The following is a 144,179-nucleotide window of genomic DNA, read 5'->3' as shown; positions in this document are numbered from 1 at the left end:
CAAACTCCCAGTGCAAGAGGAGAACTTGCCCAGTGCAGCGAGGCTGTATGGCCCGGAGAAAGGCTCGCTCACACAGCAGCTGCAAGCTGCTTGGACATGTCAAAAAAAGACTGCCACAGATCTCCATGTGAACAACAGGAGTATGAAGTTACTAGTCCCCAGACTAGTGTTTTGATGCTAGAAACCCCGAGTACAGCGTGCTGGGAGCGAGCTACGCTGTTAATATTTCTTCCGCATCCAGAAGGCGGCTGCAAGCTTATAGATGTAATGTTGGATATGCACACCGGAGTCTCCATACTGTTCGAATCAGTACTTTAGAATGTTGTCATTTATTCAGTCAAGACTATAAACCACCTGAGGAAACAAAATCTGTGCTTGGCTGCCTGCATGTAAATGTGATTTTTGACTCATACTGCTGGATTCCCTGACGTGTATACTCCTACAGGGGCTAAGTTTGTATTGGCTGCATTGAACAAGCAAAAATGCTTCCACATTGTAAAACACTCCCATAACATTGATTCAAGTTTAATCAATTACATGAGGTAGTTCCAAGAGTAGTTATAGCTGTGTGAAGCATTTTATTCAGAGTTAGAATTTGATTTAGTGTGATAACCAGGCAATAAACTCTGAGTCAGCTGTCAATTTCTGTAGAAATAAGGCATCACCAGAGCTTAAAGATCTGCTCTGAATGTTTCCATCAGATAAATCATATCTCCTGAGTGGATATTCCCACCATTTTTTGACAAGGAAGAAAGAAAATATTGTCTTTGGGTAGATCTAGGGAGGCTAAATAAAGCTGTAATGATTGCAAGCCAACCATGTCTGCACACAGGATTAATGCAAGTGTTCAAGATGCTTTTAAACCTTGATTTACACTCCATGTTTTGCAAATTAAAAGAGCCCTCAAAGCCCTCTTATGATCCTCACTGGATCATTTTTGTGTCTGAAACATATGCCATATGTTTGAAATGGAATCTAATGCTTTTAAAGGAACTAATGATCAGTGTTTTCAATGTCAGCCTGTAACCAGTGTTAGCTGTTGAGTCATGAAAACAACGAGAAGAACATTTACAGGACAAACTACGATATATCAGCTTAGCAGGATTGAAATTTCACTTTTTCAAATGCCATTTCAGATAGAATTGTCTTTTCAGGGGAACTTACTTTCTCTACTGGAACTGACCCAGGTGCAAAATAAGCTGCTATGGTTACGTGAGCCCCACCACTAAGACCATTACAAGTATTTTAATCTTCCTCAATTCTTACATTATGGTACAAAAACTTCATTCCAAACTAAGTTTCATCTGTAAAACTGTTTAAAGCATGAAATCTAAAGTGCGTCCTGAACAAATGTGGCACACCTTCATTTTGAATTAGTGAAAACTATAATTATCAGTAACCAGAGTTTATAACGTTGTGCTACTTTAGTTTTGCTGAGTGAGGTAGAAATGCCTCAGGATAGTGCTTTGTAGCCGCTTTTACCCAGATACATGAGGTCAACCCTGAGAAGACCATTATGGGCTCTTCAAGAACAGTTACAGAAGCTGAGGGAAAAGTATCTACCCTGAGAGAAGAAGTGCTGGCTTGCACCAGCGTAATAGGAAAAGGGACACCCTGTCATTTGGCCATATATTGAGCATCACACGGATCACGTTCCTTTGCCTGTTATTGTACAGTTAACACTGAAAAGACTCAGAGAAGTGCAAAGTGATATCATTTTCTTTATATGTGACATAGAAAACAAATCAGGAGATGAAAATATGGTGTTTGACTGCTTGTTTTGCTCATCTTTATCTTCTCTAATACTCTGAATACTCAGAAGTACTGTCTTCTACTATGGAAGCAGTTTAACAAATCAGATACGCCTTTGCTGCAGTTTCAGAAGAATAATATAAAGCTACTTGTTTAGTCTGTCTTGTTGAGCAGAAATTACATGGCGTCCTGACAGCAAAATAGACTAATAATCATAACAAATCTAATTCATCTCTGATATACTTTGAACTGGACTGAACTTTCTCTGCAAGATAGGGAAATAACTCATAAATGTATTATTGCTCAGGAATTAGAGGCAAAATCAATACACTTTGCTCATGATGCACATCAGTGGGTTGTCATAACAGTGATTATAAGTTCTCCATCAGTAGCCAGGGCTGGATGCTCCAGCTGCACTTAAAGTTTCTCTCACCTGACAAAACAAGAGTGTGTTGTTACAAGCTGATGCCACCCCCTCTTTTTATTTGAGCGAGTGTAAGGAAAAGCTGGCAATCGACACTACAGACCTTGCTGCTCATTTGCCATTGACAAATGCTGTGGTGTCTTATTAAATGATTTCTTCAGTAAATGGCCAGAAGTAACCTCTATCACAGGCCCCTCTGCTTTGGTCATGACTTCCCATTTACTCTTTTCAGCAGAGAAAGAAACTTGGAAAACAAATGTCTGCAAACAGATGACAATTCATATCTTTGCATCTTCAGTATTTTTCCTGAGGAAAAGAAGAGTCATTGTACATACACAACAGTCAGCATCGCATCCTCAGGCTAATGAAGATCTGAATGAAACTTTGACAGAAATATAAGAGACTGCTAAACTGACAGGAAGATGTGGGGAAACTTTCACTTCAAATTTCCTAAAATATGAACGGCCAGGTAAAATGCAGGAAAGCCAAAACAGAAGATAAATGCTGTGCTGTTATAGGCACTTAGAGTAGAAACACCAATGTACTAGAAACCATCCAATGGAAACAGGAAAAATTTAAAAAGTGAATAGATTGGTTTTGTGCTACCAAGGATCTGCAATTTGCAAGGGGGAGGGAAAAAAGGGACCTATTATTACAGATTATCTGATGGATATATATGAGGTGTTTTTCACTGTGCATGTCTTACCTGTGACAACACAAGGAAGCATTTTGGCACGTCCGGCTGTAATCCCTGCTTTGTCTTAGTCTTTCCAGAGTAAGACGCAAAAAGAGTTGGAGGACCAACATCCTCACAAACCTACTTAATCACCACCATAAGATAAAAGCAGTGTTGTGCAAGTCCCAAAGGAGCCTTTAGTGGGAATTATTTAGTTCTACATCAGTGTGTCAATTTGTTTCTTAGTTACTTGCCTACTTATTTCCTGGCTGCATAATTAGTGAATACTAATGGAATAAACTTCTGGAACTTCTTTCTACATGGCTAGACAATACATGATCATGTTTAAAATCTGACAGATTAGTAGCTTTTTGTCTGGTCTCCTACTGTTTGTATCGTTCTTTCCCTTTGATAGCTTTTGTATCTATTGGCCCATGCAAATTTGGCAGAGGAGAAAAGAATCACAAAGGTACAAAGTTCCTGTAAGCTTTGGGCAAATGGCTGCCCCCAGTGAGAGAAGGGCTGACATGTGCCTGCAAGAGTTACCTGCTCTGGTTAATCTGCTGCTATCCCCCATCAGCACAGGTCCGAGGTTCGGAGGCGTGGTGGGGATGGGGTGGTAACGTGGGCTGGGATCTCAGGCTTCTAGTACAAGTGAAGTCTTGTAGACACAGCGAGGGCAGTCTTGTTTTTTTCTGAGTCGAGGATGCAACGGGCGGAGGGAAGGAATCGTAGTGTACGCAAATCCATAATAGACCAGGATTCACTAATTCCACTGCTGCTTGAATGACCTCTCATATTAAGACAACAGTAATGAAATTACACAGAAATGTCTGTAGCGATGAAACAGGTCGGAGGCCAAGCTGGGAAGTCAAATCAGCACGGAAATCACGGGATCAGCAAAAGATACATCCAGGCACGGCCATATCTATAATGCAGCTCAGGCAAGGACTGATAGCAAGAGCCTGAGCTCAAACGCAGCTCCTGAGCCGAGGGGCAGAGGCCCCAGGTAACACGTCTTGCAGCTCTTTCTGACACAACGCTTCTCAAAGCAGCCTGATCTGAAGTTGCACAACAGCACCCTATCAAAGCTGACCTTGAAGAGCTTCAGCCAAACCCCTGGGTGGGGGGCAAAGGGTTAAGAGATTGTAGCATGTGTTTGTGCACTCAGGATCTGACAACACACAGTGAAGCAGCTTTAAGAATGTAGGGCTGTTGGTTTTGTTTTTTTTTTTAACATTGGACTTGAGCTCCTAAATCTGTTGTTTCTGGAAAAAAATTGCACAAAGGGCTGAATTCACGTTTATCCAAAAAACCAGTGATCCAGCTGTGTTTTCTCATATGCAGATAGATTTGGCTCCTATCCTAGTAGGACTTTCACCATCTCTAATAATTACCCCCCAGACCTAGCTTTGTGTCTGCAGCTTCTCAGTTGGTGACCCGTTGTTTGTAAGACAAAGACCATCTGGTTATCAGGAAAACTATCTACAGCAGAAAAAGCAGAATTAGAAGGTTGCTTCTGACCCCTCTTATTCATAGAAAGCAAGCTATTGTGGGACAACTTCAAGGAGTCATTCGAAGTAAATGTGCTGGCTGAACCATGTGACACGTGGTGCAGATCCTTGGCCAGAAGAACAGGTATCTGAGTGCCCTTGTGTAGACAAGTTCTGAGGTATATATTCATCATCAAACATTGCTGGAAAGAAAAGTAATTTTGTGGAAAATGACCCATTTTGGGTTTTAACACGTGTAGGCTTCAGGCATTTTAATTAGACAGAGAACTGGTTTGCTGCCTAAATATTTCTTCCCTGAGCTTTACACTTTGATGCTGCAGTACTGTATGGAAGATCTCAGCAATAGGGGACAGCTCGTTGCATTCAGTCCTCAACAAGGGGCTCCTACTGCTCTAGTGAGCACTAGAAGACACACAAGGAGGTCTCATGGGATTTGAATTGCTCTGGAAAAGGATTTGATGTTTGAAAGATATTAGAAAATTCTCATCTTTTCTGACCTCTGCTAACCCAACCTAATTGAAAGCTTGTTTGAAGGTTGGAAGAACTGGTATTCTTACAAAAAAAATATATCTGCAACTTCAACTCAGCAGCTATAAACCATAACACACTTGGTTTTCCCTGTTACTCTGAATATATTCAAGCTGCTGGAAAAATTAAGAAAGTACAGGATAGTTATATTAAAGCAAATAGGAGTCTTCGGTTTCATTGTTGTTGCAATTTAAACTGTTGGTCAGTAAAACTGAATGTGAAGTAAGGTTTAAAAGGATATATGTCTGTGCCTTGTGTTATACTGACGGGTTCTTGTTTCTCTCATTGCATTAGGTTCCTCCCGCCCCCCGTGGACACACAGCAATATGATTAGCGTACCGGCAGAGGGAATTTTCAGAGAAAAACAGCATGGCCTTTTTCTGAATGGTGATAGATCAGACTTTCTCTCAAATTGTGAAGGCATTCTTAACTTATTTAGTGTCACATATAGCTAATATTTCATAGAAGACAGATACAAAACTATGTAGTTAAATAATTGGTTTTCAGGACTGCTGCAGTGATGGGTGTTTATCTTTGTTCTGTCACAAACTGTAATACTATGCCCATCACTTCACTGCGTTACTATTAGAAGCAGCTCAATAACGTCGAACCAGATGCAGTTACAATAAATATATCATTTCCCATGAGTAATTAAGCCTGCCGTTACAGTGTTTATCTCGCTTTGGTTTGAATTTTTCCAGCTTCAATTTCCATTAGTTTGCTATCTTCTTCTGCTAGATGACAGACAGGATAGGACAATACCAATTTTTCCTGTGGATTTGGGGGGTCAGGGGCTGCAATAGGGTTCATCTGCCTTAGTTTCTGGTTCATTCCTGCTCTGTGTCCTATTGTGCCCACTGCATGCATGTTGCTTTGGTCCCAGCTTCTCTTTTGGATCAAAGAGGCTGGTTCCCTGTAGGAGAAAACCTGGGTATTTCTGGAGAGGCTTTACCTCAGTTACCGTCCCAGATGGCAGTAGAGATGAGGCTGCACTAAATTTGGCTCCTTGCTCTCTCCCCAGTCCTCTATCGCTGTCCCAACATCATCCCAAGCCCTACATGCCCTCATGGTTTGTAGCACATGCCCTCAGCATCATGTTACAATAACACCGGCCTCACATTTTTTTTTGGCACTTGAAATGGAAAAGACAGGGGGGAGGGAAAAAAAAAAAAAAGGAAAGTGATGTTTTAGGATTGCAAGGGCAACAGAGGAGACTTGAAATCAGTAAATCAGTGCTGTGCGCATGAGCACGGCCACCACTGTTGTTGGTCCTGAGCAGCCTGTATGCGAGTTGCTCGACACCCCTGCACTGGGAGGATGCCTGGGGAGGAGACGTTTAGAGGAGTGGATGTTGTCTTTGCATCAAATTCCCTTCCATGACAACCAAACATTTCCACTGATGTAAATGGGCTGCTCTGAATTCATTTAGAGGTTGATGCAGCCACAATGTAGTCAGTGGAGGGATGGGATTTTCACAGTTAATGCCACCACTGAGAGCTGGGAGATGCACAGGGGCATGACTGGCAGTAATGAGGGCTGTGCAGGTGAGGACAGATCCTGCCCCATCCTTCTGTCTGTCTGGCTTCATATCATGTTCTTCAGATCAGCAAAAACAAAGTGTGCTGCATGCTATTTCATTTAGTTGTGGTTAGCAGTTAACAAAGAATTTAAAAAAAAAATAAAATTGTATTTTCCTCTCATAGAATCATATAATTGTTTAAATTGGAAGGGACCTTAAAGATTATCTAGTTCCAAGCCCCCTGCCATGGGCAGGAACACCTCCCACTAGATCAAGTTACTCAAAGCCCCATCCAGCCTGTCCCTGAACACTTCCACGAATGGGTCATCCACAGCTTTCCTGGGCAACCTGTCTATCATTCCATCTCCCTCTTGGTAAAAGGTATGCCTGAGTGAACAAAACAGGGAGAGGGACATGCCTTAAGTGATAGATCTTGAGCTCCAGAAGCAGGATGGACAGTTCGGTATTTCTAATTAATGACATTCTTCTTAGAAGTTTTGAAAAGTATGTCTTTAGTAACCTGTTTTTTTACAATTATGTTTAAATCTGTGAACGTCTCCTCTATTGAAAAATTATAGTTATGCTCATCATCTGTAAGGCTGTTTATTAGAAAAGTATGCTATATCAGGTAGAGATGAATGCCACAATTACTTTTAAAAGATAATGGAGCCCTGAATTTTTCCAGCTCTGTTTGCACATTAGCCTGACATGAACTTTCTTGCTCAGTGGTTTCATTTGTATCATCTTTTTCAGTCAGTAAACCATAAAAAATATCCACTCCAATTCCCCAATCAGTTTTGAGCACTTCCTGAATTAGAAAAAGATTTCATGACTCCTTTTCATGAAGGCAGAGTATTATCTGCCTTCACTTAAAGTATTGGCTTACTTTATGTATTAACTATTAAGACGTTAGTCAGTTATGGTGCTTTTCACTATATTTTCAGTCTTTTCCTCCTTGGCTGTTTTGCATTTCTCCATTATCTGCAGGGAGAGCCTCAGCCCTGGCAAATTGCATTAGCCCCTGTTAAGGCTTGATCAACATGTAGTTATAGCAGCCTGAGAAGAATGCGAGGTGGTAGGGTTACGATTTCTTTTCCAGTAGAGCTACATCGCGCGATTCCTCACACGCACCATTTATAGAAGGACTAACTGCTATAGATTATTTTGCTGTTCTATGACAGAATAAACTATGAGAAGGTGAGCACCTTTTAATTGATGTACCAGGGATGACACAAGCTAATCATATTTTTCTGTAGAATAAAATGGTGCAAGTTCGATGTGTAAGCACATTCTCTGAAGCCAAAAGTTTAAAACCCGGTCACTGGGGTCACTGTGTTTCTCCACTGCTTTCCTTCACCCCTATTTCAGGCCACGTATACCAAGAATGTCGATAGCGGCACGCTGCGTGTCGGGTGTCTCCGACAGCTGGCAACACACTTGGGCAATACACGCATAGCACCAATATTTCCAAATGCAAGAGGGAGCTCAGAGACTTCAAAGGTTTCATAAGGTTTGCTCATAAATTATGTTTTCTCCAGGTGGTGTTTCCATGTGTTTTAAAGTTTGAAAAAAATATTCCTTTTTTTCAAACCGAATAAATGATCAGCCCCCAAAAGCAGCCACTGTACTGACCACATACCAGCAGTTTTTGAAGTCCTTAAGGGCACTCTGGGGACTATTGCTTTCTTTTTTGCCAACAGTTCTGTAATACAGTTTCTATTTTAATTTTATACACAATTTATTATGCTATCATGCAGACTTTTTATTTATTTTTTGGTAAGGAAGTTATCTGTGAGAAGAGATAACTGGAGCCAAAGTAAGTAAACCTGACATGACAGAATCTGGAAAGTATATAGCAAAGGTACTTCCCACTCCTTTTATTGAAAGCAATGCCTGTGCTTCCTCATATTTTATTATTGTATTGTGATGTATTTCTTCACATTGTAAGTTATTTTTCAGTATTTTCAATTATTGTTCCGTGTACTGTTTTAAAGTGACATCTTTTCAGCTGTTTATGTGGTGATTTCTCTGATGGTAGTAAATGGAAATCCCAGCTGAGTTTCTGTCTTCAGTATGCTAATTACTAGACAAACAGAGCAAAATCACATGGTTGCATCTTGCAGTGTATTGTCTGTTTTAACTATTTATCTATGCTCCCTTTAAAAGTGTTTATAACTTACAAAAATATTGGAGGTTGGCCTTGAGGGATTTGCTGCAATAGGCAAATAAAGTATATTCTTTTTCCTACCTAAATGCAGTGGAATAATTTCAAAAGTCACTTGCCTTAAGTGTAGCTATCTGAAGTTCAGACTATTGAAAATAAAATTTAAATCAGATGACACAGAAGGTTTTGGATAGAATTCAGACAATTTAGTTTCATTATTTAATCAGAGCATGACAGGCATATGCATTTATTGATGTAATACTGCTGACTGGAAGAGTCAATGCATACAGAAAGACCACTGGAAGCAGCAGCTGCCACTGTCAACAGATTAAAAATCAAGGGAGAATTTTAAATATGTTTCTATTAATTGAATATGTAATCATTTTACTTAGAAGGATTTTAATTACACTTAGTCTCGGTGTCCTCATTACGCACTTACACGGACTAAATGTCCGTCATCTCAGAATAAAATATGATTAGAGAGAAGAGGAAATGGGAGAAGAGCAGAGAAGAGATTTAAAAGGAGCGGTAGGCAACCTAGAGTGAAGACACGATGTTTGTGCAATTCTCACAGCACAATTGTGAATGTGAGAGAACAGCAACTAGATTTTCACTGCAGACTTTCTGGGAGGGTCTTTTGTTTTGTTGTTTTTTTTTTTTTTTTTTAGTACGAAATAATGTATTATAACCAGTATATACACAGAGGTTATCTAGATTTTAGTCAAGTATGCCACATCCAGAAGATTAAGCTCAGGTTGCCTGTCCAAACACAGTTCTGTTGCTCTATAGTTTGTTTTCTGCTCTGGGCGAGAAGGTATTTGGCTATGCCTAGGTTGCACAGTCAATTATCAGGCTGTCAGGTCTTAATTTTGGGTGCTTGCTCTTGCATCCTGGTGGTTGTCTTTTATTGAAGTCTAGAGTACTTCTGTAGATCACGTTCCTTGAGAGAGTTGTTTTTATTAATAAATTTCGGGGAAAAAAAAGTTAAAAATCAATTAAAAAAATCACACGCTGAGCGAAGCAGATTTCTATTTTATTCCATGCCTTTGATTGAACTCTGCGACAGGAGAAAAAACACGTTAAGAAATGTCACTGAGTGGAAACAAAGCAGTATGAGAGAGAGCAACGCTTGTGACTGATCTAAGGCAGAAGAGCCATTTTGCAACTAGGGATGGGGGGGTAGAGATCCTATTAAAAAAGCCCAGATTGCGACTGGGACATCGCGGGGACAGACTGCTTCCAGACGCAGAAATAAATCTTGCAGGCGGCTTCAAACCATGCACAGTCTGGACGGTGCGGCAGACAGCAACGCTTCCCAGAACTGCTGGAGAGCATCGTGGCAGAAACCGAGCAGACTGTCGTTTTCAAAGCAAATAGAAAGCGCTTTGTTAATTTTAAGTAGGAGTCAAGCGCACCAGTCACTGCTGCAGCTGCAACAGCCGCCCCAGCTTGGGAAGAAAAGCCTCCATCGGCAGAAGGTAAATGGGCAAAACTGGATTCTTATTCTTGATGGTGAGAATACGTGAGGATGAAGAGGGGAAATGTTTGCCTGGTCTCACTGCCGCCGTGGAAGGAAGCTGTTTTGCTGCAGGAGGTGTGAAATCTGGAGCGCAGCACTCGAGCATCGTAGTCAACACTAAAAAGTGAAAGCCTGTAGGCACAGCAGGCTCGGCGGGCAGAAAAAGGCTTTTCTCTCTGCATATGGGAGGTTAGCATTCGGCAGAGCTGGTCATAAGCTGTTCATGTCAGAAAGGCCTGGCTGAAAACCTCCCTAAGAATGCAGGGGACATGTTTTCATCTACAACTACCTGTTTACAAGCAGACCGCACCTCCAGAATGAACTTTATTGATGGCAGACATGGTGTCTTCAGCCTTGGATAGCAGTTCAGTGGAATAAATTGCTTTACACATAAACTCGTTTATACATATATTGATCTGAAAAGAAAAAAACGACCAAATAAACCCAGCTGGACTTAGATGAAATGTGGAGTCTGATTAACTAAATTATTTGTGAAGTCCTAAAGACTTGTCCTGAAGATTTTATCATAGAATGACCAAAATGTTGTTACCTAGCCCTGACTTGACAATTAAAGAGGCAGGTTTCAATTTTATCTGTGTTTTGAAGGAACAAGGGCAGAGATTCATAAGGCGTTGTATCAAAATACATGAAAATGTATAAATGAAGCAGGGAAAAGCAAAAGAGTCCAAGCTGGCAGCAGGGAAATCGCCTGCTTCCTAAAGCAAAACAGGTAGAGGTTTGTTGAGACAGGCTGAAAAAATAATCTAGCTCCGTTTGTCGCACACCAGCCGCCAACTGCTGCCGTTCAGCAGTCTGTCCAGACGATTAAAGGAAGATTTTCAGTCTGCTCACCGGCTGGTTTTTAAAAGGAAGAGGGCAAGGGAATCCCTTGTGATGCTCAATATTGATACTCCTCCATAAGGATGAACAGTACTTCCATCTTGCCGCACCACTTCAGAGGAAAAGCAGGGACAGAGTGACATACTATGAGGTGTGACTTGATTGTCAGCAGCTAAAGGCCACTTCAAATTAACCCTCTACCTACTCCAGATTAGAAAAACTGTGGGCAAGTGAGATTTGATCAGATTTTACGCACCTTACCCACCTAGTTTCTTCTGCTCGTTGTGTCCTGGAGCACCGCCTGGATGGTATTAGGGCCAGGACCTTCTTTTCCATTTTCTCTTCTCCATTTCACACCCACCAGTCACACCTCACACCTGTCAGGGAAGGCTGTTTCCTGGGGATTGGGGTGTCGGGAGCTGGGGATTCTCCCCAGGGCAGGCAGGGGAGCAGCTGGGGTCAGCCCAGAGTCGCCATCACCAGACACATTCCCACTGACATGCAGGGACAAGCTCAGTCTGCAGGGTCAAGATGGGGGTCCAGATAAAGAGGTCTCTGGCCAGGCACAGGTGTAGCTGTGACACAGCTGCAGCACACCTTGGGCAGGAACCCAGGGCGAGAGCTTCTGCTTAAAAGCAGCATCCTGAGAAACAGGACAGCCCTTGCTGAGGTCTTTTGTTTTTTTCTCAAGGCCACCAGCTGTACTATCTTGAACCCCCAGGACCTCCTGGGTGCTCTGCAGAACTCGTTTCATCTGTTTGATCAGGGACTCCATCCTATTCACCACTGACAGTTGACCCTAACTTTCATTCCCTCCTGCTTGTTGTGGTCTTCAGAACTGCCTCACCTCCTCTATGCTATTGCTAAATTGGGTTGAAGGCAAGTAACGCTTTTTTGGCTGCAAGGTCTGCTTTTCCCCAGTCCTTTGCTTTCCAGTGTACGCAGGCAGGTGGTTCTTTGAGCCTCCAATAGTACCTGAATAACAGTGCTTTCTGCTGAATCTATAAAGTGCATTTACAGCTTAGATTGCTGATAAATCTTTGAGGAACTTCTGTCTACAAATTAAAGACATTCTGGTTTGCCGCAGGCTACAGTTTATTGGGCATGAATTTAAGTAGTTGGCAGAGGAGTACAGTTGAGCTGTACAAATACCGGTTATGCTGACTGTCAATCTTATAGGCTGGTGGGAATGTCAAAATAAGGAACAAACTATTAAAAATATGTGAAGTTAAAATCTTAATCACATTTAGTGTTACCAAGTTAGAGAGCAGAACAAACGAAATGTAGATTTTTTTTTTTTTTAGTACTTACAATTAATTCAACCCTTGTGTTCATAAACCAAATATGATCATATAATTGGAAACTGACATCAGAAATGCTGGGGACTCACAGAAAGATGAAGAGACAGGTAGATGGAGCAAACCACCAGTGTGATTTGGCTGCTAGAATGTGCCATTTCCTTGTGAAAATGACACCCTGCACATATCTGCTGTGGAAAATAATGTTTGAAAAAGCAGTGCTACCTCAAGAAATAGGCAATGGTTACATGATTGTTTTTCTTTTTACAGCAGAAGGATGCAGATTATGGAGAAATAGTGCCTTATTTAAATAGCAGGAAGGAGGGAGATAAGGGCATTGATTCAAGTATTTTGTATAAGAAAGTCTCGGGCAGCAAGAACAGTGCGGAGCCGCCTTAACAGCAAGAGATAACTGCTCCTGAATACAGCAGCAGTGGATTTATTGCCACCTGACACAGCTGGTGTTGATGCTTCGAGGCGGCGCCTGTAGGCTCAGGCAGCATTTCAAAGTAATTCAAATACCATCAGCTAATACATTGACCCGTATGTGAAATTCTGAATAACGTTAATGTTGTCTGTTAGCATTGCTGCGTTTGGGAAAGGAAGTTATGAGTAACTGAATCCCAAAGGGGCTTTCCTATAAACCCCTTGGGAACAGATTTTATTCAGAATTTCCTATGGAGGACTAAAACTTAAACTATGAAAGGAACAGACCTCTTTCATTTTCTCTTTCTTGAAAGCACTATAACTAAAGAAAAGTCTAGGCAAGGTAGGACTTAGAGTCTTACACTCCCTAGGTAATTTCAATGTTTTTGAAGGTCCTACTCATTGCAAAATGTATTTATTAATGGGTATCAGAAAGCTTGATAAAACGAACAAAGCTTAAACTAACCACTGTGGGGAATATCTCAGCAACTTCTGTTTTGCAGAGTAGGAGGTGTTGCTTGTGGAGTCAGAGAGAACAACATTGCCGAGGCTGCAGCCTCTGGTGGGTGGAAGGTCATGTTCTTGTGTCCATCCTCTTCCACCATGGATGTACATGAATCTTCATAGAAGATCAACATCTCGGTCTACTGCCTGAGAATAGGTACCTATTTCCAGCTTCTTTCAGTAGTTTTTAAACAGGTTTTCCTCCAGATAGCTAAGCTACTACACTTAGTATGCCATATACACATTTTAACCAGAACTGTTCATGACTGCAATTTGAAATACTGGCTTACTTGGAATTTCAGTGCTTGCATGATGAGGGATTAGATGTATAGGTGGTAGATGACACAGTTCTTTATGTGTATTAAAGATGACTTCCCTCTAATGTATTTTGCACTTAAAAATACTCATAGATACAGGTAAAAGCATGATTAGCAATTGCAAATAACATTTTCAAAATCGAATAAAATCCTTATCTGTTAAATCAATAAGCAGTGAATTGATTCATCTGATTCTGAGGATTAATTCTGTAAACCAGCTTACTGTTCAGATCTGCAGAGAAAAAGGAACTTGAATGCTATAATTAAGGTATGTTCCACTCAGAGCAATAAATGTGTTTTAAAACTTGAGTGCATCAGAAAATCAAGTTTGGCCTGAGGTTTTTAAAGCTTTTGATCTATTAGGTTATACTGATGGCAAAAAAAATAGTATCTAATTTAGGAAGCAAATGCTACGGATTCTAATGATTCTTTAATTGAAATACAAGTGAATACAAAATGTGAGCTTATTTGACTAGCAGGGAAAATAACCAAAAGCCTTTTTGGCATATGAGGGGAAACAACTTTATTCAGTAAAGTTCCTTTTTAAATTATGGGATAACACTTGCAATTATTGTAAGAGTTTTGGCCAGACATTTGTTTTCAAAAAGGCTATTTGTCCTTCTTAAACAGAGACGTGAGGGCAGCTCTGTTGTTAGAAAATATTCTCTGAATGAATGAGGTGAGTTATTCCAGCAGACAGAGAGCAATGTACTGCAGATGAAATCACTGCCCTGCAGAAAAACTAAGGAATGTTTCATGGTACGTAACGCGTTGTACCGGGACTCGTACAGTGTGAGTGGGCTCTTGCATTACTCATAACGTCTAAGGCTTTGTCTTTGGATGAGGACACCGATGAATAGTTTCCCACTAGGAAGACAGTCCTTTGGTTCACATGCAAAAAGTTTCAAGTGGCTGAGCATCTAACTTTGGATAAGCATTTTTATTATTGAAATCAGAGATGTAAAAGTGCACAGACATATTCAAAAATCCATTTGTATATGGGTTTGGTTTTAGTGTTTAGAGGTGAAAATATAATGCATGTTCTTTATTCCCTTCAAATGCCTAATGAGTCCTTAGCCATGAAGCATATTCTAGCAGTGACCTCCACGCAGGGAAAGCCATTTCCTGTTGTATTTCTGTCACTGTGATGGCTCTTCGATGCGCTGCCAAGGCTTTCTGTTCAATCAAGATATCCGAGTCTTGAAAATAATTTTGATATTTTTCTCTTCAAGAAATACCATAGGTGAGTCAATAATAGGTTGATTAGTTTTCTCTGGAGGTGTAGCTTTTTAGTGCCTATTTATTGATTTCTTCTTCTAGCAACAGCACAGTAAAATAAAATGACAGAAACAATATGCCTAATTTGGTGATTGCCACTTAAGCAGCATACAAAAGAGGAATTAATTTTTCCTCTCAGTCATTGAAATCAGATGGTACAAGAAGGATGTTAAAATTTTAGAATTACTCCTTATACCTGTCCTGAAGCCTTTCACTTTCATTTGGCCATGTATTCATTTTATCGCTGGGCAACGTGGGGAGGGGGGGTGGGAGGGAAATCAATCAAGCTAAAACCTTTTTCTCTTACAGTCCCTTTACTCCAGCCTCATTTTACTGATTGCGCTTGCTGGTAGTTGCTGTACACAGTATCTCTATATCTCTCCCATTATATTGTCGCCTAATTAAAAGGGGAAAAAAAGCCCAAAGTGAAATTCTAACAAGCAGAGGTGCCTTGCATCTCATCCAGGCCTTGAGTTAGTCCACCAAGCAGTTTCTTTGCCCATCAGCAGCTGAAAGACAGTTTGACTCCTCTGTGGCTTGGGTGGTGCTACGTGCCACCCTGCAAAATAGAAAACTAGTCCAGAGATGAGTTTTTTTTCCTGCAGCTGGTGAGTCAGTCGTACAGACATTACCCAATTCTTGGCTGTTTGGGATACCTGCAGGAAATTGTGTTTTCCCCAATCTTCTGATGGGAAGGTGCTTGTGAGCAAAACTGCCGGCCAACATGGGCGCTGGTTGCCTGGAAAGAAGGCGTGTGAGGCCTGGGAGCCCTTGCTAGGCTTCCCCTCATGTGTGGCCTTCCAGATAGCACCTTCCCAGCCCTCCAGCAGCAGTCAGACCTGCGGGAAGGTTTACTGGGGAACACCATGCGGAAGTGTGGGGAGGAGAATGGGGAGAGCCTAGTCCTGCCGAGCTGTGTCTTTAGTGGCCCAGCCTCATCATTTGTGTTGGATATTGTTGTGCTAATATATTCCTTTTCCCCTTCTCTACCCAGCTTGATGGACTTCAAACAGTCTATTTTTCCACTGAAAAGATTGTTTTCCAATGAAAAGATTGTTTTCCAATGATATGAAGTCCCCTCCGAGCTCATCTAGGTTCGCTTCACAGAAAGGGCATCAGTGTGGTATCAGTGCTATTGAATGCTTCCCAGACAAGTGTCAGTATCTTATTTCTCCAACCTGTATAATTTTTTAACTTCTCTTTTTCTCTCCTTATGATGTAAAATGCATTTGTGGCTTTTCCATAGTGCCCAGAAATCACAGAATTTACTTTCCTTTTCTCCTGATTGATGCAGCTTTCAGACTGGTGTAGGGCTTCTGGCTAAAGTCATCCCACTCCGGATTTATTCCAGTTTAAGCAACATCAAAGTCAGACCACGCTGCTCACTTGCTGTGTGACCGTTATACTTCTATTCCTGTTCTTCTCTTCCTCCCCTTTGCTTTTATTATTTACAAGCAACAGAGGATTGAAGTTCTTTGAAGCAAAAAGCATTTCCTCATATGGATTTGTACAATCCCTAACATAAAGCTACCCTGTCTTAGGGTCTCTGTGTAACGCCTACAGTACTATGTGATACACTGTAAAAACAATAAAAATACAATAAAAACAATAAAATACAACTGGTGGTAAGTACACTTGGGTACGCCAGGGAGGAAAAGTTTTCATTTAATTTCTGAACAAAGTTTTGGGGAGCCTTGTTTTGATCTCCCTTCCCCTGGCCTAGGTAAAGATACGTGTTCAGCTTTAAAATCGGGTCAGCAGACCTTGCAGGCAGGCAGCCAGCGGAGCTGGGGTTCTACCTGTCACACGTACCTCATCTCGTCCCTCTCGGCACTGAGCATTTCTGAAGTGTCTTTCAGTGTCACCCACGCTCTACCTCTGCTCAGCATATATATATATATATTTTAGCGCCCAGAAAACATTCCTCGCCTATTGTTTCCCCTCTTCTCTTGGAGCATTTCATGTAAAAGCTTGGCAGAGTCTTGCCCAAATTACCTGAACTCATACAAAACAAACAGTTGGAAGGGGGAGAAATATAAATCATGGTTTCAGTTATCTTGCTCAGTTATACTGACTGAGCTGAGGTGAGGGCAATTCTGCAGTAGATCAAGATGGGGATTTGATAGTAGGAATCGTAAATTCTGGTACACTGCTCAGAGTTTTACTTGGTCTTGTGGGTTTTGTTCCACATAGAGTTTTCAAAACTTTAAAAAAATTATTATTCTCTTCTGCCTTCCTGTGGACTAGTGGTCTACATGAAAATTTTCTTTGTTTGTTTCCAAAGATCAGATTTTCACCAGAATCAGAACATTAGCCTGCTTATATTTTTTCACAGACTTTACATTTCTAGGGACTAGGCATCATGTCACACCTGGGATGTCAAACAAGCCTTGTCCTTCTGTTTGGAAAGGATTAAATCCTTTCTTCTTTTGTCTGTGCCTGCGGCCTAAAGCGAGCACAGCAGTCAGTGCACAGATCCGCTCTGTAAATAGCGATCTTGAAGATACATTGTCCATACGTACTTTCATCATTTACTCTCCTTCCTCTCTTTCAGGGTCTCTTTAATTTCTTGGGATTCTGCAAGAGAGCAGGCGTAATGCAGGCTTTATACCTGTGCTCGGGGCAGGAGAGAGGATATATGTACATCCATCCTAAAGATACTGCTCACTGGAAAGCGATTGAACTTGGCTGTCTATGGCAATGTGCTTGAGGATGGTTCGTCTGGAAGAATTCCAGGTACCTTTTTTCTCCTTAATTGCACTATACAAATTTTACTCTTCAAAGCCTGCAACATCCATGTGTTCTGAAACGTCAAATTTCAGCTATATTTTAACTTTTTGAGCAGACTCCCAGATGGAACACTATGGAACAAGTGGAACTTCAGAAACTCTGAACAACCACAAAACCATAATTTTCCCACTTCTGCAGACATTTCTCAGGCATTGAGAATAATTACAGACAAAATTTCCGCAAGTATTAACCAAGAGCCATTTAACCCTGGAATGTGCTTCATCTCCAGCTGCTGGAAGAACCAGCGGTATTCCCTCCCTTGTAGTTTCACATTACCGTGTTCCTCAAAATAGAACTGTAAAAACCAAATTGTAACCAGAGTACCATCCAAGCCAGTAAAAATGGTTTCTAATTGAAAGGGCACTTTGAAATCTCTATCCTGAAATAATTTATGGGTGTCTTGGAGCGGAGGGAAGGAGGAAATGTCTCCAAGAAGAGCAGACTGTTCTTCCAATAATAAAATATAATCAAAACTACTGTTTAACATTTGGAATTTACAAGCTGGCAGCGGCACGCTACATGCCATGTAGACAGTAATGAAAATAATCGGCCACGCTCTTTAATGCAGTACAACCACTTTGGGCTATAAAATAATGGCAGTAGCTGGCCCCCTGGCAGAGCACCCGGCACAGGGGGGATTGCTGCATTTGAAGGGCGTGCGGGCTGTAGAGGCCATCGAGCAACATCGCTACTGCCCTGTCCTCACGGCTGGTGTACCAAAGCAAAGGAAGAGGGCTGAAGGAAAGAAGTTCTCTGACCAGGTTTATTTGGAGACCTTTCCAGGTTTTGTGACCTACAAGAAGCTTCCTCTAAGATGAAGGGGGTAATCCTGAGCAACAAGGAGCAGCGCTGATCACGAGAGTAAATGATGGGCAGGTTTAATCTTCAGATTTCCATCCTAACTGTAGAACTGGCAGCTCTGAAAAATGAATGGAGGATTCATCTCTGGTTACTCTTAGAGACGCATTTGCAAGAAGTTGAGATTAGTATCTGTCCATAATGAAGGCGGTTTGGATAAGATCTCTTCAACAATTGTTAGGGGAAAACGCAGAATTTGCCTTCACTGAGATGTAACGTCTTGAACCTGAATAAGCCAGATACAATGTGCCTGGACTCTCTAATCACCGTTTTTCTTTTTGATTTTTTTTTTTCAAATTTTGTTTTAGCCTGCTAGCTGATCATGAATCATAACTTTGTTCCAAGACGGAAGGAAGATTCCAAACTTTTTGCTTTTCAGATACGTTTGCGGTGACTTTCAGACTAAGAGCCCTTGGGACTGGTGCTTACAGAATCTTATAAATACAGTGTCACTTTGAAGTCTAGACTAGAGGAGTTAACTGTAAGCCCAAATGAGATGCTCTTTTTTTTTCCTTGAATATGAAAGGATATACTATATCTAGAAATACAGCTACTTTATTGCAGAAATGAAACGAACACTGCTGTAATTAATTCTTCCAAAGAAGCAGCAGACGGCTAGGCCACATATGATTTCTGTCATCTCAAAAAAATCTAGTGGAGAATTAACCTTCTGAGCCAAAGGTTAGGTACGTAACCTGTAAAGTGGGCATTCCTAGGAGGAGAAAAGAGAAGCTTGATCTTGATTTTAGAGACCTGGGACACTGGAAGGAAATTATAATCAAAATTATGTACAAGGCTCTAAGTAGAAATGACCAAAAGAGCAGTTATCACCTAAAAGAACTTTGATATTTGCAACAAGGAACAAGCATTGAAAGATGAATAAGGAAATGGGGGGAAAACAGGATATTCAGAGAAAATAACTACTAGTTCTTTGAGGATTTTAACCTGGCCAACATACTAACAAAAATCTCTATTGTTGGTTTAAATGCAAATCACCGCAGAACACCAAACTCTATTAAATGGGATTTTCAGGTGTACCTTTGGGAGTTAGTGATTTCCATACAGGGGGAAATGTCATTCCTTATTCTACAAGGAAACTTGACCTGTAAATAATTTGTCTAGAAAGAACTGTCTTTCGATAAATCTGTACTCCGGGAGGAATTTGGGGTAAGTTGCTTATCTATATTTGATATTGGATTATCTATATTTGATATATTTATATTATACATACATAAAAGAGGCAGATATACATTAAGGATAAATGATGCTGTGATACCTGAAGCTCTGAATGGCACAAAGCAAGGAAGAAATTTAATATCTGCTAGGACTGAGGAGAAAGAGGGGTAAAATATTAAGGACAGAGATATTTGATGGTGAAACAATATCCAGGAAGTGAGATAGGAAATGGAGATTGTTTCCTTGCCCAGAAATATGAGAACTAGACCATTTTCTGGCAGCAAAAAGAGCCAGAGTACAGAGCAGAAACTGGATGGGCTTCAAGAGCTTGCATGAATAGCGGGAAGGATAATAGGAGAAGATTGCAGGGTATGCAGCGTGTACAGAAAGCGTTTTGAGGAACAGGGGAGAGGGAGAGGCTCTGAGAAGGGAGTGGAAGATGCAGGCAGACATTTATGGTATTTCTGATACTGTATGGAGGTAGGGAAGAATGAACAGCACAGAAGGAATTGTTTCATGTAGGGAGTAGACGTGAAGATCCCGCGTGTCATAAGAAAGAATGAAGAAAACAAAAATAGTGCAAAAAGGTGGAAAAGATGGAGACTTAGAGGGAGGGAGAGAGGGAGAGCATAGGGACCAGGAACTGTGGGAGGTATTTAAAAATAAGGGAAGGAGTGGGAAACGCAGATAAGGACAGTAGGAAGAGGTGGAAGGAGAAATTTTGCGATGACCTGTAATTATCAATCCACTGAAAAAAGCAATTTTTCTCAAAAAATTGTACTGATTACAATATCAGTATACAATACAATATACAATTCATTACACCTTTTTTCAGGCACTCTCTAAGCTCTTTGCAGGGCTGGAATAAAAAGGATTTGAATTCTCTGCATAGTCTGTCTTAGAGAGGCAGTCAATTAGTTAACCATTTAAACAATATTCCAAATCTATTAAGTCAAATCCCAGTTTGTGGAGTTTGTGTGATACACAATCCCTCAGCTGATGGACCCCACAGGCGAGGAAGTGAGTCACACGGCTCCTATGTCTCCAGTGTTATGAATTATTTCAGCCCACTGGAGAAGAAGAAAAGAGTAGGGAAAGAGCACTAAAACTAAAGAGTGAAGAATGGGTGTCTTTGTTGGGCATAACCCAAACAGAGTTCTTGATGGGCTTGATGCACAGGTGGTTGTGTGAGGTTCTCTGGCCTGTCATGCCAGTCCTACTTAATTGTTCTACTACCTTACATGTTCTACCAACATATTCAGTAGAAGATAACATGGAAGATAAGAAGGTAACAATGAGAAAAAGGATACAAGAAAAACAGTAACAAGGATGAAAAACTGATATTAGTACTCATCTGTTAAAAAAAGTGCTTCTCATTAATAGATTTGAAATAACTTTTCCAATAACTACTGAAAACTTTCATTATTCCCATTACAAATGGGAAAACTATGCTGAATATTTAATTATTTTATAAATGACTAGGTAATGCTGTATCAGGTGATATCAGGGACATTCTTCAGCATCAGGATGTGTAGTGATGTTGCCACCTCACAGTTGCTTTGCAAGTCCTAACATACGTAAGTCTTGGGCCAGGGCTCACTATACTCAGGGGGATCATTCAGCCTGACTTTGCTGGTGTTACGGAATCATTTCCAGGTTGCAGGAGTGTTTTCTATCATCTCAAACAAAGTAAAAGGAATACCATGGTTTCTATATCAGTCTTCCTATTCAAATCCAAACTTACCGGTGACAGAGTAGTTTTGTTGAACCATAGACAAACAAAATAGCTTTACCAAGTTACAGAAGCACAAGACGTTACTTGACTACCATCGGGGTAGATTTTGATAGCTCGCTTCTTTTATGGTGACATCTCTGGCCGTAGGTTTGTTGGCTTGTTTATGTATTGATTACATCTATTGGGGATTAAAGCATCATTAACATATTTTCTTTAACTGATTATATTTTTTCTTGGCATCTGTTTGAATACTGGCTGGATTGTTTCCTGGTTAGCTTTAGCGCACAAATTGCTCGGGGTGATAGGGGGTAGATGTCATTTCTCATGACTGTTTTGTCCTCAGAATGCCTCACAGAGAAAGAATTTCCAAATTGTCAGTCATAAATTTGTCTCTCTTCCTTTACCAGCAGTGTTAATACATTTTGAAATAATAGCAGTTCAAAAGTTCACTAGGAAAATATTGGTTTTCATTGCTCATTGAAACAGCTTTTATTCGCACGTAACTGTAATTCAACATCATGTTAACGTCATCGGGGAACATAACACAGTAAATGCTTACATATTTTAACTAAAACTGCAGCTAATTCTAATCTAATTAGTAAAACATGTTGATGGTTTCTACAGCATTCTCCATTATATTCTTGCTGGTCTGCTCAGGCTTCTCCAAGTCATTGTTGTTTGGATCGGGATGCTGATACCTTTTCTGGAAATGCAACTGTCCTGAGCATTAGCTGACTGCAACAGCTAAGATTCTCAGTTTCTTGGCAGCGTGATTTCAAAAAATGCATCTGGAAATTTTCATGGTCCTGTAATCAAATAAAAAATATTCTAGAGTAGCCTATTTATAAAAATGTTTGGGACGTACTACTGGAGTTTAGGCTTCTTATTGTGAAGCTGAGAAGGAGAATAACCTGCAGGAGTAAAGGAAAGATCTGGCATATATGTTTGTAAAGATTATATTACATTTCTTTAATATGAAAATTCAAATTCTGAGCAGGTTCCCTTCCCACATGGACTCTGCTCCTTCCTAGTGCCTTCTGCTAAGCCTTGACTTTGCTCTTTGATTGGAAATAATCCTTCCCTTGAACATTGATGTTATCTCCAAGCCTGGATTCTTTCTCTGTCTGCTCTGCTGTTCCACTCTCTCTGCTTCTTTTCCTGGCACAAACAGGCCAGCAGTTGTGACATTTAGGGAAACGTAGCTCTTTATATAGAGTGTATTGCTCCATTCCTTTACTTGCAGCCCTGCTTCTCACTACAGTGTGGCAGTGCACAGGGCCAGGCTCCGTAACTGATGTAAGACATCCAGCCTAAACCTCTCCCTGCAGCTGGGCAGGGAATGGAAGCATCTCCCGACACAGCAGTGTTGGCCTTGCTGTCCTTGGGGTGGCCTGGCTGTGTCTGGGACGGCCTTGTCATGGCCATGCCTGAAACGCACAGCCAGAGCTCCAGGAGTGCTGTGGGCTCCTGGGAGCGTGCTTGCCCTGAAGACGGGGGTTGTGAGAGGGCGGCAGGGGTCTGCTTCTTCCTAAAAATCTTAAAAATGAGATTGGGGAAAAGGAGGAAGAACACAGTACTTAGCTAGAGAGAAAGAGGTTGGGTTTTTTTCCCTTTCTTCATCATTTTCTTTCTCTCAGTGCAATGCTCTGCAGCACTCCTGCAGCTGCAGCCTTCCTGAGACCTCTCTCTGTCTCCCCGCCGTTTCCTCGGCACCAGCAGCCCACAGCTGGGAAGAAGCCTTTGGGGAAGGCAGCGAGCCCCCCAGGGCATTTGCCAGCAGCGATCGTCCCCGCAGGCTCTGCCAGCCTCCAGCCGGCAGCTGTGTTCCCCCCGGAGCGTTCGGTGAAGCCACCAAAATACAGATGCTGCAGAGCTGTCGAGCTGGAGAATTCCCACAGGATTTGACCACGCTGTTGCTCTTTTGCCCGACTAGGCAACCCTGCCCAGTATGTCTGAATTAGTCACTATTGGGATCTTCACGTTTTCCTCAGTATAAAAATCCAGTTTATAACCAGTAGCTGAAAAATTGCCAAGCTATTGGTGTGACTGCAGTGCTCAAACCAGCTCCTCCATCAACCCACTAGGAAAAGGCATTAATCTACAAAAAAAGCTCCCAGTGTTTTTAAGCTTTCTCTGTGCCCTGGTCTCTGCTAAAATACCCTGTTTCTCCTTCTCCCTGGTGTTCAGGGCTACAGGGAGGAGGGAACAATATCTTACGTTTCCTCTCTGGACCTGAAAAAGGAGTGGAGAACCTATGTAGAGTGCAGGAGGAGCAGAGATGGGCAGTGGACAAGACACAGTGATGAAGCTGGTGATAATTACATTACAAGCTACAGGTCCTAAAGCTGGGAGAGACCAGTACGAGCTGTGGAAGGACTGGTATGTATGGTTGGAGCTATCACCACGAGACAGTTTGAGTCCAAGGTAGAGTGTGTCAGTGTGAATTGTGAGGCACTGTAATTAATGCCAGGCTGAAAGGGCCAGCATAATTTATGGGACTGAGAAGATACAGGGTTGAGAAGCGTACAATTCATTAATGCTGAGATGGTAGGCATGTGGGAACCTCTGATTGAGGATGAGGGATCCAGATTTAGCCATTTGGAATTTAGGGAAAAAATGAGTCTTTTGTGTGACCAGACAGAAGTCTGTGCAAATATATGTAATTTATGTGAGTTGTAGGATATTTGTCATTGTTGCAAAATGTTGCCTGTTTTGAAATGCTAATGGCATCTTGCATCACTGGGCCCAATTCTGCTCCAGTTACACCAGTGTACTGACAAGTTCAGTGGGGCTGCTTAGACAAGAGAGTAAAATGTAAGCAATTGACATGTTAATTTTCAAAGTCATGTTGAATAGCAGTCATTGGCAGCATGTTAAAAACATCTACGCTGCAGTTATTAAATCAGTGCTTTTTCTAAGCTACAGAAAACTTGTGAAAAATCCTAATGTTTCACTCTGAAATTGCACACACTCAGTTCTTGCTGATGTAGAACTAAAGATGCCCATAAGTTACTGCAGAATTATATCGGTAAAAGGGAAATATTCTCTACGGAACCGTATTACGCAAAATCAAACGTGAGGGAAATTTAGACTCTATTTAATAACCTGCAGGCAAACCAGAAGGATACTTGAATTCCTAATACCTTAATGTAAATGGAAAGAGGAACTATTTACAGTTGAAGGGAGATGCCTCCATGCTTTCCCATGCCAAAGCTAATGCTGCCTCTATCTCCAGGAGCTTGCGCAGCAGCACATCTCACGAGCCCAGCTGCAGAAACAGGAAGCCCCGTGATGCTGGATGGGGCAACGGCAGCAGCGCTCCAAGGCCTGCTTGCAGCTGCTCTCAAACCTACCAGGGAGGATCTGTCTAGGACCTGTCTTCTAGGGCAGCATATGGTTTGCTAAACGGTTTTGCAACTGTAGGATGGCACGCGTCCAGGCAGCTTTCATTCCCTGCCAGAATTTTAAAGAAATGTTAACAATGTTTACACTTTTCGGTTTTGACAGTCTCTAAAAATTACCTATTTAAACCTTCTCTCCCTCTCTGACAACACAAGATCCAGCTCTTCCTTCGGATGCGGAGTGCCACAGAGCTTACTCAGTTCTCACCACGGGATGCGGAGGAGAGAATTCCTGTCGGCTGTGCCGCTGCCCCTCTGCCCCACCAGCGGAGCCTTGGTCAGTGCTGCAGCTCCTGGGGCTTGGGGCGCGCGTGCCTGTGCCATCCACAACTGAAAAGTGGGAATGTTCCCGCACTCAACAAATTCAGCACCTCAAATCTTTTGGGGGGAGTGGCAGCTTGCACAACCGAGGGACTGGGATTTCAACAGCTGGGGAGCTTTTGTATGGTACAGCCTTTCGTTTTTTAAAACAGAGGTGATATTGATTGTTTTTAGAAGGAGATCCGTCAATATGTAGGTGTGCAAGAGAAGCGTGCTTGCTTGACCAGGGTGTGAGTCTTGGTAGTCAACTCTCTTTAAAGATAAGAAACTGCCCCTCATTACTAGATCAGGCACTTTCCTCTCACCCCCTTCTGAATAAACACATCTCTGCTGTCAGAAGGATGAAGTCTGATTCGTACGATGTGGGGAGGGCTAATGAAAGCCATGGAAAGTATCTCCCTCACTACGTTTAGAAAAGAAAGATAACGAGACATATGGGAGATGCTGCTAGTGGAATACTACAGTACACTGGGGGATGTTTAAATGAAATGCAAAGACTATTATTTTTTGCAAGGTTAAGGACAGAGACCGTAGACCAGAATGTTTTGTTTCCAAACAGGCATCTGGCAAATATTGATCTACAATCGTATTTAGTGTGGAATGGAAAGTACAGGTTGTGACATGAGCAGTCAATAGTTTTTTAGACTATTGATCCTTACAGTGGCTATTGATTGGTTTTTAGGAGATAGCACAATCTATTTTTTCATTTAGCTTAGCTTAAAATAATTGGATTGCAAGTTGTGTGCCTGTGTATGTGGAAAGGGACTCAATATGCAAATATTGTTTCCCATCATTGGCAGTGTATAAAAAATAAATACCCATTTTAAGTGTTTTTTTTCTCCCCTGTTATTTAGTAAGACTACTCAGATATTGTAACTTGGATATGATAAAAAATGAAGTTGGCTTCAGGGGAGTCCAGATGCCACCATCTCCCCTCTGCTGCCTGACTTGAACTTTTTCTCAGAAAAATTCTGCTTCTTTGTATACAGTCAACTGTTGGCATGAACACATAAGGGATCTAACTGGTTTCTGTAGACACATCATCTTTTCACTCACTCTCATCCCATCTGATTTAATTGTTTGCTTCTTCTGCAGAGAAAATATGCTGTTTCCTACCACTTGGGGATTTTACATAAGATTCAGTAAGTACTCTTGAGTGTACTGGATTTTATGAATTGTAAAATAAGCTGATGATATTTTTTGTTCAGTTAGAAGAAGCTGTACATGGGGAAGGACTGGCATACAAGAAATGGCAGTAAACTACAAGCCAGGTCATGCCTTGAGGTGTTAGTTCTTGTGATTGCTATTTATATTTCAGCACAGACTGGAGTCTTTCTTTTGACCAAGGCATAATATTCCCACTACAGGCAATAGCCAGCTGATGCTCCAGCCATTCTGTAAATAAGTTAATCCAGTGTTTGCATTTGGTCCCTCATGCGAGAGCTGGAAACAGAACTGAGGTGTTTATTGTACAGACTCAATGCTCATCTATGCTGACTCTTGGAGTAAATAAAGTGTCAAATGTATGCAGTGAGCAATGCTATTTATGTTATCTAGACAAGCTGAGAATGCATCATTATGCTGTACTGCGCTTCCCAGGTCCAAGAAAGCGAACCACAAATCTTTCAGCTATTATCTAGCAAGTAGTTGCATACCACTTTTACATCAACAGCAGTAGGGAATGGAACTATTTTTTCAGGTGTCATATATATCCTGATGCACTGTCAGTCCTGAAGGTCATGATTCAAATAATTCTGGGAGCCATTTTTTATCGAGGCTGAAAACATTAATCACTTACGGTTTTACATCTAAAATAAAGCAAACAGAAAATTACCAGAAGCTTAACAAAAGTAAAAGCTACCCTTATAATCTAAACAAAAGATGTCTTATAAAATGATGCAATTTGACCACTGCAGAATCAAGACCAGGCTGTTGAGTATCCTGAGATTTCACCCTTGACATTGTTTTAAGATAAATTTCTGTAAAACACCTCTGAGGGCTATTCACTGATACTGTCTTCTTTTTTTTTTTTTTTTTTTTTTTTGAGACTGAGCTGCATACTGCTTTAGCAATTAAGAATTAGGGATTAAGAATTCAGTACATTGCATATTTTGATGGGATTACATGGGATATTTGTTGATAATTAAAGATTTCTCTTTAGGTTTGGGAGTGAAAAAAGCTGCAAAAGCCTTCAATTTCTCATCTTAGTGTTACATAAAGGTGAATTTGACTGACAACGTGAAACCTGAAACTGAATCACAACTGCATGAAAGGACCTGGAGTTTCTTTGGTCAAGAGCTAGAATGGGACCTTTCTTGAATGCAGCTTGATTCCAGACGGAGGGCTGCAAACCATCCCTCCCTCCCAACAATGACTTGGGTTAAGAGAAGGCATGGGGTTAGATCGGATCTGGGCCCATCTTTACTAACTGGTATCAAAAGCAAAGATTTTTTGGCAAATTGTTGAACTTTCTTGACTGTTTTATTGACATCAAACCAGGAAACAAAACAGGAAAAAAAGAGCTTTGTCATATAGACAGCATTTTAATCTTTTGGATGCTGAAAAGTACTTTAACTTGATGCCTGTAGCTGCTTCATTAGTTTTGCCTTGATTGTAAGCTAAGGGCTTATGCAAGTGGCTGTAGAAACTAAAAGGCTGTTAATTGTCTGAAATAACAACTGAAGCAGCTTTCTTCTGCAGTGTGGTCTATTTTAGCGTTATAAATTCACTTTGGATGGGAGTTCCTCTATTAGAGATGAGGCTTTTTTTTTCAATCTCTGCATTTCTATGAAGAAAGAAATCAGCATTTTAAGTGTTTAAATGTCTTCTGGGCAGTAGCTATTTATCACACAAGACAGTATTTCAGGACATCTTTATTTTCTTTGAGAAACTCTGCAAAAATACATTATAATGTCAGTTTTTGTTGGATGTGCATGCAGAGCAATATTGTTCTGTTGCCTGGTAACCAGTGAGAGGGAGGCACTTTGGAAACACTGAGAGAAAAAGAGAAAGAGAAAGCTTAACTGCACACACTTGAGCAGACGACTTATAAAACTAGTATTTGTTCCAGGTAGGTTTGAAGAGGAGTTTGGGTCAAGGTTCTCATAGGGGTTTGTGAGTTTTTTTCCCATTAAAAAACTCAGCACGTTATTTTCTTGTGTTAGAATTTAATGACTAGGCTTATTTTTTCAAACCCTGTTTAAAATTTGCACACTTTGGAAAGAGGAATGTTCCTTTTTCTTAATATATGCTCTTGAATACTTTCCAGAGGTGTGCTCTCCTTAGAACAGTGCACTGATAGTGTTGTAACAAAATAAATATGCAGAAGTGTTTTGAACTGATATTCTTAACAACTCTGGATGTCACGAATGTATTTTCAAAGCCAAAATGCTCTGGCAGTTCCTGGATTACTGAAGTGCCAGGTATTGTGATAAAACAATTAAACAGTAGATTTGCTGAGTCAAACAAACAAACACGAAAGAAAAACAAAAAATATTTGAGCTGGAATTGAGTCCGGCCATAGCTTCCTGTTTCACATGCAACAGACAGTCAGCACAAAATTCAGGCAGAAGAAATTAGCTCGTAGGAACCAGTTTAACCTTTGGCCAAGCTCAGACAAAGTGCTGGTGAGGATTTAACAGGCTGGGCTAACGCGGTGTTCTCGGACGCCTCCCTGGCTTCCTGCCTCTGAGCAGCGGCAGAGGCACCCGGCTTTTTGGCGTGGTCTCCCTGACCGTAGGGCGAGCAGGAAGTGCTGAACTGCTGCGAGGCGGTTCCTCGCTGTGAGATTTCTAACATTGTTTGGAAAAAGTGAGAAGGGTTGCGTAGCCCAAGTGCGACTGGAGATGGTCTTCGAATTTCAAGGTGTTAATTTGAATGGAACCGAATGCAACTTTTGGTTTTTTTTCTGTTAGCTAGTTAAACTCAGGAGCTTTGTAAACCTTGTTAGTTTTACCTGTGGAGTAATGCTTTACTTCATGCCAAACATCACTATGCTATGGAGAAAGAGTGACGATGCCTCTTTAGATGTTGATCACTCCACTGATTATTGTGTGCTGGAAAATTAAGGTCAGAGATCAACTCCTCCGTAATAACCTTCTGTGGCATTCAGCTGGTGGCACAGAGTTCATGTGCAGGATGAAGAATGCATGAAGATGATACCCTTCAAATCAGTGCGTTAGCTTTTCACTTTTCCTCTTCCAGAACAACTTGAATAACATAAAAAAAATAAGTACACAAGCACTGGAAAATTCTTAACTGGGATCTCACAGATTAATATTTCCTGTTTACATATATGTACTGTATATGTTTACTCTACTTCTATGTAATGTATACATATCATGACTGAGAAGGTATTTTGCTCTACCAGAAAGCCTTAGAATTTTTGCTAAAATCATTGATTTAAGTTATTTGATGAAAGTCTGAAGGAAGCTGAAAGATGAGCACTGTTGTTCTGACTCCATGATCGTGTCACTTGTTAACAAATTAATTCCTCCTAGTCGAGTGGCTCGCTGAGCTCTTAAAGCCTTGCACCCAGTATGTCACAGCAGGAGCAAGCAGTGTCAGAGAGGTCTGTAAGGGCCAGACATGGCTGGACTTTCCTATCAGGCCTCATAAAAAGCATATCCTCTTTCCCTTCTGTGCTTGGTATCTCAAAGAAAGAACTGGTAAGTGACCGCAAAACCTCATTCTGTGTGAATTTCTGTTAATGATGCTACACGGGAAAAACACATCAGTAATGAGGGCAGGCAGCCATTCAGTTACTGGAGAGGAAGAATAAAAACTAAGTCTGAGCTATGTCTCACATTGAATAATCGACTTGCTGGGATATAGGGCAAAGAACCAGCATTCAGCTGCCACATGGCAATACTGGTTTAGGATTAGACAGGCAGCATAGTGCTGAGGTATCCTGATGTCCTTTCTCCATCAAAAATGCTAGCAAGTTTGGGATCTGATCATTGGTCTTTTTTTTAAAAAAAAAGCTCCCTCAGAAAGATGCAGGAACTAGTGTTGCTGCAAGTGTTTGCCAGAGAGCAAGCTGGGGGTGACAGACTGAGCCACGCTCCGTGGGGCAGGTTTGAGGTCCTATCCTTTCAATCTCAACCGCCCACAACACCGCAGAAATACACAATGACAAAGAGAAATACCTTGTACTTATTGGAAGTAATCACATACCTCTTTCATGGGGTTGGACTGAAATCTGATACAGTAATTGTTCACTGAGTATAAACTTGTGTATTTCAAATAATTTGGAAGGCAATTATTATTGCATAAAGCATTTGTGCAATAATAATAACTGTGTATGATCTCATGAAGGGTTCAATCATTCAAAGTGCTGAATAGTCTGTGTCTATCAAACAAAATATTTAAGGACAGGTTTAGCTTTACACAAATAAGTAGTCCCATTGACCTCACTAAGGCCACTCATCTACTTAAATGTCAACATGTATCTAAGTGCTTTCCTGGATTAGGGCCAGAACATTTTGTCTTTTGTAAGACAAGGCCCTAAGAAGACCTGTTGCAAATGGCTGTAGTCTGCAGAGTCCCGGAAAGGTGAAGCAAAATAAAAAAGGATAGTATCGAATTATAACATAGTCGTTTATTTGTTTAAGGAATGTAGTTTTTCATTAATGACTGGCATTACTGCAGAGAAGACTGTTACTATATAAAGGCAGCAACGCTAGGGAATGGAAACATCATTAGGTATTTGAAACATGGAATAGGCCTGGAAAGCCGAGGGACTGTGACTGAGATCGTGATTATCTTGTCAGGGACTCACTCGTTTTGCAGTGGGGGACTATTTCGTGTGTTACTGCTTCTGGAGTCCCAGCTCCGTTGCTGGGGAGGGTCACGTTAAAATGAATATAGCTTCAAATTGACTTGCCTGAAGGATGCCATTCACCCTTTCCCTCTCAATCCTTAGCTCTCTGAAGGGTCCCCAGTCCATGAAGGTTCATGGTAGCTCTTGGCCACATTAAAAAATGGACAAATCCAAATAGAAGTGATCCTCTCTCTATATTGATCAAAGTGAAAATAACATGAGCCCAAGCATGTCACTGTGAATCAAGCAGAATTCCCTTCAGAGTAGCTAATGCAGCTGCTGTCTTGCAAGTCATACTGTCACTTGGCTTAGCTCACCAAACTTCATGCTCATGTATGTAGATAGAGAGTCTTTAATTTATGGGCTGAATTTCTCAACTGCTGTCTTTTTACAAGAAAAAAATAATAATCCTATATGTAATTCTTTTTAGTTGACAACATGATAAAGAAAACGCCGAGAGCCCTGGGTTACAGAACAAAATACAGGTATTCAGATAATTTCTGTAAGTTTTAATTAAGTTATAGCTTGCAAGATGTAAAATATGTAATGTCAAGCTGCTGCCCAGCACTTTTTGCTTCTCTGGGAATAACTGTCCTCCTGTTTGTATTATACCAATTTTTTTTTGCCAGCCTGACAACCAAGGAACCTATATATCAACTTATCTAGCACTACTCCTTTAGGCTGAGGTAAGGCAGAAACGAGGCTATAGCTAATTTTAGTCTGCATTTGAAAGAAAAGCAGCTCTGTATGTAGAAGAGTGTGTTTTAATACTTGGTGGATTTGTAATGTTCAAACTGTTGTGTTAAAGTGTAAAATCGAGATGGAAGCTTTGCTTTGCCTGGCAGATATGTCGGAGAGATTTGTGCTAGTGAACGGAAAGGTCACTCTTTAACTACAAAGAAAAGAAGGAATTACGATGCAGTTTGTGTATCTTACATCACTCCTGTTTAAATTTAAAAATATACTAGACAATTTTCAGGAAAACTAGTTCACACACAATGAAACCATCTTAATGTCTTAGGGTAAATGTTTTTTTGCTGAATTCATTTTGGATTCCCACTGGATTTGTAAGTCATTCATATATTAAAATCTTAAGTTGATTCCAAACCCCAGAAATTCAAATAAAGTACCCATTTATGGAACCTACTGTTTTTCTGGCCAATTTTGCTCTTTTCCTTGGGCAACTCATGTTTACATTTACAACCAGTATTTGTGAGGTGTTTCCCATGCTTGGTACTGGGGAACAGTGCTGTATATTGTTCTTTAGCTTTATTTGGTCCTTTCACTTAGTTCTTCTTGCTGGAAACATCTATTTCAACTGCTTCATGTAACTTCATCTATTTTATTCCAGTGCACAGCTTTGTATTTTATTGGGAAAAACAAGGGATACTCACCACAGAATGTGGAAACAAAGAAAATAGTCGTGAACACGTGTGCGTGTGTGTGCGCGCGTGTGCATAATCATCATCCAAAGACCATGCTGATAAACGATATGAAACAAAGCATTATTAATAATTCAACAAGCTAGATAGGGAAAAAAAAGATAAAGAAAATGTTTTTTCCGGCTGAACAGTATTTAAACATTTTAAGCGATACCTCCTCAGCCAGAAGTAATAACTGAAATCAGCAGACTTGAAAGTTCTGAGATAATTGGTCAGAAAAAGAGTTGAACTTATTTCTAAAGAGTTGGGATAAAAACACCTGCATTTCTAAATGCCTAGGGAGCCTTCGCGAGGCTTTACCAGATATGAAGTTAAGTAAATCAGTCCCTGAACTTTATTGCTTATCTTCTGTTAAAATGCTGCACTTAATGAAGATTAATCAAGATAATTTTCCTTTCATTGACACCATCACCCTTTGCACCTGTACAGAATCATTTATGTAAAATGGCTGGTATTATTATACTGCCTCTTACTTGAGACTTCAAATAAGATTAAAGTGTATGAGGTGCCTTAAAATAATTAAAACAAATGAAAATATAAAGGTGCAGACTGACAGAAATCAGTGAAGCCCATTGATGTACACTGGCAGATCCTTTGGGCATGCAACAGTGCTTCAGTTCTTCGCTGCTCTTTGTCCTAAATTCCTTCGAGCTACACACATGTGCACCAGGAGACATTTTTCCAGAGAAGAAAGATGATCAAGAGGTTAGAAAGGGGGTCAGGAATTTTGGAGGTCCTGAATCCATTTGCAACTGTTGGAGATTTCCTAAATTACCAGGCGAATGCCTATGTGGTCTTCAGTGAGCAGATGCAAGATCACGCTGTTTGTGTTCCAAGCTGGATGGCTACGTGCCAGCTCTGAACTGGATGATGCCATATATTTATACAGTGTCAGTGAGCCTTGATCTTGACTGGGGCCTTCAGTCTTTCCTATAATGCAGATATAAATAGCATTAATTAAGAAAAGATGAAAATCGGTAATCTGATTTTATTCTTCATAGGTATGCAAATTCATGTTCTGTTTCTTGCTTAGGAAGAACTTAGAACCTTAGGGGAAGAAAAAAAGGAATTTTAAATGGAGCAAAACCCCAACATCCTCTTTCCGCAGAAAGTGACTTTGTTAAGTACTGAAATGACTAATGTCAAATAGTCAAGAAACATTTAGGCCTCAGCTGCTTCTGCTGGATGAAATGCATAGGGAACAAATCAGTGTTAGCAATGCAGTGACTTAGGAACGCTCAGAGGATCAAACTTGGCTATAGATTTTTATCTCAGATGGACAAGGAAGAAGCAATTTGTATAATGACTTCAAGAAAAGTGAAACGTATAGATCCCTAACAGAAAGGAGGAGCTTAATGGGAGAATGAAGGATTGGTGGATTTTTTTCTGTACAAAAAGGAGTTAGAGGAGTGCCAGCTGGAACAGCTTTGTTTTCCCAGACTCCTGATACATGCAGGCAAAAAGGTGAGAACTAGAAATTCTTCAAATACTGCTTAGTCTTACCATTGTCCCACGAGAGACTTCCCCTCCTGGTGACTCTTCTTCCGGGATTACATTGCCGTAGTAAAGAACAGAAGTGGGGAATTTCCCTCCTGTTTTTTGGCAGAAGTGGTGCTTTCCCCTTCTTTCAGCTGCTCCTTACTCAGAAAATGAAGTTGCTGTATATTAACAGTGGGGGCTTGTACATATAGATTCATCTGAAAATTCCAGAAAATACAGGAAAAGCTACATTAACAGTCAGGACTCTGAATTTCATGGATGGTTTATGCAAAATATAAATCCTTCAGTGAAATTAAGAAGAGTGTTTTTCTGCCTGCTGCACTCCTATCAGTTTGTGGTAATGGTACAGTAGATGCTTAGTTAAGGTCTTCTGACCAGATGTTTCAACCATAAAGCTATTTCTAGTAAAGAAGTTTTGAATATGCATGTGAAAGCATCTATAAATACTGTAACTTATTAGCATTTTTGGAGCTAAAAATAAAGAAAACAAATATGACTGTTGACTTATGCTTCAGAAGTTGAAATTAGGTAATTAGGTATGTTATTTGTTAGGTAACAATTAAATGATGGAATTGACTTCTGTTAAGACCTGTGCTGGTTAAGGCAACGTACCCAAGCCTACCACCCCTATGGGGCAAGAAGCAATGTTTATTTTACATATGTGAGCAATATGAAAGAAATTAACGGGATTAAGGATCTGCATTACAAACTTTAGTAGAGGATACAATCTCACTGGCTGTTGTGATGCAGTCTATCAGTCCCCACGAAAAACTATGTTCCACCATCTCTTAGTAAGCTTTCTAAAACCATTTCAAATAATAGGTGCTGTGTGATTTTTCTCAAATTACTAAAAGGAAATGCATTTGTGTCTTGGGGTATGATGAGTTTAATCAATTCCTGTTCTTCCTCCACCTCTTTTATGCATATATACTAAGAATACCATATGATCTCTTATAATTCAGAAAAGTTACTAGGCTACAGTGAATAATGTGAATTTTGACTGCCATTCATTAAAAGAACTTCATTCCTCTTTTACACATCTTTTCCTCTTTCTGTGGTATTTTGTGTTGTAAGCTTTCTAACAAGAGAAACTGACAACAGCATATTGTTAACTGTTTATCAGCAGAAGTGTGTACGTGTTAACTTGCCTATTATGTCTTCAAAGTGTGTATGTGCTAACTTTCCTATTATGTCTTCACTGTGAAGACATAACACACTGCAATTCCTACTAAGTATGCGTAGACCCAGTGTTTACCCTCATGGACATGATAAAATGAAGACAATTTTAGAAGGAACTCGGCTGACAAAAGTCAACCTATTTTATTTACTTGCTCTCCTATAATGGAAGAGATGCAATTTTCCTCAAAGCAGCGAAAGTGTTTAATATTCTGCTATGAAGAGAATTCACAAAGCATATCATCCTGAAATTACAAACTAAAAGCTTTATGCTTTTTCTATGTGAGAATTTAATGAAAGGTGTTGATCGGTATTAACACTTTGGTTAGTTTGCAAGAGAAAAATTTAGGTTTGAAGAAGTTATAAAAGCTCATTGTGGGCTATTTTATTTGCATGCTCCTGTAATAATAGAGTCAGATGCTTCAAATTGCAAAAATAGATGACTTATGAAATGCCTTATGCCCCAGAAGTCAAATGCCTCTGTACATATCCAATAGTTACTAACAAATACAAGGAGGGACAAAATGAAATCCAATCCTTTGCAGAATTCTGGCTCTCAGCCCGTTCTGTAACTCTGTAACTTCTCCTTAGAGGGCAGAGTACGAGGCCAGGAGATGGCAAGGACTGTTTGTATGCTCTTTTTTGATGATGCATCAGAAACACTTCAAGAACAGGTTTGTTGTTGCAGGCTCTCTGGTAAAACATATGTGCCTCAGCTGAAACGCGCATGATGCAAGTCTTACCCGCTGTGTCTGTCTTTCCTAGTAGAAGAAAATACAAATTTTGCTCCGTAGAAACCTTACTCAGTATAACCTCAAATATTATTGTTACAAAATAAGTTTTTCCAAAGAGTGATACTAAAATCAAACAAAAAAGTTTTGATTTTCAGCCTTTTTAAGAGTGGCAAACCAACATGCTATTAGAATACAATAAACTCTCATTTCCAGTTAAGATACTACTCTGTGTAACAACAGAGTTACTCAAAAACAGTGCCTAGGTCAAGGCTTTCAAAAAAGTCCTAATTTTTAGTTCGCAAACTGAGGCCTTAAGGGAGCCTGATTTGCAGCAAGCCCTTCATGCCTGCTGTTTAACCTTCCATTAAAGTGTCTAGTTCACTATTTTAAAAGGCAGGGAATACTGTTGCTCAGTTTTGAAAAATCTTGACCTTTTTTTAAATGTATAAACAAAGAGTCTGGTTTTCAAAGCGAGGTGATTTAAAGCTGCGTTGCAACCAACAAACTCCCCAGCGTGATAGTCTTAATAACAGACAGTTTAAAGAAGAACTTTTGAATGAACCCGATTTGGAAAAACACTCCTGGATTCAATAGTCTGTAGGGGAGTAGTTGATTTACTGTTAAGCTCTTGTTAATCCTCAACCATCAAATTTAGTGGGCTGGTAGCCAAACTAATTGGCATGATAGGTAGGATAAAGAGTAAACATTCCTGAGGCTGCAATTAATAGGCTAAAATGGTTGATCTGCTTGATAAAACAAAATCCTCATACTTTCTGCTAGTATAATGAACTTTCCAAAATTATAAACATAATTAATTTCAAGTACACAATGTTAACAAATGCTTTCCAGTAAACAAATCTGCCAATTTAGCCTATGTTTGCCTACCTACAGTTTTGCTGTCTTCAGTGCACATCCGTTCATATCCCCCTACTTGTACCGTCTGCTCTTTTTATGTGCATACGACACCTGCTCTTTACAGATGTTGTATACAATAATGCATTATTTATAGCTAAACTTTGCTTTGGATTAATTATGAATTAGATTCCGACTGTAATGGGACTGCTTAAACATGTATTCTTAATTATAAACAAGTATAATAAACAAGTACGTGCAAGGCTGTGACCTGAACAATCAAGTCAGGCAATTTAAAAAATTATCACTGGAATTGTAGAGATACTTATACTAATGAAAAAACATATTCCAAGCAGAGATGTCAGAAAAGCAACATTTAAACAAGATAATTGCTAATTAAAGTTTTTCATGTTTGGAATAAAAAATATTTAGGATATTAGTAATAATCTGGTATTTGGTTTATTTAAATGCTGGTCATTCAGTCACTGTTTAGGGGTTTAATATATCCTGTTTCTTGGCAGGTTTTCACTGCCACACTATTTGAGTTAGAAAAGTTCAATGGGTAACATTAGCTTAGCTGTGGAACTCTGATATTTATAAGATTTTATGAAAATAGCTAATATATGCACATGACAGCAAGTTCTCACAGTTAAATATTGTCACAGAGGTGTCTTTTGATTCCATTATAATCCTTATTTCATTTAACAATTAAACAAATAGAGCCTGCTGAGGCCACTATTGAATAATGATAACGAGATAGTTTCTTCACCCCGTGAACTTCAAAAAGTTGCGGCAAAGGAAGTATATCATTTACGTTGGTATAACATGAACTGATTTGGAAACCTGAGCTCACTGGGATAAACAAGGTCTCTATAGAGTAGCCCGATCTTGGTGGCCATTTCTGGGACTTTGGTTTATCAGAAATGCTTCATTCTGTATATGGAAATATTTTTCAACTTAATGCATTCAAAATGCATCTGAATAAACACTCTGCTACTGCAAGGAAATTCTGTAAATCAGAATGGGGCAATAATAAAAATCAGTGAGTGGTCATCAGAAGAAATCTTAGCTTCAGAGTAATAATTATTTGCTACCTCCATCTTTCTTTAGTGTCTGACACCAAGTTTTTACCAGTAATAAAATTTCAGTAATTATAATAAGTAAAATGCCAGTACGATTATATTGACTTGTGGGTATGTGTCCTTAAGATGAGATTCAGAACTTTTACTGGTGCCTTTGTATTAAATCATCACTTTTACAGCCAAAAGTCTGGCAATGTCTGCAGGTCTTGATATCATTCATTATGGAATGGCCAAGGCTAAAGTGAAATGATTTCTTTTTCAGTGGTGTTATCTGTACAGGTTGGACAGATAAGCAGAGTTGAAAAGGGAGGGTTTTTTTCTTCTTTTTTCTCTGCGACAGGACTGATCAAATTTTACTAAAGACCTTAAAACTGGTTTTTTAGTATGTGTGTCTTAAGTAGCAACACGACAGAAAGCACCCATCTTCTTCCTCTGTGGCTCTGTGACAAATGATTCTAATAACATTTTGTACCTGTTGTGAGTAAATCTCATCCTCCAGAAGAAACAGTGATGATCCTAACGACAAAGTGTCTCCCATAGGGATGCTTTGTGATGTGCACATCTGCAGATACAATACTGAATGTTCCTTTAATATTCAAGGCTGCCTTTTCCTACTTAAATCGCAAGGCAAGATGTTCAGGCAAGAGATGTTCAGATAAGGGCAAGTGGCAAAATCACTCTATTTCCAGCTAATGAAAAACACAAACTTTGGCTATTTCAAATCTTAAGTTTAATATTCGTGTCCCTCAGTGTTTACAGCTTAGATCCTGCAAATGTCTAGATTTTCATTTAAACTTAAGCAATGTTAATAGTTTGAGCAATATTAGGGACCGTATATATGAGTGATGTAGGTGTGTCAAGTTGTGAACTTCCTTGACCCACTACAAATGATACTGAATAAGCAATATCCTCCAAATAGCATCACACTTCCCTCTGAGCTGGATCATACTTCATGGTCCCTATTTCCTACGGTGACAGAACACCGTTGTACAAACTTGCAGGCAGCATATTGCCTGCATGTCATGGATCAGAGATTAATGATTTATTACATGTAATTATTATGCACCTGAAGCAGATTTATTCCGTGGGAGCGAGGTGGCACTTCCAGGTTACAAAAACAAGTGGGTTCCTGCAGCTTAGTTACTAGACCTCTCATCTCAAAAGCGAGTTGTTTGGCCCTTTCCTTGCTACCAAGACAATTATTTAGTAACACCTATGAGGCAGGCTGACAGAGCTGGGGTTGTTCAGAGAAGAGAAGGCTTTGGGGAGACCTTATAGCAGCCTTCCAGTACCTAAAGGGGGCCTACAGGAGAGATGGGGAGAGACTCTTTATCAGGGAGTGTAGCGATAGGTCGAGGGGTAATGGTTTTAAACTGAAAGAGGGGAGATTTAGATTAGATATCAGGAAGAAATTCTTTACTGTGAGGGTGGTGAGACACTGGAACAGGTTGCCCAGAGAAGCTGTGGATGACCCTTTCCTGGAAGTGTTTAAGGCCAGGCTGGATGGGGCTTGGAGCAACCTGGTCTAGTGGGAGGTGTCCCTGCCCATGGCAGGGGGTTGGAACTCAATGATGTTTAAGGTCCCTTCCAGCTCTGGCCATTCTATGATTCTATGATTACTGCTAAACTGCAGCCACATTCCCACTAGTGGTCTATCTTCTTCCTGGCCCAGTGTCTCTTGAGTTCTTTTCTATAGTGTGGCACAGCTTCCCAAGGAAAAATGCCCTCACCAGAAGCAGTCTGTAAGTTGGTGGCTGTCTAATGGCAGTGGGCACATGGATGTGAATCCCTCCAGGAAGAGAGGGGATTTAAATGAGGGCTCCAAACACAGATGGAAGGCATCGCCCCCTTGACCCTCAGTGTTCTGGAGGAGTGAGCTGCCCTTTGCAGTCCCAAAGGAGAAGATGGAGATGCCTCTGACAGCTCAAGGCTGCAGGCCACCGACGGACAGAGGCACTCCCCTGCAGTCCGTGGTAAGGCCCTGGAGCTGAGGGACAGGTATGAAAACATACTCTTCACTCCGATCTTTCCACTGTGTAACCTTGCAGCAGCTCACCGAAATGCTGCCTTATTTTAAGTATCTACGATAGGTGTCTGACGTCTGGTGCCAAGGTTCCACAGCCAGGCATCTCCAGAGGGCAACTGGGGGAACCTAAATTAAAAGCGTAGTGCTTTCCTTCAACTACGATCTGCGTCCAGCTCCTGCATTAAGCACTTCAGCCAAATGCCGAAGGTCAGATGCCGAGGGCCTTCTCAGGTGTCTCCTTGCTCGACGTGACTTTTTACACTCCTATTTCTGTGATTCCTAATTTTGCCCGTGCTCTCAAAGTAGCACCTCCCCGTCTGACTCAACTTCTGATGCGGGGGGCCAAGCGCCTCAATGGCGGTATTTCATTTGTCTTTATCTAACTTAATCGCAAAATATCATGCTATTGCAATACGCAGCATCAAGATGTGAAAATTAACGTGTGGCTCCTTGAATTACTCCTCATGCACAAAGTCACTCGTGTTTGTCCCATAGCAAATGTAAACAAGTAGGTATGGGGTGCCTAAGGGCACGCTAGCCGGGCTTGCTCTGCTGGGGACACACTCCTTACGGTAACTGACAAGTCGCAGTTTTCATGAAGCTTTTATTACCCCAGCACTCTGTCACCTCCTCTCCTGTATTAATTAATGGATGGATTTGGAGTGGCGAAGCTGCCCTGAGCTCCGGAGAAGCCCCGGCGGCAGTGCGAGGCCACCTCCCCGGCGGCGGCCGCGGCGGGTCACCTCACGGCGGGCGGGAACGACCGTTGGGCCGCCGCCCCCCCCCCGCCCTTCCCGCGTGCCCTGCCCGGCCGGTGCAGCCTCCTTTGATGGGCGCGGGCCGACAGAAGCGGGGGGGGGAGGGCTCACGGCGCCCGGGGAGCAGCCGTCTGGCTTCCCCCACTCCGACCCCGGGAGGGGGAAGAAGGAGCCGAGAGCGGAGGATGCGTCCGGGCGCGGGGTTTTTCCGTGCTAGCCCGGAGCCCCTGCGCGGGCAGACAGCGTGTGGAGGAATCCGGCGATAACGCCGGGGCGAGGGACGGGGCCGGCCGCCAGCGGGGCGGGCGGGAGCGGGTCCTGCCCTCCGGCCCAGCGCCCCCGAGCCGCCGGAGGGGGGTGCCGGCGGCGGGGCCGCCCAATCCGCGCCGGGCCGGCCCCTGTGATTGGCAGCAGCGGCGGGCGGGGGAGGGGGGGGGGAGGCCGGTTCGCTCACTCTGCCTTCCCCGGAGAGTTTCCCGGCGGGGGCGGCCGGGGCTGGCTCTCCCCTCGGCGCTGCCGGCATTTCCCCCCTTCGGGGCTGTTGCCGAGCGTTGAGCCGGGGGAGGCGGCAGCGGCAGCAGAGAGCGAGGGAAGCAACCACATGAATCAGTTTCTCTCCGTATCCGGCTCCGGGCAGAGGCGGCGACCGTAGCGGGGAGGAGGGGAGAGGGCGAAAAAAAGCGGCTACTGCAGCGGCGGCAGCAGGGGGGCTTCCCTCGCCACCTTACCGCCGAGGTGGGTAGCGGGGGCGCAGCCTGCGGGAAGGCGGCCGGGTACGGGGCGGAGGCGCGGCGGGCAGCTGGGCGGGAGGGTGGGGAGGGCAGGGGGTGCAGCCGCCCGGGCCGCGGCTGCAGCCGCCGTGAGGCGGCTGGATGTCGGGCAGCGGAGAGAGGAGAAAAGTTGCCGATGGCGCTTGGGAGGGTGCCCCGCGGGGCGGCGGCGGCGTTGGCCGTGTCCCCCCCCCCGGCTTCTCGCCGGAGAGGGGCTGCGGCGGGTCGTCCCCGCCGTGCGTGGGACGGGCTTTCCCCCGGGCTGGGGCCGGAGGGTTTGGGGGTGTGTGGTGTTCTTGCAAGTTCTCTTTTCGCTCCCGCTTCGCTGCTCTGCGAACTGTGGGTTTGGCTGTAGGGGCGAAAATACCGCCATATCGACGCCTCGCGTGTTTTCCTGCTTTCAGCAGCCCGCCCGGCGCAGTTCCTCCAGCCCACCTCGGACCTTTCTCCCCTCCCCACCCCAACCCTCTCCCCCCGCGGCGGGGCCGCGCTCCCCTGCCCGCTGCTCCCTTCGCGCCCGGCGCGGCCCCGCACCCGCCGGGTCGCGCGTGTGGCCGGCACGGTGCCTCCCCTCCCACGCGCGTGTGTGTGTGTGTGTGTGTGTGTGAAGGGGAGCGCGCTGTGGTGTAACGCTCCCCCGCCCGCCGCCGCCTCGTGTGAGGGCCGGCTGTCACGTTTCGTTTCTTTTCCTTCCCCAGGTGCTGAAGGACTGACTGGTGCTCGCCCCGGCGCCAACTGGCTGAGGCGTTCGTCGTGTCGTGTGTCCCCGTCCCCCCCCCCCTCACCCCCCCGGCTCCCTCCTTCGTCCCCGTCCCTCCCGCCTCCTGAAGCTGCGCGGCCTCGGCTGCCAAATGTGCGGAGGGGAGAGACTTTTGCTCAAAATCCCCCGATCGTAAATATAGAGAAAGCGGAAGAAGAGCCACCGCCGAGCAGCTGCAGGAGGAGGGGAGGGGGGCAGCGATACTGTTTCTGCCGTAGTCAGGGAGGCTGATGGCGGAGTTTGGCAGCGGCGGCGGCAGCGGCGGCGGGGGGCTCCCTTCCTCCCCCGGGCCGGTCCAAGGGAAGGTGGCCTTCAAGGCAGGAGATGGGGAAGGAGGAGGCGGAGGAGGAGGAGGCGGAGGTGGCGGCGGGAGATCCCGCTTTGACAGTGCCGGCAGCCGGGTCTCCAACGGGGACTGTGCCCTGGCGGGAGCCGGCGAGGAGCCGGGATCCGCGCCTCCCGCGAGCCCGGAGAGCAGCGGCAAAGAGAAAGGATTTTCCACCGGTCAACAACGAGACGGCAAACCCGGTATCCCCCGGAGGAGCAGCATAATTAAGGTAAGAGCGCCTGCTCCTCCCCATCGGGGTCTTGGCTGTTTCTCTGTGACAGAGGCAGGGAGATGCGGGCGGTAGATTTGGCTCACACTGCCTTGGCTCTAGATGAAAGCATAGGCGGCTTTTTTCTTCCCCCCCCCCCCCCCCCCCCCCGTGGTGAGGAGACTTGATTTTTCCTTTGTCAGAAGTGGACAACAGTGAGAGGATGGCTTTGTACACATCCACGCTTGGGTGTTGGGGGGGGTGGTGGTGTTGGCGTCATGTTTTGAGGTTTATTAAAACAGAAGGCTCCAACTCCTGTTGGAGAAGGCGAGAGAAAAACTAGCTGGCTTGTAAAAAGACAACATGGGCACCAGCCTGGCTGGGAAAGACATGGATTGCACAGCATCCGTGTTATTTGGGATGCACCTGTGCAGAGCAATTTTGTGGCTCCATTGGCGCGTGTGTGTGACAGGCACACAGCAGGTGATGGGAGATTCGGGATCTCATTGGGCTGGGGGTGGGAGAAGGTAGAACAGGGAGCATTCTTCTTGTTGAAAGTGACAGCTCGTTTAGCAGTAGGCTGTGTTGCATTTCACCTATAGAAACATTTGTTTAGCCTTAACTCTGCATATTCTGAATGCTAATGTTTCAGCTTGAAAAGTAGGGGCAGCATAAAGAATAGAGATAGAATATGGATTAGGGGAAAAAGAAATTGGAGGGTTTATTTTTATACAATTATTTATACAAACACAGTTAATCTCTTTTCTTAAATCCATGGTTCCCAAGAGATGACACTTTGTCTTGGGTTAGCTTTCTAAGTCCAGTGAAAAGGTTGGTGGAACATAGAGAAATTACTCCATTGGTGTAACGGCTGTACTATCCGTAAAATGAAGCACAACTTCAGGTACTTAAGAACTGAGTTTAGTCAATATCAGCTAGATTTGTTGTCTTCTTAGATATTTATATCCCTCCAAAATCAGCATATGGAGTACTGTTGGCTGGTTGGTAGAAAAACATGGGTGGAAATTGGAGACGAGTAGCGTGTCTCAAGTTGTGTTATCGTCTCCTGGACCTTGCTGTAAAAATCAAGGGGAGAGCAAGGGCAGTCAGCAGTGAAACACATTTGACAGCCCGCACCCACCCTTCCTGTTCAAGCAGTGATGCTGGGCGTGTACGTTTGTGTTTGTGTTAAAGAACTTACGACAATAGACAAGGGGCAGCTGAGCTTGGTGTTGGAATAACTTAATTTTTACCGGATTTACCAGTGATTTTTTTTCAGCTCTGATATTCCCTAACACTGTTTTGTTTCTTCTGTGGTAGCCCAAGGAAGATGCTAGCGTTGTTTGCTGTGTGTATCATACCATCATGCTATTTTGTAGTGTACGATTTGATTATAAGGCAAACTTCTGCCTCTCTGGGGACCAAACAAGGATACAATACCTAGGGATATGATATATTAAGACCAAGAAGCATGAGATAAGGAAATATGTCTTGGATTATATTTCATGAATACCTAAGTCAAGGTTCTTGGTTTCTACAGAAATGATAGCACTTTGGAATATAAAATTATTCAACTTTCTGGTATTATTATTGATGAACACCATTTTGAACATGTGAACAGTAATCTGTTCAGCTGCCAAGAACTGATTACTACAACTTTATGTTATCATTTGAGTAATTTATGACATGAGTGGAAAAATCTGACAACACTACATTTAAAGTTATGTGGTCCATATTTATTTTAGATATGACTGCTTTAGTACTTCTGGGAAAAATCACATGTCTTCATAAATACTGAATATTATTCTGCCTGCTTAGTTCAGCAGTTCGTAGGTAGTTTGACTGAGGTTGTGTAGGTGCCTGGTTTTCGGTATGAAACCTTTTGGAAAATCTGGCATGAGTAGTAAACCTTAAGATGCTTCTTGTTTGCTCTTGCAGAGCAAGTCTGTAAAACAGGGTGGAAAAAGTAAAATGTAGTCTATTTTTGGAAAATGTTCCTGGAGTTTTTGTAACTTACATCAGTGATGTAAAACTGCACTTAAAGAATATATGGAGTAACCTCAGGAAATAGATCTGTGCCATACAGATGCAGATTTCATACCTTCATGAAAAACACGACAGTGTTAGTTGGTCTCTAAAATGCACGTTTATGGAATAGGTAATACTTTTAATGTCTTGCCTGCCAATTACTGTGTAGGTTTTTGAGTCACAAACAGAAAATTGATGTTTGATTAATAGTTCCAGTTGAGATGAAATTCTTTTGAACCGCATGTTTGTGCATGAAAATCAGACACACAGAAATGTATTTTATTTTGGTTTTAGTCTGTGCTTCCATTGGTTGTCTTTTCATAACTCTTATCAGAGCAGTGGCTGCCTTTTATTCCTTTCCTTTCTTACATGCAGTCTCTGTTCTTTCTCTTTTTTCACTGGTCCCATATTTTTTTCTTCCTATTTTCATTTGTTTTGTGCACCTGCATCATTTTGGCCTTTTCTTTCTTGTTTGGTACAAGAGGATATACTCTTTGAGGTTGAAGTGTCATCTAGGATGATGGCAGGTGGTAGGGCCAATATTACTGGAAAAACGAATACAGTCTTCATACCATGGTAGTTTACTTGGCCTTTCACTCTTGTATAGAAAGTGTTACAGATTGTACCCTTCATTTGTAGCAGTTTTTATGGAATAGCCTATTCCATTGCTTACCTTTGCTGAACCAGGCTTGAGGGCTCAGGACTGCATATCTGTTTTTATAGAGACTTTTCCACTTTCTATTTCTTTCTCTCCATATTGATGAGATTCTGATTTTTTCAGAGGTGATAGTGATGACACATCATGCATAAATGGGATTTAGGCTCTTCAGATACAAATAAGTGGTACATAAATTTGTTCACAAATCAGGTATGTAGTGGGTTTTTTGGTCACTACTTTAGTTTTCCATAATATTTTCCGTAGTACAACTAGCTGTGGTTTCCTATAATGCAATTTCCTACAACAGTTCCTATAATATTCTGTAAAATTAATTTACAGTGAGTCCGTCTTGCAGTTCAAAGTGGATTTAAGCATCCACTGAATTTCACTGAATTTTTTAGAGTTGGAAGGGACCATAAAGATCATCTAGTCCAACTCCCCTGCCGAAGCAGGATTGCCCAGAGCATGTCAGAGAATCCTGTGGACTTCTCTTAGCTGCTCTGACAGTTGACAGTGGGCTTGCTTTGTTTTTGTGTGAGGTTCCTCTGCATCTTTCTTAAAGAGACTTTGAGGTGGTAGGACCTTGAGAATCTCTAAGGCAGCAAATGACTTGTGGTGTATATTTTTCCTCAGACCTGCTTGCTTCCAGGGGTTTCCAGTAACAATAAATGCTTACAGAACCTCATAGTTTGTCAAAACTGTAGACCTAGACAGAAAGAGATCCAGTGGGAAAAATATGTCTGTATTAGGAGAGGTGTTACAGTAATAAAATGAGAAGAGATACACTTAAGAGAGACTGCAGTTATTTAGGAAGACAACAAAGGGAAATAAATGGAGAAAGGTGGTTTTACATTCTGTGAGCAGGACTGTTCTTATCAACATGTGTCTGGAAGCGAAGTCCAGGGTTTTTTTTTTTGCATATAGTAATTCTGATCTCAGTGTCAATAAATTTCCTGGCCAATAACTTAAACAAATTTGTATCTCCCTTTTTTATTCTGGGTGTAAAGTCATGCACTTGCTGAGCATTGGCAACTCCTAAATTCCAAAGTCTGTGAGAAGGGAGGAACCAAATTTAGCAGGTAGATATTCCAGGGTATAATTTTCAGCAGAGTTTTGCTTTTGAAACTAAACATTCTTATGTCTCTGTCTTTCTGTGACTGGGGAGTTCTACAGCATATGCATCAAGATCTTTTTTCTTATTAGAATGCCAGCACATGTTATTATCTCATTCAATCTTCTATGATCTCTAGTTCGTACTGTTTGTGTCAGGTGTGCAAAATATGAAATATAGAGAATGTTATGTAGTATTTTCTATGACTCTGATTGTTTTAAAGGCTTTATTAAAGCCTTTCGCGTTCTCGGTAAACTCTAAAGTAGTATTTTCAGTAGGTCTAGGTTCTCTGCAGTCCTAAATTACCTTAGCCACAATCACGTTAGCAAGTCTTCGTGGAGAACCAGGAATAGATCATACACCATCAAGTTCCATCTAAAAGGATATAAAGGAGTTAGGTTGCTGGAATCAATTTGAAGTATATGAAGTTACCTGATTTTTAGTCAAATTTCATATTGTGAAAGAAGTCTGTGTAGTGACGCTGTTGAGATATATGCATTTATGCCCAAGTAACTTTTCAATGTGCTGGGCATTTTCAAGTAAACTTGATGGAGCTGTCACGGGCTCAAAAGTGCTAAGGCTCCCGAACTTCAAAGAAAACAGCCACGTAGAGGAAAGAAGGAGAAAACTAGCATGTACTTTCTTTCTCCGCTCCCCTTCCCCTTGGAAACAAAAAGGCTACAGTATAAGCAGAGTTCTTCCTAGTCCAGAAGATCCGTCTGGAAGAAAAACACGAATGTCCCAACAATAGAAGATACTTTGCTCAGAGCATACGTGTTAATTGACACCACAAAAAAGCATATATTTAGGAAACAAGTCTGTGATAGTTGTGCTACTCCTAGACTTACCTGGTGCAGGCTTTCAACTAGACAATCGAAGTGCAGGGTTTTCTGAGGAGCTGTTTCTGCTTTTGTTTTGTTTGTTTGTTTCTTAGTTTCTTCTTGTTGATTTATTCTAGATCTATCTCATCTCTTTGGATTGTCAGGTAGTATGAGAGATCTGAATGGCTAGCTGCAGCTCCATAAATCCTGGAGCTTTCTTTTAGAGGATGCTTTTTCTTTGATTTGCTGGACTCTCCGCTAGAGTATAGGAGGTTACCAGCACCTATCAGTATTTGTATTTCTCCTTCTTCATCCTGTACTACTTATTTGGTACTGGCTTCCTAATTTAAAAAAATACAATATATATTTTAAAACAATAACTTAACACCATATAGTAGCTCTCCCTAAATCATGTTTTCTGTCATATAAAAGCTGTATACCTTAGGCGTTTCCATGCAGTATGTATACATTAGACATGCTTATTAGACATTTTACTACTTGTTAACAGTGGCACTGGACTGGGATATGTGTTATATCACAGCCACTGAGTAAGTTATGAATTGCATTTGGTATATATTTTTATTTGCATTAGTACTTTCAGTAATTAAAATTTTATTTGGATGTATTTAATACTACTTAATCTGTTTGTAAAAACAGATAAGCAACAATATTCACTTTACCCAAGTTCAGCATGTAATTTAGTTAGTTTACTTGCTGTAGCCCATGAAGAGAAAGTATTTTTTCCAAAAGATGACTTGAAGCGCAAGCTTAATTCAGATGAATTTAGCTTCTCTGACTTCTCTTCTGGAAGAGCTTACCTGTCTATTTCTGTTGACTAAGTAGAGACCTTGGCTAGTGTGAATAATAGCAACTCCTTCCCCTCCTTCACCCCCAAATCCTCAGAATATCCCCAAAACAAGTTCAGTCTATTCATTGGTGAAAAATACAATTAGTGGAATTTAAAAATAATGATGAATGCCTGATAAGGTTTTTTTTATGCCTATTATCAGGCTTGATCGAAGATATGACTATTAGTTTAGACTTTTTTTTAAAGTACGAATTAGAGCAGTAGACTCCTGCCTGTGGCTCACACTATATACATTGTTCCCATGATTTGATTTGGTTCATGGAACATTGAAAAACATAAACTGAGACTGACAGGACAAGTTAATAGCATTGTTTCTCAGTCTTTGCTAATCCATGGGTGATAATGATGTAGGTTTTTGTATTATTCTTAGTGACTCTATTAAAAAAACCCTCCTAAATAAAACTTACCAATTGTCTATCATGAAGGACCAAATTAACTTTAAAAATGTATTATAATACCAGTATATTGATTCTAAAATATTTATCTTTGCACACAACTTTGGGATTTTGTTCAAAATTCAGAAATCTAAATATAAAGAGACTAGCAGGTAGATTTTGGGGAAGGAAGGTATATAATAATTTACATTTAACATACACAGAGAAGAGGGAAATATGATAAAAAGCAGCAGCATATGTGCATTGAAGACTGTTTAAAAATAGGGCTGGAAGAGACCTCAAGAGGTCAGTCTACTCTGCTCCACTGCTCTGTTACAGAATCAGCTGTTAATAAATGTCAGTATGATGCTCTTTGTCTTTTAATCACCTTTTGTTTATGATCCTACCACGCAGAACTGCTGGTTGATTATTCCTGTTTGTATATGGGCAAAAGCAATCATCTGTAGAGAGTTTAAAGGCTTGTACTTGTCCTACTGACTGCGTTCTAATCTTCCAGGTCATATCTTCAATTTGCCAGATTCTTTCTGATTTTAACTTAACACTAACAAGCGTGCAACTCTTCCATCTTCAGGTGAACAGCCAAATTTAGCTATGGTCTCATTTCCATAATACATGTTTTTTTTTTTTTTCATTAAATTATTGTAGTTAATGGGTTTTAAATTTAAGTTCAAATTCTATATTCCATGGTTAAACTAAAAAACAGTTGTTTTTACTGCCTATAAACTGGGCAATATGATGTTGTAGAATCTAGTTTAGAAATGTAATTTATGAGAAAATGTCTTTCCTTCTAAATATATTAAAACAATGGACAGTAATTTCAAATTTATAATATACTTACTAGATTGCAGTGTTGGCATAAAAAAAAAAGCTGCTTTGAAAGGGGCTGGTTTGTTTGTCTTTAAGGAGAGTAGGTAGCGTTACCTTTCCCTGTTCCACAGTTGTGTTTAGAAAGACTATCATTACAGTTGATTTTCACATCTGGAATGCCTTTTAAACACGGGATACTACCATCACTATACTTACTTCTCCCTGTTGTAAGAGATTATGTATGGAATGATCATTTGGAAGGATATGTTGTCCATCTTGGGGGTTGGACTAGATGATCTCCGAAGGTCCCTTCCAACCCCTACCATTCTGTGATTCTCTGTGATTCTGTGATCTTGACTGCGGCACATCTCTTAATTTCTACTTAACTACTTAATTTTCAAGAACTGTCAGTATAGACCCATCTGTCCCTTGCGTCTGAAGAGGAGCATGCCTGAGTTCACCCACCTCTTCCCTCCTAGACCTTGACCTCGCAAAACGTCACTGTTCAAGACAGTGAAGAGTCCAATAGGGTATGTGACTGGGAATCAGCAGTACTGAGGATCACGGCGTTAACCGGTGCAGCCTTGGGAAAGTTAAATAGATGTGATTCAGTTCTGCCTCTCCTGGGATTCCTTTTAATGTCATTTGACCCTTTGGAATAAGCAATAAAATATTCCGGAGTACTTCAGATTGCATACTGTGTTCAGGGATCTTTTCAGATACAGGTCGTCTTCTGGAAATTGCAGTGCATAGTTCACCAGCGCAGGCAGACAGGAAGTGCCGTTACACACACAAACAAACCAACCAACCAGCCCCTTTTCAGAGTAGCAGCTGAGACTTCCATAAAATGGAAAAAATAAGATACAAGATACTAAGCCAGATTTCCAAATTGACTGTTAAAATATTTACTCTAATAAAAGAAACTTATGTGTAGGTTTTATTTTGATATGAGAAATATGTACTTTACAAATATATAGCAGATAATTGCCATTATGCATATTAGTATCATGAATGTCCTAATAACTTTGCTAGAATTGCTGAAAATGGTTTGATATTTCCTCTAAAATTATGAGATAATCAGTATTGCAGAAGAAAAAGAATTGCTGCCGTTTTGTTAGGAAGCATGCAGAATTTTCAAGTTCTTCTTATGGTTAAGCTTCTGTGATTATAACTTCTTTTTCTTTCTCTATTTTCTTTTCCTTTTTTTTTTTTTTTTCTTTTTGGTCCTTTTTTTCTTACAAGCATTATTATTTTGCCTTCACTAAAAAAGGCAGAGCATTATAAGGTTCTGTGTGTCCTTTGATGTGTTGGCATCCATGTATGTGAACATATCCCCATCCTTTACTGCCCTTTTTTGCGCAGGATAGGAAAGGATGAATGATTGTGAAATTCTGCAGCAGCAAACCAGTCTGCATAGTTTTTGTTTCATGAAGCACCTCTTATGATGGAAAATCCTGGATGCTTTACATATTTCATTGCCTATTCCTGATAACAAAAGTGCTTGACATTTTCTGTCAATGGTTTACTCTAACCACAGTCCTTACAATAAAGTGGAAATGACTATTTATGTAAGTAAAAAAATAATACTTAATTTCATTGCTTAATTCTTTATATTATTATTTTAGTGTAATTTGGACTAAAAGGAGAGGAATTCAGCTCGCTGTCAAAGCTTTTGATGAGATTGTTCCTACAAGTTATTGTTGGTGCTTTTAGGATAGGCAGCTGTTTGCTGAGTTTAGGTAATTCCTCTAAACAGTACAGGAACAATTTGGGGGGAAAAAAAAAAAAGGCAACAGAGCAACCTTAATTATATATGCTCTACCATGCTTTTTCCTTTAGTAAATTAACAGAATGAATATGTTTCATGTATATATTGTAGAAGAAGTTAATTTCTGAGTTGCTGAAATAATAACTTATGTTCATCGCCATATTTATATATTTACAATACATACATTTTTGCTACAAAGGCAGGAGAAACTCAGTTGCAACTAAATTGCTTCAGAAAATATCTTGAATCAACTGAAACGTTTTTTTACCATTCACAGATTTTTTTAGATATGCTGATAGCACATCGTTGCAAAAAGCATGTCCAGTCTGAATCCTAGAGTTAAAGACTAATATTTATGTGAAATGAAGGAATGTATTTAGTCATGGCACGTTACTACCACATAGTGGAGAAAGCTAGAGCAAACATAAATAGTTTGACTTTGGATAGTGTTATGTTTTTCTTGGTTTTGAAGAACCCCCAGAAACATTTTATGGCTCCATTTGTGAAACTCCAGCTCTCCTTTATATTCTCTTTGTTCTCAGTTGTAGTAGTTGCAGTGATGCATCTCGCAACCATTGTTTGAAGTTGATGCTTTTCAACTTTATTTGTTCCTTATTTGTCCTTAAATAATGCATACCATATGCGTTGGTACACGCGTGCTTGGTCCTTCTCCAGTGAATGGCCAGCTTGGTCTGGAGTCTGCTCAGAGAGTGATAGTGTAGTGGGAAGGCAGCCAGTGCTTTCAGTCGCGAATGTTATCTTTTGATACTTTGTAGATATAGAAGTAAGGCTGCTGAAGAATTCATAACATCAGTCCTTTACTATCCTACTTGGCCTGGTGCCGGCTTGTGTCACCTTGTCTATTGTGTCACCCTGTCTGTTTGTTCTTCCCCTCTTTTGGTCTTTCCCCATCCTTTATACAGCTTGTCTTTTCTGCTCCAGCAGCAGAGAGACCACAGACTGGCCATACTCTGCTTTTCTTCTTCAATGGCTAGTGGAGATCCTTCTATTCCTATCAAAGTGTGTGCAGCACTGGAATAGTTAATGTCTGCTTGTGAACCCCCAAGAAAAAGAACAGAAAGAGAGTACAGGTTCCAGTGCAAAGCTGTTGACCTTCACAGTGGGTTTAAGTCCTATGGGGTTTGAGGCTTGAACCTATAGTGAAGGCTAACTGCAGAGCTTAGGGTAGATGCATCTATTTGCCCCAGTCTTCAGAAGTTGCCAGCCCTTGTGAATTCAAGAAAGGCTGCCCTGGATCGTACCAGAAATCCATTTGGCTCATTAGGTTGCCTCCAACAGCCACTGCTATGAGATAGAAGAATAGGAAAAGCCTCCTTTCATGACATCTGCTCCTGGCCTTAAGTGATTTGGAGCCAAGACATCTTTGTGTTTAGTAATCCTTATGGGTTTTTTCCCCATTAATTGTCAAAGGCCAGTTTGGCTTTTGTAAGCTTTCCACCACTGTAAAGTCCTGTGGCAGTTTCTTAACCGTGGGTTACGTGAAGAAGTCCTTTCCTGCCTGGTTTTACCTGGCAGCAGCTTGTTTACCTGATAACCCCTGGTTCTTGTCTTGAAACAGATAACAAACAGTTGTTTTGTACTCACTTTCTCTATTCCACAAATGAGTCAAAGCAAGTGTCACAAACACCTTTCATGTCATCTTTTTTTTTTTTTTCCAGGCTCAAGAATCTTAATGTATTTAGTTGTTCTACCTATTAAAGCTTTTCTGTGCTTTTTTCATTCTGGTGCCTTTTAATGTCTTTTTTCCTTACGTTTTATTAGTTTTTTGTGGTGCATGACTGAAGTGGTATTCCAAATGTGTGTCAGACAAATGTGTAAATCCACTAGGACATAATGAAGGTTTAGCAATATTGTGGTACTAAGTTGGTCTGTAATCTGTTTATTTTTTTATGTTGTCGTCATCTTTAAAGATTTAAATGGTATCACTGTCACTAATTGGCAATGGGGGAGTGCTGTTAAAACCTCTTACTAAATATTTAAAACCTTCTCTTTGAAGAACTGTGTAAGAACGGCTGTGCTGGTGATGGTGCGTGTGGTGGGAGTGACTGGCATTAACATCTTTGTAAGAGACTGAAGTTCTGTTAGAAATCTTTTAACATGTTATAAAGTCTTTTTACGGTGCTGGCGACACAAAACACTGCTGATTAGCACACCTAGCTTTTAGTTATGGTCAAGTACATTTGTTTGCATAGTAACAGAAAAAAATAGCATGGGCACTGCATAAAGCTGAAAAATATAGTAGTTATAAAAGTGCTTTCATTTTATAATAAGCTGTTAAGTATGAAAGAGAAAGGACCTTTTTTGTATAAATGCAGTCCGATAGTATTTTGGATGTCCTAGATTTTTGAATTTTAGGAATCTTGCCCAACACTCATGCTAATGGATTATTTTAGTCAATCTTTTATTTTAATTTGCTTTTATAATGCGTGAGGCTCTTCAGGTCACCTGTGTCAGAGTCCAGAAGAGCCAAGAAGGCATTTCTAGTCTTTAGGAAACTCAGAGAAAGTCTAGTAATGAGATCAGACAGCTTCCTGAAAATAGAAAAGCATCTAATATTTCACCTCGGAGAAGAATTCGCTTGAGGATTAAAAAGGTTATTAAATGGTTACAGCAAGCAATGAAGGATAAAAATGACTAGAAGGTTTTAGGTCCCACAAGATTGGTGCAACAATATTATCTTGGAAGGAAATCCCAACACTTTGTCACTTGAGCTGTTGAAAATAGAAGTGATGTGAGATGTCTGTTAGGATGCTCTCTTGAGTTTTTCTTAGAGTTATCTCCTTTTTTCCCCCGCCTTGTTTTCTTTTTTTTTGTCTTTCTCCTTTGAGGAGGGAAATTGCTTTTTTTTCTTTTTCTCTTCTTCGGACTTTCTGGCTACTGAGGAGGGGAGTAATCCCTATTAGCCTGTTTCTTCTCAATCAGGCTGCTGTACTGAGACAGGAGAAAAAACCTTTGCTATTCCTGAATTTCTGAGGGTTTCTGAATCCTCATGCTTTTATGTGTCCGCTTTGCGACAAAGTCCAGTGCCTGACTCATAATTTCTGAGCATTGCTGTGAGTGTTATCTTTATGTAATTCTTAAGTTTCAAAGCTTCAAATAAGTCTACTGCTTGTTTTAAACTCTCTGATTATGTGTTATTTTTCTTCTGTTTGAAAGCGATACACGCTCCGTTGGAGTAACAGGAATAGAACATGACATGGATTTACATTCTTTTACATATAGATATTAGTATTTCTGTCCATAAATATTGAATTTAACCACTCAAAATAGTATATAAGGAATTCCTGCCTTGCCAGGAGAAAATTTACCTTTTTTTGTCCTGGTAATTGTTGATGCATTTTTCTATTAACTAGAAATCATAGCTCAAATACATGCTTTCAGCATGGTCAGCTACAACAAATACATTTTTTTTTTTTTCTTCCACATCTAATCCCAAAGTCAACTCTGTCCCTAGTGGATATATAAAATTTACTATAGTCATATGGGAGAGGGGGAGGTGGGTGGGATAAAAAAAAGCCTTGCGATTAAAGCCTTGGCCTCTAAAAATTGATTTGCAAGATTAACCACTTGCCACACACCTAAGAATCTTGAATTAATTCTATTAAAAAAAAATTAGATTCTAGTGGTTCGATTTGTAGTACAGTCTGCAAACAATCCCTGCATGTATTGGAAATATTCTGAAGTGAATAATTAATTATTGAATTTATTTCAGGTCTTTCACACTTTTTGTGGTGAATTTAGTAAAAATACATTATGGAATACCATTAATTAAATGCACCTTTTGCTGAGAAAACATACCGCCTTGTGATTTAACATGGTGCCTAATTGTTCACCACAAAATAGGTTTTATATAATTTGGTAGATGCTTAGAGTACTTTATTAAATGATACTTGTGGCTGACATGATGGAGAACAAAGAATTTTCTGTTGTGTTCTGTTAAAATACAGTGTAGTCGTTAAATATTTAAAAAGTTTTTGTGGAAAAAAAATACAAGTGAAATTAATATATAAAACAGAAATGCAGAGCAACATTGTTTTTTTCTGTTTGATTCAGAACCTACCCCTACCTGCCATGTCACTAAATTTTGCAAGAGTCAAAATTAGTTATAGTGAAAGCTACTCCTTAATTTTATTTTTGATTAGTATTTAAAATATTTATAATAAAATTCTGTATTCTAGAAATGCATACTTCATAACCCTTCCTTATTTTGAATGTCTGATCTGCACCACTTAAAATGGTTGACAGGAATAAGTCATGGGCTTCTACTGCAAATTTCTGTTTGCTTCTTTGATCATAAGCCAGGTGGGCTCTGGTGTTTGTTTACTTCTTTATTCCAGGATTTTTCAAAAATACAATACAGAGTGAAGTCTTGGTCCATTGATTTAAAAATCTTATATAATTGTTAACAATGCAGTTGTATGAACCTTCCTCTTTACTTGTCTAGAAGACATCACTAACAAACTTATGGAGGTCCTTGCAGGACAATGTAGACAGCATTGGTCTCGCACTTATCATCTGATTATGCAGTTTAAAGCCCTTCATAACTGTCCCTATCCTTGAATTCTGATTGTATTCAGGATAAAACCAATACTGTTGAATATTCCTGTCCGTGAACTTGACTTGAAGTAAGTCCTCATGAAAAGCAGGCTCATAGCATACTAGTAATTCCTTCAGCCTTGTCCTTGAACTTTTTGAGACTCCCCAGCTGAGTTTTCTTCCCTTGTTGATCCCCTAGTTGCTTGAGACAGTGTGTACTCTTGCTTGCTTTGGTTGTCCTGTTCTTTGGTTTAACTGTAATGAAACCCTTTGAGATAAAGCGTATGAGGTACATATTTTGCTTTCCTGTGTGTTTACCTACAGTACTGTCTAACCTTAACATTCAAAAATCACAAGTCAAATCCTCAAACTCTGATTTTCTTTAAAAATCATGACACGAAAATTAATATATTGGTTTCCTTTCAGTGGTCCCTTGACTTAAGCCATTCTGAATGTGCTCTATATTTTCCAATTCTTGTCACAGGAGTGTGTAAATACAAAAAAAGATTTGAGTTAATGTAGAGATTCTGAGATACAAGTATCCATAAGGACTTTAAGAAAACACCAATTATTATAAGGTTTGCCATAGTATTTGGAAGACCATTTGATTGTTATACAGAGAGCTATTATGTCAGGCAAATAACAGTAGATAACAGAATATAATACTAATAAACCGTTTTGCTTTTTATCAATTTACATAGTTGGTCTTATTCTTTTATTTCTTTAATTTTTTTTATTAGGAATCTTTGCAAGGTGCTAATATGTATTTTAAGTAGTTTCAAACTCTTAGCAAAGATTTCATGAGTTTTGTAGTTAATTGTCTAATGTTTAGTTATGTTTGAAAGAATGTTAACTGTTGTTTAAATGGATCCTATACTTAAACTCGTTGTTTCAGCAATTTGAGAGCAATTACCGTTTATTTCTGAATTATGTTAGAATAGAGGCCCTGCAAGCTTTATCCACATACTGTGGTGATAACAAGAATCAGATGCTCACAAACTTCTGGTTAGCTGACTACTTAGAAAATTTCTCTAGAGGAAAAGAAATTAGGATAAACAGTTCTACAAAATTCTCAAAACTTACAACTAGTTACAGAATTCTGAGAACCTAAAGTATACCAGTAAAAAAAAAAAAGGTCTCTTAGTTAAATATTCTTAAAATGCTGTTTTTGACAGGCAAAACTTCAGAAAAAAGAGTGAGGCCACAATTCAAAGCTCTTAATTTGTTATACTAGAAAGGGAAAAAAAAATAGTTCTGTATTAGTTCAGGCCAACAACTTGGCAGGAATTTAAATCTGAGTCCAAGGTTTCTGAAACCAGAGGCTTGGGAATGTCAGCAGGTTTCAGGGCTGGTAATGAAGGGGAATACAGTGATTTCACAGATAGCTGAAATATAAATCATAGTTACAACGTTTAATATGATAACAAACAGAAAGAGGTGTGTGAAGTGTTGGTGTTGCGTATGTTCCTTGTTGCTAAGTAGTAGTGGAGTTTTTGAGAGCCAGTGAAAAAAATAATGGATTTTTGGTTGTGGATCAGGATGAGTTTTATGCCAAGAATAATGTGGCTGAATGAGGCAGATATTTTTTTGAGTCCTTTACCTACAACTTTGGTAGCTCATAAATGGTTTCGGCATGGTGTAGCGTTGCGGAAAGCTACACTTACTAGTACTTTGTGGTGGTGGTGTGTTTTTTTTTTTTTTTCTTTCTGGGATGCCAGTTAATTTCTTGCTGGAAAGTGTCTTGGGAGCTCTTATTGTGAGAGGCAGTTGTTGAGCAGCAGCAAAATCCCTCTGTGACTTGTCAAATCATCTTCTTTCAGCGTTATGGTGTATGAAATTAATGTGAAATTTCTTAACTGTCCTTCTGGAAATACGCTTCTTTTTATGATGGTTCTTAGTTTATAAGATTTCGTTCTTAATACAGGCAGAATAAAATTTTATGTCTAATATATTATTCTTTGTTTCTACCCTGATTTTAATGAAAGTCATGGTCATTGGAGGGAGGAAGCTGCATTTTGTCTCCAATGTTCCAGTGGGAAAACACACGTGACTGCCATTCTTGCACCTGCTGCATTAAGGAAAGGGAGAGAGGCAACACTTTAAAGAAAATAAACCATGTTTGCACTTCTGTCATAAGTTGCACTGCTTAGGAGTAAGAAATGTTCTCATCCAGCTACGTTTATGTAGATGATACAGGAGAATTCTCTTTGCTATGTCTGTGGTCATTCTGCCTGTTACACTGGCTGCAGTTCTGAGAGACAGAAATTATGCTGCTTGAAACTTCCTCATCTCCATCCCTGTTGTTTTTGTAGCTTGCCAAACTCGTTATTTGTTTTAAATAGGCAATGAAAAGCCATTTCTCCTTGCCTCCAGGAAATCTTTGTTTTAATGTAATTTGTTACTGTAAAACATAATAAGAAATGTACTAAGACTGTAGGAGACTGAATCAAAACTGTTACTGAAAAATGAACTTATCTCACTTTTTACATTTTCTTTTGGTGTTCACAATACGTGGTTGGGAGAAGGTGACACCTGCTAGAATTTTATAACCCTGTTTTGTTTACATGTAAGAATTAAAAAGAAAAACTCTGGTTTTAAGCTGTAACTTCAACCATGAATATTAGAAAAATTTCAGTTTATGGGTGTCTTTTCTCCAGTTTTTCCTTCATCAAATTCTTCTGAGATTCCTTACCGAAAGTATTTGCTATGGTCAACTTTTCACAATCTGTTTTCCTCCAGTTATTGCAAAGCTTATTAGGGATGAGAAACCTGTTTGCACTTGTATATCTTACAAGGTCTCAGAAATCAATGTATGGGACAGAATAGTGGTCAAGAAAATGTTTCTTAACAAATACTTTCAAAACAAATCTGGCAGTTTTTCAAATGGAAGGAAATAAGCACTTAGACGCAAAAAGCTGGTTTTTAAGGTAGCATCATATAACTCCTTCACTTTTAATTCCATCCACACATTACCTTTTTTGTTTTGTTGTTGTTTCTGTGGGGACTCTCTTCTGTGGCCTGCCTCTTAAATTTAAGTTCTAGTAGTTGAACTGTGTTGGTAACTAAGAAGAATAAAAATAGTAGTGCCATTTTATATTTCTTTGTGCATAAAATTATTATAGGTGTTTCTTCTTCTTATAGCATGCATGTCCATTCTATATCACTTCATGGCTTATTAAGTTATTGTCATTTTCTTTCAAACTTGTAAGCTTGTTCTATTTAGTTCAATGTGCAAGATTAATTGAATAGACTATTTTTATTTTGGTGGATATAGTATTTTAAGGGGAAGACCAGTTTACCAGGAAGACAAAATACCCTATTTAATATGAGTATCGTTGAATAAAAGTTGTGGTTTTAATGATATTTGTTCCTGATTCATAGGAATGTTTTTGATTCATAGGATTCATTGGAAGAGCCAGATGTGTGAATAAAACAGAATTCTACTTGCATTTAAAATTGTCAATATAAACTTAGAAGCAGAGAGATTCAAAATATTCCTTATTTAATTTGAGACTAATTGAAAATACTACTTAGCCTTCATATTTATTTTGTGGCTTGGAGATGATTAACTACACAGGAAGAGAATGCTGTGTTGCTGTGGTGTTCCTAACGGGCCAATTGGCTTCTGGCCCATAGTGGTAACAGTTTGCTGTTCCAACAGGTTTGTATTGTTAAAAAAAACCACACACCACATACCATTAAGGGAACTGTGTATAGAAAGGGAAAAGGGGAATGTACAGAGTACCGGAGTTGCACATCTCTGGTGCTCTGGTTCTTCCACATCTCATTTTCCTTTACACTGTGATACAGGAAATGGAAAGTAGCTCAAAGCTACCTTATATATTCCTCTTCTCTCAGGGCCGGCCGCAGATGTCGGATCCTTGCCATGAGCGAAAGTAGCTTCATGTTGTTGCAAAGACTCTGTATGTAAATTCCCCAGTAAAATTCAATTCTGTCTAGCCAGTGGCCTGTTGGAGAATAAATGGTGGGTTTGGGAAGCTGTTAAGCTGGTAGTTAGCAGCTGCTCTGTTCCAGTGGCGTACTGTAAAGCAAGCACGGTGGGGCAACAGTCGCCAGCATTTGAAGTGGGTCAGGGACTTAAAATCTGGAATATAAATTTAAACGTGTTTATTCTCAAACGTACATCTCTTAAAGTCTTCTGTTAAGGATGGCCTTTCTGCATCTCACCAATCATCCTGTCTCCAGTGAGAGTGGGCAGGCAGAAGAATGCTTGAACGCAGGCTCTGAGAAGTGTGCAAAGAAGGCAAAGCTGAAGGACATCTAGGCAGGTTATGAGCAACAGAACAAAATAAACCGATGGGCAAGTGCACACTGAATAGATACTACATGGGGACGATGCTGTGCTGTGTCCCTTGGCCTCTTTTTCCTCAGTATGTGAAAGCATCTTGGTCACACCTGGAATCTCAATGTGTGGGGATCTTGTCATATGTGTTGACAGAATTAGTTTATCTGATTTAAGTGTAAGCCACCTTTCACCTATAGCAGAACTCTTCTGCACTAACAGCTTACTCTGACATCGTGAACTTGTGCATTGGTAGTAATTTCCCACTGACAGTCTTTGTTACATTGAGTTTCTGAAACATCTGTCACATCAACATCCTCATTTAAAGTCTGGCATTCCTGTTTCTCCATCTTGTTTGTCTGTGTTGTTTAAATGTCTCTGTTCTGTTTTAGCCTCGTTCACTATTTAAGCACAGTCACTTTCTATCCCGTCTCTTATTTGAGTATACAGTGTTCCTGTGATTCCTCCACAAAGGGTTCATCATCTTAAACTGTGTGCTATTCAATCCTTAACGGCTTTTCTCAGCTATTAAAATTTCAAAGGTCACAGAAAAGTATTGAATTAAATTGCTGACACTGTTCCTTTTTGGTTTAGATGAAGCCTTCTTCCAGTACGTGCTCACTCTGTTTCTTCTAGTTTTGGCAAATCTGCTTGGAATTATTCTTCCCAGAATTAGCCTTTCTAGGGAGATACAGGCTTTATATTCTTCTACTTACTCGCTTTCTCTTCCATTCACCTCTTTTACTCATATAAAAAAGAAAACCCTTCTTAGTTCTGAAAATGATTGGAATGATTTGATGACTTCTGCATGTGAGAGAGAGGAAGATTATTTTCTTCATTCTTGATGCCTTTTTCTCTTTTCAAGGAGTTCAAGCTGGCCTTTTGTTAACAGAAATTGCTTGCTGGTTGAATCCATTAACAAAGTTCTTGCATTGAACTTGAGATACCTGTGGTTGTCTCATGGTGGGTACTGGAATTAGTTCTTCATGCTCAGCAGGAGGGGAAATATGGTGTGTATGAGAGATGAAAATGAACAGAAAACTGTTTTGTGATTGTCCGTAGTGTTTAGTAATATACTGGTGGGAACTGATAACATCCAGTTGATCTGGAGGGTTCTTAACAGGTCAATCTGAATCATTTGGAACTGGATAATATTCTGCAGATTTGAAAATGACAGTTCTCAGTGTTCGTCCCTAAAAGTTAAGGCTACAAGAGAGAATTTCTTTCACAGCTCTGGTTAGGATTCAGTCTTTATTGCTGCCATGTTTTTATTACTGATTGAATGAAAGTAAGATAAAAACTATTCATATTATTTTGTATTTTGTTAAAAATTATTTTTTAATTTTTTACTGTAGATCCAAGTTAGAACATAGAATTAAATACAAACTCCAGAAACTTAAGTAAGATGACCTTGTAAGTCTGGTTGCTTAGAATGACAGAATCTCTGCCAGGAGGATTCACAGGGATTGTAGTTTTGTTTTCAAGTGAGAATTCTTTTGTTACTTTTGACACTAGTTGGAGGCTTTGAACTCTGGTCTCAGTCAAGACACTTGGGAGAAATCTCTTTTCCTTCCAAGGGAAATAATGGAGAATGATTAGTTCCTCAGAAGGTTGTTGGACTCATTTTCTGTCTAGAGTACTAGAAGCCACAGATAATTTGGAAGTAGAATCTAGAAAGTACAATCTGGACTGTGACTGGTTAGAGTACGCAAATGGCAGTTGCTGGGGTACTGAGAAAAAATTTGGAAACACTTTGGGAACGTAGCTGTTGAACAATGTGGTAAAACAACTCTTTCTAACTTCAGAATCTAAAATTATTTCTGTGATTATAGAAGTATATACAGGTTTAGTATCAAAGTAATGAGAATACAACCCTAGAAGAAGTTGAATTGGCAAGTTTTCTCAGTCGGAGATTTACCCATTTTACTGCCCGCTCTGCAGCATTTTTCTTGGCTATTTTTCCTCCATAATTTGCGGTTTTTTTCCTCTGTATATTGATCTTTTAAATACAACAAGGACAGTGTTACTAATCCCAAGAAGGTGCTACTGATGATCTTTTTAGCAGAAAACAGGGCTGGAAAGGATCTTGATGTTACCCTGTGTAGTGGGTTGAGCTTGGGCAGCAGCCAAGACCCACTCAGCCACCCTGTCGCCCTCCCCTCCCACGGCCGGAGGAGAGAGTAGGAACAGCAAAAGCAAGAAAACTCGTGATTTGAGATAAAAGACAATTTAAAACGTGAAGGAAAGAGGAAAGAAAAACAAGTGATGCAAAGGAAATCACTCACCTCCTCCCATAGGCAGACCGATGACCAGCAAGTCTCCAAGCAACAGCTACCTTGGAAGACAAACCCTTCCCTTCTGCTACCTGAGTTTTATTGCTGAGCATGTTGTTATATGGTATGAAATATCCCTTTGACCAGTTTGGATCGTATGTTCTGGCTATATCCCCTCCCAGTTTCTTGTCCATCCCTAGCCTACTTTCTGGAATGGGGGCAGAGTGAGGGGAAAAAAGAGCCTTGACACTGTGCAAGCACTACCCGGCAGCAGCCAAAACACTGCTGTGTTATCCACACTGTTCTAGTCACAAATCCAAAACACAGCTCCATACAGGCTGCTATGAAGAAAGTTAACTCCATCCCAGCCTGACCATGATTTTCCCATGTCCCAGAGTGGAATCATCAGAGCAATACACTTCTCCCAAATAAACACGTTTATTTATATTTATTTATTATATTTATTTATATTTATGTTTGGGCTTTCTCTGTGTGTGTACTTCAGTTTGATACACTGATGTCTTTTAAGTAAACCACTTCTTGTAGTTTGATGGTGATGAATGTAGGAAATATGATAGATTTGTGGTCAGAAAACTTGCATAGAGCTATGCACTATGTGGATTTGAAAAGCGATTGCCTTTTAATGTTTTAACGGCTCTTTAGAGTACTTAATTTTTTAAGAATTATGTATGTTAATTAAAAATTTTGGCTCAATCTGTGATAGAGTTTGAATGATTGCAATGCTGGCATGGCACGCAGGCCATCAAGGCTGGCGCTGCAACTGCTCTGCCTTCAAATTTGCCTGGCTGCCATCAATACCGGTTTCTGTCTCTTCTGTACCCATACATGCCTCTCCCCATCATTTTGCCAGTTGAGAATAGAGTGGTGTTAATAAAAAATCTTAAGGTTTTATCATGTTTTTTTCAGTCTTAACAAGAAGAAAAATGACAGGTCCTGGTCATTTGGAAAAGGGTGACAATTTACTCCTTTCAGTGCCAGAGAGCTGAAATCTTCATGAGTTTTTCAAAGTACAAAGTTTAATTTTAGTAACAGGGAGAGACTTTGATAAATTTTAATTTTCATCTCACCATCTACCCAGTGCATCAAACTTCCTTGTAGTTTCAGTAATTGTATGTCAGTTTTTAGGAATGATCTAGTACATGTGGGTCAAAAAGTCTGATAAGATGATAATATTTTAATAACATTTTAAAACAATTAATTGCTACTGAACTGTCAAAAACTCATCTTGAATTCAGAGAGAAAGTGCTATGGCTTGTGATCTACAGTAATCCTATATTTGGGAAAAAGAAGTTTGTCTTTCACATAAAAAGTGTTGCACAGAAACTGTAGAGACGTTACCGTAGTGGTTGTTCCATCGTTCAGACTGCTATATTTCCTCTCTTACACAGGTGAGTAGCTTAGCAGGAGTTGGTTTGAGAAATAGGACCTAGATTTTGTATCCCCTGTTCTTCTTTTTCTGTTTTAGAACTGGACCTTAAATTAACTGCTCTTGAAAGCTCTAATGTATTTTTCTTTTTAGAAAATTTTTATTTAGATGGTTGACAATATAACTTAAAGGGTAAACTTAAAGTTGCTATCTCTTTATAGACAAAATAAAAGATTTTTGATTCTCCTAGTTGTTCCTCAGTGTATGTGGGGGTTTTAAAAAATAAAGTATTAAATGCTTACAGAAAATGCAAAGCTTGACTTGAAGTGTTTTCCTGTCACTGACTACATTGGCAGAAATAGGTGCAATTTTATACATGAATGGTTTTGAATTCAATGAGAGATATACTAAGTGCCAAATTAGCATTAATTAAATTGGCATACATCTATTACTACTTTCTGTAGCCGCCGGAATATTGCCAGCTAAAGTGCTCTTTGGTTGACATGTGAACATACATTGTACGTTCTCTGACTAATGTTTCTTTGAATATTTTTCAAAACAAGGCAGTGTTAGCTTTGCTTCTGTATTGCTACAGAGCTCAGTATGGGAGTGCCCTTAGTATCTCAGGCTCTTCTTGTGGTTTTATGCAACAGAAATGGAGGAACTGGAAAGAAAACCGTTTTGCTATAGAAGATCTTGCACGTTGGTTTACCGTGGAGTGTATTAGCCTACCACGCAGCAGCTGAAGAGGCAGCAAACAGGTCATCAGAAGCCTTGAGAAACAGAGAGCTGGGAAGGCAGCCGTAGACTAAACTGTTACTGACGGAAAAATACATTCCCAAGCTTGGCATCCGAGCCTGCCACTGCCAAAAATATCTGTAAATGGTCTGTACTGAAACACATTAGGGAGAAAAGGTTAAAAAGAAGCACAGTATTAATACTACAAACAGGAGGAAGCAGTGCCAAGATAGTGTTGGATTTATTCTCTGGCCAGTTTTCTTTCTAGCTGCAGTATGGTAGAAGGCCAAAGCGCGTGTTGCAGACCGTGTTTCATTCACACCATATAGAAGCTGCAGAGAAGGGATTGCTCTGCAAACATCTACTGTCAAGCAAGTTTTGGTCAACTGTTACTGAAATGCCAAATAGTTGGGTTTTTTGTTAGTGCATTGTTAGGGAAAGTTTATTAGTTCTATTAAAGCGTATCAGTCCTATTGACCTTATGTCTCAAACAGGAGTGAGAAACTGCTCATGTTTTAAGATTTAGGATTAGAAGACAACTAGAATTGTTAATGCTGGAACAAGGATATTATACTATTAAAAACAATTGTTTCAAGTGGGTATTTTTTTTTTTTCTTGGCAGTCTTACACTCTTTAGTTGTAATTGAACATATAAAACTTGCCAAAGTTACATAGAATGTGGGAAGAACATACTTGTTCTTAGTTAGCATCCATTTAGAAGTTGGAGAGTGGTGGTGAAGAAAAAAGACTCTTTGCAGAACACCAATATTTCTGCGAGATTCTAATACTTGTTTCTGCTAGATTCTGATACTTGTATCTCTTACTATGTTTTCAGTCCTTGAAATAAAAAATAGGATTTTTTTAAAGAATGCTTTAAAGCGTAAGAAAAAGATAATGCTTAATAGATGAAGGTAGAAAGGAGATGCCAAATGTCGTAGAATGTTGAAGAGCCAGTTTAATTTTTTTTTTGGTGCAGCGCTGAAGCGAAGAAGCCGAACCGTACTGATACCTGAGCACTTTGCACTCACTGAAGTCAAAGTAAGCAGCTGTAATATAGCTCAGTGTTAAACACAATAGTGCAAGGATCGTATCAGTAAAAGCAAAAAATTAACTTCCTGTGTTGTGTTGGAGAATTTTTGCACGTGCTGTTCTCAAATGAAGATCTGACCAGAAAGGTAGTGTTTGCTGATTCTAATTAACGAGATAATCATCACGCTTTTCTGCATTGCCTCCACAGATGTGACTCTGACTCGCTGGCTTCCCCCCCTGCCTTTGTTATACTTACCTGGGGAAAAAATCTTCTATGTAGATTTTGTGGTCAGCTGAACAGCATTGTTTCCTTGACTCGAAGTCAGAAATAGTAAGAAGATTGCAGATGAGTTTCAGTACTTTTATTTCAAAGAAAATGGCATGAGCAAAACCATCTCTCTAAATTGCTGGAGTATATAGTTTGAAGACACTTGAAATTAAAAATGTAACTTTCCATTTCATTTGAACTTTTATCAGAGTGCTTGTAATATTTAGGCAGGAGCACTGTGTTAATAAAACACAGTAAAATAATAGAAAAATCACTCAAGCTTGAAGATAAATAGGTGATTCTTAAGTTGCTTGGGTATAATTCATAAAAATAACATACCAGAAATACACAAATGCTGATCTCTTATCCCTGGTATTCAGTGATAGGCTGGTTTAGAGCTGCACCAGGGGAGGTTTACACTGGATATTATGAAATAGTTGTTTACTGAGAGGGTGGTCAAACGCTGGAACAGGCTTCCTAGGGAGGTTGTCGATGCCCTGAGCCTGCCAGTGTTCAGGACACATTTGGACAATGCCCTTAACAACATGCTTTAACTTTTGGTCAGCACTGAATTGGTCAGGCAGTTGGACTAGATGATTGTTGTAGGTCCCTTCCAACTGAACTATTCTATTCTAAATGGAATGACCACTTTCAGAATCTTTCTGTAAAAAGATTTACAGACACGGTAGCAGGCCGCGGCAGCCAAGTGACTGCCCTAATACTGTCTGTTCTTGGCCACAGTAGAAAAGTACCTTTGAAAGAAGTAAAAAAAATTTGCAGTCGTTTTTAGTTGCAGAATCACTCAGCTGGCATGCATGTGTTCAGAACTAATGATTATTAATAAATACTTAATTCAAGGAGTAAGAGTGAAAGCAGTTCATATATTGCCATTTATAAACCTGCCTGCACAGCGCCGTTCTAATGCCGGTGTGTTTACCTTGCAAGGGACTTGTGTGCTGGGGAAGGCGTATTATCTGTGTTCTATGAACATAATTTCTAAATACTGAGTTTCATTCCACTGTTGTGTTGTTTTCAAGTGAAAAGTGGCCCGAAGGTTAGGATACTTACATGTGAAACATTGCTGAGAAGTCACTGCTTCCTCCTTTTCTTCCACTCTTTTCCTTATGAAGACTTCTTTAGGCTGCCTTTGCCTTTTCCTCCAGTTCCGTGGTCTCCCAGGTCAAACAGAACGGCTTTCCCATCTTCATCAACTTGCACAAAATCCAGTCTTAATTTCTTAAAAAAACCCACAACGCACAAAATGAATATGGCTTTTGTCAGCTCCTTCACCAGTGCTCTTTGTTTTCCTCTAGGTTGCCCTCATCATGCTACTTGCTGTAGTGATACAATACTTTCTGGCGTCCCTCGCTTCTCCATGCATCATTTTCCTTTTATTTTATTTATGAATTCCCTAAGTTCTACCACTCCCAGTGGGGTACCCTTAAGGACTCTTACCTCTCTAATTATGAATATTCCCTGCTCTCTGGGAATTTCACTGTGCACTGTCAGCACTGAAAAGGGGTATACCTGTACATGATCTGATACTGAAGGATCTGGTAGCTCAATGTATGATAAAATTCCTGGTCTTGAATGACAAATTTAACCTTATTTCTTGTTTTGCAGTTTATGGAGTACAGAACAAAACCTATGGACTCTTGATTTATTTTTGTACGCTCTGGGACTGGCAGTTTGTAATTACTATGTTCAGGTGCCTCCCCTGGGCACTATCACAATGTACTATAGTAATTTTTAACTGACAGCTTTGCATCTGCTTCTCTTTAAACTTTGGAGGACAGTGTAGAGGTTACGTCTTTTGCTACTGCTGGCCTTCAGGAATTAGCCAAATATGTGCAAACATTTGTAATCTCTCACCCAAGAGCAGAATAAATTTGCCGAGATAATTCTGTAGTCCGTATGCTTGCAGTAGCTATTAGTATTTGCTTAGATTTTATAGCATGGCAGCTAGAAATGTGAGTATGTAACTAACAGAAATTAGTTAATTACAAAGCAGCAGCTTGTACTAGTTGTAAATAATGATAGGCGCAGAATGCAGCACTACCATTGGCAGCTTCTTTTCATGATATGTTTATGTAACTATACTATCTAGATTTTTATAATTCAGTAAAGCTTAAAAAATATTTGTGTTGGCACTACTGACCTCTTGGCTTTCTTGTATTTATTTCAGCGTATATATGGTTAAAACAGAACTGCAAATATGATTTGAAAATACTCTTATGTATTAAACTACATAATGGATAAGGCAGTGTTTTGAAAGCTGCTCCTGCTATTCATATAGAATATCCTCCTTCACTGGGGAACTTGTAAGTGGAGAATTCTAGTGTTATATATTACAAGCTATTAGTAATAAGGAAGTGAATTTGACAAGTTAATATACAGTGTAATGACAGCAAAATGGGTAGGAAATTGATTTTCAAGTTCCCAAGTTTAAATGAATGAATGTAAATCAATGTTGCCCATTGTTATTGAGGTCTGTAATAAAAAATATCCAAATTAATACAGATTCTTAAATAACTTCATTAAAAATTAGAACTTGAAAATGATTTTTGAACTTGTGTTAATATTTTAAGGTATATTGGGATACGTCTAACCATTGACATCATGTTGTGATAGATTCTTAGTAAAATGTGGGGTTCAGGCACATTCCTCACTGCTTTACTAAGAAGCAGAGGATTTGTTTTGTTTGTTTGCGTGTTGATAGTCTCAGGAAATAATTTCTTTCTCTCCTGATCAAAGCAATTCCACGTTGAGAGTCGTCTGAGTTACCCCAGTATCTCAAAGACTTGCACGCCCTTTGATATCCAATCCTTTTTTGTTTATCAGATCATTAGGATCTATATCACTATAAAAAAAACGTAATTGCTTTCACGCACTGATTGTGACTTCTGCCCTTGTGTCAGTATAGATAGGTAGTGTAATACTGAAAGTGGAATGTGTGAACTACTGATTACTTAATAGGCATTATTACTTCAGTTAGTTATGTTTACCGGAGTACTTGACCGTGTTTGCTGCTGACGCAATCAGAAGTTTCAAAACAGCTAAATCTGTTTACATTTTGTGTAGACAAGTACGGGTTGGGAGAAGATCTCTCTGAAAAAGGTTATATAAATTAATTGCTAATGCAGATGTCATAAGAATGACTATAAAAATGTATGGAAGTTAGAAGTGCTAGATTAGGGTTCACTTGATTCTAAAGTGTTTCATGTGATCCTGAAGCGTGGACAGGTCTTGCATTGTGCTGCAACCATCAAATCCTGTTGGACTGGGTTGTCTGAGCAAATTTTTTGCAAATTTAAACATATACTAAAAGATGAGTCTGCATTTTTTTATGTTTCAAGAAATAAGGTTCCTGGTCAACAAGAAATCTTCCTACTGATGTGGCTCTTAGTTGGTAAAGTTTTATGACCTGATATAAGATTAGATGACAATAAAGTTCCTGTTGGGCCATACAGCCGAGGAAATCCCAGAACTTGCAACTTGTTGCCAGAAGAGGTAATGGCGACTGTTGACTTTACCACATTCAGGAAGTAATTAAAAAGAACCTTTTTTCTAGATTTTCAGAACACAACGTCCTCATTTGCAAATTAATTTTGAAGGGAATTATAAAAGTGTTACTTTTTGATATTTGGAAAGAAAAGTCGAGAGAGCATTTCATAGTGTAGTGATGCGAGTTTTGGTTTCAGGGTTTAATTTTTAGAAGCACTGAAGAGTTACAAAGGTTTTGTACATTTGTATGTACAAAGGAATAGATAGAAATTAATAGAAAATATGTAAAAAAGCTACAGTCAATATAATGACTGCTATTAGCAGTCCTTGTTCCCAATGTTTGGAGTCGGCTCTCCCTCCCCCCCAACCCCACCAAAGATTAAAGTCAGGAATAAGAATCCTTGATTATTTGTTAAAGGACGCATGCTGAATTGTTGTTGAAAATGTCTGGAAACAAACCAGAACATATAATTGGTTTTAATATATCTCATTACCTATCAACAGTGATCAAACCTCAGATGTACCATTTTCTGCCTTGAGTAAGTAGCAGTGGCTCTTAAATGCATAGAGCTAATTTATTCTGCAAACCAAATGAGATAATCAGTTTTCAATAATTTTATTCTTAGCTGATTACAGTTCTGTAAAACTCAAAGTAGCCCCATAATATCAGTAGTAAGACAAAACATACTTTTAAAACTGCATTTGTAAATTAGAAATTTTAGTGTAAAACTGCGATTGCATAAGCTCTCAAATAAGGCCGACAGTTTTCAAAACTGCATTAACTTCATCATAAAAATACTCTGCTCCAAAAATATGAGATGTAACCCATTGCAGCATGGTATCTTTCTGAGCTTTCTATAACCCAGAGAAACTTCTGATATTCCATAATCTGTTCTACAGCCCAAGGGGAATGGGATATGCTTTATTTATAGGATGATACACCGTGAGGATATTCTGAGGCTGATGAGAGATTTCTGATTACCATCTGCTGCAACTACTCAAGTTTCAGAGTGGATTAACTATGTATACCGAGACAGTAAGATCCTAAATCCAGCTGCAGGCTGTTTATCAGTAGTGGTAGACTATGTAAAATCTCCTTGGGTAGAATGCCTGAGCCCTTGTCTAAAGCAAAAGGAACCTGGCACTTGGAAGTCGCAGTTTCTCAGTCAAATCACAGATTTTTGCTCCTTAAATGCTCCTTTTCCGTTTTGGAGAAGATGAAGTTGGAAATTAAGTCTTTTAGGTCTAAAGGTGAGGAGACAGTGGCCAAAATGGCTTTGTAGGAGTTTGCCAAATCAGCAGACGTGGTTTTGCTCTCCAAAGAAGCTGAAAATAAAGGTAGAATGTACTTTTGTTTGAAATTCTAAATCTAACACGTGATTCAATGCAGATCTTACGATTCTTGACTTCTGTGCATCTTTCTGGTGCTTTACAATAATAATTGTAATGTTTGGTACTTACCTTTAGGAAACTAAGAACTTTACAATAACAATTTTGAATTTCTCCTCTTAAGCCCCATTGTTGAAGAGGTAGCTGTATAGGTAGCTCTAGATATGCCAACTGGGTGATGAGCTTTGTTGAGCACCTTAGTTTTGCCCACTTTTTATAGTAAGAAATACCAATTTGAGTCTCCCCCCTTCTCACACCAATTTTTAGGAAAACTACTGGAATAAAATGATGTTAACAGATGTCTGTCTCCTTTTTTCAGATTTCATTAAGGTAGGCTAATACATTTAAAAGCTATGAGTAAGGGACTGTAAGAGGGAAAGAGAGACAACTAGGTGAACACTGAAAGTGTTTAAGTAATCTATGTCTTCTTAGAGAAAGTCTTAAAATACAGACTTACCTGTTTCTGAAGGAAGAAACTTAATTACATCAATAAGGATAAACCCCCTTTTATTAGAAGAATGCCAAGACCTTATGTAACTTTTGTTGTGCTTCAGTTGTCATGCACACAGTTGTGCTTTAGTCTGTCATGAGTTTTCTGCTTGACAGTCCTCTATGGCAATTTGCTTTTTTTTTAGGGAGGCTTTTTACTATTGACATATGATAGCAATGTAATTCTGGTACTGGTGAAGCTATATATTTTTTTTCGTGAACCATAGTCCAGAATTGTAGGCTAACTGAAATAGTTTCTTACTTGAATAGATTTTTGCCTTCCTGCAATTTTCTGCGTCCTTACTAACTCCTGATGCCTGGTTGCTCTGTTAGTTGAACCTTACAGTCTGAAAAGGGTGCAGGGAGGCTATTCTTAAACCAGCCACAACAGGAAAGAGAATAAACTGTGCTTAAACTCTTTTTGGCCCAGTGCTTTTCCAAGCTAATTTTAGTAAACATGTTTTGTAAAGGCTGTAAAATTAAAATACATGTTCTGAGAGCTGTTTTTTGGGGGTTTTTTTGGTACTTTTTATTGCAGTGGTTGATCAATTAATGTTTGTGGTATGATCAATGGCCTTATGAGTAGTAGTTAGAGGCTCTTGTGGTTGAGGACTTGGCAAGTACTTCTAAATGAAAAACACTAGCTAGTTTTTGCAAAATGGGTGGTAATCTTTCTGGCAAGCTAAAGTAGCATTAGCAGAGGAAGAAACACATTTTTGCTGTTGACTAAAGAACTTGCTTTCTAACTTCATGTTATCACTGAATTAATAAAAAATTGTTTTCACTCTTTCTTTCCTCTTAGTTGCCTAGGAGCAATTGGTTTACAATATTGGAAAGAACAGAATGGTAGAATTTACAAATCGGACGGTACTGTGTTCAGGAAATGATGAATCATTTTGGCTTCTGTCATGCTTATTGTTGTTGAGATAATTCTTTACTATGAAGATTTTTGTAGTGTCTGAAGGAAGAAAAAACCACCCATGAAATAAAACTAGTACATATTAAGGTGAATTCCCTATAAAGGTATATGAGGAAGACCAGGGAGTCTGTGAACAACAGGGTCATAAGTTAAATTCTAAAAATGGCCAGAACAAGCTAGTTCTAGTGTAATTTTAAGGCTACTGAGTCAAATTCTACTTAGTTGCACTGCCCTGCAAATTCAGAATACTCGATTTTAACATTTGGTTTGAGAACAGACTAACAATGAGAATCTGGATGCTATTCTGCAGCTAGTTGTTAGAGAGTGGTTAAACAAAGAAATAGTTTCTGTTGGTGGAATTAGAGACAGGGTAGAGTAGAAATGTAATCAATTTTGGAACCAAAAGTTCTTACTAAAAAACGTTACATCTTTTTTAAATTAATTTTTTAAACTTCATTTTTTGCCTAGAATTTTTTATAAATTGCTTTGTGTGCTTTGCAGTAACTCCTTGAAGAACTCAGGTAGGGTTTCATTTTGCATATTGCTAGTGCTTAGCTAAGAAATAATATATGCAATAAGAAGAGAGGAATAGATCATTAAGTTTGATTCATATCTAAAAATGCAGTAATATATTTAATTATAAGTGCAACCTTTATTATATGCCTTGTAACTGGTAATTGTTTTCACATGTAATCATTCTTAAAAAAGGAATCCTTTCTTACTTCACTGCAGTTTCTGCTTGTTTGTGATGTTGACTTTACAGGATTAGAATCAGTTGCAAAGATGGGTTGCAGAGCAGACGTGATCTTCAAATCAAATAGTTTTGTCATTGTCTGTTGTGTGTGAACCGGATAGGCTTATTTGTAATTATCACTAGTTTTCCTATTTTGCCTGTTTTTACAGACAAAGTCTTTCAGGTTAAACCTATCGAGTCATGTGTTACCCAAGCTGACATACAGAATTAAAAAAATACCCATGTCATAGAAGTTCCAGATCAGTCACTTATGTATGAGTCTGTGTATATGCTATGGCTTTTTAAATGCAAACACTTCTAGAGAATGCTAGAAAACAATTGTGTTTCTGAAGTAGATGGATCAAACAAAATACCTCTCCCTCTTGCCAGTTGGATTATGTAGCTAATACCCTTCAGAATGTTCCAAAAGTACAGGACATTCCTTTGCTACTCACTTTATAGTAATTGAATATATCTACAAATATTTGTGTTGAAATGTGAAGGTCTAGCACTTTTGGGGGGGACTTTCAAAACGTAGAGAATGTTGGGAATGTCTCTTCAACAAAGGAGTTTCTGCTTCTAGTCTATAGCTATTATTACTTGACTGTATATTTAGAAGTGAGGAAATGCCTCGAAATGTTCTCTGACTCTTACTCCTGTGTGTTAGTGAGAACAATAGCACATATCTTCATTATTATAAAATGTAGGGAATGTATTGTATAGATGTAAAGATGTAGAGAATGTATTGGGTAATACTTTGAGACCAATCTAAATAAACATTTACAATTCAATTTCAGTTTTCATTCCTTTTCAGTGTATTTCACTGAGCTTTCGGAACGAATGCCAACTATTCTTTTTCCCACTTATCTGGGCCTCAGATGTTGCGGGTGAACCTTGCAATTCAAATAACATTTTTCATTGGAAGGAAAACTAGTAAGTTTCTAGAAATTCTCCTTGACTGTTTTACACAGAGCTAGTTTTTAGAAATTATTGAATGCACTCAAACTGCCCCTAATCTACAGATCTGGGTAGTTCTTGCTAATTGTAAAGCACTGAAAAATCAGCTTGAGGTGTGTTTTAAGTTTTGAAACAAGCCTGTTGCTTTGAAATCAGGGCACTACTACATGTGACAAATTATATGCAAACTTCCTATAAAATTCTGATGCAATCGTATTTGTATCATTAATGCTAATGAAAAGAAAGTAAATAGTACAGGAGACACATAATACAGGTGACGATATTTGACAGGATGCAGTGCCTTGTGCTTATTTTCAAAGTAGAAGCTATGTTAGACTGGAAGATGGCTATTCCCGATCCCCTTTTATTTTTTTTGTGTTTGTGTGTTTACGTGTTATGTGCATGTACGCACCCAGAAACTGCTAAATTTCTCTCCCCTCCCGAGTAGAATAATGTCTGCTTCATTATACTCTTCTATTCATTTAGCATAGAGCATGATGTGCCATGATTGAGGGTCATGGCTTGGTCCCACTGTAGATACAGGTCCTTTTCTCTTTCAGAAATTTGATCACATACTGTGAAGTATTCTTAATTCTAATAAATAAGATGTGAATAGGAGATTATTTTAATATAATTGAAAATAAAAAGTGTAAGAAAAGCAGAGTAGTTTTTCCTTTTTTTTAACTTTTAAAAAGCATATTACTTTTTCTTGAATTAATGGAAAAACTTCAAGAGAGTTTTCACTCATCACTCTTTCTTCATGTCAGTTTTTAATTTTTAATATAACATGGTTTGGGTTTTTGTAAATAGCAGGTAATGCAGAGTGTAACAGTCAGTTTTTCCTCTGCTGCCACTGTGCTGAAAAGGAATAGGGTCAGCTATTTTGAAAGTGGTTCCAGAGCTGTGCTTTCTTCTGTCTGCCGTCCTGAGCTTGGAGAACAATGCCAAAACTCTTACTGATCATCTCAATGTACTCTGTTGAAAGTTTTTATAAATAAAGGAACTGCTGGGTTTTTCTACTGATCTGGTGACATCTGCTACAAATGAGCTTTTTCTTTATACTGCAGGCTTGCTTGACTGGTCTCCTTCCAAACCCAAGACATAATAAAGAGGAGATGCTCTTCTATATTGCTGATTTTAAATCTTAGTGAAAGGCTTATAAACTAAACTAGATATAAAGCTATTCTCTTTCCGAGAACAGTGCAAATCAGTTCAAAACGTAGGAGTGGCTATAGTGAAGTAAACAAATTAGAAAGTTCTGTGTGGCAGTGTGACTGACTCTATGAGCACTAAAATATTTTTGATAAATGAGAAAACACCCCAGGTTTTACTGTGTTTTCTCCAAGTCTGTAGTCTTTTCTCTCTTATAAAAGCTATTATCTGTTTTTCATAAAGCCAGCAGGAGACCAATCTTTCGTATGTGCTTCCTGTCTGGAGTTCTCAGACTATGGAAAAATAATGTGATTTTTAAGGTTCTAGGATGCTAAAGTAAACCCTTAGGAGGATTTTTATATTTTTTTTTTAAAGAGGCAAATGGTAGTTGGAGTATGTTTCCCATATAATGTGTTTTCCCTTTAATGATTGGGAGATCCAGGCAGATCACACCTCCTTAATTACCTGAAGGACAGCGGGGTGTGTAATAAACTAGTTACCCTGATACCAGAGTTTAACCCAGAGATTCCCATTTGTATTTATAAAAGTTAGATTATAATTCTATGAGAAGATAGTTTTTCCAGCCAGGTTTCCTGAGGAAGTGAGTTACTGCCTCTGCTTGCCACTACCTGATTTCTGCAAAATAAGACTAAAGGATAGAGGTCGGTCCTGGACATAACTTAGGTTTTCTAAATTTCATGAACTTTTACAGCTGGGTGGAGAAAATAGGCGGTGTTTATTCTTCGTTACAGTAACTCGGGGACCACGCAGTCACTATCCATTCTTTCAGTAGTGAGTTACTGAGCAGGCGAGGTGTCTGTATGGCCTGGCCTTTCAGCGCAGGTGTCATCATCCCACATGAGCTACAGCACGTGCTGTCTCGTGGCTGTCCTGCCAGCCACGTAGGATTCACATGAGATAAGCAGGAGCATTGCTGGGGTTGGGAGGGAACCATAACAGATGGGAAGAGATAGTGGAGAGGAGTGTGCGTGACTGGGAAGATCATAGATGTGATCGAAAACGAGACTTAGAGCAGCTGTGGAACATGAGAAGAGGAATCTGGCAACGTGAGAAGACATGGCTTCAGGCTGTGTTCAGACGTGTTGAGCTTGAGAATGAATTTTTTGCTCCCCGTGTTCCCCTCTGTCAGTTTTGTTAAGAGGAATTCTTTCTGAAGCGCCCTTCTGGACTTGGGCTGTCCTCTAGTGCTGCAACAGCTGTCCTGGCTCGGTGCGGTGCAGTGGGTTCCATTCATGCACGGCACATGCAATTTTAGCATAAATTGGAGTCTCTTGAAACATCTGTAGTTTACAGTAGCTGACGGTGACCTCAGAGGTTGCCCCGGTAACTGGTGTCCCAGGAGCCTCTGTAAATATACTTGAAAAGTGGCCCAAAGTCTACATGCCAGTGCAATGTCTAAAAATGTCTGTTTATATTTAAAACTGGTTATATCAAGGTGGTTTTAGTAGCAGTCTCACCCACATATAAAAATAAGAAAACTCTTTAAGATAGCATGCACTTTGAAGTTATGTGGGTTGAAAATTCATAAAAAGACATCAGTGAGCACTCTCCCAAATTATGAGCCATTATTTGATGATGGCTTTTTTACTATTCTACTTTTAATATAATGACATAATTAACGAATGAAGTTCATTTACTAAGAGTTATATTTAAGTCATTAGATGAGTGACTTCTGCGTTCATATGATATGAAAGGAAGAGGTGTGGATCAAGGTACTTTCACACTGTTGGCCTCAAGATGAAGAAGCCAAGAGGATACAGCGTTTTAACTAGGAGACACAAATGATACTGCCATAGATGGTTCTTTTATAGAAGCTTCAGTAGAAAACAGTTACGAGACGCTGGGATATTCAACTGAACAAGTCTCTCCCTGTCTTAATTCTCTAGATTTCAGGTACATTATACAGTAGACAAATTAATTAATAAAATTAATGAATTCATAAATGATTACGTTAAAATTAATGAAGTCATAAAATTGTCGTGTCTGCCCCCCCCCCCCCCCCCGAAAATCCATATGGATTAGTATTACCAGTTGAATGTTTGGTAGTTTAGCAGAGTTTTGGTAAATGCAACTTCTAATAAAGGGATAATTCTATTCATTGTAAGTATTTGTTTCCTTTCTTTCCCTCCCTCTCTCTCGGTTGTGAACCCTGCAGGAAGCAGCTTAGTAGTGTTGGCACCTTGCAGTGTTTGTGCAGTTCAGAGGGAAAATGAGCTGTATCATCACTAGCTTTTAGTTGGAAGATATGTAGCGTTGCCGAAATCATAGAATGCCTATTCCCTCAGTTACCTTCGCTTCCAAAACGTTTTTTTCTTTTGTTTTGTGGATTTTCATGACCAGCTATAAACAGAAATGGTAGAAAGCAGGAAAGCACTAGTTTATTCCATTTAAGAAAAAGTGGGACTTGTGAATCTGTATTTAAATCTTGACATGTGGTGCATATTTAAATTTAGTAGCTGTACAGCTTGGTTTCAAAACATACCTCAATGGAATTTTCCTAGTAAAACAAGAATTCAGACCGGTGTCATGAAGAATTCCTGATTCTACTGTAATTTCACTAAAATAAGAAAATTAGAAAAGTATACACCAGTGACATAATTATTGGATGGTAAATAATATCACTGAACAAGAATATATTAAAATATCCAAAGGTATAACAGCGTATACAATTGCTATGGTTGGTATTTTTTAGTAAACCGAGAGTTCTTAAGAAAATGCCGGCTTATTCTTCAAAGGGAATCAAAGTGATATTCCTTAAACTAGTTTGTGGTTACAGAAGTAATTTATCTAAATGCTGTCTGTAAATAAAGAAAAAAAGATTACTAGGTGAACGTTAATGACCATATCAAGCAAGCTTCAGAAGGTCATGGGTTCTATAATTACTGGCCTGCTGTGGCAACGTGCAAATAAACCAAAGAAGAACATATATAAAAGTACTACTCATCTCTGTTGCTATGTATTAGGGAGCTGACTGTGAGGTAAAGAATACATGATTGAGTGCCTTGTCTTTCATGGTCCTAAATCTTAGTCTTATCTTCTTATTCTTCATATTCTTTATCACTCTTTACCTGATGATGGCAAGTAAGTCTGTCCGTTTTCCTCAGACTTTGGACCACATTTGTAACATTTAAAGTCAGTTAAAACAAATTAATGTCACACAGTGAGTCAGAGTTGCAGTCTGAATTTAGACCGTTTTCCTGAAACTTGTTAAAGTCTTTGGATGAAAAGCATCCAAAAGATTTACTGTTGTTTACTCTTCGGGTTCAGCTGTTTTGTTTCTGGAACCAGCCAAGGACAGATGTGTGTGCCGGCTCACCATAGGCACTCATTGCTAGCCGGTTACTCGTTTTGATGACTTCTTCACATGCTGCAGGATTCAGAGCTGTGAGAAGTTTGACAGTTTTTCTTGAGGAGTCTTGTACTGCTAAGGGTATATGTTGTTCATCTTCGTCCATGACAAAAGGATGTGTATGGCAGACTTCCTATTCATGAAGTTATGTATATACCTAGAGTCTGGTTTTGGATGTAGTAATTTACTTTTAATTTCAGGCAGAATTGCAGTCCTGTTACCGTACAGCATAGAATTTTAGGAAAGTTGCCTGTGTAAACATTTATTTTTAGCTGCCAATGTCTTATAAATCAGTGAATGATATACTTGCATGCATCCATAAAATACATCTATTTTCTCTGCATAACATTTTTTCAATGTGGCATATGGAAACAAAACCAGAATCGTAATTCTGTAACTATGATAGATTCACAGCAAAGTGCAATGAACAGCTAAATGGAGTAGGAAATTTTGGATATGTTTTCTTGAAATATCTTGAAATATAATATTGGTGTTATGATATTGCTTCAACAATTATGAATTAGTTAGGAACTACACAAGGATTACAGTCCTGTAAGTTTTCCCCAAGGTTGAAGATACTCACATTAACATAGGAAGTGATGATGATGTCGGACCATTCATTTTGGGTTGCCTGACTTCCAGCACCTCCTTAAAGGAGTAAGTGATTTTTGCTAGGGGTCAGGAAAATAGATCACTTGGAAAGCTTTGGTGGAAGCAGCTTAAAGTTGAGTTCCAAACATCAGTAGCTGTACCAGGAGGTATGGGGCTATGTAATAACAACATTTCATAATCTTTTTGAACTTCGTGGGGTTTTTTAGTGCATTGTAGTCTTGTCTATTTCATAGACCCCCAGAGTTATCTAGGAGCAGTATAACAGGGAAAGTGTCTAACGGGGCTCTTGCTTTGAGTTACCTTTCGTGTATCACTTAGAAATGATCCAAAAACTCTGAGAAAACCATAGACTGTAAGTCATAAATCTTGAAAAGCACAGAATGTATTATCTCGAGGTTTTTCAGAATGTTTATAATCACTATTAACAAGCTAAACAGTAAATTCTGGTATGTGTAGTATTGTTTTGAAGGATTTTCAGCACTGCTTCTATCTGTGCTTTCTCATCGAGTGAGTAGTGTACATGCTTGAGTGATATCTTTTCTCTCTAATTTACAGAACATAAAAGATGTGTGAATCAAGTGATCATTGGCCAGGCCCAAAGAGTTAAGTCCAGTTGGTGGCAGGTCACAAGTGGTACTGTATTCCCCAGGGCCCAGTACTGGGGCCAGTTCTGTTTAATATTTTTATCAAGATCTAGATGAGGGGATGGAATGCACTGTCAGTAAGTTTGCAGATGGCACCAAGTCGGGTGGGAGTGTTGATCTGCTTGAGGGAAGGAAGGCTCTACAGAGGGATCTGGACAGGCTGGATCGATGGCCGAGGCCAATAGTATGAGGCCAAGTGCCGTGTCCCACACTTGGGTCACAACAACCTCAAGCAGGGCTACAGGCTTGGGGAAGAGTGGCTGGAGAGCTGCCTGGCAGAAGAGGACCTGGGGGTGTTGGTTGGCTGTTGGCTGAACATGAGCCAGCAGTGTGCCCAGGTGGCCAAGGCCAATAGCATCCTGGCTTGTATCAGGAACAGTGTGGTGAGTAGGACTAGGGAAGTGCTTGTCCTGTTGTAACAAGTCAGCATTGGTGAGGCTGCACCTCGAATACTGTGTCCAGTTTTGGACCTTTCACAAGAAAGACATTGAGATGCTGAAGTGTGTCCAAAGAAGAGCAACAAAGCTGGTGAAGGGTCTAGAGAACAAGTCCTATTTGGAGCAGCTGAGTGAACTGGGGTTGTTTCGTCTAGAGAAAAGGAGGCTGAGGGGAAACCTTATCATTATCTACAACTACCTGAAAGGAGATTGTAGGAGATGTTGAGAGATGTGGGGATCGGTCTTGTTTCCCAAGTAAGTGATAGGACAAGAGGAAACAGCCTCAAGTTGCTCAAGGGCAGGTTTAGATTGGGTATTAGGAAAAATTTCTTCACTTGAAAGGATTATCAAGCATTGGAACAGGCTGCCCAGGGAAGTGGTTGAGTCACCATCCCTGGAGGTATTTAAAAGATGTGTAGATGTGGTGCTTAGGTATATGGCTTAGTGGTGGACTTGGCAGTGCTAGCTTTATGGTTGGACTTCATGATCTTAAACATCTTTTCAAACCTAAATGATTCTACAGTTCTATGATTTAAGGATTAATATAGATACTTGTGTATGTGGTTTCATTAGAAAAACAAGCATTATGAATTTTGGTGTCCTGTAAAGATATACTATAAAACAAAACTCTATTAGCTGCATAAATATTGTGAAGATAAAGAAATTTCTAACACTGCTTATTAGTCAAACTAATATATCCATAGCCAGTTGCTTTCTCAACATGCTTTCCTAAAAGCAAGGCAGTAATTGATATGCTAGAGAGAGAAGCAATTTTCCCTATAAGAATTAGTGTAATGGAAGGGGGTTGTCTTTCCGCTCCCCACACTGTATATACTGTCCTTGAAATTGTGAAGGTTTTTTTGAGTGTTACTGAGTTTGATATATTCAGCTGTTTCCTCTCTGAGGCTGATAATGGTTAGTGGAACAGGCTATTAAATAATAAGCAAAGGAGTTCCTAACGATGGATGAAGAAGCCATGGATAGCATTGTCAATTTGTTCGTTCAGAACATAAGTAACTGCTGAATTATACTAAATTTATCATAGGTTGGAGCCAATATGAACCCTCTGCATAATGAATTTTCATTCCATTTATTTCACTGAGCACACTACCTTTAGGAGCAAAGCTCCTGAAATGGATTGTGTTTAAAACAAGTAAATACATAGAAATGGTTCTAACTTGTGATAAAAATCATCAATAGTATATGTATCACTTCTCTGTTAACTCAACTTTTCTTCTTATCTTGACAGACCTTTAGCTATTTTTGTCCTTTAAGGCACCTGTCAATGAAACATGAAAATGTTCATAGTTTGCCGAGAAGGACCTTGGGGTCCTGGTGGATGAGAAGCTGACCATGAGCCAGGAAGGCAACTTTGCGGCAAAAAAGGCGAACAGTATCCTGGGATGAATTAGGAAGAGTGTTGCCAGCAGGTCAAGGGAGGTGATTCTTCCCCTTTACTCAGCGCTGGTGAGGTCACATCTGGAGTAGTTAGTCCAGTTTGGGTCTCTCCAGTACAAGAAAGATACAGACTTACTGGAGCAAGCCCAGTACAGGGCTATAACAATGGTTAAGGGACTGGACCATCTTACATACGAGTAGAGGCTGAGAGATGTGGGATGGCTCAGCTTGGAGCAGAGAAGGCTCAGGGGGATCTTACCAATGTGTATAAAGACCTGGTGGGAGGGAATGAAGAAGAGGGAGTCAGACTTTTCTCAGTAGAGCTCACTAACAGGGCAACGGACAATAGGCATATATTAAAAAAATCAGGAAATTCCATTTGAACAAAAGAAGACATGTTTATACCATCTTTGGAGATACTCAGCATCCAACTGGACGTGGTCCTGGGAAATCCATTCTATGTGACCCTTTTTGAGCAAAGGGTTTGGACTACATGATCTCAGGACATCCCTTCTAACCTAAATAGTTCTGTGTGTCTGTGTCAGGATGGGACTTCAGCAATACAAAAGTTGAAGTTTGGTATGAGTCAGTACACAAAGACTTTTCTGAACCCTGTATGGATGCTATTGTCATGAATATACTAACATTGACTACACTTTTATTGCTTTTCTAAGAGTTTGGGTTGTGTTTTTTTTCTGAGTTCTGCCATGTGCACATAGTTCTATCCAGCCATTTTAGTATGATTTCATCTAACCCGTAATCAGCGTTTCTTCATTCTTCTAAGTCAGTAGATGAACAGCATTAATGTGTTTTCTAATCTGTGTGCTTTATGATGTTCTGAGGTTGCCATTCATTAGTTTACAGGTGTAATATCTGCACTGAAGACTGGATAGAAAAGGTCTGCAAATACAGAACAGGTGCTGCTGAAGTTGTCCTCTCAATTTATCAATTGCTAACTGGTCTTGGTACATTTGAGGCAAAAATGATGAAGCATTATTTATCCATATGTAAAGAATTCTTCAATCACTATTAACATTTTAGCAGCTGTGCACTAGGTTATATTAGCTATCAGCTAACAGTAAGTGTAAGTATCGTGAGGTTATTTGCTTGGGTGTGGGAAGATAAGCAACCTATGTGATTGTTGATGGGAAAGAAAGTGTTACCAATTGGTTTGTCCAGGTCACAGAATTCTGATCAATATGTTACACTCAAGCTTTTCTTACGAGTGAAAGGAGGTACACCTTACAGGGAAAGGCAACCATTTATTGCTAGTCTACATAAAATCTTAGCAGTCTAAGGAAAGAATTATTAGTCCAGTTATGATAGTAACACAGTTCAAATTATGGATTGTTAAAGTCCTTACACAGTTTCTACTATATATGCCTTTCTCTGATGTTATGGTCAGACTTCCACTGCCCCTGCGGATGGATGCCACAGGCAATGGTTTCATTTTGGGGATGAGGCCAAGTGTCAAGGCAAGTTGTTATTGACAGTTGTCCTCTCAGCAAGCTGACCTTTTTCAGGAAGAATAATGTGTTTTTTAACATGCTCAACATCTTGCTCCCACCTCATTGTTTCATGTTTTCTACATATGTTCATGTTTATTCTTTTTTGCCTTAAAACTGTTCTTACCCACTTTCCAAGGTTGCATTCCTTTGGCTAACAGTAATGGACTGTTAAATCCTTTGGGTGTCCAGTATCATCCTGTGCATGTATTTTCAAGACCCATGTTGTCTTCTCAGCTCTGTGCTCTATGCTGTGTTTTTCTTCTAAGGTCACAGACTGTTTATTCTACACAGGTCATCTACTCCTTATTTCTGTGTGTTAACTGCAAAAATATATAGTGTTACATTGCCCAATGACCAGAATCGTTTTAGACCAGGTGACTACTACCTGCTTTGTTTTAAAAGCAGGTAGTAGTCACCTGGTCATTAGATTATTGCTATTACAACTAGACAAGTTAAAACAAAGCTCTAGGCAGGCCAAGACAAATCGAGACAAAAGCTGACATGCCCAAGGCTTTTGGTATTATTTTAGCTCAAAGACCATGGCCCCTTAGTAGCAATGTCTACAGCGTAATACTTCAGTTAACCTTTTATGAAGCTGTCATCTCCCCTAAGAAAATAAATCAATTGAGATTGGGGTAATCTGTACGGTGTTAAGAACTCGCCTCTGAAGTCTTACGGTTTAATTCAGCTGTTCTGATATAGACAAAGGACTGTCTTCATAAAAGGAAGGTTCATGACTCTTGTGTGTGTCCACCACTTGTGGCTAAGTGGGATGTGTGGCTCTGTTCAGATGCAACTTACAGCTGTCTTGGTAGAAAAAGAGGACGAATAGTACAGTGCTGGTTTTAAGCACCTCAGGCAATACATGACTTTCCTAAATTAAAAGAAGCCTGTTTACTACAGTAAGGATTTTGACACAGGTTAAGGTCTGTTCTGAAACCTTTCCTGTTGTCTCTCAAAATTGCCAGTATCTTCTGTGACAAGACAGCAGGCCGTGCTCAGATGAGATAAGCCTCTCTGTGGTTTCTTGCCTAGAGAAGATGAGGAATAGTCTCTGTAGTAGTAGCAGAGACCGTTGTCTTTGGAGAGGCAGGTACTCTGCACTTGCCCTTCTTGGAGAGGGGTTTGACTGATAATATTATACAACAAGCTTTTGTTTTTCTTATCAAGCCCTCGGGAGTTCTTGGCAATGCCATAATGTCTCCTGAGGAAACCTGGGTGAGAGGCAGTAAAGAGAGGTAGTTCAGAGGTTTGGATCTGAGTGTTTTATATAAATTTCATTTATATGAAGCCAGAATGAAAAAAATGAAGGGGAAAAATTGTTCTTTGGGCTAAAATTTTACTCACCTTTGGGAGACAGGGCATTGTGGAAAGCGCCAGGGTCTTTTCTCTGCTTTGGACTCAGTTGTGTCTGCCACAAGGTTAATGGTATGTGGTCTCCAGTAAGATCGTGTCTTCTTGGATGACTTGGGGATCCAAGGAAGTCTGAACTCTTGATCTATGCATTTTTTATAATCTGAAATTTATTCGTTCTTTTTTTCTTACTGGCTTCCTGGTTTGGGAAAACTCGTGGAGCTTAGTTGTCTTTAGATCTCTTCTTTTGTCAGATTTCGTTGAAATCAAGAAATAAATTCTGAAGTTAGGAGGAGGGCTACATAAAGAGACACACATAGACGATGTGATCCCTAGGATTATTTTCCTAGGAAACCATCTAAAACATAATATATGGTTCATTGGTAGCCCTGGAAACTGCCTGCTTCTATCTCAATCACTTTTATCATCGTGAAGCTTATTCTGCCATGATTTCCTTCTCATAAATCTGTAGCTTGCTTTTAAAAAAGAGTTTTTATTGTAACTAAATGGCATTGTGAGAAGTCTGCAAATACTGTGGTAGGGAAAAGAGTACAAGGTTCTGTAGAAACTGGGGTATTTCTGCTGTATTTGAGTGCAGACCATTTAGCAGAGGTTTCTGAAGGCTGAGCTCCTTAATGTTCTGGAAATAAGGTGAACTTGTACCAAAGTATCAAAAGAAATCCCTTTAAAATAGTAAAAGTCTGGAGAAAACTGCTATACCTGGTAATTTTTATTTGTTTAATTGTAGTTGTTTGGTAAAGGATACAGATGACTTACTAGGTTTGGTTTGTCAAAGCTATGAACATTTGTATGAATTTAAAATCTCAAGAGCGTATGGCTTATTGTTTATTGGCTTAGGATAAACAAATACTTTATACTATTTGATTTTTGTAGTCATATCTTTCTGTTACAGGCATCTTGTATTAAATATTTATAGTTCGCTGTTCTTTTCTAAGTGCTTGTAACTGTTATGAATAATTAACTAAGAGTTAAGGAGGAAGGAGGGCATTGATGTAGCATTCAGAATGAGAATTTCCTATAATTGTTTGACAACTGTAAATTACATACATCTGAAAATCAACAAGGAAAACATACCAGAAGCAGCAGTATGTGGTTAGCAAAGATACTTGGGTTCATGTCTTCTCTGCCTGTGTGACTACTGAGCGCTGGTAACCTAATAAATATTTTTTGTCTAATTCATAAGAATTGCCCTCCTTAAAAATAAACAGTTAATTATCACTGTTTAATTATCATTGACATCTAAGTAATGAGGCCGAAGTAGCAACTCAAAAAAGAATTTGCAAGATAATCTTTGTTTAGCAAGTAGTAAGTTTTAAAAAGTTCCAACTTCTGTACTTAATACTGAATTATGCATGCAAGCTCTTCATGGCATTGAAGAGTTAATATTGGTAATGGTCACTCTCCTCCTTGACAAAAAGTAGCTTACCTCAAACCACACAAGCAGAACAATTCAGCTTGTGAAGTTCCATCTCTCTCTTTGGAGTTATCTTATGAAATGTGCTAGTCCAATCACCATTAGTCAAGAAGCAGATCTAAAGAGACCATTCATCAGTCACTGGAATGAAGCAAATCAGTTGATGAATAGAAAGCTGCAGGGCAAAGTTAATGATAGTTTTTAGAATAAAAAAAAAAAGTGCCTTTTATTCCTCTTAAGCCTGAGTGTTTTACTTGGATAAAATTACCTTTAGGCAATAATTTTACTTCTGTGTTGCTCCTGGAGAACACTCAGCAACAGGAAAGGATACAAAAAGATATCAGGAATTTTCCAAGATAGCAGATGCCATTTGGGTTGAAATTTGGACAAAATACATGAATTGGCAGTACAGGTGGAAACGACCATTCTGCCACATCAGTGAATGTGAAATTGTGTGATTTAGTCATAACCTTGTGTTGAGAGGTTGGGTGAGATGACCTGTACAGATGTGTGAAAAAGCCAGTCTTTTAAATTATATAACACATCCATGGTCAATCTGCTGCTCTCTTTTTTTGTGAGCAAGATCCCTTTGACAATTAAGGGAATATCATATAGACAGCTTACCATACTTGAGGAGAGACAATGCACTTTTCTGCTTTGTGACTAAATTAGTCATTTATAACAAACACAGTTATTTTCATTTGTTGACTGTATTTGCAGCATTAAGAAATATGAATCTTGCCTGCATGGAGTAAGCTGTCCTTTTCCATATTATTGTGGTGTTTTTTTTAATATTTACATTTATGTAACTTCAGTTGCATCATGGCACCCTAAGATGTACGCTCTAGAAACTTGTTTTTGTCAAGTGGTTTGTCCTCTTGTCTCCCTTAGCTCTGGGTGACATGCAGAACATAGGAATGTTGATATTCATAAAATTAAACATATTAATACAGTTAATTGCAGAAGGGCTTGTGTACCCCAGCTCTCACTGACAATAACTCCCCTGTTGTCATTCAAAGCATCCTTCAGTGTGATCCCTGAGAATGATTTATGATTGGACTCGATGATCTGAAAGGTCCCTTCCAACCTAGATAATTCCATGATTCTTTACTTGTCTTCTGCAATTCTACCATTTTAAATCATACAAAAGTGTGAAATATACCATGTGCATACAAATACATACAATTATATTACTTTTAATAATTAAAACTTAAGTTCTTCAGAGGTAGTTTAATTTTTTAGGAGGGCTGTAGAGTTAGTTTTGTGAACTGAATCTCTAAGGTGACAGTTGAGTGTGGCCCATTAACCATTTCCCTATTTTGTGAACAGAGGACTGTCACCTCCGCCTTCATGTTTCAAAACTCCTTCAATGCATCTCGCTTTTTTTACACCATTGTCAAATTTTTCAAAGCCTCTTTTAATTCTACTTTGCTTATTTGGAAGTAATGTGGAAACAGCTGTCTTTAACTTACGATCAACACATTGCGTTTGCGCAAATCTGCACAGAAGTTGCCTTGTGGGTTGTGGATCAGATAGGACAGTGTCTGGGCCTGCTAGGTAGGAAAGTTGATAAAAAAAAAACCCAAACCAAACAAACCCAACCCTTATGCCTGTGGGAAACTTTGGGAAAGCTGCTGGGAAGGCTTTACCAACTGGAGTGGGAAAGGGTTAGGGAGGCTTGAGCTCACACTCGCCTCTGCCTGGTCCTGCTGTTGGCTTCTCTTTCCTCTTTGGCGCTGAGGAGGAGCAGCACAGGGAGAGGTGAAGCAGCTCTCTGCAGAGCCTGTGCTGCCTCTGAAATCCCAAAAATCTTAAACATGGTTATTGTGTTATCTTTATAAGTCACCCCCATGCTGTCTTTTTTGGTTTAAACTGTGAAGCCTGACAGCTGTGTTACAGAAGTTACTTATTTTGCCAATTCAGTCAAATTGTTGTTTATGCCTGAAACAAGAAATGGAAAAATGCTTTGCTTTCTACCAGTGGAACTGACTTGCAGCGATGAATACTTGAAAAAACCCCGAGATTCAACTTCAGAATGATTGCTGTAGTATTCTGCATATTAAATCTTGTTGATAGGTTTTGATTAAAATGTTTGTGAAAGTGTATCTTAGCTGTAACGTTCAGGTATTTAAAACCTTTTAAAGAAAATGCTGAGGGTTTAAATAGTTGTGCCTGTATGCAGAAAGAGCGTCTTGCTGGGTTTAAGGATCACAGCAAAGACGAAAGGCTGCTTCACTCCTGAGCTGTACTGGAACCTGTTGAGCCAACTCGCTTGTTGGAATCCTCCAGTATTTTCTTGTGCTGTCAGCTTTGTTGTTTTTGTAATTCTTCAAGCTGGGAGCATATGTAACTATTATTCCTTTTTCTGATCATCGATGACTGAAAAAATAAATGCTTGTAATACGTGTGTTTCTTCATAGTAGTTAAAATATATCTGACCTATGGCAAATAGACCAGTTTCCTAGTACCTGAGAATTTTGGAGTCTAAACCACTTTCTACTCACTTATCTAGGATTATTAGCTTTTTCACACCACTAAGTAATTTTTAACAACTTTCTGTCAATGCGGTTTCCTCAGTTTTAAGACTAAAGAGTACATAGTAGCTGCTGGTTTTCATAAATAATTACTGTAGCTTATCCAAATTTGGTTAAAATATTGCTTATTTGGATCTGGAATATACATGTTTTACTTTTATTGAGTTTGTGAAAAGTGGATACCTCTTTTGCTTCCACTGGAAATACAACCCAGAAGCCTGAACTGTAACTGACTCAATAAAATGAAAAACTTGGAGGTTCATGCCAAGCATAATTCAGGCTTTGGCTCTCTTAGCGCTCACAGCAGTCTGGGCAGTTTCCTTAGATGCTTCTTGTTTATTTTCTTTTGAGATCAGACTTTTCTTTTTCCCTTTCCCCTGCTCATCTGTGTTCCAAATTAACCCCTGAAACCAAATACTTCTTTATTTTACAATCATAAATATGCAGATGTACTTCCATATGAAAGAAAACCTCAGTGGTGTTTGGATGTCATCTTTACTATGGTATTTTAATACTCAGGTATAGTATTATCGTTATGTGTATTGCTTTATAAACATAACTGCATTTCTGTGAGTTACAGTAGTTACTACCATAAGGCAAATGTACTTGGCAGCATGAAACTGCAGAATGGAGAAGTCTTAGTTACTATAAACAATTTTTAAAATTTAGGTCAACATCAAATGTAGTATAAGTAGTTACAATTCCTTTATTTTCAGCCGAGTAAGCAACATCAGCTTGTTTACTTTACATACGTTTGAAAAACATACAGATTTGTGTCTGCTGAATTAATATACTGAAACACCACTTTGATTTAATATTTTGTTTTTAAAAACCTAATTAATTGATCCTCAAGAGATCAGGCATACATTTTGCCATTAGATACGTGGCCCTAAGAAGAGATGGCTAAACTATTTTGGTATGTAGCCTCTGTTATGGGTAAAACTGAGGCTCAGAATTAGAACTTCAAAACACCTGTTGAAAAGGAGGAAAACCAGGAGTGCTCTGTAATCACTGTTCTCTCATTTAACAGAAGAATGTTTTCTACGTAAGCTGGCATTTCTTTTTTAGTTCTCTTCCTAGAACTAAACCAGTATGACTTGCAACCACTAACAGTGAGGAATAAAATACAGTTAATGTTTTCAGGCACAAAATGTATTCATGCTGCTTAAGTGAGTTTTAGTGTTGGAATTTGGACGTTCTCTTAGCAGGGTCAGGTTGCGTCAGCTTACATGGCTGGGCGAGAGGGAGCAGGCGGCAGCACACCTGTGGATGTCCTGGGCATCTTGGTGGAAGAAGTGTCTGTCCCATGGCAGAGGTTCACAGAAATCTCCCCTGCGACATACTGCGAGAGCATTTGAACGTTAAAGAACCTAAGGATACTTAAGGCAGCAACATAAAAAACATATTTAAAAAATGGTTTCTTTACTCTTGGTGAACTGATCAAATGACTAAGCTCGCTCTTCAGTAAGAAGTTTTACAAAGAAAGCCTTAGTCTAGACTTTATTTGCAAAACCATATCGTGTTATTTCGCTGCTCATCGCACTCACTGAGTTAACCAAGTTAAATTGCCTGCTCTGAAAGCAACGAGGGCAACACAGGCTACCATTTTTCTCTGCTCTTTTGGATAGGTAGTGTAGTAGTGATATCTCTCATATAATATACTCATAAATTTTCTCATGTCCTGTATTCTTGAAGTGAAACAGAACAAAATGAGCCAAAGGAGCCCTGAGAACCTCAATTCTATAATTTCATGTGTTGTTAGTTCTTTCTTATACCTTGCCTCTATGTTCAATATGTTTATGAAATTGTTGATGTACATTCTGTGAGGTGAACTAAGATGAGGGATTTTGTTGTCCCCAGTGACATGAAGTTCTCTTCTCAGGTCATATAGGAACTGATCTCATCAGAACAGTTTCAACTGCACTGATTTTAATTGAATTAATTTCTCGATAGAAAGTGATTCTATTCTTTCCTCCCATTTTTAGTTAATTCTGTTTCTACTGGCTGTTTTAAACCAGCTCTGATACTTACCCGATCACATGTCCAGTTGTTTTAGCTGACTAAAATTGCAGAAAACTAATTCAGCAAAAAGAGATGTTTCATTTCCTGAAGTAGTGAGGTAAATTAACTTACTGTGTGTCAGACAGGTGCTAATGGGGGCCTGAGGAGCTGAGGTGGGGAGAAGGGAGATGCAGCTGGGGCAGGAGGAGGAAGACACAGAACAGAAAATTAGTGTTTTGTAGAGGATTTGAAGAGGGAATTGGCTTAGCTGTATCATGAACCACACAACTGATCTGAAATAATATAATTTTTGTTTGAATATTGAGCTAAGACTTGTTCCTGTGTCCATATCGCTTTAATAATAGAATTCTCTTACTTAAAAAAGATTAAAAAAAAAAAAAAGAATTGTTACTTGTGCAGCTCATCTTCCTATTTTTCTTTCCTCCTCACTGTGTTTTATAATGTTGTGTAACATTGTGTAACTGAGTCTGGCTGGGGTCAACCCACCACACTGAAAAAATACCTTTCTCTTCAGAAGATTTCTGCAAACAGCAGATATTACACAAATACCAGTTTGGAAAAAATATTTAAATGCTGAGCTCAAATATAGTGATTCAGGACAAGTGGGAGGCCCTGTGTTTTCCAAACAGCTGATGTTTTGTCTCCCCCAAATGCCTATTATTTCAGTTGAGGACTCCACTTTATCTTAAATACAACTGCTCAGTGCTGTGTGCCCTTAAACAGTGGCTACGCTTCCATTCAGAAACTATTGTACACGATGTGATTCAATATGTGCCGTTTCTGAAGTGTTTGGGATTCTGTCAGCTGAACTGCTAATTACTTGGAGAGTTTTCTCTTGTTTTGATTCTCACATGTTCTGCAAGCTTTGGACAGCTGTGTTAAAGCATTATAGAGTACGTGCTTTGTAGTGAATTTGGGTCACTGTGTTAGAATTTCCTAGTAATGGCAACTTAAAAGGTACTGAGGAGGAAGGATGTAGAGATTTGGCTGGCGGAGGGAGGCTGGGTGATGGCTGCCAGCAGATTCTTCTGCTGCACTGTTGATTCCAGGAGAATTAGTCTGAGAGAGGGTGCACCAAGGTGTCGCGGATGGAAATATTTGACACGGTTATGATTTAGCAGCGATTCAAAAATTATTAATGATTTGAGGTAGATCAAGAGGTTGAAGTTTGGCACCACTTAATGATTAACTGATTTAAAGGTTTACAAAGTGGTTTAACAAGATAATCGAATAGCGTCTTAATTACAGATTCAAAGTAATTGCAAGATTCTCACTAACTTACTATAAGGTGTCCCAAATCAATACACATATGGGCAAAAGCACAGATTTCAAATGAATACGTATACGTACAAGAAAAAGCATGTAAGTACATGCACACACACGGGTCTCTATCTGCTGGGATCAAAGATCCCTTAGCAGCAGGCGACTCTAATGAGTCAACGGGTACCCCTTTTGACTCCTGCGCTTGCACGGACAAATGGAAGAACACCCACATTTGTAAGAGCTAACGCATAGTGTATGTATCATAACCATACAGGTGGAGGGGTGGGTGAAAGAGAGGCTAGCCTAGAGTTAAATATTTCCCTTTTCCCGAGTTTAGAGTAAATATTCACAATGCATTGACATTTCTCAACGGGCAATAATTGAGATTCAAGAGAGGTTGACTCGCCCCCCCTTCTGATCCTCGAGGTGTCAGCCTGAGCGGCACCCCAACTCAGGGGAGATGCTGGACACAGCCCCCTGCCATTCAGAAGAGATGAAAGGGTCTTGCTGGAATCACTACTTACAGGATCTGAGATAATTAGACTTCCGTCAGGTACTTGCTTAGCATCTTTTGTAATGCTGCATGCTGTTATGGACTGAGCTGGCAGCTGTACATAGGCAACATATACATACTAATTTCTTTTTTTTGTGTTTGCAAAAATAAGCGGTCCTGTTTATCATTACTGTATCAGTTAAAGATATTTTTTTAAAGAAAGCCCTAAATATTTTTGTGATGAAAATATTTATAAAGAGAAGGATAATACAATACTGGCATTGTATTTGTAACTCATTTGCTGATCTATCTATGTCTGCTGCATATCTCTTTATATCTCTAAAACCACAGGTGAAACCTTGGAAAAGAACAAATTGCTGATATTACCGTATTTTTATTAGAATGCATTTAGAAATTGAATGTTTTAAAATACTGCCTTAAATATCTTTGGTTTTTTTCCTTTGAGTAGACTTAACTATATATAGACATACCTGAATGCTTTCTTAAGTATAAAGAAAATCTATTAAATTCAGAGTTTTTGTTTTGCAGGATTCTGAAGAAAAATGCTTAGGAATCTAAATTAAATAAAGATTTATTTTTACTTTTTTTAAACTAACCACTTCCTGAGATAGGCTTATGTTATACATCATTTTGTTAAGCTAGGTGGTTTTGCAATTGCTGCTGTACTGTGATGAAGACAGGCAGTTTTCATACTCAAATTGGTTACTTAAGTATCACATGCGCTATAAAAGCAAGTCATCAATGAGTTGTACAGTGTCAGAAGAGTAGTTCACTCTGTTCATCATGAAGATCATTAGACTGACTGTTCTCGTCATAAAATAGTGAATTGCATTGCAACTGTTGGCTACAGATGTACATCAAATTACTTTTAAAACAGCGTTTATGCTGTATGACATTAAATTATAGTGTGATTTTAAAAAAATAAACCTAACTTAGGCATGGCCTGTGTTCTCACCTACTCACCAGTAATTGCTCAGTGTTGCCACAATACCGACCCTCAGATTCATAAACATGTTACTTAATTCAGAACTTACATGCAAAAAAAATTTGATTTATTGAAAAGCTTTTGAGACAGTGTACATGATTGCAGTCTTGTTACTACACATACGTATAGACGTTGCCATCTTTTTTAGGCTGAATGTCTCAGCATCCGTCTTGTTTGTAAGCCTGTTTGGGATTAATTAAGTAGGCACTCTTGGGACTATGGCTTCTGTAGCCTGTCTGCCATCATTGCCACAAGGTGTGAGTTTCTTCACACATTGTCCAAGTTCAGCCATTTACAATCAAAAAGGCTGCAGGGAGGTGCTTGGGTTGAGGGAAGGTGTCTTGTGCTCTATTTTTTATGTAGTTGCTGGGTTGGCAGAGCACTCACCCACTCATTGAGTGATTGGGCTCTAGTCCTCCTTCCTGGGGATCCCCAAACACTCCTCAGGTGCCAACCGCATGCTCTCAAGACTAGGACAGAGCTGCCTTCCACGCTTCTGATGAACCTCAGGTATAGAAACACGAATGGAAATGTACAGTTAGAGCACAAACAAGAAGCAGCAGGGTCTGTCACTTGGGGAGGTGGGTGTTCCTCTGAGAGGGCAAAATTCAGTGTTCACGTCCCTGCTGCATGGACTCTTTGTATGTTTTGCATTCAGTGTCACCAAGTGAAATGTTTATGGAGGAATGACATCAGGGACTTTCACTTCCCAGACGAGTGCTCTAAAAATGTGTCATTCTGCCACTTCTTGTTACCATTGTCTTTTCTTTGTAAAGTCCTCTGTCCCAAAAGGAGTAGCTTAGTGGGCTGAATTCAGATAGAGACTTTAACCTTCAAATCCTAGTTAGCATAACTACCGCATCAAAGCTGCAGGTAGCTGCTCTAATCCTGGAGAGAGGTGGGATCACAGACACCCATCTCTGAAGTTTGAATTGGCACATGGAAGGACCATGCTTCATTGGCACGTGGAAGGACTGTCCTTCACAGTAATCTGGTGGCAGCCACTCACTTCCCACCTCAGGAGGGGCAGTGACCCCCTGCCTGGGGCTGTAAGTTTCTTCCCAAAGTGTTCTAGATTCCACTGTACCAGGCAGTACCTAAACTTGGTAGCACCGGGATTGAATGTTTTCTGAAGTACTGCTTTCCCCATGGTGTCTTCTGGGGCATGATTCATTTGGGTATTCACAGGCCGGAAAGTTCCCTCTCTGCATACTTTCATTTAGCAGTTGTTTGCAAACCTTGCACTATTCATTGTTTCCTCTATCATTCTGATCTATTATGTTATCAAATCTCTGAACTCCACCACTGTCCCTGTCAGTACTTGTGGTTATTGGAGCTGCTCTTTAAGTAGTGTTATCATAAAGTTGCATATATTAAAACCTTTGCTGTTCAGGAACAATGTGCGTATCTCAGTGTCCGATTTAAGATTCTTTTTTGTCTCCAGAATTCTGCTAGTAAATAGTGCTTAGTCACACAACCATTTATTTGTCTGTACCTTGTGAGGAATAAAAAAAAAAAATGTTATCATGGAGATATTCTTCCCTGTTCGGTCTATTAAGCCATTTTCTCCAGCTGTCTCTGTCTCCTAAGTGCCATAGATGTCAGCTGGGATTATTTCTGTTTTTTAAACTGCTGGATACTTTGCTTTCTGTTGCTACAATCTCCAGGATAAACTAAACTCTTTGTGTTGTCACTTGTAGGAGATATTAGCAAAGTTTCACAGTGGTTTTATCTGTGGTCTGGTCTGTTTCTCAAAACTTTTTGCAGGGGACCTTGGATGTGGCGCATATGGTTTTAGGAAATGTATTTCACTGAATTTCACTGAATTTTTAGAGTTGGAAGGGACCATAAAGATCATCTAGTCCAACTCCCCTGCCGAAGCAGGGGATGAGTATTGATGACGTTTCAATGATAAAAGTATTCTGAAGAACAGGCGGTCTTTAGGGGAAGTTCTGGGTTATGGTAACAGTACCTGGTGTAATCTGAAGATTGACATGGTCTTCATTGTGTGAGAGATCCTAGAACGACTCTGAAAGTTGTTTCAGCACAAAAATCATAGCTTCTGTCATGGACAGAATTCTGCATCTGCACTGTAGAGCCAGTCTCGTTTTGGGCATCTTGAACAGCATCGAGAACATGTAAGTCTCACAAATGCTGAGAAGTCACTCTCGCATTTGTTCAGATACATACAGATTTCTCATGTGCCAGTCTTTTTGATTCAAGACAGGCTTAATGCCTCGAGAGACCCTGACTCGGTTCATGATTGCCACCCCACTTTCAGGGTGAAGTCCTCCACATATAGCAGAATATGTCTGCCTCTTTCTCCATGCCAGACTATATCTCTGAGGATCACAAACCTGTCTCATACAGTTTGTGCACACTCTATGCAATTACATTCTCAGCTTCTGAGTGAGAGTTTCTCTTCTGTTTCTTTTCAGTCACTTATTTGGTGGAAAATTCTAGCCAGTGTCTTTGGGAAAATATCCTTTAAGTTCTTCTGTTTATGCAGCTTGATGGTGACTGCCATATCTCTGTCAGGATGGGGACTCACACAGGCAATCTGGTAGCTGAGGGTCATTGATCTCTGGAGAAGCCAAAACTTAATCAAGGGTGTTCTGGAGTTCAGAGCTGTGAGAAACTCTTTAATTTTTAATTTTAAGATTTGTCTTGATGGTCATCACATTCAGACAGTGATGTCTACTGCCTACAGGCTTTCTGTGAATAAGCCAAGTGGTGAGATTGCTTTACCCTGCAGAAATGCAGAATACTGTTGAACTGGCTTCAAATTCATCTGGTAGGCAAGCAGAATAGTCTTGCAGGTGGGGTAGACTGAATTATTCTTCTGATCCGCATGGGTAAATTCTAATTCAGTCTTTAGGTAACTAGAGTTGGGAATGGGGTTGCCTTGAGGTGAAGCTATTTACGTCACATGACATCAAGAAATGGCAGATTTTTTTTCCTCCCTTACCATTCATTGTCTTGGATCAGACACAATCCTGATCATACAGAAAGGCATAGACCTTTCTTCTGTTTGGTAAATACTGATCATGGTCAGGCAGGGTTGTATTTCCAGGCCTTGACAGTTCTGGGATCAGGAGGTTATCTGTCAGCTGTCTCTCACTGAAGAGTTCAAGAAATATATTCCCCTCCTAGATCTGTGACTGAGAAATCTGGAGCATTAAGGAGTTCCAGCATTCTTCATTCCAAGCCCTAAAATACTGGAGAGGAATGTCATTGCTTATTTCTGTGGGGCTGTCCCTTGCTGCTTTTTCAGGTTAGATGTAGATAGACAGGTAGCCAGACAAGAAGCTAGGCTTAAAATAGAATAAAAAGCTTTGTAAACAAAAGTCAAATTTGCAGTTCATTATTTTTTTAAACTAAATAAAGTTGCTTTTGTTTGAAAGCAATCCTCATGCCCAAACTACATATAATGAGATTACAAGAGTCAACCCTGTGCAGTATCCCTTGCAGGTGTTTGATCTGGAGTGAGAAATTAACCAGTCCTCTGTAGGGTTATTCACTTTTACTGGTCTCTTGAGAACTTGCGTAAAGCAAATTCTGCTGTCATTAAAGGTGCAAGAAATCGTATGGTTGATTAATTTTCTCAAACACGGAATGGCAAATATTAAGTCTGCTTACTTTACTAATCATTGTTTTCAATGAAAGGCTTTTCAGATGCTTATAAATTAAATTACAAACCCAGAATTCTATGTTTTTAATTTAATGAAATTAAACATACAATACATATGCCCTGAACTGGAAATGCATTCTGTAATGGTTGCTTTTTATTTGAACATCTGTTCAGTGTTGGAGTCGTTAAAAGTTTTCTTTCTCTCTCCTTTCTGCCATACAAGCAATGCTGATTTGCACTGGAACATACTTCAAGTGGAAAACTATTAGAGAGAAAATCAACATTCTTTTTGTATAAAGCTGGAAAAGTAAACTTTTGAGCAGTGCTGGAATATAAGAAGAACACTTCTAAATAGAATATCTAACATACAAAGATTATATCATGAAAGTATTATTTTGGACTAAAGTTACCTTATCAAGACACACAACGCTTTTAAAAAAACGGCGAAACAGCATTTTTTTCAATCTCAGAAAATGCAGATCATGGAAGCCAACAGTTTTCTTAAATTCAGTTCTTTCTCATGAAATTGATTGTGCTTTCGTGATCCGTTGCTGATTTATTTGCACTAGTTTGAATTAATACAAACAGCAAACAGCTAGCTAAATTACATTATTTTTTCTTTTTATTTTTTTTTCTTTTTGTTTAATGGCCATGGCCTATGGATTTTTGTGTAGTTACATGTGTATTAACGTTTCTCTGATGTTCATGAGGACCCTGTCAGGATGGTATTAAAGCCTTGTATTCTGTACTGACAAAGTTTAGCAAGTATCTGTAGGACAGGATGGGGACTCAGGAAAGCTTACCTGGCCTAACTTGGCCACTTGGTTCTAAGCCTTGGCTGTAGAACCCATTATTTCTGGAAATCGGTTATTAGTGATAAAATAAAATGTGTTTATACAGCATTATTATTTCATTATCATTCAACACTTGCTTTGCTTCATTTTTTGTTCATACAAAATATTAAAAAAAAGACCCTAGAAGATTACTTACACAGGCAAGAACAAACATTAAGCCATTATCAGTATTTTCTTTTATTCCAATATTAATTTCTGCCTTACTGGTCATCACACGTACGCTGGACATTTTTGAACTACTTAATGACCTTTCATCTGTAAGTTAAAACCTATTTCAATGTTGAGCAAAATCATACTGATACGTGTTTTTTATTTTTCCCCCTTTGTTTATCAGGATGGTACGAAACAAAAGCGAGAACGGAAGAAGACTGTGTCGTTTAGCAGTATGCCAACCGAGAAAAAGATCAGCAGTGCAAGTGACTGTATAAATGCCATGGTTGAAGGCTCTGAGCTCAAAAAGATTCGATCCAACTCAAGGGTGTATCACCGGTATTTTCTTTTAGATGCAGATATGCAGTCTCTACGCTGGGAACCTTCAAAAAAGGATTCCGAAAAAGCAAAGATTGATATTAAATCAATCAAGGAAGTAAGAACAGGAAAAAATACAGATATTTTTCGCAGCAATGGAATATATGACCAGATATCAGAAGACTGTGCATTTTCAATTATATATGGAGAAAACTACGAGTCACTAGATCTTGTTGCTAACTCAGCAGACGTTGCAAATATTTGGGTTACTGGCTTAAGATACCTGATTTCTTATGGAAAGCATACTCTAGATATGATAGAAAGTACTCAAGATAATATGCGGACTTCATGGCTTTCACAAATGTTCAGTGAATCAGATGTAGATAATTTGGGACATATACCCCTGTGTAATGCTGTACAGTTTATAAAAGACTTAAATCCCGGTTTAAAAACTAATAAAATTGAACTAAAATTCAAGGAGTTACATAGATCCAAGGAAAAAACGGGTACTGAAGTAACAAAAGAAGAATTTATTGAAGTTTTTCATGAGCTTTGTACCAGACCTGAAATCTATTTCCTGTTGGTTCAGTTTTCAAGCAATAAAGAATTTCTAGATACCAAGGACCTCATGATGTTTTTAGAAGCAGAACAGGGTATGGCACTTGTCACAGAAGAAATAAGCCTTGAAATTATTCAGAAATACGAGCCAGCCAAAGAGGGCCAGGAAAAGGGTTGTCTTTCTATAGATGGGTTTACGAATTACCTTACTTCACCAGACTGCCACATATTTGATCCAGAACATAAAAAAGTTTGTCAAGATATGAAACAACCTTTATCTCATTATTTTATAAATTCATCTCATAATACGTACTTGATAGAGGATCAGTTTCGAGGGCCTTCTGACATCACAGGTTACATTCGCGCTCTTAAAATGGGTTGTCGAAGTGTTGAACTGGATGTATGGGATGGTCCGGATAATGAGCCTGTGATTTACACAGGGCATACAATGACATCACAGATTGTCTTCCGTAGTGTGATTGACATTATTAACAAGTACGCATTTTTTGCTTCAGAGTACCCTCTTATTTTGTGTTTAGAAAATCATTGTTCTATTAAGCAGCAGAAAGTGATGGTACAACACATGAAGAAAATTTTGGGGGACAAACTACACACACAGTCTCCAAACATTGAAGAGTCTTACCTTCCATCACCGGAATCACTTAAAGGGAAAATACTAATTAAAGCAAAGAAGCTTTCCTCTAATTGTTCTGGACTAGAGGGAGATGTTACAGATGAAGATGAAGGAGCAGAAATGTCACAGAGAGTGGGGAAAGAAGGGGTAGAACAGCAAAACTCGATGACAGGGAAACGATTTCAGCTCTGCAAAGAACTCTCTGAATTGGTAAGCATATGTAAATCAGTTCAGTTCAAAGAGTTTCAAGTTTCATTTCAGCTCCAGAAGTACTGGGAAGTGTGCTCGTTTAATGAAGTGCTTGCGAGCAAATATGCCAATGAAAACCCAGGAGACTTTGTAAATTATAACAAACGTTTTCTTGCCAGAGTTTTCCCCAGTCCTATGAGGATTGACTCGAGTAATATGAATCCCCAGGACTTTTGGAAATGTGGTTGTCAGATAGTAGCGATGAACTTTCAAACGCCTGGCTTAATGATGGATCTTAACATTGGTTGGTTTCGACAAAATGGAAACTGTGGCTATGTCCTTCGTCCTGCTATCATGAGAGAAGAAGTATCCTTCTTCAGCGCGAATACGAAAGACACCGTGCCTGGAGTTTCACCTCAGCTGCTTCACATTAAAATCATTAGCGGGCAAAACTTTCCTAAACCCAAAGGATCAGGTGCCAAAGGTGATGTTGTGGATCCTTATGTCTATGTTGAAATACATGGAATCCCTGCCGACTGTGCAGAGCAAAGGACGAAAACTATGCATCAGAATGGGGATAATCCTATTTTTGATGAAAGTTTTGAATTTCAAATAAATTTGCCAGAACTAGCTATGGTGCGTTTTGTAGTACTGGATGATGATTACATTGGGGATGAGTTTATTGGGCAATACACTATTCCCTTTGAGTGTCTACAAACTGGTTATCGGCACGTTCCTCTGCAGTCTTTAACTGGTGAAATTTTAGCACATGCTTCCTTGTTCGTGCATGTGGCCATTACTAATCGAAGGGGTGGTGGGAAACCTCATAAGCGGGGCCTCTCTGTGAGGAAGGGCAAGAAATCAAGGGAATATGCTTCTATGAGAACATTATGGATTAAAGCAATAGATGAAGTGTTCAAGAATGCTCTCCAACCTATTCGGGATGCCACGGATTTGAGAGAAAACATGCAGGTACAGTTCTTCCGATGAATTTATTGGTTCTGAAGTGTATTTTTGTATTACAATGCATATGGTATATATGTTGTTTAGAATCTTAACTGCGTTTTTTATGTCGGGTTGATCAAGTCTAATGCTGAACAGCTTTAAAAATAGATTATGTCAGAGGAACTTTTTAGGTGATACCATCTACTGAGGTAACGTTGGATGCATATGCATATTTTGTTGAATGTGAACTGGAAATATGATTCTAGTGTTAGAACTCAAGCCTGTTGACTTGTCCTATGTCTTTGCAGGAATGTTAGATATACACTGGAAGAAAGTATAGGAATATTTTAGTTTTAGAAAGTTAAGTTAAAGAGAAGTGCAGGAGGAAAATATAGGTGATAGGAAAAGGAGACTTCGCTGCTTACCAAAAAACTTCTCATACCTGAAAGTATGTTTAGCATAGCTTTTATTTTTCCCTCATTCCCAACAGGAGGCAGCACTTTCAGAAAGACTGTTTGCTTTCCATGATTCTTCCTAACAACTGTATGTTAGAAATACATGGAATTATTGCTAAGGTATTAGAAGATATCCTCTTAAAGAAATTACCTTACCTTAAGGGTCATGTATAGTAAACACATTGAATTTCAGGAAGTAGTACAGGCTGAGGTCTTTGTTTTTGTGGAACCTGAGAGATCCCACTTCAAAAATGTGTTTTTTGGAGATCCTAATGAGGATTCCAGGTAAATAAAGCCTTTTAGACATAGATTAAAGTGAGCTGTAAAGTTTATTTAATAAAGTGTATAAACTTCTGGTGGAATGCTAGCAGTGATCAATAAAATTCAGCATAGTCATTTCAAACGAAGTGACCTATAAAATCCTCTCACTCTTATGTAGCGTTAAGGGGAAACTGATGAAAGGAAGTGTCTCAGACTTGATTCTGGATTTTAAAGTCACATCAGTGTAGATAAATTTCTTCATGAATAATCTTATGCTGAAGAGATTTTAATAGTAATACAGTTTTAAAACTAATTTTTCTTCATATGAAAGAAGAAATTAGTACAGCATTATGAACCTTTCCCATTCCACTTAGTATATAGAACTGCTATACAAAAAGATTATTAAAAATTGCAGAGGTGATATTTTGACTTATAAGTGTTTTACATTATGGGCTACATATAAAGTGAACTTTACTGATAGTTAACCTGTTGAATGCTACAATTCTGTCATATAAAGGATACTGTACTGTAAGATACCTTTCAGGGAAGAGCTGAACCTAAGATTTGAGGAAATGGTGAAAACATACAGTTTTTGTAGCTACTTCAAACTCTTTACTGTGCATGCTGCATTATTTGCCAGAACTGATATAATTGAAAACAGGCTCTACAGTGTGGTTTCTTTGAACATGAGGTATTACAAGGTATTTTACGTATTTTATTCTGTCAGTTTGAAAGTTGTGCTATCAACCAAATTCATCGTTATCATCTCTCAATATGCTAACAAGGAGATATTTTAGGTACCTGAGGGAATATTAGTTTTGCATAGCTTTACTGACAGATTATATAATGTGTGTAATTTAAACTCTGCTTAACTAAGGGGTTTACAGCTAATAGAAGTGAATAAACCGCTCAAAATAAATACCAACTTATGTCAGGGAATGTGAGATCTGTTTAATTTCTGTATCATTGAAATTCTGTGTTATAAATTGTTATGATTTTTATGATACAGAATTACATAATGTCCCCACAAGTCAGATTATAAAGAACACAGGTTTTTGTTTAAAATATAAGGTGGAAAAGAAGAAAAAAAGAAAGTGTGCAGTAGTGAGTTTAATGATTTCTCTAAGTCTGTATACACATAACTAGCCCTTTTTCTTCCTTGTAAGGTACTGCATTACCATGATAAAAGCCAATGTTATAACTTGTTGTTATATACTCATCACTGATAAAAGTATAACATGAGTGATTAAATTGGTTGTGAAGTTGCATGTCTAAATTTCTTGACAGTATGAGGGATAGTCTCTGGATATAGGGTTGGAAGTCCAAAGGCAAGAGTCATAGCCATATTTCTGTCCTGCCTGCTGTTAGTTAATATATATGTTCCCTGGGTCCTTGTTTGCCTCTTTGTAAGATTGTTCATAATGACTTTTCCGTGATGTTTATCTCAAACAAAATCTGTTTGAATGGACTTCCCACTGTCTGTCTTTTCAACTATGTAATTACTGTGTCATTTAAGGTGTAGTCCAGATATTAGAAGCAGTTTCTGTTTCCTGGACATCTATGAGATGCTACTAAACGTTTGCTAGAGTTAAAGTGCACTGTAAGTGACTGTAGTAGATGTAACATAACTTTGAATTAATATGCTATGTGTAGATATTTTGAAGTCTACTTTGGGTATTGTGTCCCCTTAAAGGGCAGCAAAATATTTCATGTTTGATTCCTGGTTGCATTAATTCTCCCAAAGAAGTTTGTCAACAAATGAGTCTTTCCATGCCAGCAAAATGGAAAGTGGTTTTGCTTAAAATGAAATTCTGTGTCCTAAAACTAGTCAGATACCCTGCTTGGGTAAGACCTGAGAGGAAGGAGAACTGAGCACATTTGTAACTTAAATATACCATGTTTTTGTTTTTGTTTCCTACAGGAACACAAACTCCAGACCTGCCAGAGATCACCAGCTCCCACTTGGTACAAAAATCCTAAATTCATTACAGTGCTGAGAATATTCCCATCATGGAATTTCAGTGGCTACTTGGAGTCACATTGTATTTCTAATATTGGAAATTTTCTTCAAGTTTAAACATGGTTTTATATTTTACCACATTGGATATAAAATACAACTTGTAATAAATTTTAGGGAAAGGTACAAAATTGGTATTTATCTTAAAATACCTTTAAAATTCACTTAAGTGTGATGCTGTGATAGGAATGACATTCGTAGTGGAGTGCTGGGTTTGTGAATCGCACCAAATGGGAGCCAGCAGATCCACAGCACGTCTGGACTATAGTTCAGGTATGCTTCAAGTTACAAATGGGCTGAATTCTTCCTTCAACTTCACTTTGATTATTTGGGACATTCAGCACCTAATATTTTGTTTCTCTTAGTGGCATTTTAAAAATTACTTTGAAATGTCTTTTAGAAATTTTTCAAAATATATAGGCAGTATGTTTTAGAATTACTTTATTTATGTGATTAATTTTAATAGTGATAGAGACCAGACATACTTGTTCTAAATAGATTTTTTTTTTTTTTTTTTTTCCTGTGGCAAGTATTAAATTCTTTTTGAAATTTTAACATTTTTGGTAAAATATATGAGTAATATTGGTTGCTTTGGAAAGTTCTTCAGGGAAAAGCTGCGGCAATTCCACATTGTAGCTCAACTATAACAGTGAAGTATTTTACCCTGAAAGAATGAGACATTAAAATTCATATTTAACTGTAAAGGAAACTCTTTCTTTCCTTTTTGCAGAATGCAGTAGTTTCATTCAAAGAATTATGTGGCCTCTCTCCTGTAGCAAATCTTATGCAGTGCATTTTGGCAGTGTCTACGCGCTTGGTTGGGCCTGATAATACACCCTTGGTAGTACTGAATCTCAATGATCAGTATCCGACTATGGAGCTCCAAGGGATTGTTCCAGAGGTCTTGAAAAAGATTGTAACAGCATATGACATGGTGAGTAGTCCTTTGTGGTTATTTTATATGCTATTTGAAAGACTTTCTTTTTATAATATACAGTAACAGGCCTGTTTTGAAAGGTCATTTTAACCTGTGACTTCCTATTTCATGCTTCATTACATGTGCTTGAAAGTCATTCCCATGAATGTACAGCAACTGATAGTGTTTTCATATTAGGTAAAACATAGACATTAATATACTGCATGCAAATACGTAAGTGTTTGTACACTTCAGAAGGCAAAGTGTTACAATCAAGAGGATTTAACGTGAAGAGGATGTATTAATTTGCCTGTTTCGCAGTAACTCAAAACTTCTTGCATACCTATCACTCACATTAATTTGCTACTTTACGTTTTCCGGTTTGTGGACCTTGATTTCTTTTTGCTTTGACTTAACATAGAATAGAAAAAATTCAGGAACTGCTTTTAGGAATTGTAGTTTTGTAAGCGCCTTGAAGTGTTAAATTCTACACATTCTTTTTCATTTTCCTTTGCTATACCTTTCTTATAGATCCCTTTTGATTAGGCATTTTTACATCTGTAAGCAGCTGTAATGCTAACTTCAGCCTTATACTTCAGTACATATGTAAGTTGCACCTTTAGAGAGTGGAAATTAAACATTTTGCAAGAAGGAAGGAAGAACTAATACACTGAGGAATACTGATATGCATCCGCCTTGCATTAATTTAAAGTATGGAAAAAGATCCAGATGAGTGTGATTTGAAATGCCCTCCTTACTTCCACTGAAGTAATTTGGCACAGAGTAATTGAGCGTTTATTTATTTATTTAATGATTTATTTAATTTGATGTATCATCTGACAACAAGTAAGTGTTTCTAGGATAATTTTGCATTAATTCTGTGTGCTAAAATGAGAAGTCTCACCTGGCAGGATCAAGTCACTTTTAAAAACAGTCCTTGGTATTTAAAGAAAGAAAATGAAGGTAAAGAAACCGGTAGCCCAGTTTCATAAAGATATATACGTGTATGCACATAGACACACACACATATATTTATTTCAAACTGCTTTCTAAAGAAAAAGTGACTTCAGAATAATGCTATACAAAGTCCAAAAAGCACTCATTGGTAATTAGCAATTTAGGTAGAGTTTATGTAGTTCAATGATCATATAAATACAACAGAATTTGATTGGAATGGTAGTACAGTTACAAGAAGATAATGGTATCTCAGTGACAGCTTATAGGCTATCACTATAATCAGGATGCAAACAAGCTTGATCGTTGGGATTACACCTGCAACACGTACGTAATGAAGTTCTGTCTTCTTGATGGAGATGTTTCTGCCTGCAGTTTGTTCTGATGTGGTGATGGTGCTTGTTAGTTATTTAGCTATTCCAGATATTCAGAATCTTTTTATAGGTCTGGATCAAGTTTTTTGTCACTTAGATAAAGGTGACTCATGACTCCAGAAATCTTTGCAATCCAAATTTGGTTTGCTCTTTGTCTCACATATGTTTTTTTCCCCCGCATCCTGTAGTCTACACATGATTTGAATATTTTGTACTTTGGAAAACTATACTTTAGTTTCATATATAAACATAATATAATGTTTATTTAGTGGCATGTTCAAAGCATTTTTCATTTTCCTCTTCCCTAAAGGGTAAAGACTAAGTTTCACACAAAGACAAAGAGTATGATAGTGCTTCTAGCTCTAAATGATATTGAAGATAAGTAAAAATTAAGATTATTTTCATCAAATAAAATGTACAAATTAAAATAATGAGATGTCTTTCAATTTGTGAAACTTTGGTCCAGATTCACAAAAGGTTTTAACCAATTAAAATCTGTAAGGTATACTGGAAAATGAAGTCAGCCATGGGAGCCATACTGATAGCTCTTGTTTCTGAAAGCACATTGTAAAACAGTGGGAGACATCCATATCATCCTTTCCTCAAGGGGAGGAGAAGAGATGTGACGCTGTTTAGCTTATATGTGAAAATTGCAATAGCGGCAGATGTTTATGATACTATCATAAATACTGTTCTTTTTTGTGTGTTTTTGGTGTAAATTAGTATAGTGAGCCCTCCAAATAACACATTTTATCTCAATGGTTGGCTTTGGCTTGGGGATTTTTTTGACATGATTAATTAACAGGTGGGTGTAAAAGCCTTATTCAGAATAAAGAAAGGGTAGATGTACTGTCAAAGTAATGATTACCTACTTGTCTTTCTGCTGGCTTAGGCCTCAATATAGGTCAAAATTGTATTATAACAATGTTCCTCCAATGTTTCGAGTACTGTAATTACGAAATTGTGTTGATAACAGAGATTGTGTTAAAAGTTTATTAAATAAATCTTAGTTAGCACTATAAATGCATAGACTGTTATTACCTTGTGTGCATTCTCAATGTGGCACACGTAATGATATTCTCAAAGTACTGCCCTTTCAGGATCACACTGTTTTTGGCTAATGAATGGATTCTTATTTGTCAGAAATTCTCTCCTTTCTGTAAAACGATAATAAACATAGAAAGCAATATTCAGCCAAGATTTTTAATTATTCAGAATTTCTTTACATTGGGGGTGCTTAAAGGACTCGTTGCTCTGTAAAGTGAGAAGCGTTGTGAGACCTTTACAGTGGGACAGTCGGTGCAGGTAGAAGTAATAAGAAAGGAGTGCGATACTGCAGGGGCACATGGAAAGGTGAGAATATCTTCAGCGTAGCACACATTGTTTCAAAGAAACAGTGAGGCAAATGATAATAAGTTAATTAGCATATCACTAGATACTTGGGGGTTTTACATGTAAGCAAATAGCACATAATGTTTTCTTAAATTGTCAGCATTCACCACTATATTAATGGAGGAGCTATGAGTGATAAAAGCTGGTAGTATTGATGGGTTAAAATACTGTATCTTTGAGTTTAATGAGTAATTTGTCACCGACATTATTGGAACCAGAAGTTTGCCCAGGAAATAAAAGGATCTTTTGCATTTATTCATGTTATAGGAGTCGGGGTGTCTTTTCAGAATAATGAAACCCAAATATAACTAGGAATTTTTGAGAAAGACAGAAGTTGAGTATTTTTCTCTAGCTTCTCCATGCTCCGTAGTATTTTTCACCCTAACATCTTTTCACTGTTTAACAATGTTTTATTTTTCCCTCTTGTTCATGAACTTCAGCTTCCTTTATGTGATACTTCAGCATGCACTCTGTTGGTGTCATCACACCCATCACTGATCAGTGCTGCAGACTGAAGCTTGGAGTTAAGGCAAGTGCCTCTTCCACACCATTGCATGTTTTTTTAAAAATGTCATATGACCTTTAAGATAAACAGTAAGGAAAAACTAAAAAGTTATGCTATGACAAGAGAAAAAAAGAAATCTTCTTAAGTCTGCAGCATTACTCGGTGATGAGTATAATAGCACTGCAAAGATATGCTAGAGGATCATACAAATGAAGCCAGATATTGTTGAGACTTTTGCTGTCTCTGTCTGCCCTTAGTGATGGATGAAGTGTCCCATCTTAAGAAGATGTTTTTCTGAACTTCACAAGCAGGTGTTTACTTTTAAGAGGAAAGCTAACAGAAAAGGCAGAAAACTGTACCTGTGTGAAAGAAGAAAAAAGTAACGCTGCTGCAATAATTAGGATTAAATGTTATTAAATCCTAATTAGATAATGCTGCGAAATCCATTTTTTTCACAGTTTCTGGTGTTTGTTTTTTTTTTAATGTTGAGGTTTTGTTGTAATTCAAAATGTCTGCAGAGTACAGTGTAGGAATTGTATATTTTAGTCAACTGAAATCAAATAAGATTAACAGATTTACAGGGGTGTGTTTATTGGTGGTGGGGGTTGTGAGATGGTGGAAATGAGAGATATTAAAAGATTGCAAAGCTATTAAACTGGAAAACACCATATGATTGGTGATTACTAGCTCTCTAGTAAGCTTAAATCCAGTTACCTTGTTGTTGGCTCATTTCAACTACTGACTCAATACAGCAGATTGCATATGCAATCATGTGGAAGATAACTTCATGTTATGGAGTTGAAAATTTGGCCAGTGACATAAACTAAATATGATAGACTGTATTTTGAACTTGAACATGTCCATCCTGTTGGGAAGTAGATAGTTTGACACTGTATCTTGATGAGTTATAGAATGGACCGGTACTAGTAGGGCTTATTGAAAGACTGTCTAGAAAGGACTGACTGTCAAGGTTTTGGTAAAACCTTTAAAACTCAACTTGATATCAATACAGATTGATTGGGTGCTGCAATTCTGTATTGGGTATGTTGGATTGAAGCTCATAAGTCTGAAGGAAGCAAAGAATACATCCATTGTCTCTTTCACAGGCCCTAAAAAAGAATGATTAATGGATCTGTTTTGAGTTACGCTTGGTTCATAAAATCTGTCTTAGTTACCTTGTGTTGATGTAGATCCTTGGTGATGGTTATTTTGCAAATACAGTAAGAGAGATTTCAGTCATTCTGCTGTGGTTAGAGAGCTGTATCTTGAGAGAACAAGTAGATGAAGACTTTTCTACTTCATCTCAATTTACTTATGTGCCAGAGTTACTCAGTTGAGAGGCCTTTGTTCCACAAATTACGCTTTGAGGTTGCAAACTTCTGGGGTAACCAAAAAATACTAGATCCAGTGCTGGTAATTCCCAGTTTATCTCATAAAATGCAGTGAGTGAACAGGTTTCTTTAACTCTTGCTTAACCTTCTTTTGATCTGAATACTCAATTTCTGATTGTTGCAGAGGAGACTGAGTTCAAGATGGTCACGAATCTCCTGTAATCGAACTCAGTCTTTGGATCTCACGTGTTTTTAAAACACGTGGTAGCATCTGACCACTATCTGCTTTGTGCACCTGAAGAAAATACAGATTTTTCTACCTGGTACCTTTTCTGAGGAATAAGTGACTGGCATAGACTGTGATAGCTATGTTCTGTTTCCTAGTTGGTTCAGAATGTTGTTCTTGAGCCCATGTCTTCTGGAGTCCAGCCTCATGGGAGTTCCATGTTGCAATTTAACTCTTAGCATCATCTGGCTTATAAAGCAAACAACTTAAGCTTTGCACAGGAGACTGAAAAGCTATTATTCTTTGCTTTTATACTTAAGACCGTAACTACATAAAAATAAGGAACCTTGTTAAAACAAAAAGGTAAGAGTGGTAGTCAAAAGAAGAGACATCATAGCACTCTAAAGATACCATACAGGGGGATTGTGGTAAATATATACCACTTATTAAAAGACACTTCAGGAGAACAAAAAGGAGGAGGTGTTGTTCAGAAGAAGGCGTCTTCCAAAAAAGCTGAAGTCATGTGCAAATGAGGGAAATAGAATAGATATTTTTAACCCTTCCATGTTTAAATAAAAAATACAAGAAAGCCAACAGTGAAGAACAACCTGCACAGACTTAAAAATAACAGTAATTTCTTTTCTGAAAATAGCAGAAACAGGAAGCCTGTCAAAGAGTGTGTATGACCAGAAACAAAGCCTCAGGAAAAGAAACAAAGCCACAACACTAAATTAATTTTTGCTTCCATGTACCTGTGGAGATTAAAGTTTTACATTAACTGCCTCTTTATGAAAGTCTCATTGGAGAATTCATCTCTAACTGAAATGCCAATAGAAGTTATTACACAGGAAAGGCGAAATGACTGAGAAAAAAATTACCAGAAAGAGGTGATATTCATTAAGTGTTCTGAAAGACCTCAAGGGTTGGTGTATCCCAGCTGCTAATTGTTATGTGTATCCTCTCACATAAACCGACTATCAAACTTGTTAGTGTGATGCCAGGGTTTTAAGAGGTTTCCAGGGAAGATCAAGAAATTACAGATCAGACAGGCTGATATCTGTACTGTGAAAATGGGTAGGAACTGTTTTGAAGAAGAACATTAGAGGAAAGATGGAGAAACATGTTGTGTTGGGGAAGAGTCAATACAGCTTTTATGAAGTGAAGGGCTCATTAATCACTTTGAGTTCTTTGAAGTCAAGATGCATGTAGACACGGAAGATTACTCTGGTTGGATTTCCCAAAAAGCATTTGACAAAGTCCCTTTTCAAATGCTTATATTGAAAAGAAGTTGCCATGAAATTTTTAGCCTTTTAAAATTCTTAGCTCTTCTCTGATAGGTGGAGTAAATGTTGAACTTAACCTGATGTTTCAACAGGAAAAGAACTGTTAAGACAGTTGCTCATGTTGATTTTTGTATTAGGGTGTGTTCTTCCAGTAAGTGGATTAGAGATAGTAGATATAGCTCCAACAACTTTGATCTAGCTGACACAGCTAAGTACTCTTGAAGATGTATGACTTAATGATGCCCTAAGATTTGCAAAGATCATCAAGGAGTGAGGTATGTGGGTGCCTAGAGTTTAAACAACTTTCTCAGTCTTACTGGTGGATTGTTATAATGTGTGTTAAAACAGTAACTTTCAGTTGGCAGTGTAAATGTAATATTTAAATACTGATAACACACAGTGTCTCAGCATTTCCATTATTGCCTCTGGCTTTGTACAGTATGTTTACTTTCATTATCAGGTCTCTGCAGAGTTAGAACTGTATTTCTTTAGGTAATAAATAGAGTTCAGTGGTGAAGAGATCTAAGGGAAAACACACATCATTCACTGCAATTTAATGTTTCAAATAGCTCAGGTAGTGCTTTTTGACATGTTTAATAAATGATGATAGCTGTAGATCCTGGTTTTTGAGATGAATTTGAGTAGTTACTGATTGTGGAGTTGTTAGTCTGTCACAAAACCTGATGGAAAACATAGTGAATACCTTGGGCAGCTTCTTCAAAAAGTGTTATGTTGCTTATTATCAGTTTTTATTTTTCTGTTTTATAACAGGATGATAATCTCAGTTTATGTTGGGTTTTTCAGTCCGCAAGGGCAGAAACAAACATCTAATTTTGGATATTCAGGCTCCAGTGCCAAATGTTGTAAAGTATGAGCTGGTTTACACTGATTGAAAAGCTCTGATAATGACAGCTCGATGCATCCGGAAAGTCAAGATTTCTTCATTTTTTGTTAAGAGTGTGAACAGTGAAGGTTTTGTGTCCTCTCATTAATCCTGTTACGGCTAATGGCTGACTCACAGTATTCATAAGAGCATAAAATAATACGACTACTTAGGAAGAGGAGTTCATTTAGCTTACTGTCCTGTTTCTAATGTAGTTCAATGCGGTGTTTATGGAAAAGCACAAAAATAGGTCAGATGCATAGCAGCTTCTCTTAAATGTACTGCGTATTTCCAATAGGTCTCTTTTTCTTTCTCAATAAATTCTTAATCTTCTGTTTGTCTTTTGACTTCTGCTGTCTGAAAAATTTGTTGTTATTAGAACTGTTACTTATTTAGCTTCAAAAATAACTACCTATTGTTTTTTTCACAAGGATGATAAAAATTTCTGCTTGTTTTTACAGATACAGGATATTTTCTTTTCGTATTCCTTCTTCCTTATTGTCCACTTTTTACATAAAGTTTTCATTCTATCAGCTTTAGTTTAAAAATGATGAAAATAATTTTGCTCTAACAGCCAGAGTGTCAGGAAAGCAAGGAGAAATGGCTGTTAAATTTAAAGGAGTTTAATGTCATTGCGTGCATAGTTTAGAAGAGAGCTGCTGATTGTTTTATTTACTTTTTCTTCAACCTAGTCTTTCTCAAATAGTTTACTCCTAAGGAATTAAGAAAGAACATAAGATTTTTAATGGAGAACTTGTGGACTGTTTGTGCTTTGGGAAATTTTCTTGAACTGTGGGAAATCTAATTCATTTTGGGATACTGCAGAATTAGGAGCAGATGATGTCCTATTTTTTTCTTGGGCCTACAAGAATTAGTTTAGGTAAGTGGATTTCATCTCTCACGCTCCTGCACTGCATCATGGCATAATCCTGGCTTGCTTCTTTCCGAAAAATGATTGACCGCGCTGAAAGGATTGCTGTCAATGGCTCAGTGTCCAAGTGGAAACCAGTGATGAGTGGCGCTCCTCGGGGTCTTAAGGCAGGTCTTAATCCAGAAAGATCAGGTCTAAAAATTTCCTCTGATTGGAGATGCCAGCTTTGCAAAAATCCATATTTACATACACTTATTGAGGTTGGAAGGCACCTCTGGAGACCATCTAGTCCAACTGCCTTGCTCAAAGCACCCAGGACTGTGTCCAGTTGGGTGTTGAACATCACCAAGGATGTTCCACAACCTCTCTGGGCAACCTCTTCCAGTGGTTGACCACGCAAGATCCCCACTGAGTCTTCTCTGCTCCAGGCTGGAGAGTTCCAGCTCTCCCAGCCTCTTCTCATATAAAAGATACTCCAGTGCCTTAGTGCTCTTTGTGGCCCTGCGCTGGACAGTAAGTATGTACCTTTCTTGTACTGGAAGGCCCCAAACTGGAGTGAACATTCCAACTGTCACCTCACTAGTGCTGCCTAGAGGAAAAGGGTCACCTCCTTCAGTCTTCTAGCAATGTGCTTCCTTAGCTATGTTCAACTCCTTGTCCACCAGGACACCCAGGTCCTTTTCTCTGAAGCTGCTTTCCAGCCACTTGGCTTCCAGCCTGCACTGGTGCGTGCATGGGGTAATGCTTCTCCTGGGGGGCTCTCCTTCCCCTTTTCATGGGGTTCCTGTCAGCCCACTTCTCCAGCTTGTCAAAGTCCCTCTGAGTAGCAGCACAACTACCTGCTGTATCCAGCCTCCTCCAAGTTTTGGGTCTTCTGGCAGCTTGCTGAGGATATGCTCTACCCCATCATCCAGGTGATAAAAGATGTGTAAACAGTAGTAGCTCCAAGTATTAAGCCCTGGGGCATACCACTATTCACTGTCCTCCAGGTGGACTTCATGCTGCTGATCACAATGCTTTGAGCCTGGTGGGTCAGCTAGTTTTCAGTCCACCTCACTGCAACCTGTCTGGCCTCTACTTACTTCCTTAGTTTGTCTATGAGGATGCTACAAGAGACAGTGTTGAAGCCTCAATAAAGTTGAAATAAAAAACATCCTCTGCTTTCCACTCCTCCACAAAACCTGTCCCCTCGTTGTAGAAGTCTGTCTGGTTGGTTAAGCCCAGTTTCCCCTTTTTAAATCCATACTGACTTTTCCCAATCACCTTCTTGTCCTTCATGTGTTTGGAAATGGTGTCCAGGAGGATTTACTCCACCACCATCCCAGGGATTGAAGTGAGACTGACTGGTCCATAGTTCCATGGTCCTTCCTCCTGCTATTCTTGTAGATAGGACTGAAAGTTGCTTTCTTCCGGTACTCAGGAACATCCTCTGATTGCACTGACCTTTCAAATATTTCAAAGAGTTGACTTGCAGTGCCATCAATCAGTCCGGTCAGGACTGGTGGGTACATCCCACATGTATGTCTCTGCATTTGATGAAATTGTTGTTTAACAAGACTCAGTCTATCTATTGTCAATCAGTTTCTGCTTTACATAACATGAATTACTCAACTAATGGAGCGGCTGTTGTCTTCCTGTGTTAATTTCTAAAATTTCTCTGGGATTTGAAGATCAGCCTTAAAAGAAAAAATAATAAAAATCTGTTCTGCTGGGGCTTTTGCAGGTTTTTTCCTGTCATCAGTTGTCAGTAGTAGTCATCAGAAAGTTGTAATCTCTGAAAACTGTTCAGCTATCTTTATTCAGTTATCTTTTCCATACAACTTAGCAAGGTATTCTTCATACATTATAAAGATGTGCTGAGAGGTCTTCTGGAAGACCTTGAGTTGAGCTTGGAACAGAGAACAGTATATTTTCTCTTCTGGTAAGATGCTGTTTTGCAATCCCTTCAACATATTTCTTTGCTATATATCACTCCTGTTTGAACTTGAGGACCCTTTACTCTTGGAAACGGAGTAGCCCTGATCTAGTGGTGCTGGCAGTCTCAAGGGTGGTAGGTGTAAGGTTTTTACCACTGCTTGTCAAGTTTTGAACTGAGCTCAGTAACATGAACATGAGTTGCCTGCTTATTAGAAGTCCACATCTGTTGTTTATGGTGGTGCTGGTTAAAAGTTGGACATTTCAGAATGCTTTCAGTGTGGTGTCCAGACTGTATAGACCAACTCATTTGAGTTCTGAGGTTTAATATGGCTCTACAATCTGATTTTCCAATAATTTCCTTCCTTATTGATATAACATCATTCTTCTCCAGTGAAAATCAAAGGCAGTATATATAGTTCAAAACAACTCTATGCAACTTCAGATCAAGCTGACCATGGCAGTTGTCACTGAAAAGACGAAGAACAATTCTTTTGCTTGTTCCAGTGCCACAACAAAAATGCCTTCGGGTGCATTGACATTGAGTACTGGACTGCTTGGATACAGTTTATACATACATTTAATTAGAACTGACCAGATTTTGTTTGATTTCCCAGTACATATAATGGTCCTTGAGAATGAAAGTGTTCATATGCTGTCCCTATCAGAGTTCTTTTTCTTGCTGTTATTGCTTGGGGCAATGATAGCTCCTTCTGACCCTCTCTGGGTAACACACATCTTTTGAAATGGTGCAGATAATATTAGCAGTTTCTGTGTTGTAGTTTGGGATGCCCTGTGTTTGGTTTCCTTTTTTATGAGTGCTGTTTGCTCTTGGTGTTATTTGTACTATTATAGACTTAATAAAATGGCTGGAAAATGGAAATTACTTTTTTATTATTACTGTTAAGAGCACCATTTTGGCCACCGAATACTGAACTGTTTTCAGAAATGGTGTAGTTTGTGGCTTCAGAAGTATAGCTAGTGTGCGGAGATCTGAGATGAGAATGTGAGCAGCATTTTGTGGAGGGCGCCATTTTAATAAAGATTTAGTTGATATCTACTGTAAGTATGGTTTCGGTTTTACTATTGGAATGTAGGTCTAACAGGGTTAGCAATAGATATTCACAGATTTCAAAATGTAAATATATAGTGTGCTTTACTTAAAATAAAGATCATCTTGGTGTTGCAACTCTGTCAGTGAAGGTACTTTCTCTCACTGAGTTTCATCAGGCAGACACAGTTTATGATTGGCTGGCTTTTCTGTTTTAAAGTGCAGCTAATGTCTCTCTTTGTGTACTACTAACCACTTCCACGTGCAGAGTAATTAATAAATCCTGGTTTTTTTTAAAGATTTCTTTCTCAGGGTGTGTATTCTTTGTTAAATGTGATGTTTAAAATATTTATGGTTGAGTTCAATCTACATCTTTTCCCTGGCATTTGCTTTTGCTGGCATAAACAGGATATTCTGTCTTCTACCAGAAGACCTGTGTTCATGAGCCTAGTGGAAATAGATTCCTTACTTGTTCAAATTCAGCTGAAATGGCATGAATGATCTCAAATACATGTGTGGGCACTTACATACATGAATAGACATTGACAATGTTAGTTCTTAGAACGTATCTCTTTCATAAAAAAACAAAATAGACTTACAGAATCATAGAATCATCTAGGTTGGAAGGGACCTTTAAGATCATCAAGTCCAACCATTAACCTAGCAGTGCCACTAAACCATGTCTTTAAGCACCACGTCTACCCATCTTTTAAATACCTCCAGGGGTGGTGACTCAACCACTTCCCTGGGGTGCAGGGAAGGGTGTTGCTCTGCAACATAAAAAAAATAAGCCTAATGAGACCTGTATATTCTTTTTTTTTTCTCTTGGTTTATGAAGACACAGTCATGTAAGTAGTGAGTGGTACCAATATTGGCAACACGGTTCCATCAGTTTGAAGGAAGGATTATTTGGATTTCTAACCATTGTCATTATGCTTTTTAAGGTAGGGACAATATACAATAATACAGGTCTTTAGTCCTCACTGAGAACTCTGGAATAATCATTTTGTGTTTATTTCTGAAACCTCTTAAGAGCAATTTAAGTGTTTTTTTACATCTTTCTTGACATTTATCCTTTTGTTAGAATTACTGACAGTTTTTCTGATAACTAGGCAAAATGGTTGCTTGATTTGACAGAGTTTGATGAATGGATCAGGCTGTCAGCCTGGCCTCTGCAAAAATGTGGTGACTTCAAGGCTCATGAAGTATACCATTTTGCATTTCCCATTTTCCATTGACCAAAAAAATTAGGAAGATAGTCCAGTATATAGTGAATACCAGAGCAGTTTTGTGGTCATACTAAGATTGGGGTGGCGTAGGGCGGTGGGAATTGAAGGGAGAGTTGAAGCAATTCCAACAAGTGTTAAATATTCTGTATTTAAAATATATTTGTTGGATATTTTGAACCTTTACTTCCAGAAAAAAGAGACATAGGTTAGAGACGGGAATTAATATTGTAAAAGACTTGCTAGAAAGTGTAACTACTAAACTTCATGTAATATCTGTTCTTTTCTTAGAACAGACACGGGTAATTTGCAATACATTTTTAATGATCAGCTGGGAGCTGGTTGTTCCCTATTAAGTTTGTTTGCATTTCTCTTTCCAGTTTTACCACTGATAATATTCTCAAAGTTGGCTGTGGTTAGCAAATACCTACTTATTGATTGGCTTGATCAGTATAGACTAGTCTAATATATACTAGACTCTACTTGATCTTTCTCCTCAATTTCCACAACTAATTTGCCTTGAGAGTTTCATTTCTCATTCTGCTGCAGACATACTGGTTTTCACACTGACGCTCCTGCTTACTCATCATTTTCTACTTTGCTTTTATACCACGCTCACACGAACATGCAAGTATCATTTGGATCAGGCTAATTTTCTGTTTAAATGTAACCATTTATACTCAGTTGTGCCATATGCTGTGTCTACCAAAAGTCTTTCAGTCGCTGTTAATATCTACGTGAATGTTTCTGTGATGTTACAGTTTTGGCTTGAACACCAGAAAGAATTTATATGTTCAAACACTCCATAAGAATCATTTAACAAATAGCTGAATACACATTAGAAGGTGACTTCATGGTGAAGCACAGTATAAGAATATAATTGTAATGAACTAATACTATTACTTTATTAATCAAATACAACTAAAAGGTGACATCTACTCATGCACACAGCATCCTGCTCCCTTATTTCTTTAGTGAAGGACATCAACAAAGTTGGAGTATAGCATAATAGATTGAATGGTGGGGGCAGTCAACCTCTGAATTACTGCTAGCTCAGCCAATTTTGCTTAATCGTGCTGTTAATCCTAATCTTGTTTAATCTTAAATACAGCTTTGTGTGTATTTTGGAGACCAAAGATAAAGAAAGTAACCGTTATTAGCCTTGGTAATATAAAAATTGATATTAGAATAATTTCTGTCACATGAAATACATTGACTTTTTTCTTCAAAAGTTGCAAAGAGGGCGTTGCTTTTGATCTGAAAGTATTTAGGCAAAGCAGCTTTCCATATCAAAACTGTGAAATATTAAATCTGCACGTTATTATAAATTCTTCTTCAATGTTAGCCTTGCCATGATGAAAGAGCACTAACGCAGCGATTAGTTTCATTTCCTTTCATCTGCAGAACGAGTACAACTTTCTTACTTTGTCAATACAGAAAGTAAACAAATTCTCTTATTTATGAAAATCAGTGCTGTATCTCAGAGTAAGTTTTCTAATCTGCTGAGACTTGGTCTCTGCTATTTCTAAATTATCAGATGTGCATGTAGAATGTTATTGTATGAAGGAAACGGAGTGGATAGAGATGTTCTATGTCTGGAATAGGATCTAACTGAGGTGACTTAGAAATGTATTATTATACACATGGGGTCAGGAACACAAAATAGACTAACATAGGGCAGTTGCAGTATTTCTTACAGTTCCTCCAGAACAAATACCTTGAATGGGCAGCGCAATTGGTCTCTATGCTATGAACTCCAGTGAAAAGGGTTCTCAGGTGAAAGGATCCTCATTAACAGAGAATCCCACTGTAGTCCTTGTTACTGTGTGTTAGCATCCTGACAAAACAAGAGCCATACGTGCTCAGCATTTCATTTTTCAAGGTGATTTCCAATGCAGCAAAAACTCGGTGGAGGATGTTTACAGCATCCTTTCAGCTAGTTAGCAAAATTGCATTAGTTATTGGAAGTATATTTGCGATTGAAGTCAACTGTGTTTTGGTTTTCTTCATTTAAGTGCATTACAGAAGCAAATGTGTTACATGACACACATATTGAAACAGGTAACATCCTTGCCTTTCAAGCAAGTTTATACTGGCTTCATTTCAATTTCTGAATACTGTTTTAAAGACCGAGTAGTAATGAAATGAAGTGAAATGCAGCCTTCTCCTTGACGCATCAGGGATAGTCACTTTGCAGTGCTCCCTATAGAAGGCTATCTGGGTGAAATACTGTATTCTCATATTAAAGTGTGCTTCTCTTTAAAATAGTTGTCTTCAATTTATTAAACCTAATTATTAATCGGCATAATTCTATTTATAGGCAGTTTTTGCTTGAATGAGTATTGGTATTTGTATTCAAAGAACAACCCAGTTAAAAAAGAGTAAGCTAAAGTATTTCACTTGCAGCTTTAGCAACCTGACCAAGTTACTATTTTTTCCTCATTTGTTATAATTTGCATTTATTTTTTTAAAAACTGACTTAATGTAAATCCAGGTAAATTGATACTTTGAAATTAAATACGGGTTAATCGGGATGTGAAGACTAAATTAAATTATCCAATACGATGACCTCCGCATACTCTAAAGTTGCTTGTTCGTATGTGGTTTATATGTAGCGTAAACATGGAATTCTCTTTTGCATAATTTTCTCTATTCTCTCATTTTAAATTGTAATTCGAGAAACAGAACTAGAGTTATTTTTAAATGCTGTGTAATTTAAATAAACCAGATTTTTGTGTAGCTGGAAATAATAGAAGACTGTAGAGTGGTTTACATCTGTGCAGGTGTTCTTCCTTCTCGCTTGCACACTTGCCATCATTAAAAATCTCCAAATTGATTTATTCCTCAGAGCAATGTTCAGAAAAACAGCCTCAGTGTCACTCGGCTGGAGAAGGGTCCTTCTAATACGTGTGAGGAAGGACTACCATAGTCATGACTCTTAAAGTATTATTTCTTAGAGTGTGAGGTTTGGGGTTTTTTTCTGTAACATGGAACGTTCCTGCTCATAACAGCAACTGTGGTCTCCAAAGGAAAAGAAAGTTCTACATGAACACCCACACAAGTAACATGTCAAACTGTAGTCATTGTTTCAGTGACGAGAAATCTGTCTGCTTGAGTGGATACCAGAGATGTCAGTGGGTAAGGTGTGAAGCAAAGTTGTTACTTCTTAGTACATACCCTAGGCTGAAAAATCTGCACGGTTCCATCTTAATCGGTGTGCTTTCAGCTGAGCTTCCATGAAAGGCTTTTTATATAGAAAGATAAGGTAAAGGAATAATTTATTTTTCCTTATCCTCCAGTACCAGCCTTGAGTGATTTGTTTTCCTCCATAGAGTGTTGTCTCATACATACGTACAGGTCAAGCCATAGAAAGGCAAAATGTAGAGGAACAAATCTGGAAAAGCAATGGGGTGATCCCTAGGAAAAAGGAAGCACTGGGTGGTGAGTGGTCATCATCCTAAGTGTTGGAGTGAGCGAGGAAGAGGAAATCTGCATTCAGGTTATCTTACCCAAGCCACCAAAAGTGAATTACCTGGTAAAAAGTTCCGCTACTGTGGTATAATTTCCACTTGCTTTGATAGGCAATGGACTATGGAGTAGACATTTTACTTCAGTGTTCACAGATCCCAACCCAAAACCATTGTATTTTTTTATGTCTTTATGTTACATTTAGAGCACTTACCTGCCTGGTCATGACCAGGAAAATGAATGTATTCATTATGTTAACAACAAATACTAGATTATTGGTTTGAGTTCAAATTTTAGCGTCTTCTACAGATTAAAAATTTTCAGTAAAAATTGAATTTTACTCATATGTCTTTATATTTTAATTTATTGTCTCTACAGATGATTCAAACCATCAGGACTCTAGTTGAAAATACAGATAGCTTATATGAGAGGATAGTACAGTGTCAGAAATCAGGTAAGTACAAGCTGTTTTTAAAAAATGTTATTAAGAACTTAATGCATTTTTCTTTATTTCTCATAACTTTTAATTGAGTTTGTTTATTCAACCGTAACAAAAAAAACCCCAACCCTAAGAACCAACAACAAAAAAACAAACAAAAAGATATTATCATAATTCAGGCATGTACAGTAACAGTAAAAAGGACATTTCAAATCATAGAAATCAAAGATCCATAGAATTACAGCTTGACTTTGGAAGTCATCAGCATTTTATATTTGGACAGTAGCTTGTCAATATAGTCACTTCCACAAATGAAGACATAGGATTGCAGGTGAATAGGAAAGAAGGTGAATGATCTTTCTTCTCAATGAAGTCTTTTAAACATTTACTCCAATCTTCTCTTTTACTATGTGAGAACTTTTCTGTTGTGGTGGACTTAATGTCTTCAAGAGCCTTAGTGAAGTACCTTGCCTTCTGACAGTTATTTGACAGTAGTTCAGATACTCCATCCCTGCATTTTTCTACATCTGTTGGGTGGATACCCTCTGGTTCTGCTGTTTTGTTACTATTTTATCTATTCAGAGTAAAACTGGTTTTGCAAACAATTACATGCATCTTCCGTGGCAGGCTTTTTTTTTTTTTTTTTACTTCTTGCATCATCTCCCATTTTTGTGGTGATAGTGTGCCATATTTTTTTAGATTCATCAGTGTCTCAAGCTGTTTAAAAAGCTAATTGCCTATTTTACCTCATGTTTTAGAATTGTTGCCCTTCAGAAAAGATTGTTTTCTACTAGCTCATATGGATTCCAGTATGTCTGATTTTCTTGAGTCTTACAATCTTATTTTACATGAAGTGCAGCTGGGTCCAAGAATCCTTTGTTTAAGAATGCTAAAGACTTAAAGCCCATGCTAAATAGCGGAGATTTTGATCTCATTTAAATGAGAAGCCTCCAGCATGGTGACATAAGCCTAAGTATGGATTATGTAATAGATCCTGCTATTTAGGGCAGCCTTAGCCCTGCAGGGTCAAGGTACTTTTTAAGATGAATGAGCTGAATTGAATTACCTTTTAATATCAATGGTTTTAGAAGATTTTCTTATGACTAATTGATCTCATGATCTCAGTAGATGCTACTGTATTTAATTCTGAGTAATAGATTATACATTTTCCTGTCTAGTTTCTTGATAAGGAAAAAGCAAAATTATGCCCTTGCCTGGGCTTTTTTGTTCTGTGGTTCAAAGAGTGAAAAAGCTGCTAAAATAAGAAGAAATACTCAAGCTGCCAATAAGGAGTAAAATTTTGTTGTCAGGAGCAGGCTTGTAAGAGAATTCTGTTAAATAGACAAAGTGGACTGGCTCTATTAAACCGTTTTCTAACTTAAGTTTAATAATAAGACTTTTAACCTCCTTTACAATTCAGAACTAATTTTAAAATAAATGCACCATTATTTCTTACTTAGGTTGATGGCCTGTTGAATAAGCAAAGATACTATTCTTGAGATGGCTCTTTTCAGAATTCAGGTTCTTTGCTATTTCTATTCTCTAAGAACATTTAACTGTAAACTTCTCTCCTCATTTTGGTTCTTTAAATTTAAGCCCTATGAAAAAGCTTCTCTGTTTTCTTCAAATCAGCATATTAATTTCAGCTCAACACATTCTGTTCTTAAATAGTTATTAAAAGCATTTTAGATACATTAACTAATGAAAAGATATGGAAATGTTCCCACTGTACTTCTCATTCTTAGCAGAATTAAGACAAAAATCTGCATAGCTTCAAAATGATTGCAGTGTCATTTATTTTGTTGCTATTAAGCCAGCTAAAGATCCTGCAAGACAATAGAATGTAGGTGCTAAAGAGAATGTAAAGATAATCCAGTCCATCCCCTTAATCTGTTAAAGACCTAAAACGCTCCTGTATCTTCTCTAGAGTAAAGAATTTGAATGTCCAGGTCACCTTGCCCCATTCCTAGTCTCCTTTGTACCCAACTCACATTATTCTTGTACTTCTCTTTAGAATCTTCCATTGCGTTCTTTTGTTTTATAATTTAAATTCTGGCTGAGCTCATCACTGGTTAAAAGAGAGAACCACAGCTTAGGAATTCATTTGGTGTTCAACTGTAGGAGCTCAAAAAGACATGTGATACTCCAAGTATTCATTAGATGATCAGGGGAGCAAATAACGTGTGAACAGTTTGCTGGTGACAAAGAATTATTGAATGTTATCAAATGTAGATATGACTGTGAAACAGTACAGGAAGATCTTGTGACACTGAGAATGATAAAACCATGTGTGAGATGTAACATCAGTAGGGGTAAACTAATGTGTGTAGGGGAAAAAGTAGCCTTAACAATACCTACAAGAAATGGTCTCTAAGGTTTCAGTTTTAATTCAGGAAATGAAGGTATTGTGTACAGTTCCAACAGCGTCAGTTGCTGCTAGTATGATGCATAAATATGCATTCCAGCTTTTTTTTTTCTGTATGATCATTTGTGCAGCCAGAACTCTTGTTCTGGTTCTTGTCTTCTGGGATCTCAGCTGCGCTGTCCTTTTCTCTGTTTGACCACTATAGTTTTGCTTTATGTACGTCATTTTCCTGGCTGTTGTTTTGATGTCTGTCCCTATATTCATTTCTCTACTTTTCCTCATTGGACGTCAGGACTGAGCCGCTTTCGCTTTTCTTGTGTTTGCTCATTTGGTAGCAAGAGTTTCCACTGCCTGATAGATTGTCAGCCATCGTCATGCTTTCTATCATGTTGTCCCACGGGCTCACTGTAAACATCCACCAGGCTACTTCCTTTGAATTGGATTTTTAAAATTATCCTACAAATAGAGCTGGATTGACACATGTCCTCCTACCGCCTTAACCAAAATAGTTTTCATTGCTTCCTTGTACTCCCCACTCTTTTCTTTATCCATCTGTTACCTTTTTTCCTCATACTTAGATTCTAAGTTGTTGGAGCGGGGACTGTCTTATTTATTCCATCTGTACAGTGACTAAACCTGCAGGGACTTTGCTTATTAAATACTGCAAGTAGTAAAAGACATAAAATCAGTACATTTTCTAACATGGACTCCAGAGCAGTCCTTCAGCAGGGTCAGAAACAGGATTCAGTTTCAAGAAAGAGAATATCCAAACGTTCTGGATGCTGTCAAAGATAAACACAGTGCACAACATCCATTGGGGAAAAGTTATGTCTTAGCTGCACGCAGAGAAAGATTATGATGGTGGCCATACAAGTGCTGCAAATACTTCTTGTTGTTGAAAATTAAAGTAATAAAATTTTGTCCTAATAGTTATAATTCTTGGTTCCCCTGTTACTGCTTAAGCCTTTCAGCAAAACTACACATTCTCAGAGCTGTTTCTTTTAGTATTTGTTCCTGTTTTTTTGCAATCTAAATTGGTTTTAGACTAGGGTCCACCAAAACAAAGCATCTAATATGCAGAAGAAGTAGTATTCTGTGTTATAAGCTATGTACAGATCTGATAATCCATTAAAGGAGGAAAAGAAATTGATAAAATTAAATCTTGAGGAGGACTTTTGACTAGGTGTATAAGCATGCAACTGAGTTTTTATTTATAAAGTGAAAGAGAATGACTAGATCAGTTGTTCCCGACTTTTTTGTGATGATGTAAGAGAGAGTTTGCAGTGTTCATAGTCTGGATACTGTGGAGTTTACACAAGTCCTGCAGAACCTGTTAATCCATGTCTTCTGAATTACTGCCTCTCAGCAGCAAGTCTTGACTTTCGATTAGAAACCACTGCATTGGAACTATGGCTTCATATGGGGGTAGTGAAGAAGTGCTGGTTTATCCGTTGCTGTTGGACTTCATAACTGAGCAATATTTAATGTGTTTGACTGCATCAGCAGGACATGCTGATCTTCAAGTTAAATCTTAGAATCAGATACTTCACTATATTTTTTGTGAGATTCACTGTTAAAAGTAAACAATCTACTATATTTACCACCATCACATAAACTCTCCAACATCACCTGTTACGAATAAAATAGCAGTTTGAGGCCCCTCTCAGCCATTGGCCATTCTTCTGAAATACCTGCTTTTCTGTGTTTTCTCCTTGTTCCCATTTTTTCTAGGACAGCTTTCAAATTGGTTTAACTCCTTTCTCCATACTTGTCGCAACATCATTCGAAAGGCCTATTTGCCCAATAGACTGTCTCCGATAGTTAAGGAAAGATGTGAATAAAGAGCATATTGAGGGAAACCCTTTTCCCCGTGTCTCTTAACTTTCTTTATTCAGTCCATTATTTTACCTGTGTTTTTCTTTCCTGTTTACTCTATCTGCTCCATCTTTTCTATATTTTTTCTCCCTATTTGTCATTATTCCTCAAGCAACTCCACTAAGCATCTCCAGGTGCAGCTCCACAGCAGCTCAGGTTATGCTGTCATTGCATGTACTCCCTGGTTTTGTAATCCTGTCCCTCTCCTGTCCCTTGAATATTCTTGAAGCCACATTTTACTGGGGGAGGGAGGGAGTGAAGAATTGCACTTAGATCAACTTAGGTAGCATGGGCAAATAATGATCAATCTTTTTATGTACAGATCTCTCCCTTCATTGTTATTCACACCAGTCATATACCATGGTTTTAATATGTTTCTCCTCGTACACAGCTCACTGTAATACGTTGGATGGTGTTGGTTTTGGGGGAATCTGATTCATTTTGCACAAGGGTGGATGATTTGTAGGATACATCTCCCATATGTCTGGATGTTCTTAATGATCTCACTTGCTGATCTCATGGCAAACACTTAAACTAGCACAGACTTTGATATTGTTCTCCTGAGTTTGCCACTTCACATGACGCCTTGTTTTTTCCTACGGTTAATGCAATTCTAGCCTAGTAAAAGATCAGTTCGTATTAATGATGACTGTCTAGAGCTACATGTTCAACTTTCAGCAACCTCAGTGAGCAAAAATGATTGGAAAATTTGATTATGTACTGGAAATCAGAATAAAGTTATAAGAGGCTAAAATAGAATTCTTGATTTTAAATAGCCTTTCCCAGTACAGAGATATTTACAAAATTAATCTGTTATATCAGCTTGTACTTCATATTTTTTAGCAGTTGCCTTCTACCTACTAAAATGAGGCTCAATCAATTATATCTCTTAAAATATAGAAAAGTATACTAGAGTGCACAAATACAGCAGATATTTTATGTACCAAGATCAGCTCAATGACTACACTGTTATCCTAACTACAGTCTAATCCAAAATAATAGGAAAGGATGAGGAGTCCGTTTATTCCACCATGGATATCTGTATCTACATGTGACAACAAAACTAGTACAACAACTGCTGACTGAGACTAACCAACTGTTCCAACCTATCCATAGGTGAGGGTTAAAAAAAAAGCAGAGTTAGTAAAGTGTTACAATCAGTATGGTTGAAAGACAAATTTTGGAATATGTATTATTAGGTAAAGTGCTGAAAAGTTGAATAAGCTTTCAGATACACATTCCCCTTCATGTTTTAAACAATAGTAACAAACAGTAGCAATTACAGGTTGGGGAAATGGCTGTGGGTTTAACTAATTATGTTAATCAGGTGATTTGAAAAAAAAAGGTACCCAACTGGTCTGGACCAGGAGGTGATACTAAAGAAAGGAGAAATTACATTTCTGTGGAAACAAAAGAGCTAATAGTTACTATTGCCAGCAAAATGGTGTGGGCTTAGCAGGATGTGAAGACTGGGAGAAATTATAATGTGCCATAAATCAATGTCTTTATTAAGACTTCTTTCTAGCATTCAATAAAATGAGGATCTTTTTTCCTTAGACTTTCATTGGTCTCTCTTGAGGATCAAGGCTGATAAATAAAAAATGAATACAGCAGTCTGTGGAAAAAATCCTCTCCCTCATAGCTCTGTGTTTCTGCCCTTTATAGACAGTATTAATTCATTCTCACACATGGTAGTGGCTTAACTTCATCCACATTCAGAAATGTGGTCTGTCTTCATGGAGGACTGTCCTTGGGGATGAATGTTTTCCCTACATTGGAGGTGAAATACCAAGAGTCTTCTTCCCGGAGCAAATGTTTTAATATGTGATAGCTTGGTTTTCTGTGTATTTTGTAGGGCTGCTGTTCCAGAGGTACAAAAAAAGTGTTGGTGTGTGGGGTTTATGTGTTTTGTAGCTTGATGCACATTTTGTTGACGTTGGTGTCTAGAAGGTTGTTACATAGGAGTGTTCTTGAAAGAGTTTGAGGAAGGTGGAGCTGGTCACTCAACTCCTGGAATTAACTGAGTTTTAATTAAATCAAGGCCATATGTCCTCTTTATAAAGCTTCATAACGGCATAAGCTTGGTGCTGGAAGTACTTTGAATCTCTTGTGGTTCATGAAGAAGTTGATGACCATCTGACTTCATAAGTGGTTCCCCAGCCTGAAAGAAAGTATCTTATATTGAAAACTGAATTATTGTGATTGTGTACGGAACTGGATGAGTCTGGATGGGAAGACTAAATACTAATTTAGTCCTTGGAGAGAGGATGACTTTTGGCAGGCTGCAACGCCATTGTTGTTTGGGATGTTACAACAAGAAGGTTATCTCGGGCATAGCATTTGTCTTTGCTACTTCTAAAGAATAAAAGGGCAGCAGGTACCAAAATGTACTTAAGTAGAGACAGTACAAGGCTGTCTGTGGCTGGGGAATATTTCCACTTGCTACAGAGATACTGCATGTTGCCAAAGAAGTTGAAATAATGAAAAACTACTGAACAACTAATTTATTATAGAATATAAATATATTAATTTCATCAGTTAATATATTATTTCATCAAGTATTAATCTAAATATTTTGAATGCTATTTGCATTCAAAACCTGGAATATTTGCATTCAAAACCTGGAAAACCTCTATTCAGACCTGGAGCTTCTTGAAGCTAAAGCACAGCACACTCGGAATCTGCAATGAAATTCTGATTCTCTAGTTATGATGTAAAATGTTTTGGGTGACCTCAGTGGGAAGCAGGTGCTTGGAAGTACTTGAGGATCTAATCCTTGTTCCCTGTTATGACTCAGTTGTTGCACTTAGTAGTGATCATTAGGTAATACAGAGGTGCTCCACATATTAAGGTTCATTTTGAATCTGTGTGTGAAAAGTGTTCTGTAAGCAAAATAGGTGAGAATTTACAGGTATAGTGACTTCTGTTGCGTCTCTAACATGATTTATTTGATATATTGTTGATGTGATCTAGTAGCCAGACTCCTTTCCCAATCCCTTTTCTGATAAACTTTGTTTTAAGAGGAAATTGATTGTGAGGTTGAAATACCTAAGTGTTTAGGGAACATAATCTAAAATAAAAATATTAAGAAACATATTTAATGCTGTAAAAAATTAAAGCCCTGGCTTTCAATGATGTGGCCAAGTGTAGCAGTTGTGTGTGCAGATTAAATATTTATATGTGAAAATGAGTACTTACAGCTTAAATTCTTTCCTAGAATTCTTTCCTATATTACCATTTAACCTACATGGTTTAGGAAGAAATATTTTAATGTATAAAGTGCTTTCTTGGATTTATTTTCTTGTAAAGAACAAATCTGTGTATGCAAATTGTTCACAGAAACTTTATGAGCATTTGAGATGAATGTACACAGCAATTGAGCTGCAATATATAGTAACCTAATCAAGAGCTGTATGATATTTTCTTTCCATTTTAAAAATATTTAATGTTTATTTCATTTTTATTATGTATGTATTACTATTTTGATAAGTATTTTGTTTGCTTTTAAATCAAAGTTCTCTACCAAGAATGAAATAAAATATATTTGGCTTGACTGAAGTTAAGTGCTTACCTGCAGTATTATCAGTGTGTATTTTATATAGGTATAGACAAATATTGTTTGACACCCATTTCATATATACTTAGTATATATATTTACTGCCAAAGTTTTAACATTGTGCTATTTCATTGATAAAGTTCTTTGTTAAGAGAAAGAACCTATACCAGGAAGAGCCCACCTGCTGTGTAGTCATGTCTCAGTCAGGTTGTAAATCATGCTCTTGGCAAGACAGCTTTCATCAAAGAAAACAAATGAATATGTTAAGTAGAAGTTTGGCTTTAGAAATACAGTATAGCAAGTGTTGTGCTTGCTCTTTTGCTAAGGATTCCTTGAAAAATTAGTATTTCAACTCTCATTTAAAGAAAAGGTGTGAATTTTTTTTCCTATAAACTGAAGTTGTGTACCTGGGCTTTGTGACAGTAACTGTTAAAAAAAAAATAAATATAATAATTACAGAGTCACAAACAGTCTGAACTCCAATTCTCCTTTTTTCAATCTCTTTTCACATCTTGACTTTAATAAAAATGTACTTATCATCAGAGTTTTCCAACAAAGATATATGTATTGTACAGTAAAAAAGGAAAAATATAAACACATGCAGCTCACTAACTTAAGGCTACATGTGTAATGTATGCAATTTATAAGCTTCAATTAGTTTAAAAATAGCAGAATCACTTATGCTACTTTATATGTTACATTTTAATCGATATCTTAAGTATACTACCTTGGAACTATAGTGAAAGCCGAGTAGTGGGAGGAATTGCTAACTGGATTTCAAGAGGTGTCATTTCTAGTTAGTAATTAAGGATAGTGAATTTTATACAGGTTATTTTGTTTTGAAGAAAGAAAGTGTTTTTTCCTAGCTAAATACAGTTGGAGGTGAGTAACTTTTTTAATAGTATTTACAATGTTGTTTCTGAATACCCACAAATAAAACTTTTCCCTGAAGATACAAAGGCACTACAAAGCCAATATATCCAATATGCAGGGCCGCAACAGAAATACATCTTCCTTGTTCCAACATTTCAAGCATCAGCAAAACAATAACATGCATATTATGAGCTCACATGCTTCTAAGTTATGAAAGGTTTTGGCTCTTCTGAACATATTTGTGACAATTTAAATGTTGATTAAAAATCCACAACTATAAAATAAAGCTAATATTCTAATCTGGAAGTTATTCTGACAAGCGATGGCTCAGAATCATCATCAGCCCATGAAGACTGTTGTATTGTCTTGTATGCTTCATTTAGGAAAGAGATTTTTGTTATTAAACTATGTCCTAGCAATAAGACATCCCAGTTTCTATAATGTCGTATCAGTTCTTGTTTAGTTTATAGACATAAACTATCCATCAGAATATGCTGAGCATAAATTAATGCAGGTTTGAGGTCTGCCATGTACTATTATGGACCAAACCAGGACCAAACCAGTCAGCCTGACTTCAGTCCTTGGGACAGTGGTGGAGTAAATCCTCCTGGACACCATTTCCAAACACATGAAGGACAAGAAGGTGATTGGGAAAAGTCAGTATGGATTTAAAAAGGGGAAACTGGGCTTAACCAACCAGACAGACTTCTACAACGAGGGGACAGGTTTTGTGGAGGAGTGGAAAGCAGAGGATGTTTTTTATTTCAACTTTATTGAGGCTTTCAACACTGTCTCTCGTAGCATCCTCATAGACAAACTAAGGAAGTAAGTAGAGGCCAGACAGGTTGCAGTGAGGTGGACTGAAAACTAGCTGACCCACCAGGCTCAAAGCATTGTGATCAGCAGCATGAAGTCCACCTGGAGGACAGTGAATAGTGGTATGCCCCAGGGCTTAATACTTGGAGCTACTACTGTTTACACATCTTTTATCACCTGGATGATGGGGTAGAGCATATCCTCAGCAAGCTGCCAGAAGACCCAAAACTTGGAGGAGGCTGGATACAGCAGGTAGTTGTGCTGCTACTCAGAGGGACTTTGACAAGCTGGAGAAATGGGCTGACAGGAACCCCATGAAAAGGGTTTAGCAAAGGGAAGCGCCGAGTCCCGTACCTGGAGAAGAATTACCCCATGCACGTACCAGTGCAGGCTTGGAAGCCAAGTGGCTGGAAAGCAGCTTCAGAGAAAAGGACCTGGGTGTCCTGGTGGACAAGAAGTTGAACATAGCTAAGGAAGTGTGTTGCTAGAAGGCTGAAGGAGGTGACCCTTTTCCTCTAGGCAGTGTTAGTGAGGTCACATCTGCAGTGTTGCCCACAGATCTGGACTCAGTACAAGAGAGACACAGACATATTGGTGAGAGTCCAGCAAGAGCCACAACGATGATTTATGAGTGGACTAGAGCATATTTCATGTGAAGAGCAGCTGAGAGAGCTGGGACTGTTAAGCCTGGATCTTGAGTGGTCAACCACTGGAAGAGGTTGCCCAGAGAGGTTGTGGAGTCTCCATCCTTGGTGATGTTCAACACCCAGCTGGACACTGTCCTGGGCAACCTGCTCTGTCTCATCCTGCTTTGAGCAGGGCAGTTGGACTAGATGATCTCCAAAGGTACCTTCCAACCTCAATGATTCTGTGGAAGTATGGATTTTAGTAAAGTTGGCATCTACAATCAAAAGAAGCTTTTAGAACTGATCTTACTGGCTCAAGACAGCAATCAATAATAATTTCATTATAGATAAAAATGTTTGTGCAATAGGCACAAATTAAAACCCAGGAAATTCCATCTGAATACAATAAGTATATATATCCTGTATAATCTTTGTGATCACTCAGAAAATTGTGAATAATAGCCTTTTTATCATCTGCCAGTATAAATGGAAAACATGAATAACTTGTGCTTTTTAGATTAAGCAGGTGGTGTATGCAGAATTATATTGAGTGATAAATCAGGATAGTATTATGTCTGTTGTTGTCCAGGAGCTCTCAGGCAGTTCAAAATTACTAATGGACTAATAATTCTAGATGTAATTAAGCCTCGTAAAAGTAATTTGCTTACTATACCTTAAGTAGAGGAAGAGCTGAATTTTTACTTGCAAGGAGATAGAAAATCCTGTGTATTCATAAAAAAAAAAGACATTCAACGGTCAGTTTTCTTTGGAAGCATATCTTGAAGCCACTTTTACATGAGTTTATATGGACATATTTTTCATTTTATTAATTTAGCTGTAAATGAAAAGTTCTTTCCTCTTTTTTCCCCCTTTCTGTTATTTTCTAAGAAATCAGTTTCTTTTTGGAATTTAACACTTCTGTTATTACATTGCACTATTAGTGCATGAAAGAGTTCCAAGGCAAAATGCAAGAAAACCAAGCAGGGACACAGAAGAGGAGCACCAAGAGACATATAGGCAACAGTTACGTGCTGTGCTGGATTCATACTCTAAAATTAAGTTGTCCATATATTGTGTAGCAAATACCATTCATTCCATTCAGCAGATGGGAAAACTGAGACTAAGAGGTGAAATAATCCATTTCAATTTATCAAACTAGTAATAGAAACAGAAATAAAATTCAAATCTGCTTTATCCCTGGTTGTGTGTTTAGACTTAGAGTAGGATAGCTTTAGCTTGGCATGGTAATGAGGAGTTGCCCTGTGCAGTCCATAAGAGATGCTGAGGATAAGGGGGTGATCAGTGCTGTTTAAGCAGGAGGCACTTCGCTGAGGGTTTACATGTGTGTGCCCTTCCAGGATGATCTGACTTGGTTTTGTTTTCTGAAAAAGGGCACTGAGACGTTGCTGCTAACGTAACTGCCAGGAGGGTTTCGCTGGAGTGGAATGGTTTTGGCAGAACAGAAACATAACATAGCATGAGCGTAAAGAAGGAAGAGAGTCACCACAGAAATGAAGCAGAAAAGAGCTCTTCTGTCTTTGCGATACGTAAAGACTTTGTACACATAAGAACAATCTGAAATCTACAAAGCACCAGTTTCACATCGCTCATGCAGGCCCTCACCATTATTCTTAATCTCTCTCTGAGTGGCTTCAGTTCAAGGTTATTATTGATCACTATTGCCTGTGGATTTGAAGGGCAATATTTATAAAGATGGAAATGAGATACAGAACTCCAAAAGTTTAGCAGTATAGTCTCTCTGTATTTTTATGGTGGCTCTAGAAATGTTATGTTGTAAATATGGATCTGTGCATAATCTTTCCATGATCATATTGGGAGTTCATTTTTTTGGATAATGTGAGCAGGAAATGGATACTTGGAAACAGTGATGGATGAATGAACTTTAATTTCTCACCTGGTTAGAAATCTGTTTTGAGGAAGCAGAATACGAATAATTCACTTGAGGCTGTACTCTAGAGGTAGAGTCAGAGCTATGGAGAAGTGTTTGAAATAAAAATGATACAGTAGTTTAATTCTGGGGAAATATTTTCCATTTATTTTCCTCATAGTAAAATTTAAAATAGTAAGAAAGGCTAAAAAGAACAATCTCGTCTTTCAAGTGAATTTATGAATAATTTTAAAATTGTGTGTGTGTGTATATATATATATATAGGAGTAAGGTAAGGGAATGTACAATGAAAACATTCAGTCATATCTCATTCTTGTAATAAGACATGAGTGTCGGGTAGAGAGCTAATGAAGAGTAGATACTATAATGTCCTTAAAAGTCAATCTACTCTAGGATTGACAGCCAATGCTGTTTCTATGATTCATAGGTTTCTATGGTTCTATGTTTCTATGGTTCATAGAACCATAAGTTTCTATGGTTATTCCATGATAATTAATTACATGTAAATTTTGAAGCATATACACTCACTGAGCAAATAGAAGATCTCAATATAATTAAAATTATAATTTGTAATTAAGCTATAACTTGGTTTTACATTCCTAGGTGTAAGTCACAACCACTTGCCAACTTTTGCCCTCGAAATACCCTTTATGTTATTACTGATGGAGATACCGAGAGCACAATTTAAAGTATGACTTTCACAGAAGAGTTGCTGTAATCCATGTTGGGTTGGTGTGTTTACCTGCAGAAGGGCATTTTATTTCCCCTGTATGAAGGAAACTTTCAAATTTCATATGACTCGTAACCTCATCATGGAAAACAAATTATTTTCCTTACATCAGTGTAGTGCGCTGGATTAAAGCTAAAGCTTTGGTCATTCTACTCAATGTTTAGGTGAAGCTCATCTGAATTTTGCCAAAATATTTTTGTTTGGAGTTTGTCAGATAGAGGTTTTGTGGACACAGTAGTTTACATGGGTGTGGTAAATGACCTTAGCAGTTTGTGTGGCATTCCTCTTCCACAACTGTTCCTTTTCTCCTCTGGGGTATGATGACAAGGTTATTTTCTGTGATGTAAATTTAGTGCACAAAAGAGCAAGGCACAAAATAAATTTGTTGGGACAGAGTATTTCTTGAAATTACTGTTCCCATTCTGTAGCAACTTACAAAAAGGTTTTTAGTTACAGTGCAGCAAATTCAGATGTCCTTAAAGAATATTTTTGTATAGTAAATACTTGCTTTGCTCCATCTTTGTATGGCAGTGACCCAACAGGTACTTCAGTGTGGACTTTGGCATGTTGTATAGTGTTGCACATTACTAGATGAGATACATTTGTGCTTGAAGAACAAAATTTCTGAAGATTTTCTACTGTCCTTTTGCCTTTTGAGTTTCAAATCTCTATCTCTGATATTAAAAATGCATTAAAATAGATACTATATTGCTCCCTCTTTTATTCTCCACAGCAATGGAGTTTCATGAAAACCTGCACAATATAGGAGCAAGAGAAGGCTTAAAAGAAAGAAAACTGCAAAAATCAGTAGAAAGTTTTACGTGGAACATTACAATTTTAAAGGTAATGTGTCTTCCTTTGGTTAGTTACTGTATTTTTCCATTCACAACTGACATTCTAATATTGTTACTGGTCATTATTCTGTGTCACAGTTCAACTGGATTTATGCACTTTTATAACCATATTCAGTTTAGTTTATATAACTTGAAAACACATGAATATTTCTTCTTTTCTTTTGTTGTGGAGGGTCGTTTCATTTAGTTTGTCTGACATTTTCTTCTTGCAACCTTTTAACATTAACAGCATCCACTGTAATCTTGAATACGTGGGTGAAACAATGAGTATTGATTTCTGTGAAGCGACTGGAGCTGGGAGGAAGCTGTGCTGCTATTTAAACCCCGCTTTGTGACTTGAAAGGGAGTAAGAGTATTAAGGTTAATACAGTTATTGAAAAACAAAAGGGAAACTGTTGCTATTTCAGTCAGTGATGAATGGTGATTAATGATACATACATAACTATATTAATAATCCAGACTGGAGTAGGTTGAGTGTATATGAACTAGAGATTCTCTTTGCATTTTTTCAAGTGCATTTGCTTACGTTTTGACACAACAGTAACTGGTGAAGTATAAAAAAGCTTTCAGCCAGAGACCTTCAGGAAACTAGAATGTGGAACAGTTCAGGTTTCTTATCGCTGGTCTTTCATCTCAGCAGAGTATATAAAAATTTATGGAGATAGCAAAACTGCCTCCCTTAATTTATTCCCTTGACACTGTCCTTCCAGCCCAAATTATTCAAGTTTTGTGTTTACATCCACTATGAGTTCTTCTCTCCCACTCAATCAAATATTTCATCACTACATTAAACTATGAAGTCTGTTTTAATTATAAAGAAAATTATTTTCTCCCACATATTTTTTATTTTTAGTTCTTATTGAAAATAGAATTCTCTATTGCCTCTTCTTACAGTGAACTCACTGTAAGAAGTGATACACATGTATTTCTCCAGCTTTCCACGTTGGTTTCAGGTGTTAAGCTTTTCACGGCATTGCTTGGTGCTCTCATCCCCCTTGTATTACACTGCACAAGTCCAATGCAGAGGAGAATCAAAAAGAGGTTAAATTTGGTATAGTCTGTACAGTTAATACATTCTAAAAATATGTGTGCAGGTTCTGCTTATAACTAGAAGGACCAGACTATCATTCTTCCTTTATTAGGGCAGAGTTTCCTGAAGACAGTGCATGGCATGTATCAAGTACCATTCCTGTGCTACCGAGGGGATAGAGAGGAGGGGAGTCAGGTCAGTGGGCTTGAGCAAATGTCAAGGAAATAAATTTTTATCCCTTCTTTACTTTTCCGTCAAAGGTATCAGATATCAGCTTGGATGGGCAAATCTATTTTAATGCTGCCTGAAACAGCATTACCTTTCCTTCATCCCTGCTTTCCATTCAGAACATAAGGGTTGGGGGGAGGGAGGTTTGCAGTTGATGAGCGACTGAAATGTGAAGTCGTGATTTCTTTGTAAGCCAGGAACTGGAAAATCCACATGGTAGTTCTGGCTCTTCAGAGCACTGAAGGGCTTTTGTGCATATCCTTAGGATTAACATAATTATGAAGTTAAAAGGCCTTCCTTTTGAAGAGATTATTGAGAAAATCTCTTCAACGTTGACTTGTTTTTTTTTTTTTCTACTTGCAGATTAAGGTCCTTTCTGTAGAAAAGTACAATTTGTCCCATAATTAATACTTTATCAAAAAAATCGATGAGATCTTTAGTCAGCCTGTTGTCAAAACTTTAACAGGAGGTGTTACAGAAGGTTCTGGTATGTTGTTACATCTTAAAAAGTTATTTACAAGTATTACAGTTCACATAGGCATCTACTAAGTGCTGTTGTTCACAGTGAGATGTACAGAAAGTTAGAGGTTTTAATTTGTTTGAAGTAACACATTGAGATTTTTGCTCCAAACTCTTAACTATAGGCTGTAACCATAACTTGTCTTGTGTTACATAATTAAATAGAAAAAGTTTATCAGTTTTCTAAGACACTACTCTTCCTGTCTGGAGAAAAAGACCTGTAAGCACAATGTTAATCTAACACTATGTTTTTCCATTTTCCATTTTTCCAATTCTCTAAATAATATGTGAGGACAGGAATGGAAACTGAATGCTCACATTTTTTAGAGCAAAAATTGATCAGGAGAATGACACTCTGTGCCACTTTAAGAAGAATTTCTTTCTCCTGTTGAATTCCCTGCCTGCGTCAAATTGACTTCCCTCTTGCACAGCAGAGAAATAAACCCCTGTCTATTCGGTGGCCCCAAATTTTGCTGTTCAACAAGAAAGACAGTTGAGCTACCAGCACACCAAAGGCTGTGGTGTGCTGGTAGCTCAGCACATGCTTAGGTGGATTTAACTTTTTATACTTCTTGTAATTAGAAACAGTATTTTACATGGTCTCTTGGCTATGATTTAGGAATTGCTGTGTGGCAATTTCACTGAACAGCTTTACTAAATAATTCTGCATGAGCACCATCCTGAGCTCCCTCACAGAGGAATCACAGAATGCTCACATGGTGTGGCTGATGTATTTTCCAAACCAATTAAGCTGCATTTTACCCTCAAGGTACATATTGATCTTTTTTTTCAATTGGGACATTTTGACTACAGTTGATGCAATGGAAACTTTGATAAAATAACAAAATTGATGGCTTAATTCTAGGGGAACTCTTTGTTTAGAACATATGACATAGCTATTAAATATCTCTATGTGTGAGTGCACGCGCACGTATGTTACAGTCACTATTTTAAAGGATTTTATTTTTCCTAATTTGAAGCCATGTGGCCAAATTTATTATTGGTATAGGATGTTTGAATTCAGCTGAAATATCTCTGCTCAATTTGTGTATGTGTATAGCACACATTCCCATTCTTATGCATTCTTATGCATTTGTTTAACTTCAGAACATCACTTAGAGTAAATTTAGTCTGCTTTAGTGAATTTTGTTGTCTGTCTGAGAGCTTTAGAGATTGTACAGTATTAGAATATTCCTCTCTTTCAAATAGTCAGTTTGCAAGATCATTTACTTGTGATTTATTTATTGTCATTACACAGACTGATAGCACTCATATTTTCTAAACATAGATAATCAAATTTCCTGCCAGAACGAGTACACTATTGAAGAAAGAAAATCACTCTAAGTACTGTTGCAGCAGACTTCTACAAACAACATAATGTAACAATTTACAGACTTTCCTGGCATAGCAAAACTTTGAAACAAACCTATATAGGCTTAGAATTTGAGATGCCCATAGGAAGAGCATAATGGCATCGTTAAATTAGTCTTTGCAACAAAGCGCTGTTTTCAACACGTAGGGAGAGTTCAATGGAAGTACTTGGAATGAAGGTGGGACTCCTAACTCCAGCATTTGTTAGATGCTTCTTGTTGGCTATGAGTTTTTAGACACGTCACATTAGACATGAATTACTTTCTCTTGAAAGAAGTCCTAAGGCATGCAGTTCATGTCATCTGTTACCTCTGTAATGACATTGGTTTTCTGCACCTACGTAAATGGAACACTCAAGGCACTTATAGGAGTGCAACTTCTTGAATATATATTTTTAAAAAAAGTCATCTGCATTTTATAGACTAAATCTGCAAGTGGAGTCAGGCAGCCCTGTTGTCACCGTTGGCCATTCATAAAGGCTCTGATAGCTGCTGCCTTGTCCTGTAGGTACTCAGAAAACCTCCCACATCCCAGTTAAATTTAAATATCTAAAACTACTAGTCTCATGGTGTTGCTGGACTGATGGGCTTTTGGCTCCTGATTAAACCCATATTTAGAAGTTAGGAAGGTAAGTCTTGATGAGATTCAACAAGGGCAAGTGTAGGGTGCTGCACCTGGGGAGGAATAACCCCGTGCACCAGTGCAGGGTGGGGGCTGACCTGCTGGAGAGCAGCTCTGTGGAAAAAGACCTGGGAGTCCTGGTGGACAACAGGATGACCATGAGCCAGCAATGTACCCTTGTGGTCAAGAAGGCCAATGGCATCCTGGGGTGCATCATGAAGAGTGTGACCAGCAGGCCGAGAGAGGTTATCCTCCCCCTCTGCTCTGCCCTGGTGAGGCCCTTTCTGGAATACTGTGTCCAGTTCTGGGCTCCCCAGTTCAAGAAGGAAAGGGAACTGCTGGAGAGGGTGCAGCAGAGGGCTGCAAAGATGATTAGGGGCCTAGAACATCCCTCTTACAAGGAAGGGCTGAGGGATTTGGGTCTTTTTAGTCTGGAGAAGAGAAGACTGAGGGGGATCTGATCAATACCTATAAATACTTAAAGGGTAGGTGTCAAGAGGATGGGGCCAGTCTTTTTTCAGTGGTGCCCAGTGACACGACAAGAGGTTATGGGCATAAACTTGAACATAAGAACTTCCATTTAAACATGAGGAGGAACTTCTTTACTTTGAGGGTGGCAGAGCACTGGAACAGGCTGCCCAGAGAGGTGGTGGAGTCTCCATCTCTGGAGACATTCAAAACCCGCCTGGACACGTTCCTGTGCAGCCTGCTCTAGGTGGACCTGCTTTGTCATGGGGTTGGACTAGATGATCTCCAGAGGTCCCTTCCAACCCCATATCATTCTGTGATTCACATCCTGATTCTGTAAATGCACTCAAAGCATGTCAGCTGGGCATGGAGCATTGCAGTATGTCCCACTGTACCTACCAGCCAGTGCTCAGAGAAATGCTTTGGGAAAGGGATACTGGCTTCTTTTCCTGATACGAGCTTTGGGTCCCAGAACCTGAGCTAAAGCCCAGTCATTACTGGTACAGTTTCCTGGGATTTTGAGAGAGAAAAGGGTGCTCATGCAGTTATTTCAGATGTCATCTCAACAGTTTTGCTTTCATGTTCACACACTCACTGAAGAACCTGTTAACCAAAAATCATGAGTGAATACATACCAAATTATAAAGGTTGCTGTGCTGAGACATTCTAGTTGCTGCTATATACAATTGGTTCTGAAATGGTGTCTCATTTCATAGGTATGAGAACTGATAAGGAACCATTTTGGTTTGGTTTTTGATTACCTTTCACGAGCTGTGATATAAAAACACTGCCTCTTTAGCCAAGAGCTGAAAGTGTCAAAACAAACAGAAGATTTTTAATGTTGATATAAAAAAAACAAACAACAAAACAGAGTAGTTGACACAGGCATATTGGGACAGAGAGGTATGAAAGATGTTGAATTGGGTGTCCACATGAGTTTACATCCTTTATTGTTGCTGCTTATTAAAAGCTTATGAATTAATATCGGTTTTGTTCTTTGATGTTCTTTAAGGTCTTTTTCATGTCTGCCTACAAAACAGCTTGATGCTTGATTCATTTTCTGAAGCTTGTAAACATCAATATGTGAAAGAGGTATTGAAGTTACATAGTGCTCAGTTCTGTTAGTGAATTTTAACCACGGTGAAGGAAAGGGAGCAGTGATTGCCATCTGCTGCTGTGAGGACAGTGCTCTCGCAGTGCTCTGCACGTGTGATGTGCAAGGCCTGTTCCTAGATGGGAATTTTCACAAAATGTCTGTTAACCACAGTCCTGGGAATAAATTTGAGTTTTGTGGTGTGTTTGCCAGAGAACGCTAAAGGACTGAACTCGTTTACAGTTACCAGGGGTGAAAGGCCTGACAGAGCCAGCCCTACCATATAGGAAGAAACATTATACAGGTTTGGTTCTGCAACTGCTCCAGATTCCAGCATTGAGTTGTCTCTTTGGACCAGCTTTGTAGGATTTTTTTGTATTTCCTCATGATAAATCTACCTGACTAGGATTTGAGCCATTGAGAGGTTTCTTGCCTTGGCTTTACGGTATGCATTTTAAGATCAAGTGGCATACAGCCATTCGGGCCTGGTAAGAAGGTGAAAGGCCTTCAAGTAGCCCATAGATGTGAGAGATTCCTGTGTTCCAGCTTGTAGTCAACTGACTGTACTATTAATTTACTTATTAAATCAATGGCACGTGATCTTATGCAGCTACAGAATGCATAGAATATAAAGAATTGAAACTGAATCTTGAGAGCCCTTGGCGAGAGACATTTGATATATAACTAGAAGGAAGGTCTTTCAGTTCTTTTAATTGAGTGTGTGGGGGCAATTTTTTCAGATCTGGATTTTTACTTTTCTGCCTTTCAAATGTTTTGTATCACTGTTCAACAGTGTTCACTGTGACTACAACTTGCATTTTTAAGATGCATACTGCTTTTTTTTACCCAGCATATGGCTTCATGATGGTACATCAACAGAGCTAGGCACTTTACATCATTTGCGCAGGCCTCTCTCACTGGAGCTCGTGCTGTATTTGGTAGCAATGGTTGCTCTTGTTTTGTCTTTGGATCAAGACTACCAGCAGATATTGACAACACAGTTGATTTCACAAATATTTTTCTGAGCAGCCTGGCTGAGTTCAGAAATCAATTGCTTCATTCTGAGTGTTGGAGAACAGAGTATCTGATGTACACAGGTTCATTTTTCTATTTCACCCTGTTCTAAACTTGATCTCACTTGGCCAAATGTGTTTAGTCAGAACCCTTGTTTTGTGCAATAATCCACCCCCTTATCCCAGATCCTCTCTTGTCTACAAAGTTTATCTTCCCTCATCAGTCTTGTCCAGGCACTCCCAGTTCCCTGCTGAAAATCCAGCCATTCCTGCTAACCCCTGGCTTCTTCCTTCCTCTCTCTCCCCCATCCAGTATTCTGTTCCCACTTAGTGCCTAATTTTCTCTTCTGGCACTTTTTTTCCCATTGCTTTACAGGTCATATTGCCCCCTCTTTGCCTCCTCTAGAGATCCTTCCTGATGAGTCTTAATTTTAGTTTTCTCATCGTCTTGCCTGATTTCATTGTGTTCTGCAATCTTCTCCTTGCTCTGCATTTTTCTTTGTTTTTCTCTCTCACCAGCTCTTAGTCTCATTACCAAGCTCTCTCACTCTTTTTGAGTTGCTGGTCCTTCTACTTGCCTGTCACTTTCAGGCTTCTTTCAACATACTGGATTTTATCAATTCGTGTTCTTTCTTTGTTCCAATCCCAAATGTTGCCTCAGTCTTTCCCTTTCTCTATTCACCTCTCTGGTCCAAATTCAGTGTTTCTGCACTTTGTTCATTGTTCATTATTTCATGATCTCCTCTTTCAGTAAGATCTTGTCTCTACCAGTCTAACTTCCCTTTCTGCAGTCCTAGACTTCTTGCCAGGTGAGTCTCAGAGATTGCTCTTGCTGCCTCCTCTTCTCCATCCGCCTTCTCAGCAGAGTCCCTGTCCCAGGCTCTTCCTTCCCCTTCTCCAGTCTGGCTTTTGGACTGCCTGCATTGGCAACCAAATGTTGGTGTCAAGACAAATTGGAGAAGCCATGCAGGAAAAACTCAACTTTTTCTTCTAACGCATATTCATTATTGTGTGGGAATGGAATACGCGTTGTCTTGCCACATTGCTGGAGCTGTCAAGAAATGAAGAGTGATTGAGAATAGAATCCTGAGTGATTGTACTAAGCATGTTCAAAATCTGATTTTTGTTTATTAAAAGCTCGTAACTTGGATCCACTGCTTGGGGTCCCTGAGGTCATTTGAATTACAAGTCCCTACCCCAAGTGGGAGTGGAGACAGAAGGATGGGAGACTGTTACAGAAATTCTGACAGCATTTTCCAGTCTTTATTCTCAGAACTGAATGAACCATGTGGATGAGGTTAAAGAATAATGTTAAACGGTAATAAAAATAATGTCTGCCAGTGGCAAAAATTCTGTATAGAGAGTATCAGATGAAGTAGTTAAAGTTTGGCAAGCATATAAGCAACTGAAAGCAGTTTTTTTTTTTTTAAATGAGAAGTTTTGGGCAACCTTATTAATAGACTGTTGCTAGCAGCTCTGCCTTATAATAAACAACTTGATTAAAGTTCCAGAACTGTATTCTACTAATCCATGTAAAATGGAACTTGGGCTAGAAACAGATGCACTCCAGATATGACTCATTTAGTCTGCTGGAGTGTTTTAAATTAGCTTTTAGTTGTTTGTCTATTTGGGAAAAAAAGTATGTGCTTTAAAAGAAAAAGTAGCCCTGTTTTTTTTTTTTTTTGTAGAAGAAAATATTACTGAAGCTTGTGCTGTGATTGGTGAACTTCTAGATTTTTTTTCTGTCTGGTAATCAGAAAAAAACCACTTTGGCTATTACAGTCTTGGATAAGGGGAGGGGGGACTTTATTTTTTTGAAGCAAGCAATATTTGCTTTCAATTTGTATGCCTCAAGTGCGTAATTCTGCTTACTTCATAGGACAGGATTTATATTCTGAGTTGCTAAAGAAGAAAGGCTGAAGTATCACACTATGAGTGCACATATGTTTTTGTCTGACTGCTGTTCTACCTCTCCTTCTTTATTTTTTAAATCAAAAAGTAAAGTTGGATTTCAGCCATATTTGGCAGAGGAGAGGCAACACAGCTATTATGTCTCTAGAAGAGACATTAGCTTCTCTTGAAGAGAAGCGTCTGTCAGGAGCCAGCATTTACAGAGTGCAGACATGAGTACCCCAATTACAGGAAAAGGTGCAGTCAGTGTTCATACCTTATTAGACATTATAGGATCTGACAGTCTCAAGGAACTGCGGTACTTCGGTTTGCTTGTTTGTGTGTGTGTGGTTTTTTCTCCTGTACAGTTGGAAAAGACTGCTTAAGACAGGGTATTTTTGAAACACCATTTGCTTTTCTGTAAACTGTGGGGCAGTTCTCCTTTGGAAGCTCGGGCACGGCGCAGTCGGTTTGGCCCTTGCAGACTTTCTGCACGTGTTTGTGAAGTTTCCTGCGGCCACCAGTAAGACAGGCGTGCTCCCCATGCGCTGCAGCCTCGCTCATTCCCTGCGTATGGGCAGGGTGGGCAGATAACGGCGGCAGAAACTGCCTTCTGCATAGTCTGCTAATGAGAGCTCTTGCTGTTAGAGGGCTTTAATCAATACAGAGAAATAGAGTAGCTAATAATGCAGGACAGAGCCAAATCACCTAAGTCTGCAACAGTTTCTCTTACAGCTTTACTTACTATGGTGAGTAGTACTTCACAACTTCTAGTACTTGTAAGTACTTTACAACTTACTTACTATGAAGACTAAGATGGCAAGTAAAGGGAGATAGTGCTGAACTACAGACAGCCCTGTGAAGTCTTTGTCGTCACTGTCCTTGTGACATGTTGCTCGCCAAACCTGTATTTTCATATTTCATGCTTTGACAAACTTTGATCCTTTACTGTGCTACTATTGAATGAATCACATTGCTAGGAAAAAAAAATCTCAAAGAACCAAAACAGTTTAACTACTCCCTGAAGTACCAAAATCAGCCTTCACAATTTTCTCTGTGCAGAAACATTTATAGTCCCCATGGATTGAAAATACAGCACAGATTACTTTCCTGAAAGTTGTTAGGTAGAGCTTGGTTCTTACTAACTTCAAGTAATCCAATTTTGAGGTTTGTTTTGGTTTGGTTTTCGGGTTTTTTTTTGAGCAGGGCAATTGTACCATTAATCTAAAACAAACAGAAAGGGGAGGGAAAAAAGAGAATCCTATTATCAATTGTGTGTTCTAACTGCATTTTTTTTCATACAGGGGCAAGCTGATCTTCTCAAATATGCTAAAAATGAAGCACTGGAGAATCTGAAACAAATCCATTATGCCACTCTTTCATGTGGACTTAATAAGCCAGGCACTGAAAATGCAGAAATCTCAAAGCCCCGTCGAAGTCTGGAGGTCATACCTGAAAAAGCAGGTGATGAAAATGGAGAATGAGAGAACGCTCTTCTCGTAATTATGGAGTTTATAACTCTGTGACCAATTGTAGCTGCATAAGACATTTGCTTTGCACTTACTGTTGGAAAATATTTGGAATTTTTAAAGCACAACTGGAGAAGCTAATTACAATCTATTGAAACTGTGAATGTATGTAGCAACTCTGCTTGTGAAGGCAATGATATTGTGTAACATGGAAATTACATTCTTGGCCAAAATATAGTATATATGTAAAAGATACTGTAATTCAGTAATAGCGTGCTGAAAAGTTCATAGGGAAATGAACATTTTTTAAATGAGCTTTAACTAGAGGGAAATCAGTTGACAGAATTTGACAAGATGCCTTGATTTTCAAACAAACTAGGTGCACAGGTCTTTTATTTGCACAATTTGTTAATTGTGCTAGTGAAGTGAATTAGTCTCTCGAAAATCAGGTCCAAACAAGTAGAATCCACAAGTTTCACACTATGTGTAATTCAGCCGCTCAGATATTTGGGTTTGAAGTGGTATTGATTTTATTGTTGAGCCATAAATTAAAATGAGAATGTAATTAGACAGTGATCACTGACTTCAGTGCACTATAGGAGAGCCATTATGTAAAAGGAAAATGTGCAATCAATCTGATAGCCTATGTCAGAAGAAGATACATACCTATTTTGCCTAAGATCTTCTGCAAATGTGTGTAGATAATGTGACCAAACTGCAAGCAAAATGTTGTAAATAGTTTTTCATTTTGTGAAGTGAAGTGCTCATATTAAAAAGAGTTTTATGAGATTGCTCCCAGACAAGTAAAGCTTTTAACTAAATTTTAACTTTTTTATTTTTCAAGTATTTTCTTCCTTACAGAATAGGTGATATCTCAATAAGCAGGTTTGTCAAAAAAAAAATAAAAATGCTGTTTTGGTTCTGTTTTGGTTTTCTGACAACATTAGGTAAAGGTATTGTAGTTGATATGCTCATTGTAAAATGACTATACCAACCTAGAGTGTTCTCTTACTGTTTCTGATTTAACAATAAAATGGACTATATAATTATAGAAGCTAATAAATTTGAAGAAAAACAAGCAAAATCCTACAGAGATCAGAATGCAGTTTTTGTTTAGCTGTGGGGAAAAAGGGGAAGATGGTGACGTCTGTTGAAAAGCATTGTTTTAATTAGAGGTCTTCAACACATGCATTCTATGCTGATTTTGGTATTTTTAACCAAGTCAAGAGGCTGTTTCTGCATTCAGATTGCAGTGAACATCTACATATATGTAACAACCTGTAGAAGTCAATGGAGGGCACT

The 144,179-nt window shown here is 38.7% G+C and overlaps 1 protein-coding gene across 1 annotated transcript; it reads left to right on the top strand.

The window, feature by feature from the left end:
• Positions 1 to 40,863: 40,863 nt before the first annotated feature.
• Positions 40,864 to 143,957, top strand: PLCL2 (phospholipase C like 2). The gene is made up of 7 exons (XM_074150158.1): positions 40,864 to 41,166; positions 41,900 to 42,518; positions 97,546 to 100,032; positions 103,469 to 103,672; positions 119,511 to 119,586; positions 133,055 to 133,164; positions 142,713 to 143,957. Exons 2-7 carry the CDS (start codon positions 42,192 to 42,194, stop codon positions 142,890 to 142,892), a joined length of 3,384 nt encoding a protein of 1,127 aa, XP_074006259.1. The 5' UTR covers positions 40,864 to 41,166; positions 41,900 to 42,191; the 3' UTR covers positions 142,893 to 143,957.
• The last annotated feature ends 222 nt before the right edge of the window (positions 143,958 to 144,179 follow it).

This window comes from Numenius arquata, chromosome 7 (assembly GCF_964106895.1).
Source record: "Numenius arquata chromosome 7, bNumArq3.hap1.1, whole genome shotgun sequence".
Taxonomy (NCBI): domain Eukaryota; kingdom Metazoa; phylum Chordata; class Aves; order Charadriiformes; family Scolopacidae; genus Numenius; species Numenius arquata.
The sequence above is the reverse complement of the archived record's forward strand: the minus strand, read 5'-3'. Positions and strand labels throughout refer to the sequence as shown.

Coding starts and splice junctions, on each gene's coding strand:
- PLCL2 (XM_074150158.1), top strand. CDS start 42,192: ATGGCGGAGTTTGGCAGCGGCGGCGGCAGCGGCGGCGGGGGGCTCCCT. Junction 42,519..97,545: donor GGAGGAGCAGCATAATTAAG/GTAAGAGCGCCT, acceptor TTTGTTTATCAG/GATGGTACGAAACAAAAGCG. Junction 103,673..119,510: donor TTGTAACAGCATATGACATG/GTGAGTAGTCCT, acceptor TTGTCTCTACAG/ATGATTCAAACCATCAGGAC.